The 144,179-nt window shown below is 43.1% G+C and overlaps 2 protein-coding genes across 8 annotated transcripts; one reads left to right on the plus strand and one right to left on the minus strand.

Annotated features, from left to right (window-relative positions):
- Positions 1–2,905: 2,905 nt before the first annotated feature.
- LOC130362520 (presenilin-2-like) lies at positions 2,906–57,655 on the minus strand. 5 transcript variants are annotated; one of them, XM_056567154.1, is made up of 11 exons: positions 57,530–57,655; positions 33,285–33,432; positions 29,457–29,686; positions 26,895–27,036; positions 23,007–23,074; positions 21,118–21,338; positions 14,000–14,098; positions 12,300–12,371; positions 10,827–10,931; positions 5,704–5,822; positions 2,906–5,581 (listed from the first exon to the last, which is right to left on the minus strand). In XM_056567154.1, exons 2-11 carry the CDS (start codon positions 33,411–33,413, stop codon positions 5,426–5,428), a joined length of 1,341 nt encoding a protein of 446 aa, XP_056423129.1. In that variant the 5' UTR covers positions 33,414–33,432; positions 57,530–57,655; the 3' UTR covers positions 2,906–5,425. The 5 variants fall into 5 exon arrangements, with proteins under 5 accessions (XP_056423129.1, XP_056423128.1, XP_056423126.1 ...); XM_056567153.1 differs by lacking the exon at positions 57,530–57,655 and adding an exon at positions 39,561–39,828; XM_056567151.1 differs by lacking the exon at positions 57,530–57,655 and adding an exon at positions 39,557–39,827.
- On the plus strand, positions 57,249–90,755 carry MEMO1 (mediator of cell motility 1). 3 transcript variants are annotated; one of them, XM_056567157.1, is made up of 9 exons: positions 57,249–57,309; positions 69,659–69,740; positions 70,946–71,014; positions 77,093–77,205; positions 77,957–78,068; positions 80,546–80,688; positions 83,914–83,990; positions 85,465–85,569; positions 90,025–90,755. In XM_056567157.1, the coding sequence occupies exons 1-9, from the start codon at positions 57,264–57,266 to the stop codon at positions 90,154–90,156; spliced, it is 879 nt and encodes a 292-aa protein (XP_056423132.1). In that variant the 5' UTR covers positions 57,249–57,263; the 3' UTR covers positions 90,157–90,755. The 3 variants fall into 3 exon arrangements, with proteins under 3 accessions (XP_056423132.1, XP_056423131.1, XP_056423133.1); XM_056567156.1 differs by lacking the exon at positions 57,249–57,309 and adding an exon at positions 57,762–58,411; XM_056567158.1 differs by lacking the exon at positions 57,249–57,309 and adding an exon at positions 60,166–60,196.
- The last annotated feature ends 53,424 nt before the right edge of the window (positions 90,756–144,179 follow it).

A 144,179-nucleotide genomic window follows, 5' to 3' on the forward strand; every position in this document is an offset into this window, starting at 1 on the left:
TGGTGACTTATCCCCACTTTTTGTAACAATCCTAAACATGAGAGAACATTTCTTTAATTGTTTAGATGTTAGAAGGTGTCTATTATGTTACGTGCAAGTCACTAAAGAATGGAAGACCTCTTCTCAACTTCAATGAAAGAATAAGGGCAAAGCTACCCCCTCCTGTACATTACATTGGATTCTGTTAAGTAGCTTATTGGATTAAACAGGCTATCCAGCTAGTATACACTTCAGCAGGAAAGGATTTCCCTATAGGGTTTTTAGCAAATACGACTACACTCTATCACATGGGCTGAGAGAACATTAGCCCCTATTGAGCAAATTTGTCTAGAAGCCACATGGTGTTTACCACATTTTTTTTTTTTTTTTTTTAATTAAAGGTTCATTTTGCAGGCTGCAGTCCTCCCCTCCTCCATGGGTGTTGTCTTGGGGCAAAAGAAAAAAAAAACAACAAAAAGAAATAGTTCACACATATAAATTGATTTATAACATGTAATTACATGTAAATATATGGAACAAACTACCCTAGGGTAGTAAGGGGCCAAAATCAGACTCAATAACTAAACCCCAAGGCCGAAGCCCGGGGTGTAAACCCCTATTGCTTACCCCTAAAAAATTAACTTTTATTAATATTGATTAAAATGTAATTCCCACAACAAAACGATTAAAACTGACAACCTTGTGATCCAAATATATCAGTGGGTGCATCTATAGGATCAATGTCCTCTCAGGTACTAGGTAGCCCTGCAGTGGCTGCCTGTTAAAGGGATCACTCTGGTGTCGCTTAAAACATATACACAATTGCCGCCTCTACATGTTTCGCCGCCTCCGCGGCTTTCTCAAGAGGCAATGGTGGCAATGGCAGCTGCCAAAATGGCGGAGGGGGTATATATAACCCATCCCTCTGATGTCATCAATATGGGCCCAGTCATGTTCTCCAATGTAGTCCATTGTAACAAACGTTGCCGCTAGGGCAACCAATAAAATGTAACTTGTAATCAGCACCATCTGTGTGCGAAAATCATTCACCAATGCGGGACCTGAATTACCTAATCCGACGGTCCCACGTCATACTCTGTCATCAATTGGTGTCAGCACTTACTACCGACATCATCTGGATGCGCGGCGCATGTCAGAAGCCGTCTACGGAGAACTTCAAACATCCGCCGGCCTGCTGGGATCAGCTGCGCCTGCGCTAATGTCTCCACAGATAATCGCCGCGCATGCGCTAAAACTTAGAAAAAAACAGTGACTTTTGTTACAATGTTCCCATTCAAGAGGATAATTAACAGAGTATAGCGGGGTTGGTGAAAGAAAGGGAGAAATAGTGGAGTGGGATATATAGTCATTTCACATAAGGCATATAACCTCCTTATAATGTGCCAACTTGGAGCACGATAAGTAGCGCAATAAAAATTCCAACTATTTCTCAAAGAATATGGACTAACATCTAAACCAAAAAGGGGGAGTTTTTGACGGGACTGCCGATACAAAATAAAATAAAATTATTTTTATTAGGTCAGTTGCCAACCGGCTGCTACCAAAAATTAGTAAATGTAACTTGGGGAAATTGATAATATGCACTTATTAGAAAATATTTATAAAGCTTTTTTATAAATATTTTCTAATAAGTGCATATTATCAATTTCCCCAAGTTACATTTACCGGTACTAATTTTTGGTAGCAGCCGGTTGGCAACTGACCTAATAAAAATAATTTTATTTTATTTTGTATCGGTAGTCCCGTCAAAAACTCCCCCTTTTTGGTTTAGATGTTAGTCCATATTCTTTGAGAAATAGTTGGAATTTTTATTGCGCTACTTATCGTGCTCCAAGTTGGCACATTATAAGGAGGTTATATGCCTTATGTGAAATGACTATATATCCCACTCCACTATTTCTCCCTTTCTTTCACCAACCCCGCTATACTCTGTTAATTATCCTCTTGAATGGGAACATTGTAACAAAAGTCACTGTTTTTTTCTAAGTTTTAGCGCATGCGCGGCGATTATCTGTGGAGACATTAGCGCAGGCGCAGCTGATCCCAGCAGGCCGGCGGATGTTTGAAGTTCTCCGTAGACGGCTTCTGACATGCGCCGCGCATCCAGATGATGTCGGTAGTAAGTGCTGACACCAATTGATGACAGAGTATGACGTGGGACCGTCGGATTAGGTAATTCAGGTCCCGCATTGGTGAATGATTTTCGCACACAGATGGTGCTGATTACAAGTTACATTTTATTGGTTGCCCTAGCGGCAACGTTTGTTACAATGGACTACATTGGAGAACATGACTGGGCCCATATTGATGACATCAGAGGGATGGGTTATATATACCCCCTCCGCCATTTTGGCAGCTGCCATTGCCACCATTGCCTCTTGAGAAAGCCGCGGAGGCGGCGAAACATGTAGAGGCGGCAATTGTGTATATGTTTTAAGCGACACCAGAGTGATCCCTTTAACAGGCAGCCACTGCAGGGCTACCTAGTACCTGAGAGGACATTGATCCTATAGATGCACCCACTGATATATTTGGATCACAGGGTTGTCAGTTTTAATCGTTTTGTTGTGGGAATTACATTTTAATCAATATTAATAAAAGTTAATTTTTTAGGGGTAAGCAATAGGGGTTTACACCCCGGGCTTCGGCCTTGGGGTTTAGTTATTGAGTATTACATGTAAATATAATTTGAGTGCATAGGTTTAGGCAGATACATTGTGGCGCACTTTTGTGGGCCCCTTGATACTTGTTAAAAAACTGGTGATTGAGGGGCTTATACATCCATTGAAAGCAAATTTGGTTTTCGTTTCCTATCTGGAGAAGGCTGTACCTCTTTATGCTTGCTGTCAGGGGCTCAACAACAAAAAACAATAACCGGTTAAAACTAATGAATCTTTTTCAGTGCTGTTTTTTTTTTTTTTTTTTAAAGCATAGCCCATTTAAGTTTTTTCAGCATGTTTTTAGCCCAAGTGAACATACCCTAAAAGCACAAGGGAACAAGTTGCAGTTTCTTTCTTTGCCAATTCCATATAATTATAACATTTGCATTAGTAATATATGCATGACTAAGTTTAAATGCAGTTACGCTTTATTTATAATAGGTCCTATATGGATCCCAAATGGGTTCATCGTTATAAGGCCTAAGAGGAAGTATCTTTGCTTTATATACCTAATCTAGTGATTTTATTTGAGCATCTTGCAAAGAACTGTGGGTCACTGCTTGCAGTTTAAAAATATACACTGCTCAAAAAATTAAAGGGAACACTAACATAACACATCCTAGATTTGAATGAATGAATTAATCGTATGAAATACTTTCATCTTTACATAGTTGAATGTGCTGACAACAAAATCACACAAAAATGATCAATGGAAATCAAATTTATCAACCCATGGAGGTCTGGATATGGAGTCACACTCAGAATCAAAGTGGAAAACCACACTACAGGCTGATCCAACTTTGATGTGATGTCCTTAAATCAAGTCAAAATGAGGCTCAGAAGTGTGTGTGGCCTCCAATGCCTGTATGACCTTCCTACAATGCCTGGGCATGCTCCTGATGAGGTGGCACATGGTCTCCTGAGGGATGTCCTCCCAGACCAGGACTAAAGACACCGCCAACTCCTGGACAGTCTGTGGTGCAACGTGGCGTTGGTGGATGGAGCAAAACATGATGTCCCAGATATGCTCAATCGGATTCAGGTCTGGGAAATGGGCGGGCCAGTCCATAGCATCCATGTCTTCCTCTTGCAGGAACTGCTGACACACTCCAGCCACATGAAGTCTAGCATTGTCTTGCATTAGGAGGAACCCAGGGCCAATCGCACCAGCATATGGTCTCTCAAGGGGTCTGAGGATCTCATCTCGGTACCTAATGGCAGTCAGGCTACCTCTGGTAAGCACATGGAGGGCTGTGCGGTCCCCCAAAGAAATGCCACCCCACACCATTACTGACCCAAAGCCAAACCGGTAATGCTGGAGGATGTTGCAGGCAGCAGAATGTTCTCCACGGCGTCTCCAGACTCTGTCACGTCTGTAACATGTGCTCAGTGTGAACCTGCTTTCATCTGTGAAAAGCACAGGGCGTCAGTGGCGAATTTGCCAATCTTGGTGTTCTCTGGCAAATGCCAAACGTTCTGCACGGTGTTGGGCTGTAAGCCAAACCCCCACCCGTGGACGTCAGGCCCTCATACCATCCTCATGGAGTCTGTTTCTGACCATTTGAGTGGACTCCTCCACATCTCCTGATGTACTGGCCTGTCTCCTGGTAGCGCCTCCTTTTTCTGGACACTGCTGACAGGCACAGCAACCCTTCTTGCCACAGCTCGCATTGATATGTCATCCTGGATGAGCTGCACTACCTGAGCCACTTGTGTGGGTTGTAGACTCCATCTTATGCTACCACTAGAGTGAAAGCACCGCCAGTATTAAAAAGTGACCAAAACATCAGCCATGAAGCATAGGAACTGAGAAGTGGTCACCACCTGCAGAACCACTCCTTTATTGGGGGTGTCTTGCTAATTGCCTATAATTTCCACCTGTTGTCTGTTCCATTTGCACAACAGAATGTGAAATTGATTGTCAATCAGTGTTGTTTCCTGAGTGGACAGTGTGATTGACTTGGAGTTACAGTGTGTTGTTCAAGTGTTCCCTTTATTTTTTTGAGCAGTATATTTATAGATATAGAAAATAAATTTAATCTAAATACTTACATTTATTCTTTAGAACTGTAGAACTTTATTCTTTAGAATGTAATGTGGCCACTTTTCTTAAGCCATGAAATAAAAATGAATACTTCTATGTACAATTTAATGTGTTTTATGTTGCATGGACATGTCTTTTTGACCCATACTAACTATGTATACTTGCCAGTATTGGTTCCAGAAATACTTTTTCTCTGTTAAATTGTGTTGGGTTTTTGTTTGGATTAAATAGGGTTTTAAAGTATAGCCTTTACAAAGTACCGATACCTTTATTGCAAAGCTTCTTCATGGGTATAAGTAAATGCAGACCAGACTGCCTCCTGTTGAGGATGTATTTGTTAATGCCATTAGATAACCACTATGAACTATGGGAGTTATGGCGAAAATCAGCATGAGTTAAACCGATTTCCCTCCCACCTCCAAAACACCAATGTATTGTAACGGATAAGAAGCAATCCAGTGTTACCAGTGAGATTTGGAAAAAGAAAAAAAAATGCAAGATTTCATACTTGGAATTATATAAGATTAGTAATCAAGAACTAAAAATATGCACATACTTCATATTTCCTAATACAGTACTTCATCAGTTTGAGGTTTGTCACAGAGAAATACTTAAATGTCCTTCTAAAAAGAATCGGTTTGTATGATAACCAAATAGTATATAGAGCATCTCTGTGATCTTAAAAATATACAGCAGTAGGGAGATACATAGGCAATGCCTGTCAGATGTACATTTGGTGGGAGGCTAGAGTGTCCATGAAAGGCCGCACAATATTATCTGTGGAGAAGTAGAACACCAGGCCAAATGTGATCGAAATTGGGAGAGCTGGAAGAGCTTTTTTGAAAACTGCCAGGAGCAATAAAGTCAGGCATAACCCCTGTGAAAAAAAAAAAAAAAGATATAATGAGTAATCTGCAAATGTAGGCCAATTCTATAGAACAGTTTAATATATTTTTTTTGCATATTGAGCCTTGCAAATACAAATTTATAACTACTTACTATTAAAATGGCTACAAAACAGGCCAGTGTGGTATTCCAGTCTCCACTTGCTGTGGCTGCAGCTTTTCCTACAAGCACACTGTAAAATATAAAATCTCCAAGACCAAGCTTTACTCCCCCTGAACAAACAGAATAGAAAGAAATTCATTTTATGTGCAATTTCCATATAGTTCCAGTGTTATAGCTTTGTGTTCTGACAAATGAGTGATGCCAGATTATAGAAGCTTCCCATCCTTCCCTGCTCTGCTAAAAGAACGTGATCTAGTTTTAGCTAAAATTAATTGCTGTGTAATGTCATAACGGCTAAATACGTATTTATTTCTATTTGGACATTTATGGCACATCCTGAGGATATGCCATAAAAGTTATAGAAGTGTGTCTCACCTCTGGGACCCACACCTATCTTGGAATTGAAAGTCCCCTCAGGCCTGGCTGTAGCCGCTGAAAGTGGTTGGAAAGTCAAAAACAGCCTAATGAACATTTTACATGGTTCATTGACTTTAATGGGAGTTGCGTTAACAGTGTAACATAGTGAGCCACACTGCATAACTAAATTCTGCCAGCCTGCTGCAGTTCTGGAAGAGGGCCAGTGGGACAGATTTATCAAAACCTGTGCAGAGGAAAAGTTGACCAGTTGCTCATAGCAACCAATCAGATCGCTTCTTTCATTTTTCAGAGGTCTTTTAAAAAATGAATGAAACCAGCTGATTGGTTGCTATGGGAAACTAATCAACTTTCCCTCTGCACAGGTTTTGATAAATCTCCCTCAGTGTTTTTTTGGAAAATATACTCTTACCCTCAATCCACTTCCCCACCTTTCTGTCTGCCAGGACAGATTTATCCATTTGTAGCCCTTCAGACACTGCCTGCTTTCCTCCTCCACAGCTGACCACCTTTTAGGGTATGTTCACACTGAGGAATTGGGACAAAGACGCGGATTCCGCATGAAGAAAGAACATGTTCATTCTTCATGCGAAACGGAATACAGTGTCAGAATTCCGCTTGCAGAAATTCCTCAGTGTGAACTGAGGAGCGGAAATACAGTTAAACTCTATTGGGTTTTCCACTGCTGACTGAATTGAAGAGGAATAAGCGAGTGGAATTACTCGAGTAAATTCCTCTCCAATTCCTCAGTGTGAACGTACCCTTAGGCAGCCTCTCTTCTATCACCTCTCTTCTATCCCCTCTTGTTGCAATCGTTGTAAACTGAGCCCCAGTTTTTTTGGCCTCCCTCCTCCTATGCCTGCTATACAATGGCTTACTATGCCCTGCCCCCTTCCCTTTTTTGGTACAAGCCATCCCTCTGTAAAAAAAAAAAATAATAATAATAATTTTGACATGTCATTTAAATCAGTGGGGGCCCGAATATGGGCTGGTTCTATGGACAGCATGAGAAGCCACAGGTAAAGTAATTGTGTAAAGTAGAGAACCCTTCTCTGCTACGGTCACTTTTACATGGTAGATTTTCGATCAGTATTTTGCACCAGTGTTTGCAGGAAATGGAGGCAACCCAAGGAAGAGGGGAGAGTCTTTCAATTTTTCTTTTTCTCTATTTGTTCCACTCCTGGTTTTGACTTCCAAATACGGATACAGAACTGACTGAAATACTGTGACGTGAAAGTGACCTGTCATTACCACACATGCAGCCACATTACCACCTTCGTATACGCAAAGTAACTGTGTTATACAGATTGCCCTCTACTGCTATGTGGTAAAATTTTAACAATGGTGTAGAGGACTGCATTGTGATTGGGATCCTCTGCGACCCATTGAAAAACTTGCGGGTGGTATTTACCCCTTAGGACAGTGGACATAAATGTACGCCCTGAACCACTGGTACTTGGCGCACCAGGACTTAAATTTACATCCTGTACGCGAGCCCTGAACGGTGCTTGCATCATGCACGGAAGGTCCTGGTTGGTAAGATCCGCTGGTAATGGCAGACATCAGCAATCCTGCTTATGTCTGCCATTAACGCCCTCATATGCCATGATCAATACAGATCACTGCATCTACGGCAATGCAGAACTTTGAATGAATGATCAGACATCCCACGTCACTGCTGCAGGGATCTGATCATCCAGGATGGTGGCTGGAGGACCCCTCACCTGCCACAGCTACTTTCTCTTTGTCTTCTCCTCTGGTCTAACATCGAGCAGACCAGAGAAGAAGAACGTCAATAATACTGATCAGTGCTATGCTAATGCATAGCACTAAACAGTATTAAAAATCTAATCATTGCTATAAATAGGGACATAAAAAGTGTAAACAAAGAAAAAGAAAATGTAATGTAATTTTTTCCATTTTACCCCCAAAAAGCATGTAAAAAAAAAAAAACGGTGAACGGTGTAAATGGAAAATTGCTATGTTTTGGTCATTTCACATTCCAAAAAATTAAATGCAATCAAATAGTCGCAAAAGTGTTACCAAAAAAAATAAAATACAGATCACGGCACAAAAATGAGCACTCATACAGACCCGTATATGGAAAAACTTGAAAGTAATAGGTGATAAAAATAAGGCAATCTTAAAACATACTTATTTTGTGAAAAGTTTTTTTTTTTTAAGTAGTAAAATAATAGAAATGTATGGAATTATGGCTATCATTTTAATCGTATTGACCCACAGAATAAAGAAAACATTTCTTTTTTACTGTAAAGCATACAGAAAGAAACCGAAACCCTCCCAAATTTGTAAAATTTCTGTTTTCAATTTCCTTACACATATATTTTTTTTATGTTTCCTGTACATTTTATGGTAAAATGAGTTATGTCATTGCAAAGTACAATTGATAACGCAAAAAAACAAGCCCTCACATGGGTCTGTGGATGGAGTTAGGATTTTTAGAATGTGAGGAGGAAAAAACGAAAACACAGTTACACACTAAACCTGCAGGTCCCCATTATTATCCCAGAATGTTTGTGGGAGCATGCAGGATTGGAAACACATAGCAGGAGCAAACAGTAATGGTCAAAAATTCACTGGGAGTGGGATTTAAAAAAAATTGATCTTTCCCCAATTTGAAAAACAATTTTCCCATCTCTTTTTATTTTATTATATAAAACTGTAGCATTCCTAATTAATTATAGGCTTAGGATTTCTCTTATGTACGGGTACAGTCATGACCGTAAATATCGGCATCCCTGAAATTTTTCAAGAAAATGAAGTATTTCTCACAGAAAAGGATTGCAGTAACACATGTTTTGCTATATACATGTTTATTCCCTTTGTGAGAATTGGAACTAAACCAAAAAAACTAAACCAACCCCAAAAATTGGCTGGACAAAATTATTGGCACCCTTTCAAAATTGTGGAAAAATTAATTTCAAGCATGTGATGCTCCTTTAAACTCACCTGGGGCAAGTAACAGGTGTGGACAAAAATCACACCTGAAAGCAGATTGAAAGGAGAGAAGTTCACTTAGTCTTTGCATTATGTGTCTGTGTGTGCCACACTAAGCATGAACAACAGAAAGAGGAGAAGAGAACTGTCTGAGGACTTGAGAGCAAAAATTATGGAAAAATATCAACAATCTCAAGGTTGCAAGTCCATCTCCAGAGATCTAGATTTGCCTTTGTCCACAGTGCACAACATTATCAAGAAGTTTGCAACCCATGGCATTGTAGCTAATCTCCCTGGGCGTGGACAGAAGAGAAAAATTAATGAAAGGTGTCAAGGCAGGATAGTCTGGATGGTGGATAAGCAGCCCCAAACAAGTTCCAAATATATTCAAGCTGTCCTGCAGGCTCAGGAAGCATCAGTGTCAGTGTGAACTATCCTTCGACATTTAAATGAAATGAAACGATATGGCAGGGGACCCAGGAGAACCCCACTGCTGACACAGAAACAAAAAAAAAACTAAATTTTGCCAAGATTAACTTGAGTAAGCCAAAATCCTTCTTGGAAAATGTCTTGTGGACAGATGAGACCAGGTTAGAGCTTTTTGGTAAAGCACATCATTCTACTGTTTATCGAAAATGGAATGAGGCCTACAAAGAACACAGTACAGTACCTACAGTAAAATATGGTGGAGGTTCAATGATGTTTTGGGGTTGTTTTGCTACCTCTGGCACTGGGTGCCTTGAATGTGTGCAAGGCATCATTAAATCTGAGGATTGGGTCGCACTGTAAAGCCCAGGGTCAGAAAGCCATTTTTATGTCCGAGATCGTGGGTCTTCCAGCAGGACAATCACCCCAAACATACGTCAAAAATCACCCTGAAATGGATGGCAACAAAGCGCTGGAGAGTTCTGAAGTGGCCACTGGCCAGCACTGAGTCCAGATCTAAATCCCATTGAACACCTGTGGAGAGATCTTAAAGGGGTTGTGCGCTGCCGTGACTTTCGGAGCTCCGCTCACAGCGTCCGGAAGTTCATTACTCTGAACGCTGTGTGCGGGCTTCCGGGTTCGCGGCCGCCGGGCGTGACGTCACGCCCGGCCCCTCGTGAAATCTCGTCTGCCCCCTTAACGAAAGTTTATGGGGAGGGGGCGCGACCACTGTCACGCCCCCTTCCCATAGACTTTGGTAGAGGGGGCGGGCGAGACGTCACGCCCGGTGGCCGCGAACACGGAAGCCCGCACACAGCGTTCGGAGTAATGAACTTCCGGACGCTGTGAGCGGAGCTTCGAAAGTCAGGGCACCGCACAACCCCTTTAAAATTGCTGTTGGGAAAAGGCGCCCTTCCAATAAGAGAGACCTGGAGCAGTTTGCAAAGGAAGAGTGGTCCAACATTCCGGCTGAGAGGTGCGAGAAGCTTATTGATAGTTATATGAGGCGACTGATTTAAGTTTTTGTTTTTTTTTAAAGGGTGTGCAACCAAATATTAAGTTAAGGGTGCCAATAAATTTGTCCAGACCATTTTTTCCTCCTTTTTAGGTTTAGTTCCAATAAACACAAAGGGAATAAACATGTGTATAGCAAAACATGTGTTACTGCAATCTTTTTCTGTGAGAAATACTTAATTTTCTTGAAACATTTTAGGGCTGCCAACATTTACGGCAATGACTGTATATAGGAATAGCTGGACTTGATGACAAGTACAGTATTTTTGCTATCAGTCCAGAAAGTTTACTTAGGTTAAACATGGAATTCTGTAAAATCAGCCTACAAACTTTGCACTTACTTTCCTCGTCTCCATCATCAGCAGCCCTATTGTTAGGTGTCTGAATTTGATGTCCTGGAGCATCTGTGTCCACTTGAGATATGTGGTTAACACTTTCTGATGGTTCTAATAAAAAAAAAATTTAATAAAATGGAATATATTGCTAATAAAAGCAGATATGGATATACTTACTTTAAAATGGTATTTCCAACTAAGACTCTTATGGCATAAAAGGATATGTAGGTCCCACCTCAGGCATTGAATATGGGGGGGAATCACCAAAACCTTATTCCACCATGTATCCAACAGTCATGCAGGGACTGATTTGAGAAGTGGCATTCATGTTCAGAGCACTCTCCAGTCATTGCCATTTTTATACCCAGCCTGCCCAATAAAACCTTTAACATACCTTCCTATGCTCCCTCATAGCCTCTGGTATCAGGATGTTCCTTCTACGGCTGGTGACACTGCTTTTCCCGGAGCTGCAGATCGTTGCGACTGCAGCATGAGGAACTGACAGTACCGCTTTCTAATCACTGGCTGAAGCGGGACAACACTGTGGTACTGTGACATCTCATCTGCAACTCTGGCTGCCTCTGGGAAGCAGAGACCTGCCGGAGATAGGGTTGCCTGATAACTGAGGCTACGAGAAAGCGGAAGATGGCAAGACAAAAGGGTTTATTAGGCAGGCTGGGCATATTATGTTAAAAAAAAATCAAGTTTATAAAACTCGAATTACTATGGTGGAATCTATATCTTATGACTCAACATTAAAATTGCAGCATCATGAAGGACAAGCCATAAGGTTATGCAAATCGAGGAAGTATGTGTCGCTAAGATCTGCAAATGATCTAAAGCTATTTTTTTCAGCCACATGAAACTTGCCAGCCACATGAAATCAGATCAAGTCAGTAAAGTATAATTGTGCGATGTCTCCTGTTCTTCAACATGCCAGTTAAGGCCACTTATCACAAACTGAGACGGACAGATTCCTTGAACGGTCAGACCTTTGGTTTATCACTCCAGGAGATTTGGAAATAGTGCAAAAAATAAAAAGTGGTCTGCTATGGTGCTGCCTTGTAGAGATCGGAGTGTAGGTTCAGTCTTTTAAATAAAATCTCATTTATTAATACAAAAATTGAGATATAGATCTCTACGTATGCTACGTGCATATGCCAAAGTGTCAGCATTGAGCAACATTTAATGTCCCAGTGGTAGGGAGACCAACAATTACCTGGAATGATAGCAAAAGGTGCACAGGGGCGAATCGTGGCACAAAAAGATATTCAAACAGGAAAACTGGCCCATAGTTATCTATTCTGTAGTGAATGAAACTACACAAATTATCAGAAGATGCCTACAAAACGGTCACAAACTAAAACTGTTTTTGTGTACAGAAAAAAAATGCAGCAAAATACCAACCTAAACAAAATGTATAATTCCAGCCTATTTGCTTGTTTAGAGACATTTTATAGTTACCCTATACACACTTACCTCCTGAATTTCGATTTGCTCTTTCATTTGAACTGTTAGAATCGGCCATACCCACAATCCATACCATGGCAGCTTTCAAATTAAAATATATCATTAGTACACCATATCTCTTAAGAAAATACAATGCATTTTAAACAAACAATATGAATTTGTTTAATTCTTTAAATGTTTCTGATCTAGTTAAATAGGACGGCATTTAAAACAAACAAACAAAATGAGCACTGAAATAGCATGTCTGAATACAGGCTTAGGGCACATACACACAACAGTTTTACTTTGTACTCAAAAGCTGTGCTAACATACCGTTACACCACAAATCAGAATCACTTTACAAAACCACGTCAGCACCATTTTCAGCCGCTACTAGTGTATCTTCCCATAAATCTCCTTCTTCATTGCTCTGATTACAGCTTATGATGCTGTATGAAATTTATGATTTTAGACTTGACTAAATAAATTGCTCTGACATCAACGATAAATGAGGGAGCTTGAATGGCCAGAAAAGAGCTGTAGCTGCCTGCGCTCTACATTGGATAACTGCAAGAATCGCACCAGTTAAAATCAATGGGCTTCCATGAAGTTCAAAGATTTTAGAGTTTGCATGCTTCACATTACTTGGGGGTTGATAGCTGATTGTTGGGGCTCTGTCTAGCAGGAATCCCTGTCATCTGCTCATATGAGTGGACATCCAACACTGACGTAAGGTGTTGCATTTGGGCCAGTTGTTAGACAGTGGGTCCTCCCATAAGGAGGTGTAAAAGTACTTCCCTCACTGCCCTATAAAAAAATGCTCTTTAGAGGCTACTTTTGGGTAGTGTACCCCTTTGGTGAGAGATCGTTGAATGCTAGTGATGCTTCTACAATACCATGAAATACATTTTGATGACTAACTTTGAGAGGGGGTGCATCATTGAACTGAGAGAAGACAGATTGTAGTTTCAATAAACTGCCCATTTGAACCAGGCAAACAGGCTCCCTACAGCCCAGACAGACCACCAGTAGAGAGGGTTGTTTGATCTGCCACTAAGCACAAGCAACGACCAAATTTTCCTTGCCCACCATCCAGACACAGGTGGCACCTTCATAACATACCTCTGTCTCCACCAGGACCATTTCCAGGCACTTAGCAAAAGAAAGTCTGGTGCCATTATGTGTCTTTCTATTGACAGCCAGCCACCAGTACCTAGGTTTGCAGTGGTGTAGTGAACAAAAAACCTAAACTGCTCCTGACTGGAACTGTTTAGTCTTTAGCAACAAATCCAGGTTCTGTTTGGGATTAGACTGTGGTCTGTTTTAAGTATAAAGGCCTTGTGGTAAATGCTTTAATCCTGCCTTTGCTGTGGAGCGACACATCCTCAACTGCTGATGTTTTGATCCGGTCCTCGACCTTATGTGATCTTGTATCCAAGCAAGATATGGCCCAACACAGTACTAGTGTCTCCTTTTGATTGTGACATTTTCCCAAACAAATTTATAGTAAGCATTTACATATATCATGATTGCATTCACACAAAAAGTTTTATTTGATTCCAAAAACTTCTTTCTAGTGCATCATTTTTTGTTACTAGTAAGCAGCTTATTTTATTAAATTCATTAAAACACTACTTTAGTCATGATTCTCGCAAAACAATATGTATTATCTTTCTTTGTAACATAAAACCGGATATGCAAAATGATAATGCAATATTTAATATACTTACAGGAATATATTAATGCTGGAAATATAGGCTCATTTCTTTCCTGTGCAGTTTCCACCAGCATCCTCAAAGGGCCATTGGGGCACAATACGGCTAGCAAGTCTGTCAGCAAAGACACAATACAGCCATAAAAATGTAAAGTGTTAAAAATTACTTTTGTTCTGTAAACTGTAAAATGGGCATGGTCACTAGTAAAAACTTTTGATATATGACAGAGCCTGGAAAAAATGTTAACATTTGTAAGATGCTTTTGTTTAAAAATATTTATGTTTAAAAAGGATATACTTTTGAACACTAGGGGTCCTTGTTCTGTTGATATTCCTGTCTTGCCTCATGTGCAATACCTGGTTCCATGAAAAGCAGACGAGACAAGAAAGCATGTGCACACTCCCATGACATTCATTGGTTGCAGAGCTATGTGTGCTCCTGTGACACATTGCTGCACTGAAGTGAATTTTGCTTAGTTTCTCTTTTACAGCTTACTGTTTCAGATCCATTTTCTCTGCACAGTCTACATGTTTCTCTCCTGCAAATGGCCTTTTATCTGCTCTTCATTCTATCTTCATCCTGTGTGATCTGTCCTGCAAGGTTTCTCTCTCCCTGTCTGAGCTGGTGTCTGACCCCCTCCTTGTTGCTATCTCTTAATATGGGGTTCAGAAATAGTATTTTGGTCAGTATTTGGTTCTCATTTTGGTCAGTATTTTTGGCCAAAACCAGGAGTGGGTCCAAAACGCATAATGCAATTTTTTTCTTTCGGTCTAATTCCTGGATTTGACAAAAAAATTACAATAAAATGTGGACAAAATGGGGGAGATTTATCAAAGGATTTAGACTGGTTTTTCCTGTCTAAATTTGTCGCACAGAAAGTCGCAGTCTAAATATGTGCGACTTTTCTGCGACTTTTGCTGTAGAGGATTTTTAGAACATGATGCATGCTAGTCTATTTTAGACGGAAATGCATTGGAAAATGCATTGGTGCTGAATTTATCAAGTGCGACAAGTCGCATCTGCCCAAAATACACTGAAATGTCAGACCATGTTGGAGCAGGTCTAAATGCAGTTTAAGCTGTAGACCCTGAAGTCTGAGCACAGAATTTATCAAGGGCTGTGAGACCTTTGATAAATTAGGAGCACAATAGACAGGAGACTACCACATACGCTGGTCTATAAGCATACCCAGAATAGACTAGATCAGTAAATGTCCCCCAATATGTATAAACCCAGCGTAACAAAGAGAGCAGAAAGAATGTCTGACAGATGTATTTTCTTTCCCTGAGTAACAGTTAAAGAGTACCTGTCATCAACAAAAACTTTTAATATGTTGTTCATGATCATTAATGAAGTGATATTGTAATATATCTTCATTAAAAAATATTAATATTTATACCAGTTTTTTCATTTTATACTTTTGGCCACTAGGGGTCACTCTTCTATGCCTGGTCTGCAAGCAGCATCCTATGCTTTTAATAGTAAGTGTACAGCTTTTAGGACTAATGCTGAAGGGCTCTGGTCCTTCCACCGGAAGTTCAGTACTCTCAGCTCAGGACTCGCTCCCAGCCTGGAGCAGCACTGTGAGCTACAAGCCTGCACATGCCTCTCATATAACAGCCAGTCACCTCCCCCTCCCCCCCTACCCCTCACCACACGTTATCTTATACATTGTATTATCTCACTGCACTCCCTGCTCTGTGCCCCCCCCCCTGACATTCATCTTAATTACCGCCTATGTAATTGCTCCCTCAGCCCCTGGTTCTCAGCATTGACTTTTTAGTGCAGAGAGACACAGGAGAGAGAGAGACAGAGGATGCCATTCCTCACCTGTACTTAGTCTGTATGCACATTGCAGAGCAGTGTTTCCCAACCAGGGTGCCTCCAGCTGTTGCAAAACTACAACTCCCAGCATGTCTGGACAGCTGTTGGCTGTCTGGGCATGCTGGGAGTTGTAGTTTTACAACAGCTGGAGGCACCCTGGTTGGGAAAAGGTATTTCCACAGCGTTTTAAACCTCAATAAACACAGGGATAGGCATAGTTAGAGAAGGGGACAGATGGGAAAGGGGATCAGGGAAAGTTTAGATGATGACAGGTACTCTTTAAACAGTAAAACATTTTTAATGAAGACTATTTAGAAGTATGCTCAATTTTGCATTCAGAAAACAAACATTAAAGTGTACTTGTCCTATCCCACAAAAAAAGCAAAACTGTTATATGTTACTCAGTACCTCATCCTGATCATGTACATGTGATTTTTATGTAGCTATCACTGATTTTTCACACAAATATAGCTTATTAACTAGGGATAATCGGTGCAGGTTAGTCATCAGTATAAGTTATCGCCTATTTAACCCCCTGCGACACCGCTGCAGATCATTGATTTAAAGCGGGCGCTTTAAATCAATGGTCTCCAGTGGCTTTTGCGGGGCCATAGGCCGCCGCCACCACCCGCTTCTCTCTCCCTACCTGTCAGGGTGGTCCGGGCCATCCATCCTTCCATCCTGTAGTGTCCGGGGGCATTCCGGGTGAAGAGTGAACCGGTCCGGGCTGTCCTTCTCCGGCGGTCATCTTCTCCACTCCGGGCAGGCTCCGGCCTAGTACGCTGCATAGACGCCGCTGCGCAGTGACGCCCGTGCGTAGCGACGCACCTGACGTCACGGCGCAGCGGCGTCTATGCAGCGTACTAGGCCGGAGCCTGCCCGGAGTGGAGAAGATGACCGCCGGAGAAGAAGGACAGTCCGGACCGGTTCACTCTTCACCCGGAACGCCCCCGGACACTACAGGAAGGAAGGATGGATGGCCCGGACCACCCCCATTACGGGTAAGTTTAATTTTTTTTTTGACTCGGAGGGTGGGGGAGGGGCCCGACCGGTATAGCGGTATGGGCAAAAATCCATACCGGTATACCGCCCAGCATCACGGTGGGGGGTGCGACGCGGTGCGGTGGGTCGGGGCTGCGGTGCGGCGGGTCGGGGGGGGGGGGGGTGCGGGGGCGGGGCATTATCGGCAAGGTAATTGCCGATACCGATAATGCCCAAAATCGTGATTATAGGCCGATAATATCGGCCATACCGATAATCGGTCGATCCCTAATATTAACAGTTCTCACTGCCTTTTCCATCTTGTCAAAGGGAGGGGCATGTCCTTCTCTTCCCTGCACTGTGATGACTCTTCCCCCTCCCTAACTCTGCTGACTCCCTGCCCTTAGGACCCTTTTCCTTTCTGGATTTATGCTGTACACACACACACAATGATTATTGGAGATTGCCTGTACTCTACCACCAAAGAATATATGGTGAGTGTATAACTTACATCTTATGTCTTTCATGTGTATCATCCTTAGGCAGTCCTGTAATGCTGGGACTTGTAGTTTTGAAATAGTTGGATGTACACTGTTTGGATAACTTTTTTTCAACAGTGTTGCCATCAGCTGTGTGCCTACAGCTTTTGCAAAACTACAACTCCCAGCATGCCCAGACATCCTTTGACTGTCCAGACATGCTTGGAGTTGTAGTTTTGCAACAGCTGGAGGCACATGTTTGGTAAAACTGTGTGTTACAGCAGTGTTGGTGCAGGCTGTGTTCCTCCTGCAGCCTTGTCAATCAGCCATCTCGTGGCCATGACCCTTGGACACCCTCCTGCTGCTGTTGGATTCAAAAGTGTCCCAGGAGGTAAGGGGACCCCTAGTGGTGGGATTTTCAAAGGTTGTTTTCTTTGATAAAATGTGAAAATTGTTTAAAGAAGTATATTAGAAAATTATTGTTTTCCCAAGATGTACAACATATAAAAAGTTGTTGTTTTTTTAAACAAAAAAAAACAAAAAACTGTGCAATGATGTCTAGTCATTAAAAGTTGAACAGTTTTAGGGTAAGGTCACACACAGCACATCTGCAGCATATTTGATGCTGTGGAGATGCACTGGCAGTAGTCACAGAGTGACTGTAGAGCGAGCTCCCTGCTGCGGCAAAGTAGCTCTGTGTGTCAGCTCGTGACCGACGGTGGGAAATCCGGAAATCCGCTCTGTGACTGCTGGCAGCGCATCCGCAGCGTATTTTACACTACAGAACAAATGATAAATAGCAATATCCTTGTTAAAAAATATCTCGGCAACCCAAATGACAGCTGGGAAACTGAATACTAAACTACAAAAAATAATTATCTCAACTCATCTTTGCTACTAGTTTCTTGCTCAACAACCTTGCATGTGATCAGCCCTTTTTAAAGTCAGTTGTGTTTTAGGCTTACAAGAACTTCACTTGCCACAAGTGTCACACAGTTGTAATCACAAACTGCTACAGGTGCACCCTGACCTCCAGCTAGAAAAGTTATAATTTGCAACATTGCCTTGATAGCCAAAGGGCTGAAATGCTGCAGGTTGGGGACCAAGTGATCCAGCCAAACCTACATCTGTAACTTTCAGAAGCAGCAAGGCACTAGAGGCTGGAAAATGTCCTAAAAAGGGAAAGCGGATGTTGTATCTGCATCCGCCCAATCCTACTATAGGTTTCAGACATAGTCATTGGCATTGTGAGGGGTGGCCCTGGAGCTGTAATAATTATTCTGTTTCATAGAAGAGATAATTATTCTGTCCACTAGGTGGCAGAGTGATGCTGCATCCTGCTAGTAATTGAGCATTAAAGGGGTACTCCACTGGAAAAAAAAAATTTAATCAACTAATGCCAAAAAAGATAAACAGATTTGTAAATGACTTCTATTTAAAAATCTTAATCCTTCCAGTACTTGCTGTATGCTTCACAGGAAGTTCTTTTCTTTTTGAATTTCCTTTCTGTCTGAAAACAGTGCTCTCTACTGACACCTCTGCCCATTTTAGGAATTGTCCAGAGTAGGCGCAAATTCCCATAGCAAACCGATCCTGCTCTGGACAGTTCCTGACATGAACAGAGGTGTCAGCAGAGAGCACTGTGGTCAGACAGAAAGTACTGGAAGGATTAAGATTTTGAAACAGAAGTAATTTACAAATCTGTTTAACTTTCTGGCAGTTGATTTAAAAAAATGTTTTCCAGCAGAGAACCGCTTTAAAAGCAAAGACACTGAAGCTGGGTGCCATGCACCATAGCTGACCCTGGGGTGGGGGCTTTAACACTTCTCCATCCCTCTATGCAACCAGGAGAAGAGGCTGCTATGAGGGACGCCTTTGCAATAAAGATAGGTAGATAGGTCTGCAAGTGATCATGATGGGGGAGGGGGGGGGGGGGTTTAGGGAGCTGCTAAAGCTGTTGCCTTTCTGTGTCTGGACATTCAGCAGCTTTTGTGCATCAATATCTCTACTGCCCCACAGTGCACCTCCTCCCATACACCTCACATACCACTCATCATGACTTCCCTTTCCTAATGAGCCCCTGCCCAGTAATGTCGATCCCTTGTACTACCCCTCTTGCCTCTGCTACTTTCTGGCCCTTTCCCCCTTCTCCCCACAGAGTCATGTCCATTTACCGTATATACTCGAGTATAAGCCGACCCGAGTATAAGCCGAGACCCCTAATTTCAACCCAAAATCCCAGGAAAAGTTATTGACTCGAGTATAAGCCTAGGGTGGGAAATACCTCATCCCCCCCTGTCATCATCCAGACCCGTCATTAACATCCTCATCATCATCCCCTTGTCATCATCCCACACATCCCCCCTTCATCATCCCCTTATCATCCCACACATCCCCCTTCATCATCCCCTTGTCATCATCCCACACATCCCCCCTTCATCATCCCCTTATCATCCCGCACATCCCCCCTTCATCATCCCCTTATCATCCCACACATCCCCCCTTCATCATCCCCTTATCATCCCGCACATCCCCCCTTCATCATCCCCTTATCATCCCGCACATCCCCCCTTCATCATCCCCTTGTAATCATCCCCACCCCCCTTCATCATCCCCACACCCCCCCTTCATCATCCTCTTCTCATCATTCGCCCTCAGTGGTCTTCAACCTGCGGACCTCCAGAGGTTTCAAAACTACAACTCCCAGCAAGCCCGGGCAGCCATCGGCTGTCCGGGCTTGCTGGGAGTTGTAGTTTTGAAACCTCCGGAGGTCCGCAGGTTGAAGACCACTGCGGCCTTCAACATCATCCAGCCCCCCTCTCACCCCCTTTAGTTCTGAGTACTCACCTCCGCTCGGCGCTGGTCCGGTCCTGCAGGGCTGTCCGGTGAGGAGGTGGTCCGGGCTGCTATCTTCACCGGGGGCGCCTCTTCTCCGCGCTTCCGGCCCGGAATAGATGCGTTGCCTTGACAATGACGCAAATGACGCACCTCTGCGTCGTTGTCACGGCAACGTGACTATTCTGAGGCCGGGCCCGAAGCGCTTAGAAGAGGCCTCCCCGGTGAAGATAGCAGCCCGGAACCACTATGCCACCGGACCACCTCCTCTCCGGACAGCCCTGCAGGACCGGACCAGCGCCGAGCGGAGGTGAGTATTCAGAACTAAAGGGGGTGAGAGGGGGCTGGATGATGTTGAAGGCCGCAGTGGTCTTCAACCTGCGGACCTCCGGAGGTTTCAAAACTACAACTCCCAGCAAGCCCGGACAGCCGATGGCTGCCCGGGCTTGCTGGGAGTTGTAGTTTTGAAACCTCTGGAGGTCCGCAGGTTGAAGACCACTGCGGGTGGGGGAGTTCACTCGAGTATAAGCCGAGGGGGGTGTTTTCAGCACGAAAAATCGTGCTGAAAAACTCGGCTTATACTCGAGTATATACGGTACATTAGACTGACTGAAGGAATAATAATGTGAAATAATAATTGCTAAATCTGGAACACTATGCGGAAGCAATAGTCACTTCATGTAAGATATAACAGTCACTAGACTTACAAGTGACCAAGGGCAGTATTTACTGTAAACCCTTCCCCCCTCATATAGTTGACCCACCCCACGATCTCAAGTTTTCAGTACCTGGTTAATGGATGAATTACTCAACAGGAATAAGACTGTTAATTCAGGGAATCTTTATCATTTACATCCTGTACTACAAAGTTCCATTCTGTTCACCAAAAAAAGACTGACAATAAACATCTCTTACTGGCAGTACTTACCTGGCTAAATAATGGCATCACATTCTGTACAGTAGTAATTATACAGAGATTCAGTCATTTCAAAGCAAAAATAATGAGATACATACCATAAATAGATATGGCTCCAAGAATTACCCAAGCTGACCACTCTGGTAAATACTTGATGAAAACAAGGGCCATAAGAGCGCTGATCATGATAAGATAAGCCTGTTGTAGCTGAAGAGGCCCTTTCCAGTGAATGCAGATCATTCCCACGGCCCCAAAATTCCAGATGACCATGAACAAGGTTGGATAATCCATTGCCACATTGTAGGTCTTGAAAACTTCACTATAAAAGAAAATGGAAGGGTTTTTTTTTTTTTTAAGTCAGCAAAGTAGTTTGTTTCTACAAATCAAACAGTCAGCCCTCTAGGTTAACATTATGGTGTGGTTTTACTTTAAATAAAATAGCGCAGCATGGTGCTCTATTATTCCAGTGAAATCAAACAAAGATAAAAACAGAAACTTCTGCTATGGTAACTGTGTTCATGGGGTTTGTAACTCAATTCTGTATACCTCAGATCTCACCGGAAAGATTTTTTTTCTGCAAAGTTTCACTAGTATAAGGGTGCTTTCACTCCACGTTTTCAGCCTACGGCTGGGGGAGGGGAAAACCGGTACCCCAGCCGGACCAGCGCTGAAATCCATTGACTTTAATGAGCTGACCGGAGTCACCATATCTGGTTATCTGACAGGACCTAAAACCGTAGCATACGGGGCAGAAATGAGCCGACCGGAGTCAAACGGTGACTCCGGTCGGCTCATTAAAGTCAATGGATTTCATCGCCGGTCCGGTTGGGGTACGGGAGCGCACGGTTTTCCCCTCCCCCAGCCAGATATGGCAGCCGTAGGCTGAGAACGTGGTGTGAAAGCACACTTAGAATGTTCTAGAAGTACTACTTCCAGCAGAGAATATTTTGGTACATAAAGCACTTTTACAGCAGCACACAAGCACACACTGACTATGTGGCTCAGTACTAGGGCCTAATTCTGTGTTCTGCTGCTGATTTCCAAGCAACTTATAATGTCTTACTAAACTGTTTTGAATAATGTAATATGGAATGCAGCTCATTACAGTGGTAATTCGGGTAGAAAAACAGACATGGTGCACATCTACAATCTTGTATATTGATCTGATTGCTTCTCAGCATAATATCAAAAACTAACAGCTTGTTAGTATACATTTTTGATCAAAAAGTACAAGCCCACTCGCCACGTCAAGGCCACCTATTTAGAGTGGGTCCCTAACGTCCCCAGCATAATATGGCGCAGCACCGGGCGGCAACCACCACCGCCGCGACACCAATGCCCACGGGGGGGGGGGAAACGACCCACCGGCAGAGCGGCCCCAATGCCACTCAAACCAGTCTATGGGCCGCAGCCCCCCCCCCCCCCCCCCGCAGACACGGCGCCACGGCAGCAACGGACACCGCACAGCACCACACCAGTGTGAACAAAGTGTAATGGCTCACTTACCATGTTCTCCCAGTCAGACTGGGAGGCTGCTAGGAAAGAAATGACCCATGTGTAGCTAACTACTACTTATACAGGGTTGGGCTGAGGGGGTGGGTAAACTACAGTTTTAGGTCCGGTCACAAAACCGGATACTGGGCAAAAATTTGCCAACCGGAGTCACTATCTGACTCTGGTCGGCTCATTAAAGTAAATGGGTTTTGGTGCCATTCCATGTTTAGCTGTAGTGATTAAACGTAATGTGAATGCAGCCTTAGCTATTATGTTCTATACTGTCAGTGCAGTCAATAGGTCCATCTCTAAATTACTGCAAGGCCTTGATCATTACAGCAGGTTAGTTTCAGCTATGTTGTATTGGAAAGGATTGCTTTCATACGTTATAGTCATTTGAGCATCCTTCTTGGTAGTTTGCTTCTTATGCCGTGTAATAGGGAAAGAAATAAGAAAATTATGGTAATGATTTGAAAGGGGAACATATACTTACCAAAGATAAATGTATGTGAACATAAAAAGCAGCATCAAAGATGAAAGAATGAGCCATCCGTGAATAAACTAAAATAAAGAAAAAATATTTTTGGAAATCAGTAGCATTCTAGATGGTGCAGAGTAAAGGCTACCAACCTGATTTACAGGCATTTAAAAGAGAATCTGTCATGTTTAAAATGCAGTCTAATCTGCAGGCATTGTGTTATAGAGCAAGAGGAGCCAAGAAGATTGATATACAATGCATTTGAAATGTTTTCAGACCCTTACAGTTTTTTCACATTTTGTTATGTCACAGCCTTGTGCTAAAATAAAAAACATTCTAGTCCCCCCCCCCCCCCCCCCATCATTCTGCACTTCATACCCCATAATGACAAAGTGAAAACAGAATTTAGCTAAATTTATTGAAAAGGTAAAAACTAAAATATTGCATTGACATAAGTAATCAGACCTTTCACTCAGTACTTTGTTCAAGCGATTGCAGCCTCCAGTCTTATGGGGTATGATGCCAAAAGACTTGGATTTGGGGATTTTCTTCAATTCTTTCTCTGTAGATACCCCTCAAGCAGTGTCAGGTTGGGTAGGGACCCTCAGGGGAAGCCATTTTCATGTCTTTTCAGAGATGTTCAATTGTCAGGGCTCTGGTTTGGCCACTCAAGGACATTCAGCCACTCCTGTGTTGTCTTGGCTGTGTGCCTAGAGTTACTGTATTGTTGGAAGGTGGATCTTTGGTCCAGACTGAGGTCCAGAGAACCCAGTCTGAGAGTCCTTTAGGTGTATTTTGTTTCCAAACTCCAGACAGGCTTTCATGTGTCTTTTTACTGAGGAGAGGCTACTTTCTGGTCTGCCATAAAGCCCAGTGGAGTTCTGCAATAACGTTTGACACACAGGATCTGCACACAGGATCTGTGAGGCTCAACCAGAGTGACTACTGGGTGCTTGGTCATCTCTCTCACCAAGGCCCTTCTCCCCAGATTATGTAGTTTTGTGGGGCACCTGGCTCAAGATAGAGTCCTAATTGTTCCAAACTTCAGTTTTTTTGTACCCTTCTCCAAACCTGTGCCTCTAAACAATCCTGTCTCTGAGCTTTACAGGCAGTTCTTTCCACGTTATGGTTAGATTTTTTGCTCTGAGATGTATTGTCAGCTGTAAGACCTTATATAGACAGGGCTGTGTCTTTACAAATCATGTCAAATAAACTGAATTTACCACAGGGGACTTCTATCATGGTATAGAAACATCTCAAAGATTATCAAAAGAAATGGAAGGCCCCAAGGGTCACTATAATGATCTGAATACTGTAAAATTTCACATTTTTTATATCTGCGAAAATAAATCTGATTTTACATTCTCACTATGAGGTATTGAGTGCAGAATAGATTTTTTTATTTTAAAACATAAGGCACAGCAAAATGTGTAAAAAGTGAATGGGTCTGAAAACATTCTAAATTCATTGTATATCTTCGTGTTCCAGGATAACTTGTCATTTATTCATGTAAATTTCTCCTCTCCTTTTCTTAAACAGGATCTGTGATCAGTCCTAAAAGTTAGTTTGTATACCTTTTAATTTTCTATTTTTTTAAGCTTTAGGCACCCCAATCCCAACAGTGTTATAATACTGTGTTCCTGAGAGATTTTACTGTTTGTTTGGTGGTCTATCTTCTCTTTTCACTAAATATTCACATGGAGAGAAACTTTATTTCAAAATGCGGTGTAAATGTTAGACTCTGGGAGGTGTTATTAGGATCCTTATGATCACACTCTCCCGAACAAGTCTTGCCCCACCCCCACGCAGCCTACCAGTGACACCCCCTTAGACTAGTAATCACACCTCATTTTCCAAAAAAAGGTGAATAATGCAGATAGTCAACCAAATAACACAACCCCTATATCTCGGGAATTAGTGGGCTGAGCAAGAATACACTGTTGGAATCAGGGCACCAAAGGCTTTAATATAATATAGGAAATATTTTTTGGACTGACTGCAGGTCTTTTTTGAGCCACTGGCATACGGTTAATACATTTTCACATTTCAAGACTCCTACAGACAGCCATTTTTCTAAAATTTGCAAAAAGCTTCTAAAACTAGTCTTTAAAAAGCTTCTAAAGTCAAACACACTAAATATGTTGCATGTCTCTCACTCTACTTTTACAGCGTTTTGCTTTTTAAATCTTCCCCAGTATGTTTAAAAGTTAAAGGAGTAGTCCAGTGGTGAACCCAGTGGTGAACAACTTTCCCCTATCCTAAGGATAGGGGATAAGTTTGAGATCGCGGGGGGTCCGACCGCTGGGGCCCCCTGCGATCTCCTGTACGGAGCCCCGACAGACCGCGGGAAGGGGGCGTGACGACCTCCGCACGAAGCGGCGGCCGACATGCCCCCTCAATACAACTCTATGGCAGAGCCGAAGCGCTGCCTTCAGCAATCTCCGGCTCTGCCATAGAGATGTATTGAAGGGGCGTGTCGGCCACCGCTTCGTGCGGAGGTCGACACCCGCTATCTGGCCGGAGAGCCTGGCCCCCGTACAGAGAGATCGCAGGGGGCCCCAGCGGTCGGACCCCCCGCAATCTCAAACTTATCCCCTATCCTTAGGATAGGGGATACGTTTTTCACCACTGGACTAACCCTTTAATGACAAATTCCCAGAGGTCCAGGAAACGGAGATCTTTGCAGCTGTCCTGACTGGTCCTCAATGAACTACTTTATAAAGCTCAGTGCCTACAAGAGACCTAAAATAAAAACTTTGTTCACATAGTCTCTACAGGGTGTAGGGATCAAAAATAGATTGTTTAGACCAGGCAGGTTCACTTACTTGTTAGGGTGCATTCACACCGCAATTCTTTCATACATGACCGGATCCGGCTGGGAGATGTGAAAAACGGGCATTCCCAGTCATATACTACGGTTTTGAGTCCAGTCACAAAACCAAATACGGGGCAAAAATGAGCCGACCTGAGTTGCTATCTGACTCTGGTCAGCTCACTCAAATGAGCGAAATGCGGGCTGGCTTTGGCTGGGGTACCGTAGCTCCCGGTTTTCACATCTCCCAGCTTGATCCCGTCACCGTATTTAAGAATCGTGGTGTGATTGCACCCTAGGTCAAGAAAAAAAGAAAACACTGTAAACTGCACATTGGTATGTAAAAGCAGTAACAATAGTTTGAAGGTTATGGCAATAGATCTCTGCTTTTTGTCATTCATAGGCTAAAAAACTGTCCTGATGATCACCAACTAACACGGTAAGTTGGAGCTCCATTGCAAATACGGGACACCCCCCGCGATCTCCTATATGGGGCCGAGGCAGTCCGCAGGAAGGGGGCATGTCCATCCCCAGCATGACCCCCCCCATGTATCCCATAGAGGAGATTGGAGGGGTCCCGGCAGTCAACCTACCCCCCCCCCCCCCCCCCCCCCCCCCGCGATCTATAATTATTTAAAGGAATACTGTAGTATATTATAACTTAAGTTATGTTACACTACAGTATTCCATTAATTGGACATTGTCAAGATGGATTTTTAGAAAGTTTCCATTTACTGACAAGCTAAAAACTTGTGATGATGAACTCAAATACAGAGAACTTTAGAAAGCTGCAAGCGAGTCCATCTACTAGCTTTAAACTGTTACTAAGCAAAAAAAATTTCAATAATTGGTCACAGGTTACTTTGGTCATACTGGAGTCACATAAGGACTTCCCTTTTTACTGGATCCATGACAAATTATTTATGATCTCTCATGATCCATTTTTGTCCCACTGTCTTGCAAAGGATCTGTCAGGTTTTGCTATGCAATACTGAACCTCACATGCAATTGAAACCAAACAAATATATAATCACAAGATCAGTTTTACAGCTACAACTAACAAGGGTATTTGGATGACAGAATCTGCTTACCTTGTAACATCGATACTTATATAGTAACACCAAGAATATAGTCATCACAAGAATAACACTTATCATAATAATCGTATTCAATACAGAGTTTAGAAGTCTTTCACCAACAGATGTAGTATCTTCAGAAAAAGGTGTGTAAATTCTAAAAAGGAAAATAACATAGGGTAACAATGAAACACCAAAAGCTAATTCAAATGTAATGAAAAAGTCCGTCTTATCAAGGTTATAAGTCTCTATTCAGCACTTGGAGTGCAATATTGTAAGTGGGTTTCCTGCACTCCTGTTCACAAGTACTTAAAGGGGTACTCTGGTTGAAAAATTTTTTTTTTCAAATTAACTGGTTCCAGAAAGTTAAACAGTTTTGTAAATTACTTCTATTACAAAACATCTTAATTCTTCCGGTACTTATCAGATGCTGTATACTACAAAGGAAGTTGAGTTGTTCTTTTCAGTCTGACCACAGTGCTCTCTGCTGCCACCCCTGTCCATGTCAGGAACTGTCCAAAGCAGGAGCAAATTCCCATAGAAAACCTCTCCTGCTGTGGACAGTTCCTGAAATGGGCAGAGGTGGCAGCAGAGAGCACTGTGGTCAGATTAAAAAGAACTACTCAACTTCCTGTGGAGCATACAACAGCTGATAAGTACTGGAAGTTTTCCTGCTATAACCATGTTCATGCAAATATAAGCCGTTATGTCTTTGCTTAGGGCTTATACTAATGCACCCTTTTATCTTGCTGGGTAGCATTAGGGTTTCACATGTGAGGCCTGCTATAAATGAACCAACCAGGGTGGGGCTTGTAGCTTGTCTACTCCCTCCCATTGTATGTGTGCTTAGATTCACACTGGAGGTGACTGAGGAGCAATCTGCAAGTCGGACCTATGGCTGCCATAATTTGGTTCCTGGTTTTATTGATCTGGCCAGGTAGGTTAGTTGATAGGACCCGCACCATTTCAGAAACCTTGGCGTGGTGTGTGGGCTCAAGTGTGTCCTTCATATAAGGATATACTGGCTAATGTCTCAATTTTATATCAGTTTTGAGGGTTAGCTAATGTCATTGTTTACATTAACCACAGTTGTGAAACCACATTGTGATCCATAGGTGCAGGTCCTCCACTCCAACGTAGGTGCACAACTGCACTTGGAGTTGAGCACCTTGTATCACCTTAGATCACATCAATGTAAGTGTAAGTACTGGAAGGATTAAGATTTTTTTTATAGAAGTAATTTACATATCTGTTTAACTTTCAGGTACCAGGTGATTTGAGAAAAAATGTTTCCAGCAGAGTACTTCTTTAAGTATCCAAGGTAATCGGCGGCATTGTCCCACTGTGTAGTCCTAGCCTAAAGTTTTAACGCCAAGGAACATTTTTTTCTGCTTTACATTTTAAAGTGAGCTGTTTTGAGCTGCAGCATGCACTACTGCTCTCTCCCCTAACCCTCCCTGCCTTGACTGATCGACTTGCACTGCTTGGTGCAGGAGGACAAGCTCTGTACATCAATCAAGGCAGGGAAGGGGTGGGGAGAGAGGAGACGTGCATGCTGCAGCTCAAAACAGCTGATCTCACTGATTCCCTTTAAAGACCTACACTTCAGTCTACATTCATGAAACAAAGATACTGTCAGTTTATCAAAATGTAACAATTATTAAATCATTTTTGTTTTATTTTTACACTTTACAATATTTGTTTTTATACCATTGGTGTTTGGGATAGCAGAAAACAACACTGATGTACTCAATGATTTGTACAATAACTGCCCATGAAGACAGAAGGATTGTGTACAAGCCCTCTAACCCTTTCTGCCACAGGAAAACCAGTGTCATCATCAATGCCAGATGCAAAGAAAGAACATGCTGCTTAAAACAATGACCATGTTAACAGGTTATTACCAATGCCAATTGGTTGCTTTACTTTTCTGTCACAGTACAGTGTGTGTCATTGTGAAAGGGCACTGCATCTGATGGCACTGTGCAGATGAGAGCACATGTGAACTGGCATGCTAATGGCACAAAAATGACTACATTAGTCGATTGACTTACATAGGAGAGTTAGGAAGAAGGGTTTTAAAGCAGCTATTCAAGGACGCATGACTTTCAAACCACAAACCGATCAGTCTATTAATTCCTAATAAATTAATGGAATAATAGCTTTGGAGCATCTTCCTAATATACTTGACCAGGCTACAGTACTCAGTTTAGGATACTGAAAAATGATAAAGTAAATAAAGACATGCATATATAGGGCATAAGGCCTACAAACTGTCCCTATTTGATTGATAATAAGGACATGGACTGGACTTACCTGGACAACGCTTCCTGGGCCTTTAAATCTTATTTGCATAATAACAAAAAGGTTTATATCATAACACTGGAAAGGATTATAGAGAGATAAAAAAGTTATGCTTGGGATCCTGATGACTAGCCCAATCTAGCCATGTACTTATACACTCTTGTTTTCCTGGTGACATGTGCGCTTTAAGCACAAAGCCCTGCTCCCCACACAATCCATTACAAGAAGGCGAACATCTAAGTAAAATAGTATGAAAAAAACATGCCTACTTACAACTGTCCATTTTTCTCAGTGTAAAAGCTGACCGATTTAATTGTTGCAACCACCACAACCATACAGAGTGTGACCGGCACAAACAGCATTATAACATGTTTAGCCCCATATTTAAGTGTCAGCTCTTCTTCTTCACTGTCCCCTGGAACTTCTCTCACAGAGGCTGCTGCTCCTGAGGGTTCACCATTTGAGGCATCTCCCAGTACTCGAGAGCTACTGCTGTATTGTTTCTGTTAGAGATGTAAAGATTAGTTAAATAGAAATCCCAACAAGAACACAGATACAAACTATGTGGCTTTAGACTCATCAATGAGAACTAACATGGTCTAAAAGTGTTCCCTTAGTGGGTTTTAACATTGTAGATTAAGGGTCTATTTACACATACAGTATTCTGTGCAGATTTGATGTGCAGGATTTTATGCTGCAGATTTTAATGTAAACTAAATGACTGAACACATATTGTAATACTGGGCATCAAATCTACGCAGGATACTGTAAGTGTGAATAGACCCTAAATGTAATACTGTTTTTCTATGCAGAGTTTAATTTAGCTGTCCCCATGACTAACCTTCCACTTTGTTCCACTATTTAAATGGTCACTTTCATTCAAACTAATTGTTGCTATTGCACTCCTTATGGTAAATAAAAAAAATCTTTCTAATATACTTTGTTTTAAAAAAATTAAGTTTTCTATGTTTTATTTGTGTTTAAAAAAGCTGCCACTAGGTGTCTCCCTACTTGTCCAGAGCACATTTCTCCCCATCTCTTGCACAGACATTGGACTCCTGCTGGCCTGGCAGAAGTCCAAAATCAGGAAATGCAGTCTGGAGTGCTGAGGGGGGGGGGGGGGGGAATGCAGCCTTATCCAATCATAGCTCCTCTCACACTTAACTGCCGTTTGCTGTTGGTTGCAGAGTAAGGGAGGAAGTTCTCCCCTGTATGGCTTCAGATGACATCACACCTGTTGGGAAACGCCCCTTCCCAGTCTGTAAACCTGAGGCTGCGCAGAAAATGCAGAGCAATGTCAAGGTAGAAAACTAAAAAATAATAAAAATACAGACGGGGTGGTTTATCATGATGGGGGCAGTGAACTGGGAGGATTATAAAATGTATCAAGTTAATGAGAGGTACTCTTTAACTGCTGGCAAAGGGACAATGTATGAGCACCACTGAAACTTCCAAACAAGTCAGGATGCTGTGGGTGAGAAGCTGACGGTGGCAAAGTATAGCTTGATCCTACCTGCAATGAATTCCTTTTGAAAGCCTAGCCTCAAGAAAGGTGAGTGAGTGTTTTTAGTCTAGGGTCTCATATGATGAAGTCACCTTGACATAGTAGATAGATGCACAATTTCATAAAAATGTGCACTCAGAACCTCTATTTCTTATGTGTTTTAAGTACAGCAGTAAAGCCATTAACAATGATCAACATATCTTATATTTTTTAAGTAAAACATTTTGTAAAGCAAATTTCTAATATAATATTATTAGCCATACTGCACATACTAATGTTATAATGCATATCAGCTGAGATGTCTCCCTTGTAGCTGTAATGTCCTGTCACTGCTCTGTCTCTGCTCCCCCCACTCCCCTCCTGTCTGCTCAGGGAAAGACCAGTAATATATAGGGGGGGGGGGCTCATGTTACTGCTTATTAGATTTTAGGACAGAAGGAATCTTTCTCAGTCACAGTAGTTTTCCTCAGAACTGGCTCACTGCTGTCTTATCTTAGAAAGGCTTCCTGCTACCTTTAAAATTGAAGGAGCAGTAATATGAGCTCCGTCACATATCAGTGGTCTCTCTCTGAGTAGACAGGGGGAGGGGGGACGTGATGTGATGTCACAGCTACACGGGAGAGTGGACAGCTGATAAACAGAGATCAGTGCAGTACGTATAATATCATTATATTAGTAAGTTGCTTTATTATACTTTTTGAAACCATACACAGGTTGCTTATTTCACGTGACAACCCCTTACATTTTTTTGGGATGTGTTGACTAATTAAACTTTGTCACTGTAGGCATAAGTTCTGCATCTCAATAAACTACTAGTCATCTTTAACATACCTAGACAGACTTAAAGAGAGCCTATCAGTTTGTTTCATGTTGCAAATAGCAGGCACTATAAAACACATACAAGGAGTGCCATTCAGAACATTTCAGAGAAATCAAACCTTTAAAAAGCAGCGGTTTTTCACTGAAATTATACAGTGTCAGGATCACAATCACACTGCCTGTGATTCCTAAGGGTCACTTTAACTAAAAAGGATGATCTGTAGCATCTTTTTTGGACCATGGTTTCTTATAGCTCCGAGTTGTGCCATTTCGCAATTACTAGAAATGTATGACTAACTAGCCAATTGGGAGTCACCAGTTGGGGGGGGGGGGGCTACACTGTCTGGCACTGCCAGCATTAATTGGATAGTCTCAGACAGCATAGGGACACACCCCAACTGTTAGCGCCCCGTTGACAATTTAGTCAAAATTTCCAGTAATAATAACAGAGGAGCTAAACAACAGAGAACTAGAATAGTTATTTTAGGGCATATACAAATATTTACTAAAACAGGCAGGTCAGTAGAGGTGCTACATGTCCTCTTGAATACCAGGGGTCACATGACTGAATAAAATACTCGTTGATAAAGAAAAATATTCAATACTAATTTGCTAATAATTAATTTCTAATCTATATATATATATATATATATATATATATATATATATATATATAAAGGGGGATGAGTATTTACCTCAGGGCGAGGCCACCACTCCTGGTGTAACGGAGCTTCAGAAGGCCATTAAGCACTTCGCGGGCATTCTGGGTAGGGGAATATGCAAAGCAGCTCATTACATCACCTTTTCAGGGAATGTTCCCTGGTATCAGCTTAGCTCCTGTTAAGGAATATAAAAAGCTGATCGGGATTTTATGCCAAGCCAGACTACTTCCCTGCTGTCTGCAGATGGGTAGAAACTTCGCTTTTGGGGAGTAAGTCTGGCTTGGCATAAAATCCCGATCAGCTTTTTATATTCCTTAACAGGAGCTAAGCTGATACCAGGGAACATTACCTGATAAGGTAATGTAATGAGCTGCTTTGCATATTCCCATATATATATATTTTATTATAATTTTTTTTTTTTTTTTACCTGCAGAATACTTTTACCTTTCTTAAATGATTATGCAAAATTGAGAGCTGTTTTTGAAACAAAAGTTCTCATAATATTTTGTTCTGTAAACTAAAATGCATTGTTTCCCATTTTACAAAAATAAACTAAACATGGAAAATTCTAAATGATGACATTGCAAACACCTGATTATATTTCAAGATGACATACTGGAATTTTTCCATATGAATTGGCACTGTTCAGGGTTTAGGATATGTCTGAAATATTATCAGGGCAGTTGTTATATTGTGAGTACATACGGCCATAACGCCTATAGTAAGCCACACAATTAGGGAGCACAGGCCATAGGAGGCACCGAGCCACTTACTGGGGAAGACATATACTCTACTATATTTAACATAAATATAATCTATATTAACTAAAACCCATCAGCAAAAATGGACTGTTTTATCATTTGTTCATTATTTATTTTTATATTATTTGTTGCATTTCATGCACTATGGTGACAAACAATGTGTTGTTTTTGTTGTTTTTTTTTTTCCTATGTGCAATTAGCAGGGTTAGGCTAAACAGCTGCCCTGCTCCTTCTCTTACCGGACGGGACTGTTTCCCCAATTGTAACGTAAAGGAGATAAATCAAAATGTAAAAATAAAACTATTCACATTTACTTCATAAAGGAATGTTCTACAGTGTGAAAGTAATATCTAACCCATTCTTCCGAAGTCTGTTGTCCATCTTGATAAGAAGGAAGTGGTGGGCTTTCAGAGGCGATCAGTGACGTTTTCTCATTGCACTCCTCCTCTTCCTCACTGTCGGAGCTGTTTGTGAATGTAATCATATTTCCCAGTCACTGTTACCTATTATAGGAGGCACAAAACAAAAACATTCAGATTTTTGACTTTGTTTTGAGTTATAAACAGTGTAGGACAATTCCATAAAATGACTACACAAAGATCAGGAACTACACTGTCACATGCCAAGAGACTTCCTCTCTGCTGTGGACTCTTTCAAGTATAATTCACTGTGACAGGAAAAAATACTAAAAACTGAAGGCTCAGATCTCCTCTAGCGTCAATGTATAAACTGTACAGTGGTCCCTCCAGTTATGATGGCTTAAGGTTATCAAATAACTTTGCTGTAAAAACGTGAGACATCCACAAGCAGCACAGCAGACCAGGGATCACAGGCTGAGCTTTCATTTAAAAATCCCAAAAATGTATTAGAACATTGTTAAAAATAAGTACAAAAAAAAGGAACAAAACACCAATGCAGTTTGATCTGTCAATAATTCTTAGTCATAGCTGAACACAGTTAACAGTTCACAACACATTAAAGTTTCATTTGTGTTTTAGGTCACATTTTTCTACAATGTTCTCATCAATTTTTGGGATTTTTAAAAGGGAACCCGGAGATATTCTTTTCCTATTTCTTAGGTTACAATACTTCAATCAACAGACAGGTCTTTCCTGGTCCATTGTAGGTTGTACCACATTCTATATGGGAGACCAAAAAGGCGCAAGTGCTGTACTCCAGCACCCCAATGGAAATGAATGGTGTGTGTGTGGTCTGCAGCATGACTCTTCTCAGAGAGATGGGTTCCATTTACCCCCTGCGTAAACACACTTATCCTTTATTCACAGGGGAGGGGATGAGTTGTTTTTCAGAAAACCACCCCTTAAATGTAAAATAGCATGAACAATAACGATCTGAGTCACATGAGATTAGCTTGAAGGTCTGGCCCATCACCAGTACTACTAAAGGACAAGCACTGATTGGATGTCTATTAGCACGTATACATAGTACAGTACTACATGTCCATACTGCTCTTTACCTGTGTCAGGAATTGGACATAATGCATACTGTATAAGGACAGTGAAGGAGCTCCTATCATTAACATGGATGGTTTATTAAAAGTTACTTCCCTTACCAGTTTATTCCTATTTTGTACCGTGATGGCTTATAACTAGGATAAGACATCACTTTATGGTTGGTGTGGGTCTGATCTCTAGCTTGATACCATGAAAACATTTTAACAATTGGGAAAAACTATGAGAACCAGGGCTCTAAAGACTGGAAATGTACCAACTCTATCTCCATCCTCAAAATACAGTCCACAGAAGCAGCACAAAGGCGTCACATGATTATCCCTATGGTGCATAGCCTGAACAAGAATTTATTACAGTATACTTGAACCATTTTAACCCCTTAAGGACGCAGGACGTAAATGTACGTCCTGGTGAGGTGGTACTTAACGCACCAGGACGTACATTTACGTCCTAAGCATAACCGCGGGCATCGGAGCGATGCCCGTGTCATGCGCGGCTGATCCCGGCTGCTGATCGCAGCCAGGGACCCGCCGGCAATGGCCGACGCCCGCGATCTCGCGGGCGTCCGCCATTAACCCCTCAGGTGCCGGGATCAATACAGATCCCGGCATCTGCGGCAGTTCGCGATTAAAATGAACGATCGGATCGCCCGCAGCGCTGCTGCGGGGATCCGATCATTCATAACGCCGCACGGAGGTCCCCTCTCCTTCCTCCGTGCGGCTCCCGGCGTCTCCTGCTCTGGTCTGTGATCGAGCAGACCAGAGCAGGAGATGACCGATAATACTGATCTGTTCTATGTCCTATACATAGAACAGATCAGTATTAGCAATCATGGTATTGCTATGAATAGTCCCCTATGGGGACTATTCAAGTGTAAAAAAAAATGTAAAAAAATGTAAAAGTAAAAGTAAAAAAAAAGTGAAAAATCCCCTCCCCCAATAAAAAAGTAAAACGTCCGTTTTTTCCTATTTTACCCCCAAAAAGCGTAAAAAACATTTTTTATAGACATATTTGGTATCGCCGCGTGCGTAAATGTCCGAACTATTAAAATAAAATGTTAATGATCCCGTACGGTGAACGGCGTGAACGAAAAAAAATTTAAAAAGTCCAAAATTCCTACTTTTTTAATACATTTTATTTTAAAAAAAATTATAAAAAATGTATTAAAAGTTTTTTATATGCAAATGTGGTATCAAAAAAAGTACAGATCATGGCGCAAAAAATGAGCCCCCATACCGCCGCTTATACGGAAAAATAAAAAAGTTATAGGTCATCAAAATAAAGGGATTATAAACGTACTAATTTGGTTAAAAAGTTTGTGATTTTTTTTAAGCGCAACAATAATATAAAAGTATATAATAATGGGTATCATTTTAATCGTATTGACCCTCAGAATAAAGAACACACGTCATTTTTACCAGAAATTGTACGGCGTGAAAACAAAACCTTCCAAAATTAGCAAAATTGCGTTTTTCGTTTTAATTTCCCCACAAAAATAGTGTTTTTTGGTTGCGCCATACATTTTATGATATAATGAGTGATGTCATTACAAAGGACAACTGGTCGCGCAAAAAACAAGCCCTCATACTAGTCTGTGGATGAAAATATAAAAGAGTTATGATTTTTAGAAGGCGAGGAGGAAAAAATGAAAACGTAAAAATTTAATTGTCTGAGTCCTTAAGGCCAAAATGGGATGAGTCCTTAAGGGGTTAAAGGGGTATTCCGGTGAAAAAAAAATGTTTTCATATCAACTGGCTCCAGAAAGTTAAACAGATTTGTAAATTACTAAAAAAAAAAAAAATTACTCCTACCAGTACTTATCAGCTGCTGAAGTTGAGTTGTTATTTTCTGTCTGACAAAAGTTCTGTCTGCTCACACCTCTGTCTGTCTCAGGAACTGTCCAGAGTAGCAGCAAATCCCCATAGCAAACCTCTCTTGCTCTGGACAGTTCCTGAGACGGATATGCATATATTTTGTCAGAATGAAGCACTTCCAGCAGTCATACTCCCTGTGATCAGACACTTATCCACAGAATTAGGGGATACGTATTCAAACACTGGAGTAAAATACTATGTACTCTGTATCAGAAGATAGGAAAGGTAGACCTATGAATTAGGCTCTGCTAGGGATAGTCGCCCCTTCTTACATTGTTCGTCTTAACAATATACTTGTATGCTCTATACTGACAATATCCCAGACCAGTCTAATGTTGTCTATATAAAATTGCCCTAGTTTTGCTGCCCAATCTCAATCGATATAGACCAAGACCTGAATTTTCTATCTTAACTGTTGGCGGATTGCATTCGTACCATCCTTCCCTCCCTGATTTGCCCCTCACAGCATGGTTTTGTAAGGGCCAATCTGTAGTGACAGAGTTCCCAAAGTTCTTGACTGGACCAGGCATCATGTTCCGCCAGGTGGTTCCACCATTTTTCTTGCTTTGGATGCAGAAAAAGCTTTAAACAATGTATGCTGGGACTGGCCGACCATGGTGCTGGCTTTCTTTGACACTTTAAAACCTTCCTCCCTGGTGTCTACAGCATTCCCACCGCTAGAGTTTAGACAGAAGTTTCTATACACGCCATTACCACTACAGAAAGAGGCGAAAGAGGATTGCCCCTTTTTCCCACTTTTATTTTATTTCTCACTGGAGCCCTTGGCCCGTTTACTTGAAGATACTGAGTTGTTTAAAGCGCAACTGTCATGGAAATGATACCCCCCCAGACTAATAACATACATGATAGTATAGATGATGATATGTGTAATGCAGCTGTACTTTTGGCTGCTGTTTATCACTCTTTATCAGCCAGAAAATAGTTTTATCGTGGGGTCAGCAACAGTCGGATAGGCGTGGCTGGGGATCGTAATGCCCCACCTCCGCCACGCCTATCCCCTGTAAGTGAGCGCTGGACCACTGTGTGATTGACACACAGGTCCCCACCCCCCCGATGTCCATGATGTGCGGGCCTCCACTGAGCCTATACATATAATGTGCACCTTTATGTTATATGATATACAGTGCCCGTACTACTCTTCTTTCTTCTCATGGTGCCGGAGACACGCTGCTTCTGCTTTCACTATAGGCAGAGAACTCGCTCCCTGCCTCTAGCACTGCGCAGGCGCACTGAGCTGGCGGCAGACAACGGGAGCGAGTTCTCTGCCTATAGTGAAAGCAGAAGCAGTCGACTCCGGCACCATGAGAAGAAAGAGGAGTACGGGCACTGTATTTCATATAACATAAAGGTGCACATTATATGTATAGGCTCAGTGGAGTCACGCCGGCCCACACATCATATACATCGGGGGGTGGGGACCTGTGTGTCAATCACACAGTGGTCCAGCACTCACTTACAGGGGATAGGCGTGGCGGAGGCAGGGCATCACGATCCCCAGCCACGCCTATCCGACTGTTGCTGACCGCACGATAAAACTATTTTCCTGCAGATACAGAGTGATAAACAGCAGCCAAAAGTACAGCTGCATTACAAGTGTCATCTATACGATCATGTTATTAGTCTGGGGGGTATAATTTCCATGACAGTTGCGCTTTAAGGGCATTCTGGTAGGGACCATAGAAGGCAAGCTAACCTTATTTACTGGTGACACCCTGGTGTTCGCATCTGACCCAGAAAGTCATCTGGCTCCATTGATATCATTCATTTCTGACTATGGCTTTTCAAGATAACTAGTTAATGTGTCGGTGTCCATGGTGTTAGCACTAGTTCATCCTCTTCCCTCTCGATTTTTGCATACCAGCGGCCTTGGCATACAACCAGCAAAATTGTATCTTAGCAATTTAGGAACAGAAATTAGGAAACAATGAAGTAACAATCACTAAAGATGATTTTAGAGGGTTAGGCTATGTTCACACTATGCCATCTCTGAAAAAATCCCAAAGCGATTCTGAGTACCCGGCACTGACTGAATCAGATGGCACTAGGACCTCACAGGCAACCCTTTAGACGGTAATATCTCCCAAGAGGATTCTGCCTAAAGAATGACCAAGTTCATCCTTTTGGTGTCAGAATTTTAGCCGCTGAAATTTCGTAGAGTGGACTTTGCAGTGGAATCCTATAATAAGAGCCTAGCCTTAGGGGCAATACAATCTGCTTCCTATAATGCACCGTTAGCTACCTGTGGCTCTCCAGCTGTTAGGCCAGGTTCAGACTACGGAATTTCCGCCTGCAATTCTGCTTTGAAATTGCAGGCGGAAATTCCGCTTGCTAAAATGTACAGTGTAGTGAATGGTTTTCCGTTCACAAATTCACACTTCGGAATTTGTGAACGGAGAATCCGCTTGGAAATTTCCGCCTGAAGAAACAGCTGGACACCAACAAGTTGGAGAACACTGCCTTCTTTTTTGTTTATCGCTTCAATTGCATCTGTTTGATTTATGCCACCTTGTGCCTACAAGGTCTATGCAGAAATGTGTGTCACCATGGTAACAGACTACAAATATGCCTAATGCAGTCTGATCCTGCAATCATACTCCATCTTTCCCCTATTCTATGAACCAAGAATACCTGTAGGTCTGCTTAGGAACTGTAACCACAAAGCAGGATGGAGGAGATTTATCAAAATCTGTGGAGAGGAAAAGTTTACCAGTTGCCCATAGCAACCAGATCGCTTCTTTCATTTTTAACAAGGCCCCTGGAAAATAAAAGAAGCGATCTGATTGGTTGCTATGGGCAACTGGGCAACTTTTCCTCTCGACAGGTTTTGATAAATCTCCCTTGATGTGTTTTTATATAGTCTACCTGCAAAATAAAATCTAAACTAGTGCACCTCCACCTTGTGCAAAACTACAACTCCCAGCATGCCCGGACAGCCTTTGGCTGTCCGGGCATGCTGGGAGTTATAGTTTTGCATGAAGGGCCCCTGGTTCTGACATTGCTTTTATAAACTTAACAAAATGCCCAACTTTCCAGCTTAGAGAAGCATAAGACATGACAGCTGACCACAACACCCAATACTGAACCCGTGATAGGGCTGGAAAAAACGAAACAGTTTTCCCAAAAACTCATTTTAGCCTGAAAGAGAAAACCACACGCAGCAATATTTTCTACACCCTGCCTACAGACACCGGGCTCTGCGTAGCAGACCTAGAATGGACACACAAGACACAAACTGAGGTACAAAATATCAGCGTTTTTACCTACAAGGAGGCGCCCGCTTCCGCATTGACCTCTCTCGGCCACCGTACGAATTGTATGCGGTTCAAACCTCGATTCAGGCCGTGGCGTATCATGTGACCTCAGAAGAAACAGAACAGCGAGCCGAGTGGGGGCGCTTCTACTAGAAGCAGGAGGACCTGGTTTGACCCCACAGCAGCTGTTCTGCGGGGATCGTGATAAATCATCTACCGAAGGCGGACACGGTCCTCACGTGACGTCACCTCACGGATAGGGAAACACCAATCTACCACACAGCCCCAATGGTGCCAGAGCTATTGTGTCATAGTGAAAGGAAACGTATAATCCGACCTGGTTGAAATGAGGCGTTATGTGGGACACAACCTCACACTGAAAACAGCACCACTTCTATTCACAGGTTGTGTGTAGTACTGCAACTTAATTCCATTCACTTCAGACACAGCCTGTGGTGCTGTTTTTCCTGAAAAAGAAGCAGCATTTTTCCATTACTGGAGAGAACCCCTGTAAGAGTAGGTTCTTACTATGTTCGTGCCCCTGTTAGTCGTATCCGTTGGCATGACGCTTAAAACGGGGTGCCCCCATATACTGTTAAAAGGGTACTCCGGTGCTTAGACATCTTATCCCCTATCCAAAGGATAGGGGATAAGATGCCTGATCGCTGGAGTCCCACCCTGTTTGTAATCAGTCCCCGGAGCGTGTTCGCTCCAGGTCTGATTACGGGCGACTACAGGGCCGGCGGCATGTGACGTCACGCTCCGCCCCTCAATGCAAGCCGACGGGAGGAAGCGTGATAGCTATCACGCCCCCTCCCGTAGGCTTGCATTGAGGGGCGGAGGCGTGACGTCACATGCCGCCGGCCCTGTAGTCGCCTGTAATCAGACCCAGAGCGAACAGGATTACAAACAGGGTGCCGCGTGCATGATCACGGGCGTCCTCAGCGGCGGGACTCCCGCAATCAGGCATCTTATCCCCTATCCTTTGGATAGGGGATAAGATGTCTAAGCACCGGAGTACCTCTTTAAGGGGAGGAGCGAACCCAATTGATTTCTATGGCTGCATGGAGTCACCGGTGTCTTTTAGGCTTGAATTCCACTTGTTTATTTTTTTTTTTTGGGGGGGGACACCAATTCTGCCGCATGGCGTTTTTTCGGCCTAAAAGCGCTGCGGCCAGATGTTAGCTGTAAATCAAATGAGAAATCACAAAATTATTTTCTCTATCGGCTCCATTGGGGGACACAGACCGTGGGTGTATGCTGCTGTCTCTAGGAGGTATGACACTATGGTAATAAAAAAAAGTAGTCTCCTCCCAGCAGGATATACCCGCCTTCAGGCCCTGAGGTGATCAGTTTAAGCTTAGTGTCTAAAGGAGGTGGACATGGGCTGGATTTCTCCAGACCAGGTCTTCTGATTTTTTGTGTTCCTAGTATAGGGATGTGTTAGTTTTTTATTCCTTTTTCTTTTCTGTTTTCAGGTGGGGACTCCGGTTCCCTGTTTCCCCATTGCGAGCAAGGGGCTACAGACATTGCGTATATGCGCTGTTCACCACCCTCTAGCCAACGGTCAGCGCCTGGGTTGGTACCTCATGGGTCCGGGTCCCCCTATTTCCCTGCTGGCCTCGCGCGCGCATAGCAGCCAGGCGTGATGCAGGTAACTAAAGCTGACTGAAAACTTTACTGAAGACTCCATTAGGTAAGTTCTTCTGACTGAGGTAAGTACTTTCCCCCTTTTTCTCCTTAGGTACGGACTTGCAACCTCTGGATACCCCATGTTTTTGGCCCACCTTTCAGGTTATGGGGGCTGGATTTTTTATTCTGGGGGGCAGTGGAATTTCAGGGGGCATGTAATTTTATGGGGCACTTCACTTTGTGTGTGTGTGTAGCGCCTTATATGCGTCTGTCAGCCGCGGCGCTTGTACGGGCCTGGCTCTTTCAGCGCCGGCTTACTCTCTTTTCTCTGCCAGCACCTTATATGCGGCTGACAGCCGCGGCGCTGGTTCGGGCCGGACGCTCTCAGCGCCGGCTCATTTTCACTTCTCATGCAGCGCCTTATATGCGGCTGACAGCCGCGGCGCTGATACGGGCCAGGCACTCTCAGCGCCGGCTTACTTTCATTTTCTCCGGCAGTCCCTGCCGGCGCACAGGCCGCCCGCTCTGTTCCCCCGAGCGCATATGCGGCTGACATGTGTGCTCGGGACAAGGAGCGGGCGCCATTGCTGCTTCTTCTCGGCAGTTCATAGCTCCGTCCACAGCACGGTCGGAGCTCTTCAGAGGCGCGAAGTAGCCTCCAATCAGCGCTGTGGGTGCGAATTTCAGTTAGGAGGGGCCTATTAGTTAGTGCCTCTACTTCAGGCACGCCCCTCTCTCCCTATTGGCTGACATTCTAGCTGCACGGAGCTGTCACAGACTAGGGTGAGAAAGTCCCTGTCTTTTTTTTCTCATTATGTCAGTACCCAGAGCTGTTCCTCCCTCTAAACAGTATCCTGGAACGTCAGTGACTTATTTTGCCTGTACGCACTGTAATACGCACTGTAATACCAAGATGCCTGGCTCTGCTGAGCCCACTTACCCTGCCTGCTCCACTGCTCTCCCAGACCCCCTAATACCCCCTGATGCCCTTTCAGTTCTGGTGGGTTCAGGCGCTCCACCAGACTGGGTTTCTTCCCTGACCCAGTATATGACTGACTTGACCCAAGTCTCCCGTTCGGTGGCTGAGGCCTCCCGGGAAGTGGTGTCCGCCTTGAAGGGGTCTACCCTGCGCAGGGCCTCTGAGAGAGCCCACTCCTCGTCTCCACATACTTCACGCTCTCACAAGCGTACTAGGGGTGCCTTGTCTGACTCTTCCATTGAGTCTTTAGATAGACGTGGGTGTTCCCCTCGTAGGTCCCCCCCCCCTGTCATCTGGGCACAAACGTCGCTCCTCCAGAGGATGTTCTCGGAGTTGCCGCTCTGCCATGCCAGAGCCGCGTACCAGGTCAGGGTCGCCACCCTCCAGGACTGCCTCTACTCGTTTACATTCTCCTTGTGAACTGGCGGACGAGGCTTCCAAGTCGGCATCTGACTCAGAGGACCGCTCGGATTCTGTTGAAACGGTGTACTCATTGGTGACAGCCATAAGAGACACCTTTCACTTGGAGGACCCAGGATCTCCGGATGTCACTCCAGGAGTATCCTTTCATCGTGCTAAGCCAGCACCTCAAAGGTTCAGCTCTCACGCTGACTTGACGACATTCTGGAATCTGCGTGGAAACATCCAGACAAGAGGTTCCAGGGAATCAAGACGATTCAAGAACATTATACATTTGACAAGGCCTTTGTCACCTAGGTGGTTTTCCCTCCCGCTGTGGATCCACCAATCTCCCAGATCTCTAAGGCGACTACACTGCCACTGGCAGATGCCGCTGCCTTCAAGGATTCCACTGACGAGAAGGTAAAATCCTTAGCGAAGTTTGCCTCAGACGCATCTGGCTCCTCTCTTCTTCCCATCTTCGCCTCGACATGGGCAAGGCCCTGTAGGAGTGGTGCCAAAGGTTCCATCAGGATATCTTAGCGGGATCCCCCCCCAGAGGATTTAACTGTCCTGGCTCTCCTATGCTCTAAATCTGGGGTCTTCCTGTGCGCAGCTTCCATGCAGTCAGCCCGTTGTTCTACCTTGCTGGGGGTCACCTAGCGGCTCTAAACCGCTCTCTGTGGCTTAAAGCTTGGAATGCGGATGCCGCTTCCAAAAGGTCTCTCATTGAGCTTCCCTTTACGGGTGGCCGTCCTTTTGGCAGGCGCCTTGTTGAGATTATCCTTGAGGTGACGGGAGGTAAGAGTTCCCCGCAGGGTCCGTCAGTCTCTGCTCTGGTGGCTCCGCTCCCCCCTTCTTCTCCAAGGGTGGTTTTTTCTTCCCCTTCACTGGCAGGTAGTTACAGGTAGATAGATGGCAGGTAGATGCCAGCCTGTCGGACTGGGGCGGCGTGTTCAGGGATTGGACGGTTCAGGGACTCCCCGAGCAACTCTTCTTCCAATAAACATATTGTAATTACGGGCGATTCTTCTTTGTCTTCTTCATTGGCAGTCCCGACTTCTGTCCCATCCTGTCCGTGTCCAGTCGGACAACGGCACGGCCGTGGCGTACATAAATCGTCAAGGTGGCTCTCGCAGCTCGGCAGTCTTGGCCGAGGTGACCAAGATTCTCATCTAGGGCGGGAAGCAAGTTCCGGAACCCTCAGGCTCTGCCGTGGGCGCCCTAGTGATTCCTTGGGTGGGGTTATCTGTTCCCTCCCCTTCCGCTCCTTCCCAGGATTCTGTGAAAGCTCAAAACAGAGGGCATCCCCGCCATTCTGGTAGCTCCAGATTGGCCCGAGGGTCGTGGTACGCCGACGTAGTCTGGCTCCTGGACGACACTCCACTGCGCCTTCCGCTCCGTCCGGACCTGCTCTCCCAGGGTCCTCTTGGCCACCCCAAATTACAGTCGCTGCATTTGACGGCGTGGCGGTTGAGACCGCGGTTTTGAGGGCTGTGGGTTCTCTTCCCAAGTCATTCACACCATGATCAGGGCTCGTAAGCTTTCCTCCGCAAGAATTTATCACCATACTTGGCAGTCTTATTTTCGTTGGTGTGAAGCTCAGGATTTATCCCCGGTAACCTTCTCGGTTCCCCGTCTTCTCTCCTTTTCGCAGTCTGTTTGGAACTGGGGTTGTCTCTCAGTTCCCTTAAAGGTCAGGTTTCGGCCCTTGCTATTCTTTTCCAGCGGCCCCTGGCTTCTCTTCTCATGTCCGGGCATTCTTTCAAGGAGTGGCGCATGCTGTTCCTCCTTATCGGTCACCCTTTCCCGCTTGGGACTTGAGTCTGGTTCTGAGTGCCCTCCAGGGCGAACCCTTTGAGCCCCTTAGAGAGGTGTCTCTCCGCCTCCTTTCATGGAAGGGGCGTTTCTTGTTGCTATCACCTCCATCCGGAGGGTGTCTGAATTGGCAGCTCTCTTCTGCCGCTCTCTGTTTCTGATGATCCACCAGGACACGTTTGTTTTCCAGCCAGATCCTTCCTTTTTGCCTAAGGTGGTTTTGGCCTTTCATCTCAATGAGGACATTGTCCTCCCGTCTTTTTGTCCTGCTTCTTCTCATCCTAAGGAGCGCTTACTACACAAGCTAGATGTAGTTCGGGCTGTTCGGTCTTCTCTCCATCACTTCTTCTTTCGTGTGATTCCTTTTTTCCGTCCTTACGGAAGCTCGTCGTAAGGGACAGTCTTCTTCCAAGGCTCCATTTCTCTGTGGATTCGGTCCGCCATTTCGGAAGCCTATCGCTGTAAGGGGAAGATTCCTCCTTTTAGGCTTGTGGTTCATTCTACCGTCCTGTTGGGGCATCCTGGGCTCTCCAGAATAGAGCCGCGGCCTTGCAGATTTGCAAGACGGCTACCTGGACGTCTTTGCACACTTCTCGAGGTTCTACCGAGTTCATACCTTCGCATCGGCTGATGCTAGTTTGGGCCTTAAAGTGTTGCAGGTGGCAGTGGAACGGCCGTCTGCCTGACTGATTATCTGCCCACCTAAGGGACGGCTTTGGTACGTCCCACGGTCTGTCCCCCCCAATGGAGCCGATGGAGAAAAGGAGATTTTTTAACACTTACTGTAAAATCTCTCGAAGGATCCATTGGGGGACACAGCTCCCGCCCTTTTTTTGGGGTTTCCTTTGGTTCTCTGTCCGAGTGTTCAGTTATGTTTTTTCTCTTCTGGTTCTCGGACAGTTTGGGTTCTCTTTGACTTGTTGGTCCTTTCCTATTGCTCTGGAACTTAAACTGATTACCTCAGGGCCTAAAGGCGGGTATATCCTGCTGGGAGGAGCCGACTTTTTTTTATTACCATAGTGTCACACCTCTTAGAGACAGCAGCATACACCCACAGTCTGTGTCCCCCAATGGATCCTTCGAGAAAGAGATTTTATGATAAGTGTTAAAAATCTCCTTTTTCCACTTTTTTTTTTTTTTTTTTTTTTTTTATACTTTTGGCGTTTTTCAGCTCCTTGGTGGTTTTGCAAAACTGCAGCATGTTGAGCCTATGACGTTTTTCCCCCTGAAATCTATGGGAGTGAAAAAACGCTAAGAAAAACGCCATGTGGGTTTTAAGTTTTTCAGGCGGTTTTTATTCTCTTTTGGACTTTAGCTATCCAAAAAAGTGATGGAGATACCCTTTTTAATAACATTTCGTAGGGTACCATTAAAAAAATACTAAAAATACAAAATTTATTTGTTTTTATAACAACATTTTTATAAATTTTTAAACAGGGATCAATTTGTGTGTGCGGCAGGACACTAAAAATGTAGCCGACAATAATAAAAATGTAGTGTGTGTGTCTGTTTTTCACTTTTTTTTCTTTATTTCTTAGTTGGTACTACTATTCCCAGCATGGAACACAATGTTCCATGATGGGAGTAGTAGTTCCTGTACTAATTGACAGATCGCCCCGGATTCGTTTGCGATCCTTCTTTATAATGTATACATGCGGCCGGCCGCTCTTCTATGGTCCCCTGCACTGACGTATATATACACTTATTCGTATTTTCCGTAGAGAGCTGTGATTGGTCAGATGGTTCAAGCCAATCACAACTCTCTGGGGGAAATATGAATAGGTGTATGTATACGTCAGTGCAGGGGACCATAAAAGAGCGACCGGCCGCATCTATAAATTATACAGGAGGATCACAGCGGGTATCAGGAGTGACATCCGCTGTGATCTTTCCTTAACTGCAGGTACTACAACTCCCAACATGGAGCGCACTCTGCTAAATGCTGGGAGCTGTAGTACCTGCATTAATGCAGGTACTACAGCTCCCAGCATGGAGCAGTGTGTGCTCCATGATGGGAGTAGTAGTACCTGCAGTTAAGGACAGATCCCAGCAGGTATCAATCCTGACATCTGCCGTGATCATCCTACCTATTGCAGAGATGCGGAGCGGCTTTCTCCTGCACTCGCATCTCTGCCCTATACTCCGGCCAATGATGTGAATAGAACATCATTCATATTTCCCTCAGAGTGTAAGGGTCTTCAACCTGCGGCCCTCCAGCTGTTGCAAAACTTCAACTCCCAGCTTGCCTGGACAGCCAACGGAGATTTTCGGTAGCAGGTGCTTAGGACCACTTGGAAATGTGCCATCTCCATAGACTGCAATGTACACTGCTCAAAAAAAAATAAAGAGAACATTAACATAACACATCCTAGAGCTGAATGAATGAACTAATCGTATGAAATACTTTCATCTTTACATAGTGAATGTGCTGACAACAAAATCACACAAATTATCAATGGAAATCAAATTTATCAACCCATGGAGGTCTGGATATGGAGTCACACTCAGAATCAAAGTGGAAAACCACACTACAGGCTGATCCAACTTTGATGAACTTGTCCTTAAAACAAGTCAAAATGAGGCTCAGTAGTGTGTGTGGCCTCCACGTGCCTGTATGACCTCCCTACAATGCCTGGGCATGCTTCTGATGAGGCCAACTCCTGGACAGTCTGTGGTGCAATGTGGCGTTGGTGGATGGAGCGAGACATGATGTCCCAGATGTGCTCAATCGAATTCAGGTCTGGGGAACGGGCGGGCCAGTCCATAGCATCAATGCTTTCCTCTTGCAGAAACTGCTGACACACTCCAGCCACATGAGGTATAGCACTGTCTTGCATTAGGAGGAACCCAGGGCCAACCGCACCAGCATAAAGTCTCACAAGGGATCTGAGGATCTCATCTCGGTACCTAATGGCAGTCAGGCTACCTCTGGCAAGCACATGGAGGGCTGAGCGGCCCCCCCAAAGAAATGCCACAACATACACCATTACTGACCTACCGCCAAACCGGTCATGCTGGAGGATGTTGCAGGCACCAGAATGTTCTCCATGGCGTCTCCAGACTCTGTCACATGTGCTCATCTGTGAAGAGCACGGCGCCACAGGGTGGCAAAGTCGTTGAAGGCTTCTTTTATCTGTGAAGAGCACAGTGCGCCAGTGGCGAATTTGCCAATCTTTGTGTACTCTGGCAAATGCCAAACATCCTGCATGGTATCGGGCTGTAAGCACAACCCCCACCTGTGAAGGTCGGGCCCTCATACCACCCTCATGAAGTCTGTTTCTGACAGTTTGAGTGGACACATGCAAATTTGTGGCCTGCTGGAGGTTATTTTGCATAGCTCTCACAGTGCTCCTCCTTGCACAATGCCAGAGGTAGCGGTCCTGCTGCTGGGTTGTTGCTCTCCTACGGCCTCCTCCACGTCTACTGATGTACTGGCCTGTCTCCTGGTAGCGCCTCCAGGCTCTGGACACTATGCTGACAGACACAGCAAACCTTACCACAGCTCGCATTGATGTGCCATCCTGGATGAGCTGCACTACCTGAGCCACTTGTGTGGGTTGTAGTCTTATGCTACCACTAGAGTCAAAGCACCACCAGCATTCAAAAGTGACCAAAACATCAGCCAGGAAGGATAGGAACTGAAAAGTGGTCTGTAGTCACCACCTGCAGAACCACTCCTTTATTGGGGATGTCTTGTGAATTGCCTATAATTTATTTATTTTTTAAATCAACTGGTGCCAGAAAGTTAAACAGATTTGTAAATTACTTCTATTAAAAAAATCTTAATCCTTCCAGTACTTATTAGCTGCTGAATACTGCAGAGGAAATTATTTTCTTTTTGGAACACAGTGCTCTCTGCTGACATAACGAGCACAGTGTTCTCTGCTGACATCTCTATCCATTTTAGGAACTGACCAGAGCAGCATATGTTTGCTATGGGGAATTTCTCCTACTCTGGACAATTCTTAACCCCTTAACTTAACACACCAGGACAAACATTTATGTCCTATGCATAACCGCGAGCATCGGAGCGATGCTCGCGTCATGTGCGGCAGGTCCCAGCTGCTGATAGCAGCCAGGGAACCGCCCATAATGGCGGACATCCGCGATCGCACGGATGTCCGCCATTAACCCCTCAGATGCCATTATCAATACCGAGCACGACATCTGCAGCATCGCGGTACTTTGAATGGATGATCGGATCGCCCGCAGCGTTGCCGCGGCGATCCGATCATCCAGCATGGCGGCCGGAGGTCCTCTCACCTTGCTCCGGCCATCTTCCGGGGTCTTCTTCTCTGGTCTGCAATCGAGAAGACCAGAGCAGAAGATGACCGATAATGCTAATCAGTGCTATGTCCTATACATAGCACCGAACAGTATTAGCAAAGAATGATTGCTATAAATAGTCCCCTATGGGGACTATTAAAGTGTGAAAATAAAAGTAAAAAATAAAAGTAGAAAAAATTTGAAAAACCCCCTCCCCCATAAAAACGTAAATTGTCCCATTTTCCCCATTTCACCCCCAAAAAGCGTAAAATTATTTTTTGTTGATTATACCGTACGGTGAACGGTGCGAACGTTAAAAAAAAGTCCAAAATAGCTGCTTTTTTATAACATTTTATTCCCCAAAAAAATAAAAAAGTATAAAAAGTTTTATATAAGCAAATATGGTATCAATAAAAAGTACAGATCAAGGTGCGAAATATGAGCCCTCATACCGCCGCTTATACGGAAAAATGAAAAAGTTATAGGTCTTCAAAATAGGGGGATTTTAAACTTACTAATTTGGTTAAACAGTTTGCGATTTTTTTTAAGCGCAACAGTAATAGAAAAGTATGTTATCATGGGTATCATTTTAATCGTATGGACCCAAAGAATAAAGAACACATGTCATTTTTACTGTAAATTGTACGGCGTGAAAACGAAACCTTCCAAAATTTGCTAAATTGTGGTTTTCTTTCTAACTTCCCCACACAAATAGTATTTTTTTTTTGTTGCGCCATACATTTTATGGTAAAGTGAGTGATGGCATTACAACGGACAACTGGTCGCCCAAAAAACTAGTCTGTGGATGAAAATATAAAAGAGTTATGATTTTTTGAAGGCGAGGAGGAAAAAACAAAAACGTAAAAATAAAATTGTTAAGGACCCAGGGAGTACATGTACGTCCTGAGTCCGCTCCCGATCTATAACGCGGGGCCACAGCGTGGCCCCGCCTCATAGCGGGTCGGGCCCGGCCTCTAACAACAGCCGGGACCCGTGGCTAATAGTGCGCGGCATTGATCGCTGTGTTGCGCGCCATTAACCCTTTAGACACGGCGTTCAAAGTTGATTGCATACACTGTTTAATGCTATGCCATTGCTTAGCATTTATCATTGCAACCGGAGCTCAGGTATGGAGCAGTAGATCGCCAATCGGACGACGGAGAGGCAGGTGAGGACTCTCCCATCGTCCGGTAAGCTGATCGGAACATCGCGATTTTGTCGCGATAGTCCCGATCAGCTCCGCTGAGCTGCCGGGATTCTTTTACTTTAGATGTCACAATCAAATTTCTACGCCCTGCGTCCCCAAGAGGTTAAAGGGGTTATCCACCATAAGGTGACTTTAGTACTTACCTGCCAGACAGTCTGGTATCATTGTAACCGTATGAACCTACAGAATAAATATATGGTGTCATTTTTACCGAAAAGTGCATTGTGTAACATTGGAAGTCCCCAAAAGTTACAAAATAGCATTTTTTTCCAATTTTGCCCCACCCCCAAATTTTTTTAATGGTTTTGCCATGAATTTTTGGGTGAAATGATTGATGTCTTTACAAAGTACAATTGGTGGCGCAACAAACAAGCCCTCATAAAGGTCTGTAGGTGGCAAATTGAAAACTTTCTGATTTTTAGAAGGTGAGGTGTAAAATACGAAAGTGCAAAAACGGAAAAAAAACGTGGTCCTTAAGGGGTTAAGGATACAGCCAATTTTTGTTTTTTGCACTTTTGTTTTTTCCCCGCTCACCTTCTAAAAATCATAACAATTAAAATTTTGCACCTACAGACCCATGCAAGGGCTTGTTTTTTGCATCACCTATTGCACTTTGTAATGACATCAATCATTTCACCACAAAATTTACATCAAAACCGAAAAAATTAATATTTGTGGGGTGAAATTCAAAACAAAACAGTCCATTTTATAAATTATGTGGCTTCCATTTCTACGCAGTGCACTTTTTGGTAAAAATTACACCTTATCTTTATTTTGTAGGTCCATACAGTCACAAGGATACCCAATTTATGTAGGTTTTATTTTAACTACTTAAAAAAAAAAAATTATAACAATGCACCAAAATAAGTATGCTTAAAAATGTCATCTTCTGACCCCTAGAACTTTTTAATTATTCCGCATACGGGGCGGTATGAGGGCTCATTTTTTGCACCGTGGTCTGTAGTTTTTATCAGTACCACTTTTGTTGTGATGGGACTTTTTGATTGCTTTATATAAATTTTTGTTATGGTATATGAAGTGACCAAAAATGCTTAATTTGCTTTGTTATTTTTTTTTTATGTGTACGTCATCGGCCGTGCGGTTTAACTAACCTTATATTTCAATAGTTTGGACATTTACACACGCACACGGCGGTACCACATATTTATTTTTGATTCAATAATTTTATTTTAAAAAATGGGAAAAGGGGGGTGATTTAACCCCTTAAGGACCAAGGGCGTACAGGTACGCCCTTGGTCTTGCTCTCCTGATATAACGCGGGGTTACACAGTAATCCCGCGTCGTATCACGGCGGGCCCGGCGTCATAGTGAAGCCGGGACCCGCCTCTAATAGCGCGCAGCGCCGATCGCGCCGCCACGCGCTCAGAGCTGAGCCGCGCAGCTAAAAGTGAAACCGAAAGTGGCCGGCTAGCTCAGTCGGGCTGTTCGGGATAGCCGCGGCTAATCGCGGCATCCCGAACAGCTGACAGGACTGCCTCCTCGCTGTCTGATCGCTGAATGACTGCTCAGTGCCTGAGATCCAGGCATGAGCAGTCATGCGGCAGAATCGTTGATCACTGGTTTCTTATGAGAAACCAGTGATAAGCATAGAAGATCAGTGTGTGCAGTGTTATAGGTCCCTATGGGACCTATAACACTGCAAAAAAAAAAAGTGAATAAAGATCATTTAACTCCTCCCCTATTAAAAGTTTGAATCACCCCCCTTTTCAAATAAAAAAAAAAAAAAACACAGTGTAAATAAAAATAAACATTTATGGTATCACCGCGTGCGGAAATGTCCGAATTATAAAAATATATCATTAATTAAACCGCTCGGTCAATGGCGTGCGCGCAAAAAAATTCCAAAGTCCAAAATAGTGCATTTTTGGTCACTTTTTATATCATTTAAAAATGAATAAAAAGCGATCAATAAGTCCTATCAATGCAAAAATGGTACCGTTAAAAACTTCAAATCACGGCGCAAAAAATGAGCCCTCATACCGCCCCATACACGGAAAAATAAAAAAGTTATAGGGGTCAGAAGATGACAATTTTAAACGTATTAATTTTCCTGCATGTAGTTATGATTTTTTCCAGAAGTCTGACAAAATCAAACCTATATAATTAGGGTATCATTTTAATCGTATGGACCTACAGAATAAAGATAATGTGTCATTTTTACCGAAAAATTTACTACGTAGAAACGGAAGCCCCCAAAAGTTACAAAACAGCGGGTTTTTTTTTCAATTTTGTCGCACAATGATTTTTTTTCCCATTTCACCGTAGATTTTTGGGCAAAATGACTGATGTCATTACAAAGTAGAATTGGTGGCGCAAAAAATAAGCCATCATATGGATTTTTAGGTGCAAAATTAAAAGAGTTATGATTTTTTAAAGGCAAGGAGCAAAAAACGAAAATGCAAAAACGGAAAACCCCCGGTCCTTAACCCCTTAAGGACCGGAGGTTTTTCCGTTTTTGCATTTTCGTTTTTTGCACCTTGCCTTTAAAAAATCATAACTCTTTCAAATTTACACCTAAAAATCCATATGATGGCTTATTTTTTGCGCCACCAATTCTACTTTGTAATGATGTCAGTCATTTTGCCCAAAAATCTATGGTGAAGCGGGAAAAAAAATCATTGTGCGACAAAATTGAAAAAAAAACGCAGTTTTGTAACTTTTGGGGGCTTCCGTTTCTACGTAGTACATTTTTCGGTAAAAATGACACCTGATATTTATTCTGTAGGTCCATACGATTAAAATGATACCCTACTTATATAGGTTTGGTTTTGTCGGACTTCTGGAAAAAATCATAACTACATGCAGGAAAATTAATACGTTTAAAATTGTCATCTTCTGACCCCTATAACTTTTTTATTTTTCCGTGTATGGGGCGGTATGAGGGCTCATTTTTTGCGCCGTGATCTGAAGTTTTTAACGCTACCATTTTTGCATTGATAGGACTTATTGATCACTTTTTATTCATTTTTAAATGATATAAAAAGTGACCTAAAATGCACTATTTTGGACTTTGGAATTTTTTTGCGCGCACGCCATTGACCAAGCGGTTTAATTAATGATATATTTTTATAATTCGGACATTTCCGCACGCGGTGATACCACATATGTTTATTTTTATTTACACTGTGTTTTTTTTTTTATTGGAAAAGGGGGGTTATTCAAACTTTTAATAGGGGAGGAGTTAAATGATCTTTATTCACTTTTTTTTTTTCACTTTTTTTTGCAGTGTTATAGGTCCTATAGGGACCTATAACACTGCACACACTGATCTTCTATGCTGATCACTGGTTTCTCATTAGAAACCAGTGATCAACGATTCTGCCGGATGACTGCTCATGCCTGGATCTCAGGCACTGAGCAGTCATTCGGCGATCGGACAGCGAGGAGGCAGGAAGGGGCCCTCCCGCTGTCCTGTCAGCTGTTCGGGATGCCGCGATTAGCCGCGGCTATCCTGAACAGCCCGACTGAGCTAGCCGGGAACTTTCACTTTTAGCCGCGCGGCTCAGCTTTGAGCGCGCGGCTAAAGGGTTAATAGCGCGCGGCGCCGCGATCGGCGCTGCGCGCTATTAGAGGCGGGTCCCGGCTTCACTATGACGCCGGGCCCGCCATGATATGACGCGGGGTTACTGTGTAACCCCGCGTTATATCGGAAGAGCAGGACCAAGGACGTACCGGTACGTCCTTGGTCCTTAAGGGGTTAAGGGGTTAAACTTTTATTAAGGAAGGGGTTAATTCACTTTTATTAACTCTTTTTTACATTTACTTTTTTTTTTTTTTTTTTATCCCCCATAACATGAAATCTTGTAATTGCATACACTGTTCAATGGTGAGCTTTGGCTCAGCATTGATCAGTGTTATCGTCTGCTGCTGTAGCCTGCAGAGGCTTGCTGAGCTAACTACCATGATATCCTCAGCATTTAGACGACGTGATCAACTTTGATTGTGGCTTCTAAAGGGTTAATGTCGGGCATTGGCCCAATCGGCAATGTTCAGCACTAACCATGGGTCCTGGCTGCTCTTAGCAACTGGGACCCACTGGGTTTAAAGCGTGCTCAGCTTTTGAGCACACTTCAAACCCTGGTGACAGGACCAGGGTACAGGTATGCCCTAGGTCCTTAAGTACCTGTACGCCCTTTGTCCTTAAGGGGTTAAAATGAGGTAAAACTTATCTGGTTCCATGGTCCAGTTCCAAAGATAGACCTGTTATTAGCCGGCATTGCTAATGTTAATCGCTGGCTCTGCACAATAGAGGCCGGACCTAGCATGGAGGTAGGTATTCTGGGTATGCGGGGTCCTGTCTTCATTGTGCAATGCCGTCTAATAACAGGTCTATCTCTGAAACCAGACAGTGGACCCGGAAAGTTATACCTAATGTTATTCCAGTTCACCCGAACTATAGCCCCATGTATTGGGTTTAGTGCAGATGAAGCGGCTGAGTTTCCCTTGAAAAGCAGTGTTCAGACATCTGGTGTATACTCCTGAGGTAAATGTAGGGCAACCCTCATTTAGTATACCTCCAGTATATAGTGCAACACGGTATATACACAGCCTTAGCCAGGTGATAGGTCTATCAGATAATCCCACCAACCTATATGGATCTGCCCATCTTTATATATGTACAGGGGTCCTTATTTATAGGGTGACCACGTGTCCCGGATCGCCCGGGACAGTCCCGCATTTTGAGAGTCTGTCCCGGGTCCCGGTCACCCTCATTTCGGGACAATGCAGTGTCCCGGAATGATCTGAGCTTGACGCCCGTGACGGGGAAAAGGGCCCGCTAATTGCCCGGCACACACCCGGGCCCGGAGAAAGGTGTTGCTGGCTGCTGTTTGGCATCTCCCAAACAGCCACGGCAGCCCTGTAAGAGAACCGCAGTGGCTGCCTGGGAGAGGCGCTTTGAACTCCGGCGTGGCGCTCCGGCGCTTCGACGTGAGGTCAGGTCACCGTGGGGGTGACGTGACCTCACGTCTAAGCGCCGCAGCACCATGTCGGATCTCACTGTGCGCCCGCCGCTTTGCTCGCGCTCTCTCTTGTACAGGGATCTTAAGATCTTGTAGATCTTAAAGAAGAAGTATCATGGACCAAGTCACAAATTTTTTTTCCTATCATGTGAAAGTGCATCAGCTCACCATTCTGACAATCTGCTCCTCATGTATCTCACCCTCTCCTTTCTCCTGCAATCCCCTCTGAAAGATCAGTACTTCCTGGTACATGGAGGTCCCTGACTTCCTGTCTCCCATAATGCCTTTCAGTTCATCATAGAAGTAGCCCAGCCTAGACCAGTGCTTCCTAACCAGGGTGCCTCCAGCTGTTGTGAAACTACAACTCCCAGCATGCCTGGGAGTTTTAGTTTTGCAACAGCTGAAGGCACCCTGGTTGGGATACACTGACCTAGACACTGATCACTTTCCTAACAGCAGGCTCAGTGTTTCCCCTCCCCCTGCTTCTATTCTCAGGACATTGTTCTTTCAGACTGACCTGCTGTCAGATTGTAATCAGTGCAGGGGATAGCAGGGATCTCCCCCTCCCCCTCTGCTTCTTCTCGGGACATCGTTCTTGCTCTTATAAACACTGAGCTGGCTGTCAGATGCTTCCCTGCCGAGGAGATGAAGACACGTGAGCTCAGCTCACTGGGGCTACTATGATTGGCTGAAGCTGCACATGGGAGGTTCCCTTGCCGTGCACAGAGCTGGCTAAGCTGCAGAACTATGGGAAATTGTGACATCACGGCCCCCAGCATAATGCAGCTCAATGGGGGGTCGCAAGTCATCAGAACAGGGAGCTGCTGAACTTCCTCTCTGAACAAAGAAGCTAGAAAAACAGGTTTTATATACAAGGTGGGTGAAGTCAGTGATTTACAAAGTGATATAACTTTTGCTTCTGCATTTAAAACACAATACTTTTTCTACATGGGACTTCTCCTTTAAGGACTCAGGGCGTACCCGTACGCCCTGAGCCCGGTCCCAGTGTGACAAACAGGGTCACGCCGTGACCCCGCATCACACTGGGTCGGTCCCGGCTGCTAACGATAGCCGGGACCCTGGGCTAATAAAATCGCGATGTTCAGATCAGCTGGGATGCAGGCCGAGGTCTCCTTACCGCTCTCCGCAGCATCCGATCGGGGTTTGATTGCTCCAAGCCTGAGCTACAGGCTTGAGCAATCGAGCCCCTATCTCACTGATCCGTGCAAAGCTATGGCTTTGCAGGGATCAGCATAAGAGATCAGTGTGTGCAGTTCTATAGCTCCCTATGGGAGTTAAAACACTGCAAAAAAAAAGGGAAAAAATAAAGTTAACAAAGGTCATTTAACCCCTCCCCTAATAAGTTTGAATCACCCCCCTTTTCCCATAAAATATGTGGTATCGCCGCATGCGTAAATGTCCGAACTATAAAATGATATCATTAGTTAAACCGCACGGTCAATGGCGTACGCGCAAAAAAATTCCAAAGTCCAAAATAGCGTATTTTTGGTCACTTTTTATATCATAAAAAAAATGAATAAAAAGCAATCCAAAAAACTGATCAATGCAAATATGGTACCAATAAAAACTTCAGAACACGGCGCAAAAAATGACCCCTAATACCAGCCCGTACACGGAAAAATTAAAAAGTTACAGGGGTCAGAAGATGACAATTTTAAACGTATAAATTTTCCTGCATGTAGTTATGATTTTTTCAGAAGTGCTACAAAATCAAACCTATATAAGTAGGGTATCATTTTAACCGTATGGACCTACAGAATAATGATAAGGTGTAATTTTGACCAAAATATGCACTGCGTAGAAACGGAAGCCCCCAAAAGTTACAAAATGAAATTTTTTCTTAAATTTTGTCGCACAATTATTTTTTTTCCCGTTTCGCCGTGGATTTTTTTGTAAAAAGACTAATGTCACTGCAAAGTAGAATTGGTGGCGCAAAAAATAAGCCATAATATGGATTTTTAGGTGCAAAATTGAAAGCGTTAGGATTTTTAGAAGGTGATGAGAAAAAATGAAAACTCTGAGTCCTTAAGGGGTTAAAGGTGAGTGGAGGCTGGAGCCAAGTTGGACTGGGTATCACAGACAGAGATCTCAAGTTGGCAGAAAATGGAGGAGTTCAGTGTTTTAAGGCACTTGGGGGGAGATTCATCAAAACCTGTCCAGAAGAAACGTTGCTGAGTTGCCCATGGCAACCAATCAGATCGCTTCTTTCATTTTTTTAAAAGGCCTCCGAAAAATGAGAGAAGCAATTTCACTGGTTGCTATGGGCAACTGGACAACTTTTCCTCTGCACAAGTTTTGATAAATCTCCCCCTCGGTGTAAAGGTGATTGGCATTGCCATCCCTCAAAGTACCCCATAGCCTCAAGCACACTGCACCCCCTATTCCTTTCTATGGCAAATATTCATATACATAATGGGCGGGGCTAGGGGTGGAGTCTTGACGAAATGCACTTGTGAAAGTAAGTGTCCCTGAATGGCAGTTAGGAAATGTGGTCACCCTAGTCCTGAAAGGGAAAAAGAGTCAGACATGTTAGCTTTCCACACCCCCAATCCTTTGTTCTCAGGGGAGGGATACCACTGCCATAGGGGTTGTGCAGCAGCGTATTCCCCCCCTGAGATGAACACGGTGATCACTTCCATCAGTTATGTATAAGCCCACAGTGTGAACGAAGCTCTCACAGGACGTAGTTACTGAAGAAATCTTCCTCCTTTCCCCCAGAGACAAGCCGTCCAATCAGAGGGGCGGGAGAGCGAGCTCCACCCATTGCCATTATTTCAGTAGAGCACCTCGTGAGCCCTTCCCAGACCGTTCAGACCAATATGTCCCAAATCCACTGGCTTGTGACGTCACCACCGGCCACATCTGCTGGCCCTACCCCTCTTCTCGTTACTAGGACCGGCGGACGGACCAATCAAACGCGCCTCCGCCCACGTAACCTCTTCCTGAACGGGAGCTCACGAGGGACAAACAAGGCGCTCGGAATAATCGCGTTACCTCCCTATCGTTGTGCTAGCTCTCGTTTGGCCTTGTAGGCCTCAGTCAGCCCCGCCGCCTAAGCCCCCTATTGTTCCCAAACTAGTGCGCGCACACTGCACGTGCCTGAAGTAAACAGGTCATAAGAGTGTGTGATATACGACATGTCTGCCATTAAACACTCTGGAGACAGCTGACACCCATGTGCCAGTCACAGTAGACGGCGAGGCCGGGGGAGCTGGGCCCCGAGTGAGACAGCGCTGGCGGGCGGGCGGCCATCAGTGTGTATTGCCATCCCGGTACTCTTAGGAGCCCCGCACAGCTCGCTCTTTGTTGGAGGAGTGTCAGTCCTCTGCTCCGTCCGCCTCCTCCTCCTCTCAGTGGCTGCACCATTCATCCAGCCCTCACAGACACATCCAGGGATCTGTAGACAGGCAAAGCGCAGGGTGTGTACACACCGTCTAGAGAGCCATCTCATCCTCCCAGCGCACCCCGGGCACACATCATAGGCGGCTCCGGCACCAAGATGTCCAACCGAGCGCTGTGCAGAGAGGCGAGCCATGCTGGGAGCTGGTACACTGCCTCAGGTACGGGGCCTGGGGAGCACTACAGCCGCTGGGATGGATCTGGGGGCAGGTTGGACGGACATTGGAGGGTTATTGGAACTTGTTTTGTGTTCTTGACATATGGAAAATGGTGGAAACCAGTGGTCCTGTATACTGTCCATTCACCGTCATCTAGCCTGCTATGTGGGGTCCATAGTGACCCTAATGTACCCAGAGAGGTAGAATGTGCCCATTACAAACAGTAGAGGGCGACATCAGGGTTTCTGGGCCAGTCATGTGACATCATTGTGATCGGCCTAACACCAAAACATGGCTTCCAGCTATTGTTACTTGGGGTCCCTTTAACTGATCCTAGAGTGTCTATGTAGTGATAATTAACCCAATACAAACAGTAGAGGGCGCCATCAGGGTTACTGGGCCAGTTATGTGACATCCTGGTGGTTGGCCTTACATTAAAACATGGCTCTCAGTGGTTGGTCCTTAGGGTCTCCATACTGATCCTAAAATATATATTGAGGGCATCATCCTGATGGGCCAGTCATGAGATTGATTTTTCACAAAAATATGGCTGCATACCATTAGTACTCAAGGCCTCAGACTGGTTCTAAATATGTGGAGCCAGAATGAGCCCATTAAAAACAGTAGAGGGTGCCATCAGGATTTCAGGGCAAGTCATGTGACATCATGGTCAGCGGCCTTACACCAAAACATGGCTCCCAGACACTTTTCAGGGTACCTTATACGGTTTTTAAGGTATCAATGTAGCAACAATAAGGCCAGTGCAAACAATGGAGGGCACCATCTGGGTTAGTTTTGTGACATGGTGGTTGGCTGTACACCAAAACATGCCTCTTAGTGGTTTGGACAATAGGGCTCCATACTGATCCTAAAGTATCTATGGAGGGCGGGCACCCATCAGGTTTACTGGGCCAGTCATGTGACATTATGGTGACTGGCTTTACATAAAAACATGGCTTAGCCATTGGTACTCAGGGCTTCAGACTGAACTTTCAAAGTTTCCCCCGAAAATAAGACAGTGTCTTATATAAATTTTTGTTCCCAAAGATGTGCTAGGTCTTACTTTCGGGGAATTTTTCCATGAAGAATGTACAGTGGATTATTTAGTCTCCCCTCCCCACAGCATCATCCCTGTGCTAGTGAATTGAATCCACTGGCGCAGAACAGGGGTGAGGCTGGGGGGGGGGGGGGGGGTGAGTCTAGAGAACCCAGTGGGGCTCGTGAGTCTCCCCCTCCTCACCTCACATTCCCCCCTTTTACCAGACATTATTCCCCCCAGGCACCGCTGTGTGTCACTGTGGCAGAGCTAGGAGCCGGCGACGCCTACCTTAGTTCTGGTGTAACGCCGTAGGTCACTCAGAGAGCCGGCCGCCGCAGCTCACTGGTTGAAAGTGACCGCGCTGTCTGAGCAGCTCGGGTTGCGCTGCGGCCACTCAGTGGGCTGTGCTGTGGCGCCTGCCGCTAAGGTACAGAGAGGTCCGAAGTAGACTTATTTTATTTTTTGGGTGTGGTGTGGTGTGGTGTGGGGGGGGGGGGGGGAAGGGGGTTATGGTGGCCTTATATTCAGGGGGAGGCCTTATATTTAGCCAGAATGTAAAAGGAACAATAGGTCTTATTTTCGGGGAAAGACTGTTGACTAAGAAGAAGCCCATTACAAGCAGTGAAGGGTGCTATCAGAATTACTTACACCAAAATTTCTTTGAAAAAAGTACAGCAACTGGAACGGCCCCCATGTGTGCACATTTTGGAGTGAAACTGGCAAGTAGGACTGTATGTTGGTGGGAGGAGGTAAGAATCCCATCCAAACATAACACAAGAAAAGAGCAGCCCACACCCTGAAGGTTACAGGTCTTTGTACCTTAATTTTAAGTGCTAAAAATATCCAAACATGGCCAGCGGGCTTTAAAGCAAGAATAAGTGGTTACAGTTGTTTTATGTGTGTGCCACAGGGTATGAGAAAGTGTGGTCACACATAAAACAGCTGTTACCACTTATTCCTGCTTCAGAGCCTGCTGGCCTTGTAAGTTTGGTACTGCTCCTTTAATAATTAAAAGGGAAATACGACCTTTAGAACAAGATGTGACTAGTGTACTGTGTTTGTAGACCTTTCCTGTGTAGTTGTAGAATGGAGACAAATGAATCAACCCCGAGGACTAGTTTGTGCTAAACACCACCTCAGATTTATAATATGATCTTGCTTTGTAAGTGTAAACCAGTGACCGGTCTGTAGGGTATTATACACAGTAACAAGGACCCCTCCCCCACATGAAAGCGCTGAGCAGCAGAGAAATGCAGCCTTTGTTAGAATCTGCTGTAATTTTATATTGTACTACCACAGCCAGGGGTTCAACACAAGGATAGTAGTAAACAAAAGTCAGATTGTACAGCCATGGCCGTAAATGTTGGTACCCCTTACATTTTTCTAGAAAATGAAGTATTTGTCACAGAAAAGGTTTGCAGTAACACAGGTTTTGCTATACACATGTTTATTCCCTTTATGTGTATTGGAACTAAACCAAAAAGGGAGGAAAAAAAGCAAATTGGACATAATGTCACACCAAGCTCCAAAAATGGTCTCGACAAAAATAAGATAGTTTCAAGCATGTGATGCACCTTTAAACTCAACAGGGGCAAGTAACAGATGGGGGCAATATAAAAATAACACCTGAAAGCAGATAAAAAGGAGAGAAGTTTACTTAGCCTTTGCATTGTGTGTCTGTGTGTGCCACACTAAGCATGGAAAGCACAAAGAGAAGAGAACTGTCTGAGGACTTGAGAACCAAAATTGTGGAAAAATAACAATCTCAAGGTTACAAGTCCATCTCCAGAGATCTAGATTTGCCTTTGTCCACAGTGCACAACATTATCAAGAAGCTTGCAACCCCTGACGAAGCCATTTGATGCAAAAACGCATTTGGGGTACGAGGTGAGTGGTACCCCATAGGTGCATAGGTCATGTATTATATAATGTTTGTATAAGTTATATGTCTGTTTCTTACCATGCTTCTTTGCACTTTATTACTACTGTTATTAGGGATCGACCGATTATCGGTTTGGCCGATATTATCGGCCGATAATCACGATTTTGGACATTATCTGTATCGGCAATTAACATCGCCGCCGCTGCCCCATTGCCTCCCCCCCATCCCCGGTGTTATAATTACCTGTTCCCGGGGGTCCGCGGTCCTTCTGGCTCCTGCGCTGTTGCTGTGCGCTGCGTAATGACGAGTGACGTCCCCAACGCGATGTCACCATCAGTATGCACAGTGACCGAGCAGGACGCCGACGGAGCCAGAAGGATCGCGGACCCCCCGGGAACAGGTAATTATAACACCGGGGATGGGGGGAGGCGATGGGGCAGCGGCGGTATGTGGGGAGGCGATGGGGCAGCTTCGGTATGTGGGCAGAGGATGGGGGGAGGCGATGGGGCAGCGGCGGTATGTGGGCAGAGGATGGGGGGAGGAGATGGGGCAGCGGCGGTATGTGGGCAGAGGATGGGGGGAGGTGATGGGTCAGCAGCGGCATGTGGCCAGAGGATGGGGGGAGGCAATGGGGCAGCGGCGGCTGTATGTGGGCAGAGGATGGGGGGAGGCGATGGGGCAACTGTAGTGGTTAGACTCAGGACAGGCAGGGGGAGAGAAGGTGGGCAGAGGATGGGGAGGGCGATGGGGCAGCGGCGGTATGTGGGCAGAGGATGGGGGGAGGCGATGGGGCAGTGGCGGTATGTGGGCAGAGGATGGGGGGAGGCGATGGGACAGCGGAGGTATGTGGGCAGAGGATGGGGGGAGGCGATGGGGCAGCGGCGGTATGTGGGCAGAAGATGGGGGGAGGCGATGGGGCAGAGGATGGGGGGAGGCGATGGGGCAGCGGCGGTATGTGGGCAGAGGATGGGGGGAGGCGAAGGGGCAGCAGCGGTATGTGGGCAGAGGATGGGGGGAGGCGAAGGGGCAGCAGCGGTATGTGGGCAGAGGATGGGGGGGGGAGGCGAAGGGGCAGCAGCGGTATGTGGGCAGAGGATGGGGGGGGGAAGCGATGGGTCAGCGGCATGTGGCCAGAGGATGGGGGTAGGCAATGGGGCAGCGGCGGCGGTATGTGGGCAGAGGATGGGGGGAGGCGATGGGGCAACTTTAGTGGTTAGACTCCGGACAGGCAGGGGGAGAGAAGCGGGCAGCGGCGGCGGTCTCTGGCACCGCAAAAGCCGCTGCAGTTCATTGATTTAAAGCGCCCGCCTTAAATCATTGATCTGCAACGGCTTCTGCCTGCCAGGGGGGTTGAAATAGCCAATAACTTATACCGGAATATCGGTATAAGTTATCGGCTATCGACCTGAAAGGTGACAGATTATCGGTATCGGCCCTAAAAAATCGATATTGGTCAATCCCTAGAAGTTATTACCATTAGCACATGTACAAGCTGTTAGTGATGGCATCATATGTCTCTAGCAATGTCACTTTAGCATGTTACTTCCTAAGTGGGAACCATAGTCCAGCCTTTCATTTTGGCGCTTGCTATATACCTTCCTAGATACCCAGTCTTGTGCTTACATAAAGTCCCTATTTTTTTTTTTTAGTACCCTCATCTCCCTCTCTTCTGCCTGATTTTCTTGTTGTACCTGCACAATATACATGTTTTTTTTTAATGTGTTTTTAGTTTTTGTAATATCCTAATAAAGTTTTTTCATACTTCTATTGACGTTGTTGTATGGTCTCTTGTTTTTTGGTGTTGGTATTTTATGCCGACCATATGATATAGGTTCTCAGCCATATCGTTCTGGTAAACAGTAACATAGACATGTTTTCTTTGTTCTGTGGATCAGTACGATTAAGATGATACCCATGATTACATACTTTACTATTATTATACTGCTTAAAAAAAATCGCAAACTTTTTAACCAAATTAGTGTGTTTAAAATCCCTCTATTTTGCTGGCCTATATGTTTTTCATTTTTCCGTATAAGCGGCAGTATGAGGGCTCATTTTTTGCGCCGTAATCTGTAATTTTATTTTTTAAACGACATTTGCATGTATAAAAATTTTAATACATTTTTAAATTTTTGGGGAATAAAATGTTATTTAAAAAAAAGCAGCAATTTTCGCCTTTTTTTTTATTTATTTTTTAACGTTCACACCATTCATCATACGGGATAATTAACATTTATGCATGCGGGGATATAAAATATGTTTATTACATTTTTTTTTACACTTTTTGGGGGTAAAATGGAAAAACGGACAATTTACATTTTTATTGGGGGAGTGGATTTTGCACATTTTTTTTTTAACGTTTATTTTTTACTTTTATTTTTACACTTTAATAGTCCCCATAGGGGACTATTTATAGCAATCATTAGATGCATAGGGCATAGTACTGATCAGTGTCATCGGCTGTCTTCTGCTCTGGTCTCAGACCAGAGCAGAAGACGACGGGAGACGGACGGAGGCATTACAGATTATCGGATCGCTGCGGGCAATCCGATCGTCCACATTAAGTGCCGCACTTCTGCAGATGCTGTGATCTGTATTGATCACGGCATCGGAGGGGTTAGTGGCGGACATCCGGGCGATCGTGGATGTCGATGGGTCCCTGGCTGCTATCAGCAGCCGGGACCTGCCACGCATGACCCAAGCATCGCTCCGTAAATGGACATCCTGATGCATTAAGTACCACCTCACCAGGACGTACATTTACGTCCTGCATTGTTGAGGGGTTAAATTAAATAAAACTATGGCAGGAGACCCAGGCGGACCCCACTGCTGACTCAGAGACATAAAAAAAAGCCAACATTTTGCCAAAATGAACTTGAATAAGCCAAAATCCTTTTTGTGGACAGATGAGACCAAGATAGAGCTTTTTGGTAAAGCACATCATTCTACTCTTTACCGAAAACGGAATGAGGCCTACAAAGAAAAGAACACAGTACCTACAGTGAAATATGGTGGAGGTTCAATGATGTTTTGGGGTTGTTTTGCTGTCTCTGGTACTGGGTGCCATGAATGTGTTCAAGGCATCATGAAATCTGAGGATTACCAATGGATTTTGGGTTGCACTGTACAGCCCAGTGTCAGAAAGCTGGGTTTGCGTCCGAGATCTTGGGTCTTCCAGCAGGACAATGATCCCAAACATATGTCAAAAAGCACCAGAAATGGATGGCAACAAAGCGCTGGAGAGTTCTAAAGTGGCCATCAATGAGTCCAGATCTAAATCCCATTGAACACCTGTGGAGAAATCTTAAAATTGCTGTTGGGAAAAGGCGCCCTTCCAAGAAGAGAGACCTGGAGAAGTTTGCAAAGGAAGAGTGGTCCAACATTCCGGCTGAGAGGTGTAAGAAGCTTATTGATGGTTATAGGAAGTGACTGATTTCAGGGTGTTCAACCAAATATTAAGTTAAGGATGCCAATTATATTGTCCAGACCATTTTTGGAGTTTGGTGTGACATTATGTCCAATTTGCTTTTTTTTTTTTTTTTTTTTTTCTCCCTTTTTTTGGTTTAGTTCCAATACACACAAAGGGAATAAATAGCAAACAATGTGTATTGTGTATAGTGTATAGCAAACAATGTGTTACTGCAATCCTTTTCTGTGAGAAATGCTTAATTTTTTTAATGTTATTTTATGTAGCTTGTGTCACCATTTATATCTACTAGTTTAAGAGAATCTGTCACATTGAAAATGAAGAGGTGAGCAGACTGATATATAGTAGTGTGGGAAAAGTTCCAGGATAAGGTAAAGGGGTATTCCATATTTATACATCTTATTCCCTATCCAAAGGATAGGGGATAAGATGTATGATCGCTGGGGACTCCCACGATCTCTGTGCAGCCCCCGGCATTCTGTGCCGGGTGCTGCCTCTTAGACAGGGACGTGACGTCACTGCCACACCCCCTCCATTCATGTCTATGGGAGGGGGCGTGACAGCATGAAAATATGCATGTGATCGTACCCTTATACTAGTGTATTTGGGAAAAATAGAACCATTTTTAAACCAACATAAAACATGTAATAAACATTAAAAAGATAATAGAAATATCCTACAACTACAGATAAAGGCAACGGACACCATAGTTTATTATTATTTCCTACTATTGAGTCGCTGATCAAAGATTAGTAAAGTCTATCAGAGTTCTTGTTTTTTGTTAGATCAGCTCAGATAATAGCAGTGAAAAAGAACCAAGGAAAGGGGGCTGGAAAGAGGGAAAAGCCGTTTGCTGGAGAAAATCATACAGTCTGTGTACATGTATACAGGGAAAATAGAGCCCCTGCAGCACAATATCCTGAATCTTTAATGAAGCTCTATGGAGAAAATGTTTTTCCATCAGGTTGGACCTGATGAAGAGTCCTGGAAACTCGAAACGCATTGTGCTTTTATCCTTCATAATAAAACCTTTATTTTCAAAGTCCGTGACTCGGGTCTTTGCTAAGTCCCTGCGAGCGCCCGCTTGATAGTGTTTCCTTTTTCATAGTCCTCTCCTTACCCACAGAGCCCCTCCGCAGCATGGGGAGACTTCACCGGCAAGGTATCGGTGAGAAGACATAGTTTCTACATTCCCCCGATATATTTATATTCCATGCTAGCCATTGAAACGATTGGCCATCCATGTAAAACAGCACTGGGATTGGTCCTTCAAATATCCATGCTGTAAGGTCAGAGTTCAGAAAATAAATGTGGCTTACCTACAAGGCTTTAGGTTTGTAAATAACCACATCTGAAATCTGGGGGCATTTTCCAACGCTTTTCCTCTAATTCTCATATTTGTGTTTTAGAAGGTCTTTATCTCTTAATCACACTTTGGCTCTGATCAATTTTTTGGGGTTAAGCTGAAAAAATATCAGCCCACTTTATCCATTCTTTCTGCTGTGTGGGTCACAGCGGCTGGACCACTAATACTCAAATCTGTGTCTGACTTTTTTGTAATTTTTTATTGCATATTTAAGCCATGAGAAAGTAAAGAAACACAATTTGGTGGTATATTACCTTTTTAAGCTTTTGTTATATAAAGTTAATAACTTCTACGTGCCATGGGAAGCTGAAATGCTTGTTCAGGTCTTTGGAGACAGTGTGGGTGTTCCATACTGTACAAAAACAAGAGGCCACCGTAGTTTTTTCTAGTCAAACTAGACACTAATTAAGCCTGTGTGTACACATTGTTTGACCCTTTCACTGATCTATGATTCTAATCTATACCTCTTGCAGAAGGATCTAATGATGTAAAATGATTGAAAGCTAGAAAAAAAACAACCCTGCATAGACCACCAGAACTGTTACCATCATATAAATTGTACTGATGGGGCAACAATGTCCATATGTCATATTTGGGGATAAGCATAGTGTAAAAAACAGTCCCTTGTAATAGATTGGAGGCGTGGAGTGCAACTGTAAGGAATTAGTTTTTTGCGTAAAAAATTTTTCCCCACAAATGTGGGAGGTTCCAGCAGCAAGGCCACCTTTCCATCAAGTTGCCTTCAGACAATCAGCAAATTGAAAGGGGGTTGTCTAGTTTGAAGATAAATTATAATTTTTTTTAAGTCTGGGGCCATTAAGACTTAAAGGGATACTCCACCCCCCAGACATCTTATTCAAAGGATATGAGATAAGATGTCTGATCACGGAGGTCCCGCCACTGGGGACCCCCGCAATCTCGGCTGCGGCACCCTGCTGTCATCACTGCACAAAGCAAACTCGCACTGTGCTTAATGACTGGGCCGGAGCGTTGTGACATCATGGCTCTGCCCCCTCCCGACGCCCCCTCCCATACTCTTGCATTAAGGGGGAGGGCCGTCACGTGACAATTCTCCGACCCCTGTATCGCCTGTCATTAGTGATGACAGCAAGTTTCCGCAGCCGAGATCATGGGGGTCTCCAGCGGCTGGACCCCCACGATGAGACATCTTAAAAGATATCTGTAGTGCAATATAACTTATCCCCTATCCGAAGGGAGCAGCGTGGCTGATTGGGACCACTATGGTAAAACCGATCGTTGCTCTGAAGCTCCAGTCAGCCATGGCAGGCTGGAGCAGCAGAGCACCGATAACCCTAATCAATGCTATGCTATGGCATAGCATTGAACAGTGTAAATTAAAGTAGAGAAAAAAACAGACATGGTCGCACACCCACACCATGCACAGTGATCTAAGGCTTCTCGGCAAAATTTGTTAAACTAACATGTCATCAGTGTACATTATGATCAAGAAGTGCAAGCCCGCTAGCCATGTCAGGTCCCTAACATCCTTAGCATAAAATGGTGCCGAACTGAGCGGAACCGCCACCACTGCAGCACCAGTGCCCACAGGGGGAATGACCCACTGGCAGAGCAGCCGCAATTTTGCCTGAATCAGTCCCTGGGCCGTGCCTCTCCAAAAACCTGGTGCTGCGGCAGCAATGGATGCTGCACGGCACTAGAGTGAACAGGTGTAAAAGCTCTCAGTCAAAGACACATGCTGGGCTAAAACTCTGTCTGATAGGACAGGAGAGAGCACGGAGGAGTCCTATCAGACAGGAGAGAGCATGGAGGAGTACTGTCAGACAGGAGAGAGCACGGAGGAGTACTGTCAGACAGGAGAGAGCACAGAGGAGTACTGTCAGACAGGAGAGAGCACAGAGGAGTACTATCAGACAGGAGAGAGCACAGAGGAGTGCCAGCCCACCCTCACTTACTGGACTTTGTCCATGCTTGTGCTTCAGCTTGGACAAAGACATCATTTTATAAGCCATAATTTCTATAAAAAGAAAGTAACATTTTCTTATGAATTATTAGAAAGGTGAATGTTTTGCCAAGATGTACAAAATATAAAAAGTTTTTGTATCTGACCAAGTTTTGTAGTGCCCATTTAAGGAGTTTTACACTTGCCAAGAATCGACTGAATGGGAGTTAATGGAGTTACTGTTTGTTGGATCTCTTGTGCGACCAATAAAATAAATTTGTATCAGCCCCACATCACTTGGTACAAATAGGATGTGTGGTCAACAATGATGATTAGGGCCATACGAACGATCCAGCCTCGGTAAATGAGCGCCGATCACAGAGAACAGCACTGTCGAGCATATTGGCCCATGTTAAAGGGCCTTTAGTATGCTAGGTTTCAAAATGCCTAATGCTTTTTTTCCTCTGGGAGGTTAGAGGGGTTTGACAGTGACCTAGAATGTATACTTGGCTGATCAAAGCGAACATGTTTTAGGGAAAGATAGCTGTTAGCTGATGGCTATCTAATGGGTTTAAGCAGCTTTACAGGAGGCATGCTGTACACCAGTGTTTCCCAAGCGCGGTCCTCAAGTACACCCAACAGGTCATGATTTCAGGATTTCCTTAGGCTAAGTTCACACGGCAGACTTTCCGTACCGAATTCCGCATTGGAATCCAGCACTGAGATTCTGCTGCAGTAGAGTCTCATTGTATTCAATGGGATTCTCCTGCTCTGTGCACAAGGCGGAATTTCCGTGCCAGATGTTTTCTGTGCCAAATTCCAATTTCCGTGTCTGCATAAAGAATGAACACATTAATTCTTTGTGCGGAGACTGCATGGAATGCATAGCCTTCTGAGGCGGTGCATTCCTGTGCGGTCCTAGCATTATGTCACCTGTCAAAGACTAAGCAAATTCTGAAAACACAACCTGTTGGGGGTACTTGAGGACCTCGCTTGGGAAACACTGCTGTACACCATCAAAGACACTTTGTCATGTACAACCATTGGTAAAGAGTGGAAGAGGCTCAGGGCAAATTTAGCAATTTGTGACCTTATTTGGAAGAATTAAAAACGGCATAAACAGAGGGATAGAAATATATTGTATTTAAGGGGTTGTTGGCAATTTTATAGTAACACAAGGTAATAGACAGACAGATATTTTACTTTTTAATAACTGTCTGCTTGTAAGTAGCGCCCAATTCTAGGTACAAAGAACTGATGTATAGAATGAAAAACTGATTTCTCCTTTATGTTGTCATAGGGAAGTGCCCTGCAAAATGAAAGAAGCGATCTGATTGGTTGCTATGGCCAACTCAGCATCTTTTGCACAGGTTTTGATAAATCTCCCCCATAAACCGTTCTTTCCTCTTTTACCAACTCTGCTTTGAACTGCCAACTGCGTTACTATAGCTCTGAGAATCTACCATGTGCATAGACACAGGCATTTTTAAGTGGCTGATGGTTTTGAAGTTAGATACATTTATTTGCCCCTAGATCGATTCACTGTTACACCATGAAGTATTTGTTTTTCTCTACTTTTCTTAGATTTTTTATATTTGTTTATGATTAATTTTAGGACCTCAGCTAAGCGCCCAGTTGGATGGTTGGCTCTCCCAAGCACAGACTTCTAAAAGACCCGCTAGAGCCATTATTGCACCGTAAGTATTTATTCTGTAAAAAATATGAAGTAGATGCAAGGGATTTTTCAAGACTTTATTGATGGCCAGAGAAAATAGTTCACTGTGTGTTGTGAGCACCATGGTTCTAGTAAACAGTATATTGATATCCTGTGGATAGGCCATCAATAAAAAACATGTCAGAAAATAACCCTTTTAAAGGTAGGGTCACAGGTAGCGCATCCGCTTGACGTTGCATATTTGACGTTGCAGATGCACTGCTGACTGTCCCTAGAGTGTGGGTCCTGCTTTGTCTGCTGGTAGCTGCAATCCGCTGCTACGAGGCGACACACAGTGACGGCACACAGTGTACTCGCAGACATCGCGGCCGCTCAGGAGCTACTGTGATGTCTGTGTGTACACTTCGCATGCGTGCTGCAACTCACAGATCACTGTGTGTCTGCTCGTAGCGGTGGATTTCAGCTATGAGCAGACAAAGTAGGATGCACTGGGACAGCAGGAGCCACACTCTAGGGATGGTCAGTAGAGCATCCGTAGCATGTTTTACCCTACCCTAAGGGTCTATTCACATGTTCAGTATCCTGTGCATATTATTATTATTATTTTAAAATCTGCAACTTCAAATCCTGCGCATCAAATATGTGCAGGATACTGTACGTGTGAATATACCCTAAGGGTGTGGTCACAGGTGCCGTATTTTTCTGTGTATTTTCTGCAGCTGAATTAAATACGGATTACCATTGGTAGGAAAACACTCAGCAAAATACAGCACGTGTGACCCTACCCTAAATATAGGGAACTATAATTGTGAAACATACAATGCCACTTGATTCAACCTGGATTCAACCTTTTCCCGGCAGCCTCTTGAAACTGTTGCAGAAAATGTTTATCTAGCACTGTTAATTGATCAGATTGTTACTGCACTGACTATGGTATGTGACTGTGTCTGTGCTGTTTTAGTATGTGTTAGTTCAATAACGGCTATTTTTTGTCTTTCGACAGCACAGTAGCCCTATGGTAATGATTGGCGGGGGGATGTGTTTAGTTATTTTAATGTGTCTCCCCTGTTTGCCAAGCAGTGCAGAGAAGAATCATTCAGAATAGGTTAAGAGATATCTACAACGAATAATTGCAATAACCACATGAATATGCACGGTGCTGAAATCTAGTATTCGTGTGTGACAACCTGTATAAAAGTATTTAATAGATGTAAATCTCTCTACTAGCCATGCTGGATACACCTACTGTGGATCCTGTGCTGCTCACGCATACAAGCAAGTAGACCCTTCCATAACGTAAGTGTGTTTTGAAGACAATCAAATTCTTTATTCATTTTACACTTTTTATACCTGACTGTATGCCAAGTGTTGTCTCAAGTTGCACTGAAGAATGCTGCTGTTCTTTCCAGAATGAGGAGGTAACATATCTGTAAGGAGTTTTCTCTGATGGTAAAGCTTTAAAGGGGTACTCCACCCCTAGACATGTTATCCCCTATCCGCCCCCTCAATGCAAGTCTATGGGAAGGGGCGTGAAGGCCGTCACGCCCCCTCCCATAGACTTGCATTGAGGAGGTTTGACGTCACGATCTTCCGTTCCCGTGGTCGGGAGCCAGAACCTCCAGCGTTGCCGGAAGCAGATGCAGGTGGGTGCTACATGCTATATTGCGGGGGTCCCCAGCGACGGGACCCCCGCGATCAGACCTCTTATCCCCTATCCTTTGGATAGGGGATAAGATGTCTAGGGGTGGAGTACCCCTTTAAGTCATATCCACTGGTCAATTCAGTTGGGTGGAATTCAAATATTGAGCACTGTAGAGCTCAATAACACTTTGTCACATGATAGTATTGTAACTTGTCATCTTGTGAAACTCACAATTTCAAAGGGAATTATAACCTCTAATTTTTCCTTTCTCATGCAATGCACATAATAAAAGTATCAAGCTTCATTCCAACCCCCCTTCCCTATCATCTTTAATTCACTCTGAAAGAACAAGCGAATTCCTTTCTGTGTTTGCAAGACAGACTAACAGCTCATTGAGAGATTAGAGAACATGCTGTCTGGAGATGCAACATTTCCAGAAATATTGAAACAATGGGAAAAAAAAACAGTTTGTTTTTTTTCTCCAGAGAAAAAAAGTACATTTCCGAAAAAAAAAAAATTAAAAAATTGCAGAGAGGAGTAGCTTCTAAATGTAACATCATTACAATGCTGGATGTTGGGTCCCCATTTTACTGAGAGGAGGAAAACAAAAGCAATTTACTAGTCAGCCAGACTTGGAAAATAAGCAAACATTATTTGTTATGGAGGAGAGCATGAAAGGGGTATTCCAGGCCAAAACTTATTTTTATATATCAACTGGCTCCGGAAAGTTAAACAGATTTGTAAATTACTTCTATTAAAAAATCTTAATCCTTCCAATAGTTATTAGCTTCTGAAGTTGAGTTGCTGTTTTCTGTCTAACTGCTTTCTGATGACACACGTCACGGGAGCTGTCCTGCTCCTATGGGGATATTCTCCCATCATGCACAGCTCCCGGGACGTGACATCATCATTGAGCAGTTAGACAGAAAACTTCAGAAGCTAATAACTATTGGAAGGATTAAGATTTTTTAATAGAAGTAATTTACAAATCTGTTTTACTTTCCGGAGCCAGTTGATATATATAAAAAAAGGTTTTGCCTGGAATACCCCTTTAATAGGAATCAGATTAATGTCAATTAATGGGCCAATCTGAGAGGACAGAGATTATCTGTAATACCAACAAGATGGAGCCCAGCTACAACCAAATTAAACTAAAACCTATTTTCTGCAGCAGCCCTTTAAAAATTGCGTTCTCTGTATTTGAATTATATTCCAGGATTTGCTTGTCTTGAGGTGAGACTGAAAAAAACATAATGATTCTAAGATGTCTTTCATGAAGGTCTAAATGTTCTACAGTTTTAATATCATGTTATAAATGTATTATTTTTCATTATAAAAGAACATATTCCTTGTGTGTTAATGGGTTTTCCAGGGGAATTTCAGTGGTGGAAAATTCCTGATTCTGGGCCCGCCGAAAGAATGATCATGTTCAGCGTGGAATGCATTGCTGCCAGCGAGGTCAGAGCAGGTTCGCGTGGTCCTAGTCCCAGTTGATATTGGTGGTGGCCACTTTGCTCAGAATATCTGCCTGTAATTTCTCCTGGTGGATATTCCATAGTGTGAATGTACCCTAAGTAAGTAGCGTGAAGGCTTGATTCTCTGCATAGACTATTCACTACTGCTCTATAATGCCCTCCATGCTGCTGATGCTTCTTAGGCCGGATTCACACTGAGAATCTCTAGCCGGAAAAATTCCAGCCAGAGATTCCAGGTGCTGCCAGCGCAGACTGAAATCAGTCAGTGCTAGGACTGGCCAGACATTCCCATCCCCATAGTCGGCACTTACTGTGGAGCGGATTCAGCCAGAAGAATGAACAAGTTCATTATTTTGGCATCGAAATTCCATTTGGGAAATCTGTAGTGTGAACTCGCCATTTAGGTATGCTATAGAGATATAGAAATATAGTGTCACCTCCTCTGTGTGTGTGTGTACAGTGTATGAGAGACATTATAGAGGATGGGCTTTGTCCATTATCTCTGGGGGAACTGAAAATTACAGATGGAACCTGCAGAGCAGTAAGAAATGCAGTGAAAAATGTCATAAACAAGTTATTAATGGCCAGAAACAGTGCACACATGACAGCTTATCCTGGAAAGTTACCTGAAAACAGTATAAAAATGTTTAAAAATGTAGAAATGTTATATTATGCTACTATTTCAAAGTGCAGAGTAACGGCTCCTAATCTTGATGTGCTGCTCTGTTATCTGCCTGGCATCATCGCATCACCAGCTCAGACAAGAAACACAAAGTTTAGGAATGTGATGTCTCAGCACACCGACCCTCTGCTGAAAATAGTTTTAACCTTTGTTTTACTCATGCACAATACAGTAGCATTAAAGGGGTACTCCGCCCCTAGACATAGGGATAAGATGTTAGATCGCCGCGGTCCCGCTGCTGTGGACCCCGGGGATCGCTGCTGTAGTACCCCGCTATCATTACTGCGCAGAGCGAGATCGCTCTGCACGTAATGACGGGCAATACAGGGGCCGGAGCATCGTTACGTCACGGCTCCGCTCCTCGTGAGGTCACGCCCCGCCCCCATCAATACAAGTCTATGGGAGGGGACGTGGCGGTCGTCACGCCCCCAGCCAAAGACTTGCATTAAGGCGATGGGCCGTGATGTCATGAGGGGCGGAGCCATGACGTCACGCTGCTCCGGCCCCTGTATCGCCCGTCATTACGCACAGAGCGAACTCGCTCTGTGCAGTAATGATGGTGGGGTGCCGCAGCGGCGATCCCCGGGGTCCCCAGCAGCGGGACCATGGCGATCTAACATCTTATCCCCTATCCTTTGGATAGGGGATAAGATGCCAGGGGCGGAGTACCCCTTTAAATCACTGTAGTTTACATACAGTAACTGGTGTGTATTTTAACAGGAAACTGTATAGGCAGATTTTACTGTTTATACACATTGGCCCTCATTTACTATTGCAAACCCGACATGTTTTTTCGGGTTGTGCGTCAGATTCTGTCGCATTGCGCCAGAAATTGTCTGCGCCAGATTTTGCGCCAGAATGGAAAAAACCCTGACTGACTCACCATTTTGCTAAGAAAACCCAAAAAAGGGTGTGGCTGCTGGGAAAAGGGGGTGTTGTCTCCGAAAAGGTGCATGTTCCCGACATTTTCACAAAAACCCAACATATTTACTAAGATTTCCACAGAAAATGTGGTGGATTTCAGCTGAGGAAAACCCCACAGATCAGATCATGTGTAAAAAAAGCAAAGTGTAGGGAAAGTGGAAAATGTAGGGAAACCTTAGGCTGCGTTTCCACGGCCGTCTAGACCCATTCCGTTCTTCTCCCGTCAAAAATAAAAACGGAGTTAAAAAAATGGACAATAACTGATGCAAACGGATGACATTAAAGGCTCATCCATTTTCCATAGACTTCAATGTAAAATTTACTGTATCCGTTTTTTCTTCCGTTTTTTGGACGGAAGAAAAAATACTGCATGTGCCGTTTTTTCTGCTGTCCAAAAAAACAAACGGAAATGAGTGCAGACGGGTGCAAACGGATTGTAAAAATATCCCATTGACATGAACCCATTGTTTTGAATCCATTTACAGCCTGCAAAAAAGAAAACAAAACGGGGATAAAAAAAACGGGGACAGACGGCTGTGTTAGTAAATACCGTGGAAAATAAATTGTAGGGAATTAAAACCCACAAAGAAACCTACAGTCCACACTTAGTACCGTAAATAAGGGCCATTTTGTTTACTGAAAAAGCATTCTCTGTATTCATATGTGCGTATTCTGGAGCCATTAGATATGAACTGTTACTCTTCACATTTTAGGTAAATGCATGAAGAGTGGCAATACTTCAGAATCACCACTGGATGTCAGCATTGCCAACAAAACGGCTGAATAATCCTCATACCTACCATTTTGCTTTATGCTGCACATAGCAGTGTTTTATTACAGTTCTTTTTAGAAATACAAAATATGGAATGTGGGTTATCTTATTTATGTGAATGAGGTTTAAATAATTATTCACATGCAGCATATGTAAGCGGTGAATTATTTCATAATTTGCAGTGAATTTAACCTTTTTTACTGCGAAAGGCCGCAGCATGCGAACCCACCCATATTATCAATATTTCACTCCACATTTAGTGTCTGTTTAGGTCAGTGTTTCCAAAGGCTGTCCAGGCATGCTGGGAGTTGTAGTTTTGCAACAGCTGGAAGCACCCTGGTTGGGAAACACTGGTTTAGGTTCTGGTTAGGGATGTAAGAAAAAATCGATTCACGCGATTATCGCGATTTTTTCACTTGGCGATACTGAATCGATTCAAAATATTTTTGAATCGATTCTTTTAGGGATGTGGAATTTGTATCTCCTGACGCCCGGAACAGCATGTCCCAGGCATCAGGAGATACAAGTTCCACATTTGTGGAGCCGGTCAGGCCGGATCTGACGCGGCGGCGCTCTGGGTGTACGGAGCGGGCTCCGACTCGTGCCCGCTCCATACTCTGCAGCCCCCGGCTGTTCTCAGTAGCTGGGGGCTGCCGCTAATAGCCAGCATGCAGCGATCGCTGCGGCTGGCTATTAAAGGAGTAGTCCGGCGCGCACTTTTCTCATTTTATCCCGTCTGGGCTGCAAAATAAAAGAAAACGCACTTTCTCTTACCTGCCAACGAGCCCCGTAGCTCCGGTACACTCTGGTACAGGTGTTCGGTCCCCGGGCTGTATTCTTCTTACTTCCTGTTAGCCCGGCACGTCACATGGAGCTTCAGCCTATCACCGGCCGCAGCGATGTCCCGCCTCGGCCAGTGATAGGCTGAAGCTCCGTGTGACGTTCCGGGCTAACAGGAAGTAAGAAGAATACAGCCCAGGGACCGAACACCTGTACCGGAGTGTACCGGAGCTCCGGGGGCTCGTTGGCAGGTAAGAGAGAGTGCGTTTTCTTTTATTTTGCAGCCCCGACGGGATAAAATGAGAAAAGTGCGTGCCGGACTACTAGATCGCCGCTGTCAAAGCTGACAGCGGCGTCTAAAGGGATTTGTGAATGCTCCCTGGTGGGCGATGTATCGGGATATATCGCGATGTATCGTCACCTAGACGGTAACGCGATATATCGGGATATATCGAATCGCCACACTGGTATCGCGATTCAAATCGTATCTCCAAATTCACACCCCTAGTTCTGGTCTTGTTGTTTGCATTCTTGAAACTGGTAGCCTTTATGCAATCTGTACAGTCAAATGTAGAGGGATGCAGCTTTGATATAGTGCAGCAGGGAAAACTGCATTACAGATGGTTATCTGGGCTGTTAGAAAATTGCTAATATCTGTAATGTTAGGTTGTTAGTTTTTTCTCTCTCTATTATGCAAAGTTATGACCCATCACTAGGATATAATAGCGCCAGCTGCTCTGATGCCTACTGATTTGAGAACAGTGGTGCCAAGTTCATTTGATATGCCATAAATGTTTATAGTAATAAACCTGTATTATGGGTGTATTTTGTACTTAAAAGTAAAAGGGAAATATAAATGCCCTAGTAAATATATGATAAGGATATGAAAGTGAAAATTCAGACAATACACCAAGACATTTTCTACTGGAACCAAAGTGCTTGGGTTGTTTTCTAATAAAAGGTCTTATTGTTTAAAATCTACAGTGTTTTATCCATTGCTAAATGTGCAATGTCTGTTGGAATTATACAATAGTATTGTGAAGCTTTTATTACCCTGTTTGTTACAGGATTCATACATTTTTTATGTGTGTATACATAGGCGAAGAGTTTTTATTCTTGGTCCTTCCCACCACGTGGCCCTTTCTAGATGTGCACTTTCCACTGTGGATATATATAGAACACCTCTTTATGACCTCCATATTGATCAGAAAGGTATGTCCAAGAAATTAAAGCTGACAAACTACTGAATGTAAATAATATCAGGACTTAAAGGGGTACTCCTGTGGAAAACTTATTATTTTTTTTTTTTAAATCAACTGGTGCCATAAAGTTAAACAGATTTTGTAAATCACTTCTATTAAATCTTAATCCTTTCAGTCCTTTTTAGGGGCTGTATACTAAAGAGAAATCCAAAAGAAATGCATTTCCTCTGATGTCATGACCACAGTGCTCTCTGCTGACCTCTGCTGTCCATTTTAGGAACTGTCCAGAGCAGCATATGTTTGCTATGGGGATTTTCTCCTGCTCTGTACAGTTCCTAAAATGGACAGCAGAGGTCAGCAGAGAGCACTGTGGTCATGACATCAGAGGAAATGCATTTCTTTTTTGGATTTCTCTTTAGTATACCGCCCCTAAAAAATACTGGACGGATTAAGTTTTTTTAATAGAAGTGATTTACAAATCTGTTTAACTTTCTGGCACCAGTTGATTAAAAAAAAAAGTTTTCCACGGGAGTACCCCTTTAAACACTTTCCCTTTTTAAATGTATTTTCCCATGCTTATTTGCTTATCCTATAGTACAACAAAAACAAAAGTAAGTTATACTGATTTGGTCCCTTGCCACCTTTCCTGTTCTGTTGTCTTTTTTTTTTTTTCTTACATGCTATTTGCTAAACCATTAATTTTTTTTATTTGAAGTTTGTGTGCAAATAAGTTCTTTTAATAGTGTGATATATATTTTTAGTTTATGGAGACCTGTGGAAGACTGGTATGTTTGAGCGAATGTCTCTGCAAACAGATGAAGACGAGCACAGCATCGAAATGCATCTACCTTACACTGCTAAAACAATGGAAAGGTATGATATAATAAAAGCTAAGGGCAGCTTATTATAGGGTGAAAGGAAAAGTGCATGTTTAGTGAGGCTTTGTTCAGACTTGATGGAATCTCCAACAGAGGTGTTGAAGGGAAGACTAGCATGCGGTGCTATTCTTCCTAGGAAAAGAGTAGGCAACACAGCAAGACTCAATGAACAAAATCACTGGCGTCCATCAGATGCAGTTAGCTTATCGTATTCACCAGGGCCTTACTTGAATAGGACTGAGCTGTAGCACCAGGTAGATCCGCTCCAAAACATACAAAATGTACCTGTTAAGCAGTGAAGAAGTAGCAATCTCTGGAGCACCACAGCCCCTTCATTCAGAGCTATGCTGTCTACATAACTCCCAGAATTACGTAAACAGTGTAGCTCTCAAGGCTGCCCTATTTGCATAAGTTGCCCACTTCTTCTCATCCACCTCTGATTGCTGAAAACAGGCTTCAGGGGTCTGCAGAGTCTTCAATCTTACAAAAGGTGGGGGTCCCAAAGGTGAGACTCATATCTAGGGGACATTTGTGGCATATCCTGTGGATATGCTATAAATGTCCCAGATGGAAATATCCCTTTTAAACATAGCAGCATAGTATAGTACAGAGCTGCTTAACCCCTTAACACAGACTGCTTTACATTTACTGCATTTTAACATACAATGTCGGCATTTGGGTTAAAGCTAATGTCAGTCATTTAATCCTTTTAATGTTGCGATTAAAGGGGTTTCACCATGATTCACTTTCCACAGCATACTTAATATTGAATAAGGGTACGTTCACACGTACAGGATCCTGTGCAGATTTGATGTGCAGGATTTTAAACTGCAGATTAGAAGCTGTGCTCAGTCATTTGGTTTAAATTGAAATCTGCAGCAGAAAATCGATGCGCATCAAATCTGCGCAGAATACTGTATGTGTGAATGCACCCCAAAATTAAATGTCTGCCTCTGAAAAATAATGCAGACATGACCGTATTTTCTTGTCTCTGCCTCCTTTTTCTCCTATCCCCCCTTCATATAAAAAATGTGTGTGATGGGTGGAGCTTCTGATTGTCACATGATTTGCTCTGAACTTTATTTCCCAGCAGTCATTAGGGCAGTGCTCATTCTTGAGCTGCATTGAGAACGTAATCTTCAAAATGGTAAAGTTAGCTCTTCCCTCCAACTCCTCACAACGTAGTGTTTTTATAGTAAACAAAACACAGACAAGAATTACCCTAGCTATAGGGAGGGGGACTACTGAGAATATGCCCCTATGTGCTACTGGGGTGTTCGTAATGGACCTGATATATACTGCTAACCCAGCGAGCTAACTACAAATACCAAAAACAGAATAAAGCTGTTTTAGATAACAGCGTATGGCACTAGCCACTTTACATATACCTTTAAAATAGGTATTTGCAGCACAAGCTTGCACTTTACCCAGGAGATGTCCTATTTATCAGTTCGCCATTCCTCTTGTGTCATTTGTTATATGGAATAAAAAAGCACAAACGGATGCGCTCCGTAGCGTAACACCAAAGGTGAGTTGGTAACGCTAAGTGTGAATTGCGCTTACCACATGAAGTTGTACTCCAACCAAGTACAACAATGGAATAGGGTGTATCATCAAAGGGTCTCGGCAGCTTTGTCCCGCTGAAATAGAATCACGATAAAAACAAGCAATATCCAGGTAGCAGAGCGGGATCAATGGAAGCGCTGAGACCAGATAAGAAGTTAAAAGGATTTATTTCCCAAATTGCAACGCGTTTCACGGTCACCTGCTTCCTCAGGCAGGAAGCGGGTGACCGTGAAACGCGTTGCATTCTGGGAAATAAATCCTTTTAACTTCTTATCTGGTCTCAGCGCTTCCATTGATCCTGCTCTGCTACCTGGAGATTGCTTGTTTTTATCGTGATTTGTTATATATGTATTTTTAATAATAAAGTGACTTTTTGATTACATGATCTGCTACAGTGTTTTTATAGTGTATATGCTTCCCCTCCACTCCTGCCAAGTGAATTTATTGTTACAGACTGTAATATAGAAGTTATATCTGTACATAATATATTTATATATTTACAGTACCTCTTTATGGCCAGCGAATATTCAATACTCATACATGTATGTAAGTCAGCTTTATGCAGTGTAGCAGCTGAATATTTCATGGTTTATGTGGCTGTAAATTCGCTGGCCGCAAAAGAAAACTCTTTCAACATATTGTATTGCACTGGAAAGGGTGCAAACAAAAATTAATTGCCCTACTAAAAAAACTAAGCTTCATATGTAGATGGAAAAAATAAAATTGCAATAAGTCATAAAAGGTGAGGAAATTAGAAACAAAAAACATAAGCGGAAAAATCGAAATTCACTGGATCATGAAGGAATTAATGTATAACTGTTGTATTTTTGTTTTATTTGTAATTTCAAACACATTTTGTAGTCCATGCGGTTTTCTTTTCTAATGCTTATGTGCTTCTCCTTTTAGCCATAAAGATGAGTTTACCATTGTTCCTGTGTTAGTTGGAGCACTTAGCGAATCAAAGGAACAAGAATTTGGGAAACTTTTTAGTAAATACTTAGCAGATCCAACTAACCTCTTTGTAATTTCATCAGATTTTTGCCATTGGGGTAAGTAAAAGAACAGCTTTTTTAAAGGAAATCTTTACTGAAAAAATACTTATTGTTTAAGTTAAGTTTTTATGTTAAACTTTTGAAATTTTAAACAAGTAATTTTTTTTGTTTAAATCTTCTTATTTTTAAATCTTCCTATTTTCCATTTTACTATATTATAAAAATCTGTCCACTAAGCCTAATAGGACGTTTCCTGTTCTGTAGAGATTAGTTTTCAGCAGTCTCCTCCTTATTGCAGACAGGATTACAGCAAAAGGTGACATCACCAGTATATATATAACAGATGATCGCAGTGTTCACAAGAAGGGTATTCAGAGCTCAGCCTCCCCCTCTCCCTGCACAATGGACCTCTGCACAGGTCACAGAGTATGCCTGGAAAGCTCTCCCATTCAAGTAAATAGAGTCAGCTCCAGGTTATTTTGCCTATGACAATGGGGCTTACTTTAATACCTCTAAATGCTTTCAAAAACAGCTTAGGCAAGATGGCTTCCCCATGACAATCTACTGTAAATGGAAACATAATTGCAATTAGAAAATTAAACAGATTGGAAAAAAAGAACATGTTTCAGTATCTTGCTCTAATCTGTACAAATAATAACTTAAAATCTAAGCCATAAATTCACTTTATAGGAAACTGTATTTGCTGCTAAGAGCTGTAGACATGGTTGAATAGCTGTTAGGGTATAAAAGCAAACTGTAACTTTCCTGGAACTGATGGTGGTTGCCCAATTTATAAAATTCGCTTTTATTTATTAGGCTCGCTAGACTGTTGCATGTGAGCAGCTTGGCCCTGCCTCCTAGACACTGAAAGACGGCCTGTTTTACAAAGATCGGTGCAGAGGCAAAGCTCACGCTGGAAAGTACAGGGTGGGCCATTAAATGGATACACCTTAATAAAATGGGAATGGTTGGTGACATTAACTTCCTGTTTGTGGCACATTAGTATATGTGAGGGGGGAAACTTTTCAAGATGGGTTTTGAGGCGGCCATTTTGAAGTTGGCCATTTTGAATCCAACTTTAGTTTTTTCAATAGGAAGAGGGTCATGTGACACATCAAACTTATTGGGAATCTCACAAGAAAAACAATGATGTGCTTGGTTTTAACATAACTTTATTCTTTCAAGTTTCTGACCACTTATAAAATGTGTTCAATGTGCTGCCCATTGTGTTTGATTGTCAATGCAACCCTCTTCTCCCACTCTTCACACACTGAGAGCAACACCGCAGGAGAAATGCTAGCACAGGCTTCCAGTATCCGTAGTTTCAGGTGCTGCAGAATGAGCAAAACTAAAATTGGAACAGGACCCTCAGTTTACGCAGAAGATTTTGTTCAGTGATGAGGCAAACTTTTATGTGAATGGTGAAGTTAACAAACAAAACCACCGCTATTAGTCTGACACTAACACACATTGGATAGATCCCTCCAAGACTGTTGGAACACAAAAATTCATGGTGTGGTGTGGTATATGGGGTACAAAGATAGTGGGGCCATTCTTCATCAATGGAAACCTCAAGGCCACTGGATATACGAAATTGCTACATGATGATGTGTTTCCCTCTTTATGCACTGAAGCTGGCATGTTCCCTGAGTTTTTCCAGCAAGATGGTGCACCACCACATTATGGGTGTCAGGTCCGAGCATTCCTAGATGAACTGATTCCTGGAAAGTGGATTGGTCATCGTGGGCCAGTTGAATGGCCCCCAAGGTCTCCAGATCTGATCCCCTTAGACTTTTATCTTTGGGGTCATCTGAAGGCAATTGTCTATGCTGTGAAGATACGAGATGTGCAGCACCTGAAACTACGGATACTGGAAGCCTGTGCTAGCATTTCTCCTGCGGTGTTGCTATCAGTGTGTGAAGATTGGGAGAAGAGGGTTGCATTGACAATCCAACACAATGGGCAGCACATTGAACACATTTTATAAGTGGTCAGAAACTTGTAAATAACTCATGAAAGAATAAAGTTACGTTAAAACCAAGCACATCATTGTTTTTCTTGTGAAATTCTCAATAAGTTTGTGTCACATGACCCTCTTCCTATTGAAAAAACAAAAGTTGGATTCAAAATGGCCGACTTCAAAATGGCTGCCATGGTCACCACCCATCTTGAAAAGTTTCCCCCCTCACAAATACTAATGTGCCACAAACAGGAAGTTAATATCACCAACCATTCCCATTTTATTAAGGTGTATCCATATAAATGGCCCACCCTGTACACTTGACATTTTTGGTACAGAAGCCTATTTCTGATGAAGGACTCGGACTTGTACCACACAGTGTGAGCTCTCTCCGCACCAACCTTTGCAGAACTGTCGGGAGACCACGATGACACTTTTAAATAATAGAGGCTTTCTGGATATACAGTGGTCCCTCAACATACGATGGTAATTCGTTCCAAACGACCCATCGTTTGTCGAATCCATCGTATGTTGAGGGATTCGTGCAATGTAAAGTATAGGAAGTTATACTCACTTGTCCCCGCCACTCCGGACCGCATCCTCACCGCTTCCGATGCTGTCCCAGGGGTTTCCAATGCTGTCCCGCTGCTCCGGCATCTTCTTCGGGATCCTCCGGCTTCTTCCGCATCTTCCCCAGGCTCTGGGCCTCGCTTTCTGGTGACGTTATTACGTTGCAGCGCCGGCATGGCGTGCGTAGCGACGTTATAACGACGCCGGAAAGCGAGGCCCAGACCCTGGAGGAGATGCAAAAGATGCCGGAGGATCGCGAAGTGGACCCGGAGCAGCGGGGATAGGTAAGCGAGCCTGCCCGGGATGCTTAAACTGCTATCCGACAGCAGCTTAAGCATTTTGCGCTGCCGGATAGCAGTTAATGCGATGGCCCTGACATATAAAAGCATCGTATGTCGATGCTGACATCGACATGCGATAGCCTCTGAGAGGCCATCGTATGTCGATTTGATCATATGTCGGGGCCATCGCATGTCGGGAGGTTACTGTAGTTGTTAATTTCACTGTAGCCATGCTCACTGCCATTTGTGGGGCTTAGTTTCCAATTAATATATATTTGACATAAAATAAAGTCATTGACATTCATACACATCATAAGTGTTCTAGCTGCAAACTGCAAAAAGTGTTGTAAGAGAGTTCAGGATATTGTCCTGTTTTCTTTTTTTACTTATAAGAGATTGAATCAGATCAGCCGCATATTCTTCATTTGCTGACATTAATGTGTGTTGAACTAACTTACTTTACTTTTACAGGACAACGTTTTCGTTATACATATTATGATGAATCTCAAGGAGAAATTTATAGGTCAATTGAAAACTTAGACAAAATGGTAAGAGTCAATATGATAATATTTTTATGACAATAAGATACTATAGGCTGGACTGGGGAATAAAATGACTAAGGTGGCAGAGTTAATGCCACTACATCTGGGTAGAGTCATTTGAAGTTGTTCTCCTTTCCTTGGTGATCAAGGGTATAAGAACAATTTTTGTTCCCTGGTGGCCTAGTGTGAATAGCTCCCTAGGCTGCAGGCTTATGTCCTGTTGGAAAGCCACTCCCAATAAGCACATTGCAGTCAGTTTCCCTGCTAACTGTATGATTAGTGCAAGACATTAAGGAAGTTGTGAGGAGGGGGCTGGTGCTCATGGATATATGGGCAAAATAACTTTTTAAACATACAAAAATTGCTATGACTGTAGCAAAGGGTTTTGAATGTATGATACCCTAGTATAAATAGTGTAATAAAATACAAAACCTTTCCTAGATACAAATCCTTCCATTTATATTAATCTTAATAAGAAAAGCTTTATAACTATCATAATTTCTTATACATAGTACTTGGATAGTTAGTAAGTTTTTATGCTGCCATCCTCCCTTATAAAGTGTAATTTTTGAAACGTTGTTATCCCTTTAATACTCAGATCATTGAGGTTTGCAGAGTTATATCTAAGGGTGGGTTCACACTATGTTTCGAAGATACGGTCACCGGAGTCAGATAATGACTCCAGTCGGCTCATTTTTGTCCCGTATCCGGTTTTGTGACCGAGCTAACACCGTGGTATGCCGCGGTTTTAGGTCCAGTCACAAAACCGGATATGGGGCAAAAATGAACTGACCGGAGTCATTATCTGACACTGGTCGGCTCATTCAAATCCGTAGTCCATATCTTCAAAGCGTAGTGTGAACCCACCCTTAGTTAGCATAGCTTACTGTGTTTGATTGTTCGCCCCACCCCTAAAAGCATCTGTAGGAGTTACATAAACAGCTGTTTTTAGCTTTCCGAACACCTACAGCAGCTTTTAGATGGCTGGAAGGTTCTGGTCCAAGAGGTGGTATTTTCATCAATCAGATATGTGACATATCCTGTGGACATACCATAAGTATTCAGATGGGAATATCCCTTTAACATGCACAAGAACAAGGAGGGCAGAGCTTGATGTGGTGGGGAGTTGGCTGACACCCTGATGTTTATTGGGGGGGGGGTCTCCCCCATAAATAGCTATTGTGGGTGTATGGGCACCTGTAGTGCTGCCAGGGGGTTAGACAGATGAAGATATAATCCAATAGTTCACAGGAGAGAACAACCACCTCAATCTGATGAGAGTTCAGAATGTAATGCATGATATGTCCTCTAAAGTGCTTAGTAGAAGAGGAATTTAGCTGGGGAATATTTTCATCCTGATAGAGATAAAGTTTAATACAATTATTTACTGTATGCATGGGCACTGTTTTAATATGGATGTTCCTTATTGTCCCTTTAAACTAGAAACAAAATTTTACATTTCAAACTTTCTCAATTTTAGGGTATGAGTATTATAGAACAACTAGATCCTGTGCCGTTTAGTAATTACTTGAAGAAGTATCATAATACTATATGTGGAAGACACCCCATTGGGGTATTATTAAACGTGAGTATCCTCTTCTTCCACTATTTGGGGGTGTTAATTTTTTCCCCATTAGTTCTGAGTTTTTTGGAGAGGGGGTTTCCCTAAAGCTCCATGATTATTCATCCCTTTTCTTGAAAGTAAATGTGACACATTATCTGAGGCATCTTTTTGGAATGAGACAGTGTTCTCCCAATAAAGTCTGATGGAAGCACCCTAGTATTAACACAGAGTATCTGTAATATTTATTACACATTGGTAAATGACAAGTATCTTTTGAAATAACTTTGTTGTGCTCTCCTAACTTTTCATTAAGAAGCCAAAGCATGCAGGATGTTAAATGGGCACTGCCTGATACAAAAACTTTTCATATGTTGTAAAGGATGCAAAACCAATAGTATTTCATACTGAAAAACCCAGTCAGTCATGGACACACTTCCTTGATTGACAGCTGTGAGCGCAGGGCTCTTAACTGTAGGAAAAATCCTCCCACTGTCAGCTTGTGTCCGGCTACTGTCAGTGAGGGCCAGCTGGGAGTTGTAGATTTGCTAATGCTAGGGGAGATGTGAGCAGACAGCATACTGAGGGAGGGGGCGGAGACCTGCACAGTGAGGCCACGCCCCCTCCCTTTGAGAGGAATTCAGACTAGTGAGCTAAATTATAAGTGTAATAAAAAAAATTTAAAAAAAAGGTGCTAGACACATAAAAATTAGATGTGCATGGTCAGGATTAGGTACTGAGTGATATATTAAAAAAATGTTGGATCTGACGGGTATGCTTCAACCCCTTAAGGACAGGCCAATTTTCACTGTAGGACCAGAGCGTTTTTTGCACATCTGACCACTTTCACTTTAAGCATTAATAACTCTGGGATGCTTTTAGTTATCATTCTGATTCCGAGATTGTTTTTTCGTGACATATTCTACTTTATGTTAGTGGTCAAATTTTGTCGATACTTGATGAAAAGATTGAAAATTTAGCATTTTTCTAACTTTGAAACTCTCTGCTTGTAAGGAAAATAAACATTCTAAATAAATAATATTTTGATTCACATATGCAATATGTCTACTTTATGTTTGCATCAAAAAGTTGACATGTTTTTACTTTTGGAAGACATCAGAGGGCTTCAGTTCAGCAGCAATTTTCCAATTTTTCACCAAATTTTCAAAATCGGAATTTTTCATGGACCATACCTCACAAATGACCCCATTATAAAAACGGCACCCCTCAAAGTATTCAAAATGACATTCAGTAAGTGTGTTAACCCTTTACACTAAGTGTGCATCCGTGGTGGATTAGGTCCTGTGGAGACAGAGGAGGGGCCCCCTCCTCTGTCTCCACAGGACCTAATCCACCACGGAGATGGCTGCAAGTTTGCACAGGGAAAACACAGAGCGGGGGGAGGGAGGAGAGGACGCACTGCACGGGGCTGGGGAGGATTTGTGTGTGTGTGAAGGAGGACAGACTGGGGCACGGGGTGGGTTCTCTGAGCAGCGGCCCCCGGCTACTGAAATCAGCTGGGGGCCGCCACCCCCTCCATACACCCTGAGCGCCGGTGTGAGGTGTAGACTTGCTTGGGCTCCTGCACCTCACACCGGCATTAAAGAAAGAAAAATACGGGGGAAGTCGGACTGTCCCTGCTTGCCCGATACAGGGCTAAATCTATGACAAATTCACCTGCCCGGCACCCAAAACTACTTGTCCCGGGCGTCGGGCGATAGGATTTCCACATCCCTGTACCAGTTAAACTTATGTTCCAGCAACATCCAAACATCCATCCAGCATATTATATACCTATGTCCCTCTTAATATGCATGAAAATATGTTTCAAAATAAACTTAAAAATATTTTACATAAATAAGTAGAAACCTTTAGAATTAAACAAGATATATTCACACATCAATAAAGCAGACATATGCACCACTGTAGACACATTCCCACATTTCAATTAGGCCTCTTGGAGTCAGGGTATTTAGATAAAAAGTCCAGAAGGACTCTCACTTACATAACCTATTAAATCTCTGAAGTCCCTCATTAATTTGTTCAACAGGTGTAATTTTTTAAAATCCTGGGTCTGCTTCATGGAATAGCGAAAAATGTTGTGATACACTGTTTGGGAAATCGGTGTAAGATGTTGAAGCGATGTGTATTTATACGCTTCCTTAAAGGAGTAGTCCAGTGGTGAACAACTTATCCCCTATCCTAAGGATAGGGGATAAGTTTGAGATCGCGGGGGTCCGGCCGCTGGGGCCCCCTGCGATCTCCTGTACAGAGCCCCGACAGCCCGCGGGAAGGGGGCGTGTCGACCTCCGCACGAAGCGGCGGCCGACACGCCCCCTCAATACAACTCTATGGCAGAGCCGAAGCGCTGCCTTCGGCAATCTCCGGCTCTGCCATAGAGATGTATTGAGGGGGTGTGTCGGCCGCCGCTTCGTGCGGAGGTCGACACCCGCTATCTGGCCGGAGAGCCTGGCCCCCGTACAGAGAGATCGCAGGGCGCCCCAGCGGTCGGACCCCCCGCGATCTCAAACTTATCTCCTATCCTCAGGATAGGGGATACGTTTTTCACCACTGGACTACCCCTTTAATGTCTAAGTAGGTCTACCGAAGTCTATCCACTCCAATATGTATATGACATAACTACTACTGCAGTCCAAACATTCTTTTATTACTTTTTCTTCACCTGCCACTACATTTTTTATACATTTCACTCCATGGTTAATTAATTTACAGACAGGTTTTGCATCTAGCTTAACTGCAATTTTTGTACTCCTTTACTCTCTTCCATACCATGTACTGCATTTTTATTTTTGTTTTTATTGCTAGCCTCCTTCAAATAGGGATATGACTGAGCTATCATCTGGCCCAATGTTTTTTGCAAACTATCCATTTTGTCAAATACTCATCAGGTCGTGCGGAGTGATAAAGCTGGCTAGTGCAAGGCAACAATAAGCACTATGGTCATATGGTGCACCTATATGTTTTAATGTAGCATATTAGTTCTTAATGTTTTACACTAGCCTATGGTTTATTAAGAATAATTATTACAAGCTAAATGTTGGGAGCTTTTTGCTCTTGGGGAGATGAGCCATCTCCAGAGGTATCAGGGGTTTTCTCCCTATTAAAAACATGCATGGTTTGCTAACCTAGTATTCATGTGTATTGGGGGGGGGGGGGGGGGGGCGGGGCAGGAGAGAAGACTGTTGACAACAGCTGTGCATGACATGAGGAAGACAGGATTTATCCAAGGTCCGTTATATGCATTGTAATCTACATATAATGTTGTGTAATTGCATACTGTAGAATGAGGTTCAAAGGTGAACCTACCCTTTTACTGTTCTTATCTTTATGTTAGTCCTTTAGAACAGCAGCTAGTATTCTTATTTTTCTTAGAGATACTTGTTCTCTAGTCTGTTGTGACTGCCATTTTCACAAAAGTGACATGGAAATGCAGGCAATGTGTATTTTTGAACAAAAGACTGCTTTATGGAATTGCCTATTGCTTAAATCAAGTTTTTCTTAAAACTAGTCTAACAACTAGGCCTAATATTAAAGGGGTAGTTCAGGGAACTGAATTTATCTCTGATCCAAAGGTTAGGGAATAAGTGTCTGGTCGCAGAGGGTCCGACCACTGGGGCCCCCACAATCTTCTGTACGGGGCCCATTCTTAACACTCTCTGGCCCCACCTTCCTGGATACAGGCAAGTGACGAACCAGTCATTAGGATGAAGTGGTATATCGCTGTGGCCGGTGATTGGCTGAGCGAGCCATCACTTGCCCACATCCAGGAAGGTGAGGACAAGAGCGTGCAGAGGATGAGTAAGTAGGGCGGGCCCCCATTCAGGAGTTCGTGGGAGCCTCACCTTTTAAACCCCCAAGATCAGACACTTATCACCTATCCTGTGGATAGGGGATAAGTTCAGTTTCCTAGACTATCCCTTTAAGCTGAGACTTCCTGAGATCACTTACCAGCATTGTCCTTCTCATGAACATAGAAAGGATTACAGTGAAAAGTGACTCCAGTATATAGATACACACAAAGTACACACAACAGCTGTTGCTCACAGATCAGCCCTCCTTCCTTCTGTGGAATGACACCTGCAGGTGTCAGACAACATTTCTATTCATATCAATGTGACAGCATCAGTCTATTGTTGGCTAGGTGCATGGAGATTGCTGTAAAGTTTATCTCTAAGTGGTGTTAAAAACAGCTCAGGCAAGATGGCTGTCCCAATGATAATGTACAAAAATAAACAAAAAGAATAACAATTAGAAAACATAAGCAGATTAGGAAAAAAAATAACATGTTCAGTATCTGACTCTAATCAGTACATTTCGTTTAGTAATCATTAGCAGTTGTGACCCTTGTCTCTATGTGCCAAAATGTGCCTATTGATTGTAGAGCGTCATAAAGATTATTGAGAGCAGTCATGTATTTCTCTAACATTATATATCATCATTTTTCCTGTTTTTTTTAAGGCTGCAACAGAGCTTCAGAAGAGCGGCGTTAACATGAGCTTCTCATTCTTGAACTATGCTCAATCTAGCCAGTGCCGAAGCTGGCAGGACAGTTCAGTGAGTTATGCTGCTGGAGCACTTGTGGTGCATTGAGCCACTAAACACTCAGGGATGCCACCTGGAAACACAATGCTGACACAACCTTTTTCTTTCTGTCCATGGGGTCATAGCCAAGCAGTAGCACAATATGGCTCTGATCTGTGGGTTACAAGGAAACTCGCCCAATTCATATTTCCCTTCTTCTTTTCTTTAGGTGTAGTCCTATCTTGATTTTTTTTCTACTTGACTCCATTAAAACAAGATTTGCTATCTTGGTTATGGTATCAGAAATAAAGTTGTGTCAAAGTGTTCGTGAACTTGAAGACTATAAACCATAAAGTGGTGGCAGATGATTACAAATGTTAGTTACGTGGAATAAGTTAGCCTTTACCATAACCTAAATTTGCACTGTTTGCAGATATGTGCACATGTACTCAGCTTTCAGAATAGTTTTGCAAGTTGTAAGACAAAATTATAAAAAATAAATAAATAAAAAAAGGGTGGAAGCTTTTTATTAAGAAAAAATGCATTTATAAATTATCCTTTATCCTGTATTAGAATATAATACAAGTCATGTATAGTTGGTTATTACCAGTGTTGTACAACAAATACCTTCTATTTTAGTTGCTAATAAAGGGCTACACAAACCAAAAGATGTTTTCAAGTTTGTTTGTTTTTTCATCTTTGTCATTCCAGTTTTTTTTTTTTAAGAGTCAGTGTAGTGAGCATTCTCACCTTACCAAACTCGCAAAAAACCTATACTGGCTTCATGAAGTTAACCTAAATCTATGCTACTTTATCAAACTATTTGTAAAGCAATGTGATCATATGCAAACTGGTCTCTTTCTAGTGGAGCAGTTACATAACAACGTTTATATAATGTGAAATGTCTATAGAAAAGCTACAATAAAGGCTGCCATACGTTTGTTCTGCCAACCGCTATGTCTCCCGATCTCCTCAGACACACAAATGTTCAGCACGGCTAAAAGTTTGTGTTTCCTCTATGGGAAGGGGTAGGCCACAGCCAGACCACTCTAGAAACATGCCAGACCCTTTGCTCCTCCTATGACAACTGTCAGTGAAAAGTCGAAAGGCTGCCATACAGTATGTGTAGGGACACCTTTAGACCTTAAGCTTGCTGAGTGTGAATGATTTCTGAATGGGAAGAGGGGCGAAAACCACTTCCAGAAACCTCTGTCTGTGTCTTATCTTCCCCAAAAACTAAAGGAGCAGCCATATTGAAATTCAACATACCTCTGACCCTTCTCTTCCCCAATATCTGCCATTGCCCCAATCCAATTAGATTGTCAGCTGATTCCGCTCAGAATCAGCAGGCTTGAACAATTTTAAAGCGAAACTGACAGCTGGTTCATAATTACATAGTTAGTACGGTTGAGAAAAGACATACGTCCATCAAGTTCAACCAGAGAATTGTTCATCTGCATTAAACCCATTACACAAGGTTATGGTGGGGTGAACCTGATTAAAATGAGGTATAACTTATAACTAGAGATGAGCAAACTTTTCAAAAATTTGATTTGCCGAATTTTTCAAAAAACCATTTTCGATCCAAATTTATTTGTGGCGAATCTATATTAAAAACGCCTATTTCTGGCCTACAGAGAGCCCCAATAGGGGTATAGAACACTTTTGCTGTGTTCTAACATGCATATGGAGTGTGCTGGGGTAGTGAAATAATACTGTTATTCAGAATAACATGCAGATTACCGGCATCGCTTTTAGAATCACTGCCGCAGAGTGGCACAATGACGGCCTGGAGGTGGCATCAGTATGAGGAGACCATATAGTGGCTGAATGACACAGCGTGGAGGTTTTGGCAGCATAAGGAGACCATATATGGCTGAATGAAACAGCGTGGAAGTCTGGGCAGCATGAGGAGACAATATAGTGGCTGAATGACACAGCGTGGAGGTGTTGACAGCATGAGGACATCATATAGTGGGTGAATGACACAGCGTGGAGGTGTTGGCAGCATGAGACTATATAGTGGCTGAATGACACAGCGTGGAGGTGTTGGCAGCATGAGGAGACCATATATTGGCTGAATGACAGCGTGGAGGTAGTTGCAGCATGAGGAGACCATATAGTGGCTGGATGACACAGCTTTGATGAGGCTGAAGCATGAGGAGAACATATTGTGTCTGAATGGCACAGCCTGGAGTTGGCGGCAGATGAGGAGACAATAGGGCCTCACAATCTCTAATAATAAAAGATGAATTTTGAAATTGCAATTGAAGATGTATTGTACCTAGTGCTACCATAAACATATATAGGTAATGTCCTAGGCTCAGCAGCATCATTAAACCATGTAGTTACTATATGACACATACAGGAACAGGCAGCAGCATGAGTAACCAAGAGGGATTCACAACCCCTAACATTAAAAGGTGAATGTTTAAATCTCTATTGAAGATGCATGTTAGCTAGTGCTACCATCCAAAAATGTAAGGCCCAAGCCCAGAAGCATCAGTAAGTAAGGTAATTCCTGAAAGACTCAGGAGCAGGCATCAACAGTACACCCGAGGGTTTCATAACTCCTTACATAGGTAAGATCAAAGTAGAAATTTCTGTTAAGCATGTATTTAGCTTGTGATAAACATCCAAACATTTAAGGCCCAAGCCCAGAAGCATCAATAAGCCAAGTAGTTCCTGAAACACACAGTCAGGAGCAGGCATCAGCAGTACACCAGAGGGTTTCATAACCCCTAACATTGAAAGATCAATGTTGAAATTTCTATTAAGCATGTATTTAGCTCGTGCTAAACATCCAAAAATTTAAGGTCCAAGCCCAGAAGCATCAGTAAGCCAAGTAATTCCTGAAAGACATAGGAGCAGACATCAGCAGTACACCAGTGGGTTTCATATCCCCTTACATTGAAAGATCAGTGTTGAAATTTCTATTAAGCATGTATTTAGCTTGTGCTAAACATCCAATAATGTAAGGCCCAAGCCCAGAAGCATCAGTAAGCCAAGTAATTCCTGAAAGACACAGTTGCAGTCAGACAGTACATCCGAGGGTTTCATAACCCCTTGCATTGAAAGAGCTATGTTGAAATCTGAATTAAGCATTTCTGTTAGCTAGTGCTACCATAACATATATTGAGTTAATATCCCAGTCCCAGCAGCATCAGAAAACTATATATGGGCTGGATGACACAGCCTGGAGGTGGGGAAAGCATAAGCAGCACATAGTGTCTGAATGGTACAGCCTGAAGGTGGCTGAAGCATGAGGAGACCATATAGTGGCTGAATGACACAGCGTGGAGGTGTTGGCAGCATGAGGAGACCATATAGTGGCTGAATGGCACAGCCAGGAGTTGGCAGCAGCATGAGTAGACACAAGGCTAAGATTAAAAGATGAATTCAGAAATTTACACCAAAGATTTTGGATAGCTAGTGCTACCTACCATAACAACATATATTGCCTGAATGACACAGCCTGGAGTTGGCTAAAGCATGAGGAGACCATTGAAATGTATGATTTTTTTTATTTAAATTTAAGATTTTGATATTTAAATTAAGGATTTTGAAATTGAACTTTTAACTCCCAAGTTTTGGTGGCCCGTAGCCATTTTTAATAAGGTTGATTATGTTCACGAAGCTTTATCCATACTGTCAGATACAAATTGTTATGAAATCTTGAAACAGGATCCCTCATCTAAATATGAGCTACAATACAATACACTAATCAAAAAAGCCATTGATATGTCTCTCTTGAATAAAAAGGAAAAAGATTTTCTTTCAGTTAAACATTGTTCTTTACCCATTTTTTATTACCTTCCTAAATTACACAAGTCCCTTACTCACCCTCCTGGTCGTCCTATTATTTCGGGGGTTGGGTCCCTTACTAGTAATTTATCGCACTTTATTGATTTATTTTTACAGCCCTTTGTGTTACAGTTACCATCGTACTTAAAAGATTCTACTCAACTTATCAGAGAACTTCATAGTTTAATTTTACCCTCACATTTTTTATTCATTACACTTGACGTTTGTTCACTATATTCAAATATTTCCACATCGATTGGGCTGAAAGCCATTTATGATACCCTGTCTAATGATCCTACACTAGATCCTTTACAGATTTCTTTTTTAATTGAAGCCATGCATTTTATTTTGGATCACAACGCATTTCAGTTTAATAATTTGATCTACAGACAGACACGGGGCTGCGCTATGGGGACTTGTTTCGCCCCAAGTTATGCTAACTTGGTTATGGGGCGATTCGAGTCCCTGTACATTAAGCTGCCCACGCATTTTAGTTCTCACATTATTTTTTACAGATGCTTTATAGATGATTTGTTTTTTATTTGGTCAGGTTCTATTATTCAGGTTGAACAGTTTATCTCTTATTTAAATTCCAATGATTGGGGTTTTTCTTTTACACTGCACCACTCCAGTAATGTGATAGAGTTTCTAGATTTGTAGATTAAAAAAAGACATTGACAATAAGATTATAACAGAAACCTTTTTTAAAAAGGTAGATGTTCATAGTTTCCTGGAGTACAGTAGTTCTCATTATCCTAAGTGGATCAAAAATGTGCCCTATACGCAAAAACTGTACCAACAGAGAAGATTTTCTAAAGCAGTCGGGTATTCTTTTTGAATGTTTTCTATCTAAGGGCTATGCCCCCTCCATTTTAACTAATGCATTCAATAGAGTGAAGGATATATCACAGGAAACACTTGTTAGGAAAAAAGATTTTATTCATACAGCATCTAAGGAGTCTTACAAATATAATTTTATCACCGACTTTAATTGTGGAGCAGGCAATATTCGCCGAATATTAAATAAAAATTGGTCCATCCTATTGGATGACTCCATTTAAAAAAATCTTTTACCCCCTCAACCAGCTATTACATTTCGTCGGTCCCCTAATTTGAGAAATATGGTGGCTCCGAGTAGGTTTAAATCTGAATCCCTCCAAAAAAAATCATTCGGTTAGTTCTAACGCCCCTGGCACTTTTCCATGTGGTCAACCAAAGTGCCTGTGTTGCGCTATGATAGGCACCCCTTCTGTTTCATTTAAATCCACAGTATGCAAAAAAAGTTTTCAAATAAAAAATCACTATTCCTGTGATAATTCGTTTGCTATATATTTACTCGTTCATGCGGGCTTCAATACGTTGGCCGCACCGTACAGACATTGCGGTCACGTATGAATAAACATAGATCTAACATTAAAAATTGCTTTGCCCTGCACAGTGTTTCACGCCATCTACTCCTTAAACATGATAGATGCATTGACTGTTTAAAATTGACTATACTGGAAACCATTCCAGTTTTTAGTCATAATCTTATAGAGCGATTAAACAATAGGGGATCTTTTTGGATTTTTCCTTATTCACTTTATTTCCAGATGGTCTCAATGAGACATTGGAAAATGCTCATTAAAATACATGTAAATTTCTTTTTGCATATATTTTTTCTCCTTTTTTATATATATATATTTATATATTTTTATAATTTGTTATAATATACCGTAATACCTGTTTTTTATTGTGTTGTATTTGTTCTATTGGATACTATTCTTGTGATGTCATCGTGTGTTTCTATATTGTTAAGGGTAAAAAGGGCTTTGCCCCTCAAGGGGTTAATTAAACTTTCCTGCTTGAAGGGGTTAATCCCTTTTCCCTATATATACCTTGTAATTTGCTGAACCTAACATGCCTGAGGAAGCGGGTCACCGCGAAACGCGTTGCATTGTGGGAATAAATCTTTTAAGTCTTTACCTGGTCTCAGCGCTCCTGTCCATCCCATTTTGTTGTTTGGAGACATCTTGTTTTTTATTGTGATTTTAGCCCAGCGGGAAGAAGCTGCAGAGACACCTTGATGATATACCCTGATCCATTGTTGTACTTGGACGTATTACAACTTTATGTGGTAAGCGCAGTTCACACCTAGCGTTACCGATTGTACTCTGGTGTTACACTACGGAGCGCATCCGTTTGTGCTTTTTTATTTCAAATCTAACAAGGAGTCACATATCACAGGGAAGCACAATGACAGAGCCTGGAGGAGGCATCAGCATGAGTTTACAAGAGGGCTTCACAACCCCTAACATTAAAATGTTAATGTTGAAATCTGTATACAAGATGTATGTTAGCTAATGCAACCTTAAACAAAAATTTAGGCACAGGCCCAGCAGCATCACTAAACCATATGGTTTCTGAAACACACAGCCTGGAGCAGGCATCAGGATGCATACATAAGAGGGCTTCATAACCCCTCACATTAAAAGATCAATGTTGAAATCTCGATTGAGCATGTATGTTTGCTAGTGGTAACATAAAAAAAAATGTAATATCCAAGATAGTCCCAGCAGCATCACAAATCAATATATTGGCTGAATGACACAGCCTGTAGGTGGAGAAAGCATAAGGAGCCCATATAGTGTCTGAATGGTACAGCCTGGAGTTGGCTGAAGCATGAGGAGACCATATAGTGGCTGAATGGCACAGCCTGGAGTTGGCAGAAGCATAAGGAGACAAAATAGTGGCTGAATGAAACAGCCTGGAGGTGGCAGCAGCAGCATCAGGAGTCCTGAAAGTGACCCGGTGACAGAGTGGTGCGGTGGGTGGCAAAACCAGTACCTGGTGATGAAGGTGGCTGGAATGTTTGTAACTGGGGAGCAGTGCCTTAAATCTGTTTGGCACTATCCATATTTGTGCAGTGTTGGTGTAGCACTATGGTCAATCTACTCTGATGCATCTGGCATTGGTGGGTGGAAATCCTGGCTGATCCATGCCTGATTCATCTTCACAAAGGTCAGTCTCTCCACATTTTTCATGGACAGACGAGTTCTGCTTGTGGTGACTATGGCCCCCACTGCACTAAACACCCGCCCTGATAAACACACGACTGGCCGGGCAGGACAGCTTTTCCAGGGCAAACTCTGCAAGTTGCGGCCACAAATCAAGTTTGGCTGCCCAGAAGTCCAGCGGATCTTCAAGGCGTGTTGGCATGGGCATGTCAAGGTATGCCACCACCTGCTGGTTCAGGTCCTGCCCCATGTCTACCTGCTGCTGATAAGTTGCTTTACTATGCGGGTGAAGAAAGGTACTCATCAGTGACTGTAGACTCAGGCTGCTGCTGATGAGCTGTTACTGCCCCTTTCCACCCCACCCCTTCCCAGCAGCCATAGCAGTGGAAGGTGAGCGCAGAGGGCCCCCCGAGTAAGACCTGCTAGTGGATGGACGATGGTGCCATTAGGCATCAGCCAACTGACTACATAGGATCTCTCTGTAGTAGGTCAGTTTGTCCTCCCTCTCAGTGGGTGTAAAAAAGGCACCCATTTTGTGCCGGTAGCGAGGGTCCAATAAGGTGGAGAGCCAGAAGTCGTCCTGCTGCTGAATGGTGACAATTCGGCTGTCACTATGCAAGCAAGTGAGCATGCATCGTGCCATTTGTGCAAGTGACTCGGAGGGACTCCCTGCCTCCATCTCCACTGCATACTGCCACGGTGTGTCTGGGTCCTCTGTCTCCCCTTCCTCATAACCCTCTAGCTCCTCTAGTTCATCATGCTCCTCCTCTCCTGTCAGATGACTAGAAACACCGCCCATCTCATCAAACCTAAACTGTGCTCCACTGTGCCCCTCATCCTCCACCTCCACCTCCTCCTCCAGTTCAGCCCCCACAGGGATCATGTGGCCATGAAATGTAAGCGCAACATCTCCATTGCCCTGACCAGCCATCGTTTCCAACACTTGTTGTAGGAACTGAAGCAGTGGAATGACGTCGTTCATCCCGTAATCCTCGCGACTTACGCATAATGTGGCTTCCTCAAAGGGCCTGAGCAAACGGCAGGTGTCACGTATGAGCTGCCACTGATTCACATTGAAGTTACACACGAGATTACCCCTATCCACTCTGATCATCAAGAAATCGGTGATGGCTTTTCTCTGTTTGTACAGTCGGTCCAACATATGCAGGGTGGAATTCCAACATGTGGCAACGTCACAAATCAGACTATGTTGGGGGATACCATTCTGATGCTGCAGCTCAAGGAGGGTGTGCTTTGCAGTGTACGAGTGGCTGAAGTGCATGCAAAGTTTCCTTCCCATTCTTAGGATGTCTTGCAAATGGGGGGGAACACTTCAGGAACTGCTTGACAACCAGATTTAACACGTGTGCCATGCAGGGCGCATGGGTCACCCTTCCTTGTCGCAGTGGGCCACGATGTTCTTCCCGTTGTCAGTCACCATGGTTCCCATTTTCAGTTTTCGTGGAATAAGCCATGCTCCGATTTCTTTACGAATGACTTTTAGCAGTTCATCCCCTGTGTGACTCTTTTAGTCAAGGCAAACCATGTGAAGAACAGCCTGACACCGCCGTGCCCTGCACACATGGTATGCTGAAGGCCAATGAGACTTGTCTGGGCAGTGGAGGCTGAAGACACAGTGGAGGATGAGGAGGCGGAGTCGCACACTGTCACAGGACCAACGGGCTGACAGCATGGAGGAGGAAGTGGCGTGACCTGTCAAAGTTGGGGTTGTGGCTGTTCAGCAGCCACATTCACCCAGTGAGCCGTAAAGGACATGTATTGTCCCTGACCGTAGTTACAGCTCCAGACGTCAGCGCCGCCGTGCACTTTGGTACACACCGACAGGCTTAAGGACCTCCCTTCCCACCTTGCCTTCCCAGCATCCCCTGCCCCATGTACTGACATGTGGATCCGCCATTTTAGGTGTCCTGGAACCTTAAATGCTGTAAAATAGAGTTTAATGAAGCGATCCACGCGATAGAATTGCGGCGATATTGGCATTCGTTGCAAATCTAATAAATCCTGAAATTCGTAACAAATTCGGGTTCGTCTGCTTCGATTGGCTCATCTCTACTTATAACCATTATTAGCCGGCATTGCTAACATGTTAAAGGAGAAATGTGGTGCAAAACTTTTCCCTTCCCTTGTGCCCGGGCTGCAAAAACCCCCCCCAAAAAAACTTTAACTTAACTTCTTACGTTCCCCTGTTGCACCGGTATCGGCGTCCCGTTCCTCCGGTGATGCTCAGCTCCCTGCTTCTTAGGCCTCGGAACGACACACTGCGGTCTGCGTATCGCCGGCCACAGCCATGTCCCACCTCGGCCGGTGATAGGCTGAGCACACTGTCATGTAATGACCCGGCCCAAGCCGATACCGGCGCAACGGGGGAACGTAGAAAGGCAAGTTAGTTATTTATTTATTTATTTTAGTTTTTGCAGCCCGGGCACAGGGATAGTTATAAGTTTTGCACTGCATTTCTCCTTTAATTGCCGGCTTTGCCCAATGAAGACAGGACCCGGCATCCCTGCCTCTGTGTTGAGTCCCGGCTCCATTACGCAAAGGCAGCTCTTAACATATTAGCAATGCTGGCTTACAACGGGTTCTTCATATCTTGTTTTAATCCGGTTCCATTGCCCTATAACCTGGTGTATTGGGTTTAGTGCGGGTTCCCTTTAAAAGCTGGCAATGCACATTTAATCAGTCACACAAGTAAATAGTAAGGTCTTTAAGAACCACTTACACCACTACTGCAAGAAAATCATTTGTTCATGAATTTTTCAGGTGTTCCTCTATATTGTTCATCGATGAGAAAATGCAACTAAATTGAAAGAAAACACAAAAACAATTGGGGGAGATTTATCAAAACCTGTGCAGAGAAAAAGTTGACCAGTTGTCCATAGCAACCACCATAGCAAATCAGATTGCTTCTTTTATTTTTCAGAGACTCTCTTAACTATGAAAGAAGCGATCTGAATGGTTGCTATGGGCAACTGGTCAACTTTTCCTCTGCACAGGTTTTGATAAATCTCCCCCTACATGTCTATAATGCAGTGTATAAACACATTGGGGGAGATTTATGAAAACCTGACCAGAGGAAAAGTTGCTGAGTTGCCCATAGCAACCAATTAGATTGCTTCTTTCATTTCTGAAAAGGCCTCTGAAAAATGAAAGTAGCGATCTGATTGGCTGCTTTGGGCAACTCAGCAACTTTTCCTCTGGACATGTTGTGATAAATCTCTGACCACTAAAACAAAGGGGGAGATTTATCAAAACCTGTGAGTGGAGCAGTTGCCCATAGCAACAAATCAGATTGCTTCTTTCATTTTTAAAGAGGCCTGTAAAGAATCTGGTAGGCAATCTGGTTGCTATGGGCAAATGGATCACTCTTCCTCTACACAGGTTTTGATAAATCTCTGTTTGCATCATAAAGTTGACATATTTTTACTTTTGGAAGAAATCAGAGGGCTTCAGCAGCAATTTTCCAATTTTTCACAAAATTTTCAAAATCTGTATTTTTCAGGGACCTGAAAAAAGTATTCAAAATGACATTCAGTAAATGTGTTAACCCTTTAGGTGTTTCACAGGAATAGCAGCAGAGTGAAGGAGAAAATTCAAAATCTTCATTTTTTACACTTGCATGTACTTGTAGACCCAGTTTTTGAATTTTTACAAGGGGTAATAGGAGAAAAAGCACCCCAAATTTGTAACCCAATTTCTCTCGAGTAAGGAAATACCTCATATGTGTATGTCAAGTGTTCGGCGGGCGCAGTAGAGGGCTCAGAAGGGAAGGAGCAACAACGGGATTTTGGAGAGTGAATTTTGCTAAAATGTTTTTTTGGGGGGCATGTCGCATTTAGGAAGCCCCTATGGTGCCAGAACAGCAGAATACCATTTGGCATACCATTTTGGAAACCACACCCCTCAAGGCACGTAACAAGGGGTCCAGTGAGCCTTAACACCCCACAGGTGTTTGACAGCATTTTGTTAAAGTCGGATGTGTAAATAAAAAATGTTCACTAAAGTGCATTTTTTCCCCCAAATTTATGGGAGAAAATTCCCCCCAAAATTTGTAATGTCATCTCTTCTGAGTATGGAAATACCCCATTATAGGACGTAAAATGCTCTGCAGGCAAACGACAATGCTCAGAAGAGAAGGAGTCAGATTTAGCTTTTGGAAAGCAAATTTTGCTGAAATGGTTTTTCGGGGGCATGTCGCATTTAGGAAGCCCCTATGGTGCCAGAACAGCAAATAAAAAAAAACACATGGCATACTATTTTGGAAACTACACCCCTCAAGGAACGTAACAAGGGGTACAGTGAGCCTTAACACCTCACTGGCGTTTGACGACTTTTTGTTAAAGTTGGATGTGTAAATGAAAAAAAAAATTTTTTCACAAAAATGCAGGTTTTTCCCCAAATTTTACATTTTTACAAGGGGTAATAGGAGAAAATGACTCCCAAAATTTGTAACCTCATTTCTTCTGAGTATGGAAATACCCCATGTGTGGACGTCAAGTGCTCTGCTGGCGCACTACAGTGCTCAGATGAGGAGGAGCGCCATTGAGCTTTTGTTTGGAATGGAAGTCAGGGGCCATGTGCGCCCCCCCGTGGTGCCAGAACAGTGGACCCCCCCCCCACATGTGACCCCATTTTGGAAACTACACCCCTCACAGAATTTAATAGTGGGTGCAGTGAGCATTTACACCCCACTGGTAATTTTTCATTTTCACGGACCACTGTTCCAAAAATCTGTCAGACACATGTGGGGCGTAAATGCTCACTGTACACCCTTATTACATTACATGAGGGGTGTAGTTTACAAAATAAGGTCAAATGTGGGGGGGGGGGGGTCCATTGTTATGGCACTATGGTGGCTTTGTAAACACACGTGGCCTTCAATTCCGGACAAATTTTCTCTCCAAAAGCCCAATGGGGCTCCTTCTGAGCATTGTAGTGTGCCAGCAGAGCACTTTACATCCACATATGGGGTATGTTCTTACTCAGAAGAAATTGGGTTACGAATTTTGGAGAGCTTTTTCCTATTTTCCCTTGTGAAAATGAAAAATTTAGGGTAAAACCAGCATTTTAGTGAAAATAATTTTTTTTTTTATTTTCCGATCCAAATTTAATGAAAATTCTTCGAACAGCTGTGGGATGTTAAGGCTCACTATACCCCTTGTTACGTTCCGTGAGGGGTATAGTTTCCAAAATGGGGGTCACATGTGGGTATTTTTTTTTTTGCGTTTATGTCAGGACCGCTGTAAAATCAGCCCCCCCCCCCCCTGTGCAAATCACCAATTTAGGCCTCAAATGTACATAGTGCGCTCTCACTCCTGAGCCTTCTTGTGCGTCCGCAGAGCATTTAACTCCCACATAAGGGGCATTTCTGTACAAATTTTGGGGGCCTTTTTTCCTTTTACCGCTTGTGAAAATAAAAAGTATGGGGCAACACCAGCATTTTAGTGTCATTTTTTTTTTATTTCTTTACACTAACAGGCTGGTGTAGCCCCCAACTTTTCCTTTTCATAAGGGGTAAAGCCCCCTAAAATTTGTAGTGCAATTTCTCCCAAGTACGGAAATACCCCATATGTGGCCCTAAACTGTTTCCTTGAAATACGACAGGGCCCTGAAGTGAGAGAGCGCCATGCGCATTTGAGGACTAAATTAGGGATTTGCATAGGGGTGGACATATGGGTATTCTACGCTTGTGATTCCCAAACAGGGTGCCTCCAGCTGTTCCTAAACTCCCAGTATGCCTGGACGTTTTTCATTTTTATTGGGGGGGGGGGGCACAGTGTAAGGGTGTATATGTAGTGTTTTACCCGTTATTATGTGTTAGTGTAATGTAGTGTTTATAGGGTACATTCGCACTGGCAGGCATTTATGATGAGTCTCCTGCTAGGAGTTTGCGCTGCTGCAAAAAATTAGCTGCAGTTCAAACTTGAAGCAGGAAACTCACTCTAAACCCACCCGTGTGAATGTACCCTGGGGCAAACCTCCAGCTGTTTCAAAACTACAACTCCCAGCGTACTGACACACCGTGCATGCTGGGAGTTGTGCTTTTGCAACAGCTGGAGGCACACTGGTTGGAAAACCTTCACTTAGGTTCTGTTACCTAACTCAGTATTTTCCAACCAGTGTGCCTCCAGCTGTTACAAAACTACAACTCCCAGCATGTACTGATCGCCAAAGGGCATGCTGGGAGATGTAGTTCTGCAACAGCTGGAGATATGCAACTACAATTCCCAGCATACCGAGACAGATGTTGCAAAACTACAAATCCCAGCATGCCCAAACAGCTGTCTGGGCATGCTGGGAGTTGTAGTTTTGCAACATCTGGAGGGCTACAGTTTAGAGACCACTGTATAGTGGTCTCCAAACCGTACCCCTCCAGATGTTGCTAGGCAACATGCCGGCTTTTGTAGGATCTAGGGAGCCGCATCGCCGTCCTCTGCTGCCGCCAAGCATCGGTCTCCGTCGCTTTCCCCGTTCTGCCCAGCGACTTGGGGGGTCTCACCCCAAGCATTTGCACGGGGTGCCTGCTGATCCTTAAGGGGTTAAAAATCATAACCCTTTCAATTATGCACCTAAAAATCCATTTGAGGGATTATTTTTTGCGCCACCAATTCTACTTTGTAATGACATCAGTAATTTTACCCAAAAATCTACAGCAAAACGGAAAAAAAATCATTGTGTGACAAAAGTGAAGAAAAAACACAATTTTTGTAATTTTGGGGGCTTCCATTTCTACGCAGTACATTTTTCAGTAAAAATTACACCTTATATTTATTCTGTAGGTCCATACGATTAAAATAATACCCTACATATGTAGGTTTGATTTTGTCGCACTTCTGGAAAAAATCATAACTACATGCAGGAAAATTTATACGTTTAAAATTGTCATCTTCTGACCCCTATTACTTTTTTATTTTTTTGCGTACGGGCGGTATGAGGGCTAATTTTTTGCACCGTGATCTGAAGTTTTTAGGGGTACCATTTTTGTGTTTGATTTATAAATTTTTTCATGGTATAAAAAGTGACCAAAAATACGCTATTTTGAACTTTTTTGCGCATAGGCTATTGAAGGTGCAGTTTAATTAATAATATATTTTTATAATTTGGACATTTCCGCATGCGGCGATATCACATATGTTTGTTTATTTTTATTTACACAGTTTTTTTTTTTTTTTAAATGATTCAAACTTTTTTAGTGAAGGGGTTAAATGATCTCTATTCACTTTTTTTAAACTTTTTTTTTGCAATGGTATAGCTCCCATAGGGGGCTATAACACTGCACACACTGATCTATTACATTGCTCAATGGTTTCGCATAGGAAACCATTGATCAATAATTCTGCCGCTTGACTGCTCATGCCTGGATCTCAGGCACTGAGCAGTCATTGGGCGATCGGACAGCGAGGAGGAAGGTAGGTGACCCTCCTGCTGTCCTACAGCTGTTCGGGATGCTGCGATTTCGCTGCGGCGATCCTGAACAGCCCCCCAAGCTAACCGGCATTAGTTTACTTTCACTTTAGATGCGGTGTTCAACTTTGAACACCGCGTCTAAAGGGTTAATAGCGCGCGGCACCACGATCAGTGCCGCGCGCTATTAGCCAAGGGTCCCGGCCATTTTAGAGGCCAGGCTTAACCCGCTATGACAAGGGGCCACGGTGTGGCCCCACATTATAGAAAGGGAGTAGGCGGAGGGCATACAGGTACGCTCTCCATCCTCAACAGGTTAACTTCACTGTCTATCGCATATACATAGAAAAATACCAAAGTCCATAATTTCATATTTTTGGTCACCTTTGCATACCATAAAAAAAAATTATAAAACGTGATCAAAAAGTCCCATCAAAACAAAAATTGTGCTGATAAAAACTACAGAACTACAGATAAACATCCCCGTATACAGAAAAATAAAGTTATGGGGGTTAAGAAGAGGACAATTTTAAACTTCGTACAATTTTTTTTTTTTTTTTTTTTTTTTTTTTTTAAAGAAGTAAAACAAATCAAACCTATATAAGTTGGGTATAATTTTAATCGTATGGACCAACAGAATAAAGATAAGGTGTCATTTTTACCGAAAAATGCACTGCTTGGAATTTTCCACCGCAAATATGTTTTCTTGTTTCGCTGTAGATTTTGTGGTAAAATTATTGATTATTACAAATTCAATTGGTGGCGCAAAAAACAAGCCCTCATATGGGTCTGTAGGCTGAAAATTGTAAGCGTTATGATTTTTGGAAGGGGAGGAGGAAAAAACTAAAGTGCAAAAAAGAAAAATGTCCGGGTCCTCAAGAGGTTAAAAAATGCATAGACACTGCAAGATTTATGCAGATCCATATATTCTTAACCTTTTCCTATATCAAGGAAATAGTTTTATATTAAGAAGCATGTTTGGTCAAACTTTTTAAGTATGAGATTAATTTTTTTATGAAACCTTAGATTGGTCTACCAGAGGCCTGTCATATTCATTGTGGTTCCTGTAAAGCCGGTAAGAGTGTGAAGGGTGGTCCATAGACTTTCTATAAATCTGTATGCTGCTCTTGCACTCCCAGCAGGACCAAGCAGGATCGAACAGAAATGAATGTGACTTAAAAATCATAATACTCTGGTCTTGTTTGAAGGCGTAGAAAAAAGATTCCTGACCCAAATATGCAGATAGAATAAACTTGTGAGCACTTTTTTTTTTATCTGTTCTTTGTCTTGTGAGCACTTTTTTTTCTCTTTTTTCTCTATTCTTTTTCTTTAAAAAAGAAAAAAATGAAACAAGTCAAAGGCATTAAACAAAGAAACGGGTCTACAAGGTATGGATACATACTAGCATATTCAGCGGGTGAAACAAGTATTAAACATGTTACCATATTTTTCACTAAACACTGCTCAAAAATAAAGGGAACACTTAAACAACACAATGCAACTCCAAGTCAATCACACGTCTGTGAAATCACACTGTCCAATCAGGAAGCAACACTGATTGACAATCAATTTCACATGCTGTTGTACAATGGAACAGACAACAGGTGGAAATTATAAAGGAGTGGTGACAATAAAGGAGTGGTTCTGCAGGATGTGACCACAGACCACTTCTCAGTTCCTATGCTTTCTGACTGATGATTTGGTCACTTTTGAATACTGGTGGTGCTTTCACTCTAGTGGTAGCATGAGACTGAGTCTACAACCCACACAAGTGGCTCAAGTACTGCAGCTCATCTAGGGTGGCACATCAATGCGAGCTGTGGCAAGAAGGTTTGCTGTGTCTGTCAGCATAGTGTTTAGAGCATGGAGGCATAACCAGGAGACAGGCCAGTACATCAGGAGACGTGGAGCAGGTCGTAGGAGGGCAACAACCCAGCAGCAGGACCGCTACCTCCGCCTTTGTGCAAGGAGGAGCAGGAGGAGCACTGCCAGAGCCCTGCAAAATGACCTCCAGCAGGCCACAAATGTTCATGTGTCCACTCAAACAGTCAGAAACAGATTTCATGAGGGTGGTATGAGGGCCCGACATCCACAGGTGGGGGTTGAGCTTACAGCCCAACACCATGCAGGGCGTTTGGCATTTGCCAGAGTACACCAAGATTGGCAAATTTGCCACTGGCGCCCTGTGCTCTTCACAGATGAAAGCAGGTTCACACTGAGCACATGTGACAGACTTGACAGAGTCTCGAGACACTGTGGAGAACGTTCTGCTGCCTACAACATCCTCCAGCATGACCGGTTTGGCGGTGGGTCAGTAATGGTGTGGGGTGGCATTTCTTTGGGGGGGGGGGCGCACAGCACTCCATGTGCTTGCCAGAGGTAGCCTGACTGCCATTAGGTACTGAGATGAGATCCTCAGACCCCTTGTGAGACCATATGCTGGTGCGGCTGGCCCTGGGTTACTCCCAATGCAAGACAATGCTAGACTTCATGTGGCTGGAGTGAGTCAGCAGTTCCTACGAGAGGAAGGCTATGGACTGGCCCGCCCGTTCCCCAGACCTGAATCCGATTGAGTTTATCTGGGACATCATGTCTCGTTCCATCCACCAATGCCACATTGCACAACAAGACTGTCCAGGAGTTGGCAGATGCTTTAGTCCAGGTCTGGGAGGACATCCATCAGGAGACCATCCACCACCTCATCAGGAGCATGCCCAGGCATTGTAGGGAGGTCATACGGGCACGTGGAGGCCCCACACACTACTGAGCCTCATTTTGACTTGTTTTAAGGACATTACATCAAAGTTGGATCAGCCTGTAGTGTGGTTTTTCACTTTGATTTTGAGTGTGACTCCATATCCAGACCTCCATGGGTTGATAAATTTAATTTCCATTGATAATATTTGTGTGATTTTGTTGTCAGCACATTCAACTATGTAAAGATGAAAGTATTTAATACGATTAGTTCATTCATTCAGATCTAGGATGTGTTATCTTAGTGCTCTCTTTATTTTTTTGAGCAGTGTATTTCCAATGGTGCTAGTGACATAAAATGTCCACCAGATCTTGATTACCTAAGTAATCCATACATACAAAGAAACCAAAATAAATAAGCTAAAAAATTATATGAAATGAAACAGGGAAAAGATATTGAACACCTGAAAAATGGGAGGTGCAAGAAGACATGGAAAGCCAAGACAACAGCTGAAATTTATCAGTAATTAAAAAGCAATCCAACACTTTAAGTGTAAGTTAAATCTGTTGGTTCAGTCCAAAATGATGGCCTACAAAAAGTTCTCATTGCCAAGGTGTCACACAAGACACATCTCATGATGGGTAAAAACAAATAGCTGTCTTCAGGACTTCACAACCTAATTGTTGCCCAAAAAAATGGCATTGGTTACGGACATATTTGTAAGCTTCTGAATGTTCTAGTGAGCAGTGTTGGGACCATAATATGGAAGTGGAAAGAAACAGAAGCATTGTCCAGAGTGAAAAATAGTGCAATAACATGTCCAAATGTATTGTTCTAGAAGTAGTAAGACAAGGGCTCCATAGGGTAATATTGTTAAGCCCCAGTGTGAGGTAGAAAACGAATGACTGCTCACCCTGGGTGGTTGTGTTGCTTCATACACAACAATGATGATAGCATACAAATAGTAGGTCGTCTGCTGCCCTCCGGTCACTGGTATATGCAATGGACAGGGATGGCTTCAAGGAGGGACCCGGCTCAAACGGTGCTGACTGACCACAACACGGTAAGGAGGATAAAAGAGGATTTTATTAGCCAAGATGCAACATGTTTCACTGCGCTTGGGCAGCTTCCTCAGGCATGACAAAGGAGGTGCAACAGCATGCTTATAAAGGTAAGAATTAACCCCTTCTTTAACAAGGCAGGAACCAAACACAAGACGACAGGATATATTAACCCTCCCATGGCAAATCGCAATGTGCAGTTAAAGGAGTATTCATGTACTCATCGTTTGCACAGCAGTCATTGGCTGGGCTGTGCAAACACATCAGAATACCCTCTGTCTATCAGCACGATCCAGCTGGGAATTGTTAGGATACAGTTGGAGGCACCCTGTTGGGAAACAACTGCATTATACACCTGAGAGGGACTTTATTACCGAAGTGAGGCTGTGGAAGCACATCCTGCTGCTTCTCAGGCACCAGGGAGATAAAGCTACTTGATTACACGCTGCTCTCATAGCTATATCTCCGCTGTGAGCCAAGTATAGTGGAGGAGGGAGACACAGATCATGGGGTGGGTTAACATGCAGCGAGGCAGCAGGAGGGCATGATTATTGTAATTACTGGGGAGAGGAGATCATGAATGAAGGGAGGGGGTGAGGAGGAGGGAGGCACAGAGGGACAGGAAATCAAAGCAAGGCAGCATGGGGGATGACGATTTTTACGTCATCCTCCACACCACCATAACCCCGAAGTGGAGAGAACTACGCACCACCGCATTGGGAGAACGGCTGGACCGATTGAAGAAAGAAGGACATGGACAGAGAGATACAGCTGTGGGGAACATTTGGGGGGGGGGGGGGGGGGGTACTAAGTTATGCATCAGAGTACTCCTTTAACACAAGAATGAACACCAATATATGAAGATACAAAAATAAAATATAAAAATGATTACAAAATTATTAGAAAGCATACATGTATTTTTTATAAAATATATATACATAAAAATTATTATACAAAAAAAAAAATATATATACACAATTTATGCAACAAAAACATGAAAAATGTATATATATAAGTATACAATACTGTAAATAATCAAACATTCTCTAGTGATTCATTAAGCCCCTGGGGGGGGGTCAATGTTTCAGGCTTAAAAATCCTATAGGATTCACGGTTAATTACTTTTTGATAACGGTTAGGAGTTGTTTCCGGGATAGTTTCGAAAATGATAAGATGTAAATCATTAATGTCGTTATTATGTACACTAGAAAAATGACGGGATACACTATGTAATAAGAAGTTGTTTTTAATATTGGATTCTCGTGTTAACTGCACACTGCGATTTGCCACGGGATTCGCATTATGCGACTGCCCGTGGCAACTAGCAATATGGGTAATATTAGACACACAGGGGGTTAATTTCTCCTGTTGTCTTGTGGACAGTGAAGCGTGTTGCATATTGGTCAATAAAATCCTCTTTTATCCTCCTTACCGTGTGGTGGTCGGTCAGTGCCGTTTGAGCTGGGTCCCTCCTCGAAGCCATCCCTGTCCATAGCAAATTTATTGTTGACAGGCACAAACAGAGAAAATGTGAACAAAGTTACGTTTCAGGTGTTTCCACCCTTAAGCCCCTTTCACACTGCCGTTGTGCCTCGTCGGAAAAAGTCCGTTAGGCACCTTAGTTTTTTTTTGTGCCTTTTGTGCGTTAGTGTTTTTTTGTGCCGGATGGTGCACAACGTGCAACAATGGGTCCCGACAGATCTCACTATTATCGGGACCAGCAGGCGTTTTTTTTTTTTTTCTTCGACGGGAGTAGGGGGAGGAAAAGACGTTGCATGATGTACTTTTTTCCCGCTATTCTCCCCGTGTTCCCTGACGTCCATCACACTGTCACAAAGGCAGTATGAAAGAAGCCTGAGTCATACTTGTGGAAAGCTTCAAAAGACCTGGAATTAGCAGGTACTGTTGTCCCAAAGGAAACAGTAATGTACAACTAATGCACTCCACTGCCATGGCCTATATGTACGCTCACCATGAAAGTCTCCATTGCTGAATAAAATCCTGTTAAATCCTTTTTAAAGTTTCCTGCACAACATTTAGAAAAGCCAGTGAAATACTGGGAAAATATAGTGTGGTCAGATGAGAGCAAAATTGAACTGTTTGGATGCCATAATACACATTACATTATCCGCCGCTATGAGCAGACACACAGTGATCTGCATGCACAGTGTGCTCACAGACATCGCAGATGCTCCCCCAGCTAAGTTCACAGATGTATATGCAAATTTGTTTCAAATGTGGTCAACAGACCTAGTGATCCCAGAAGCAGAGGTGGTAATGAAGGAGTAGCGTTGTGAGGCCATCAAACAGTACCTGTCACTAATCTCTCCCTGATTTACTAAAAAATATGTTGTCTGTATGGCCTGTAAGGCTGCTCACTATATGTGCCCTTCATGATAAAGGAAGGCCCAATGTCATCTGCAGCCTTCCAGGGTTCACCTCCGCCCTTTCTCATCTATGCAGTACTCTGTCTCTGAAGCATGCATAGATGAGCCAGCCTATGGCAGGGCAGGCTGCTGCTGAATCCCCTTCTCTCTGTTTTCCATTGCACGTACTATACAGAGAGGAGGAAGATCAGAATACAAGCGCTGCACTGAGCCTCAGTGCGCACTGCCGGCTAGTGATCCCTTACAGTTGGCAGTGACAGGAGGCTGGAGCGGGCTAATGAGGTGCTCGCTCCCACTCTCGACTGTCTGATTCACAGGCAGAGAACGATAGTAGTCTGTTTCCTAAGTTTGGTCTCCTACCAATCCTGCATGAGACCAAACTATTCTCTAGCTTAAACGCCAAATACCTAGTAGCCGGAACTTCACGGCCAAATAAAACAGAGAAGGAGATATTTTTTTAACAGCATTGGGAAAAATCTTTTTTATACATAAGGAACAACATATAAAAAGTTAACTTTAATGTGGGGAAACTGCAACCTAATGTGGGGAATCTATGCTACCTAATATGGCGAAGCTGCTACCTAATGTGGGGAATCTATGCTACCTAATGTGAGAAAACTGCTACCTAATGTGGGGAATCTATGCTACCTAATGTGAGGAATCTATGTTAACCAATTTGGGGAAACTGCTACCTAATGTGGGGAAACTATGCAGCCTACCTAATGTGGGGAAACTATGCAGCATACCTAATGTGAGAAAACTATGCTGCTTACCTATTGTGGGAGGACTATGCTGCCTACATTGACCCACATGGTGAAGAGGTGGGGTAGAGGTGTTGGCCACACCATGACCCCACTGTCATCTTATGTCCCTCTGTAGATGTTGGAATATTATAACTCTCAGCATGCCCAGACTGGGCTTGCTGGAAGTTGTAGTTTTGCAACATCTAGAGGCACCTTGGTTGTAAAAAGGTAGAGAGATAGAAAAAGGTGTTCCCCTCAATAACGGCGCTGGTCCATGGATGGATGTATATGCATTTATTGAAACATAAAGAGCAACACGTTTTGACCCCAGACAGGGGTCTTCATCAGGCAGCCTGATGAAGACCCCTGTCCGGGGTCGAAACGCGTTGCTCTTTATGTTTCAATAAAAGCATATACATCCATCCATGGACCAGCGCCGTTATTGAGGGGGAACACCTTTTTCTATCTCTCTACCTATGCTTCGCTACCGGTGAGACTGACATCACTCCGGGAAGTTCCTCGTGGCAGCTGCCCGGCTCTCCATTCATTCCAGACGCTACTGTAGGTGTTGTGCTCTAAGAGCAACACCCAAGGGTAAGGACCCATTTTTCTCTTCACCACGCTTTTCCCTACCTAGACGGTCCTCACTAGGGGCGCACCTCTTGTTGCCTTTTTATCTCCTTGTATTGGTTGTAAAAAGAACACTGCATTGAAAGTCTTCCAAGACAGTGTTCCACAAACAGAGTGCCTCCAGGTGTTGCTAAACTACAACTCCCAGCATGCCCAAACAGCCAAGGGCTGTTTGAGCAAAATGAGAGTTGCAGTTTTGTAACAGCTTTAGGTACATTATCTGGGGAACGCTGCCTTAGAAGCCTTCCAAGGCAGTGTATCACAACAAGGGTGCCTCCAGGTGTTTCAAAACTACAACTCCCAGCATGCCTAGACAGCCAAAGACTGTTTGAGCATGATGAAAGTTATAGTTTTGCATCAGTTGAAGGCCCCCTGGTTGGGAAACACTCATCTACTGTCATACTGGGCTACCTAACTTATCTACTTACATGCCTACCTAACTGCCTAGCTACATACCTGACTACCTACCTTAAAAAAAACTGGTTACCTAACTACCTGGCTAGTTACCTACCTACATACCAGACTACTTGGCTACCTATGTGCCCATTTTTATCAAGCAGGACACAAATGGGGAATTTTTTTTATAGTGTGGAGGCCTATAGATGGGGAGATTGTGTAGAGGAGGGCACTGGAAAAATGCAGAGTCTAACATGTTTGTCCTGCAGATGCCGAAGAGTTGAAGTTTTGGATTGAAGAAGCCGTCATGTTGGTCTGATCCAAAAGGAGAAAAAAAGGAAAGAGTACGCCACTGATCAGAAAAGACGCCATCTGTGAGTCCCTAGATGTAATTTTATGGCTACATTCACATGTGCGTATTTTCTGCTGCAGATTTGATTTAGTTAATTTTGCTGCCCACTACCTCTATATGGTCCTGTATATAATCCCTTATATGGTATACAGATCCTGTGTACAGCTGGTATCTACCTTTTTATGGTGAATGTATTTGGGAATATGGTCTTTTTTTTCTAGTTTATTTTATTCAGTAACAAATATTGTGTTATTAGTCCGCGGTAATGGTGGTGGTCATTGTATGGCAGTATTACACACAAAACTAGCAGAGTGCATCTGTGCACGTGTTTCATTTGTTTGGAGATGCTGAGAATTTTAGTTTTTTTGTACTGGTATTATTAGTAATATTGGTCTTAGTTTTTGGTTAGATATGGTCACTAACAGTATGGCAGTAATATGTATGGTGATAATTCTTCTTGTATACTGGTTTACTGTGAATGAGGTTGTGGTTAGGGGAGTGATTCGGATGTGGTTAGGGGCGTGGCTTGGGCTATGGGCTCTAGCCCCTGGTCTTTTGCAGACCTAGCAACGCCCCTGGTGCAGGAGCACTATTCCATATTGCAAATAAGTGTAAACTCAGATTAAAAGAACCCAAACAGATACCAAAATGATATTCTTTTGGCCCCTCTCAGGTAACTGGTGGGGAGGTTATGAATATGTTTACCGTAAAAGCTGGAAGATTCCCTGATGCATGCGACAAACATGCACCACAACTTTTTACTTTATTATGAGTTTCAAATTTCTCAACCATGAATGTGTTAAATTCTGGAGAAATCTGCCTGCTGAAAGAAGGCCTTTTAAAGAGCTGCACATCATGACTTCTGATGGTATCTGACCCATCACATGCAGTCAGATAAAGGTTTGGTCTATAAAACTGCATCTGGTCATGTCATCTTCTTTCTTCCAGGCATTTATTTTTGTTACTCCCAGGTTTAGCAGATTACTTTGATCTGCAGCCACAAGAAAGACTTACACAATGATCTATTTATGTATTGCTTGTTCTCGTGATATTAAAACCCCAAAAACATTAAACAGATGTTATTTTACATCTTCAACAATGTATCCACAATATGTCAGCAGTACAGATGTACAGGACAAACTAATAGGCTTTAAATAGGGATTTTCTAGAAACTTGTATAATGTCAGGACATCTAAAAATGAGTCTGACAGCTGGGACCCCACCTATGGAATCAACACGGTAAAGGAGGAGAGCATATTTAAAAGAAGAAAAACTACCACAAGAGGACATAGTTTTAAATTAGAGGGGCAAAGGTTTAAAAGTAATATCAGGAAGTATTACTTTACTGAGAGAGTAGTGGATGCATGGAATAGCCTTCCTGCAGAAGTGGTCGCTGCAAATACAGTGAAGGAGTTTAAACATGCATGGGATAAGCATAAGGCTTTCCTTCATATAAGATAGGGCCAGGGACTATTGATAGGATTCAGATTATTGGGCAGACTAGATGGGCCAAATGGTTCTTATCTGCCAGAAAATGTTTCTTGTTTTGAGAATGATCGGTTCGTTTTCCTGTTTTCACAGGAAAATTAACCATTCGTGGACTCTCTACAGGGACGTGAAAGGGAGTTATGTAAAGAGACAAGTTCTCTCTTTTCTAAGTCTTTGCAACCCCTGTTTATTCCTCTGGATACGCAATACATTTAACCAATTTGTCGGTGGTACATGTCAGCTTCCATTTAAAATGGAATCCTAAGCGTGACTTTGACATGCACAGCCTCCTATTCACTGAAACTCTAAATAGGTGTCATAAGTATTTGGTGGTTAGTTTTTGTGGGGTTTTTTTTGTTTTTTTTACAACATTTTTAAGATTTCAAACTTCCCATTGATCACAAGAAGGTTCCTTTTTTAATATATTCCAGATATGGGGATGTATTCCAACTCATTAATTACACCAATACATTTTGCAGTTAAAACACAAAAAGGAAATTTTACCAAGACTGACAATTCATACTGGTTAAAATGCACCATATTTAATAAGAGGCACACACATTTCTTTCATCAGGTTATTTTCATTAAAGGGAATCTGACAGCAGCATCACCTGCACTAACCTGCTTGTACATGGTAATAGTGTGGGTGATGCTGATTCCGTTTGTGGTGATCTTATTTTTGGATCATTGACATCGTTTCCATGTTACGGCCTAAAAATCACATATGTAAATGAGCTTCTTTAGTGCACTCGGGATGTACCCTCACCCCTTGGTGCACTGGTAGGCTTGCATCAGCCTTGTTCTACATTCCCTTCATAAATATTCACTCCACTAGCTGATACGTGCTGGGACATCACCAGAACGGACGGCAAGTACCACCAGAGCACATGCACTGCTTTCTTGATAGGCATGCTAGTGGTACAGGCCATCCATGCTAGTGATGTTACTGTACGAATCAACTACACAGAGGGTGTAGTACAGGGCCGACTCTGGCAGGCATAACAGTCCTCCCAAGTGCACCAAAGAAACTCATTTATATATTAACATTTTAGGCCATAACTTGGGAATGGCGCAACCAATCATAAATAAAAAAAAGGCAAACATTGTTAGAATCATTGTCACCTGCACTATTACAAGCAAGATAATGTGGGTGACGCTGCTGTCAGATTCCCTTTAGAGGGATACACTGGTGGAAAACTATTTTTTTTAAATCAACTGGTTCCAGAAAGTTAAACAGATTTGTAAATGACTTCTATTAAAATATAATAATATATCATTAGCTGCTGAATACTACAGAGGAAATTATTTTCTTTTTGGAACACAGTGCTCTCTGCTGACATCTCTGTCCATTTTAAGAACTGTCCAGAGTAGAAGAAAATCCCCAAAGAAAACATATGCTGCTCTGGACAGTTCCTAAAATGGACAGAGATGCCAGCAGAGAGCTCTGTGTTCCAAAAAGAAAAGAATTTCCTCTGTAGTATTCAGCAGCTAATAAGTACTGGAAGGATTAAGATTTTTTAATAGAAGTAATTTACAAATCTGTTTAACTTTCTGGCACCAGTTGATTAAAAAAAATAATAAAAAAAACGTTTTCCACCGGAGTACTCCTTCAAGATTTTCTACTTTTAGATAACAAAAGACAGAAATACAGATGTAGCAAAACACATAAGAGGAGTGTACAAGCATCTCTCGGAAATAGTCATGGTAAGCAACACTAGGTTTGGTTGACAGGATATCATACAGTATTATATGAAACAAATGTTCTGGTTATTCATGGTGTTAGCATACAATTACAAACAAATAACCAATAAAGGTATCACTCATCCCTGGTAGACTGACCTGGTGTATCAAGCTACCTACCTCAAAGCCTTTTTACCTTAATTAACATCCTCCAAAATAGCAATATTATTCCCATCAGAGATACATTCATGTGTGGTAGATGAAACAGATTGTATCTACAATGGTTTATCTGGCTTGGTAGAGTAGCCCTTTGTTTCCACACAGGTTTTTTTCTGGTGTTTTTTGGAGAACTGCAACTGCAGTTTTTGGGGCAAAGCCAGTAGAAAGGAGAAGTACATGTCCTTCCTTTATATAATTCCCATTCTTTTTTGTAGTGTCCCGGTACAGAACATGGTAGAGTCCCTCAAGTCCACAGGGCTCTCCTGCAGGACCCCCCTAGGTCATTATTATGATTTCTATTGTACACTACTTATGTATTCAGGTATTGTACAGTGAATATAAACTATGTGTAAAGGTTATTAGGATGTTTACCCTGTATAGGACCTTCCTAAGGTCATGATAAGGTCATGTGATATGTAATCACCTGATACCTAGAGTTCCAGGGGCACAGGTAACCACTGGCAACCAGCTACCAATGGGCTTTAGTCCATCACCTGATATATAAAGGGCTGTAGTCTCCACACTAGGTCTCTTCTCCCTTCACTTCCTGAACAGTAAAGCATTATCAGAAGTCCTGTACAAGTTCAGTCCAGTACAGCTAGGCCAACGCCTACAAGTCTGCAGCCACATCTAATCTGTAAGTCTCATCTATGTCTACAAGTCAAGTCTCTACTGTCCCTACCAAAGTCATAACAGTAGTACATTGGCCTGCATCATCGTTATTATCACTACAAGTCCAAGCAAGCCTGAGAGGTTCCCTGTGTCCCGGTCACCTCTGTGGAAGTTGGCTATCTGTAAGAACTGTTATATTGCCTTCTTTCTTCAGTAAAGTTCCAGTTGCATCAAAACCTGCTTTGGACTCTCATTTAATATATGCCATTTCTGGGTTGGTTGTCGGCGGTGCCCTACACCAAACAACCACATCCTGGCGTCACGAACATTACAAGGGATTATATTACAATCTGTCCCTGGGCTATTACCACCTGAGCTACTACTACATGCACTACACCACCCGGGTACCACATTTTGAATCTACTTCTGGCTTAAAAATTGCAGTGGCAGTTTTCTAATAAATTCCAGAAAAAAACCTGTGTGGAAACCTAGCCTTTAGCATATACCTATCCAGGTCTGGCAATTCATGGATACCCAGCAGGCAACATCTTGGAAAGGAAGGTAAGTCAACCAGGAAGACCTTCATAATATTCTCTAAAACTCCCTGACAGAAGACATTTAGTCTTGGACAATCCTACATCAGGAGTGTGCACTTAGCCCTATCTTATACATAAATGCCTAGGCATTACATACCATATAGGAAAAAAATTAACAAAAAGTGAACCTCACCAAGGCACAATATAGAGAGGAAGTCCCTCTTTTGTTAATCATAAATAGGGTATACAATTTTGCATTAAAGGGGTATTCCAGGCAAAACCTTTTTTTATATATATATCAACTGGCTCCGGAAAGTTAAACAGATTTGTAAATAAGTAATATTTCAATTTATTGATTGTATATAATGTGACAATTGAATATTAGATAAAATGTAAATAGCAGCAACTGCGTCTCACAGGGCCTTTGTGTAGGCGCAGCACCAACTATTAAGAACTATAGCATATGTATAGTACAGTATATAAAATATAAAAATATACTTGTAAAAAATTATAAAAGATATAAAATAAGAATATAGAGACCACCATAAACATATATATAGAGAGGGATCTGGGTGGGAGAGTCTTAGACCATCCTCTATAGACCATAGAGGATGGTCTAAGACTCTCCCACCCAGATCCCTCTCTATATATATGTTTATGGTGGTCTCTATATTCTTATTTTATATCTTTTATAATTTTTTACAAGTATATTTTTATATTTTATATACTGTTCTATACATATGCTATAGTTCTTAATAGTTGGTGCTGCGCCTACACAAAGGCCCTGTGAGACGCAGTTGCTGCTATTTACATTTTATCTAATATTCAATTGTCACATTATATACAATCAATAAATTGAAATATTATTTTAAACACAACCTGTCCAGTTGTCTCAAACCCTGAGCCCTAATATATATATTTCTACAGACAAACTACAATCTAACACCTTGGGTATAAGTGTCTAATTAGGTAGCCCGGGTTTATTTGGTGAGTAGTCAGACAGGAGCTGTGCATGATGGGAGAATATCCCCATAGGAACTGCACAGCTCCCGGGACGTGAGTCATCAGAGAGCAGTCAGACAGAAAACAACAACTCAACTTCAGAAGCTAATAACTATTGGAAGGATTAAGATTTTTTAATAGAAGTAATTTACAAATCTGTTTAACTTTCCAGAGCCAGTTGATATATATAAAAAATAAGTTTTGGCCTGGAATACCCCTTTAACCTCTTAAGGACCCAGGACGTACGGGTACATCCTGGGTCCCGGTCCTGCGATATAACGCGGGGTCACATGGTGACCCCGCATCATATTGCGGCGGGCCCAGCATCATAGTGAAGCCGGGACCTGCCTCTAATAGCGCACGGCACTGATCGCGGTGCCGCGCGCTATTAACCCTTTAGCTGGACGCTCAAAGCTGAAAGTGAAAGTTGCCGGTTAGCTCTGGGAGCTGTTCGGGATCGCCGCGGTATAATCGCGGCATCCCGAACAGCTGTACTACAGGAGGAAGGTCTCTTACCTTCCTTCCTGCAGTCCGATCGCCGAATGAATGCTTCAAGCCTGAGATCCAGGCTTGAGCACTCCATCGCCGAAAACACTGATTGATCCATTCCTATGGAGATGCATCAATCAGTGTAAAAGATCAGTTAATGCAATGTTATAGCCCCCCTATAGGAGCTATAATATTGCATTAAAAAGGTGTAAAAAAAAAATCATTAACCCTTTCAATTATCCCTTCCCCTAATAAAAATTTGAATCACCCGGCATTTCCAAGAATAAAAAAAACACAGTGTAAATAAAAATAAACATATGTGGTAACGCCGTGTGCGGAAATGTCCGAATTATAAAAATATACCGCTTTTTAAACCGCACGTCCAAAATAGCGCATTTTTGATCACTTTTTATACCACAAAAAAGTGAATAAAAAGTGATCAAAAAGTCTGATCAGAACAAAAATGGTACCGCTAAAAACTTCAGATCACGGCGCAAAAAATGAGCCCTCATAGCGCCCTGAACACAGAAAAATAAAAAGTTTTAGGAGTCAGAAAAGGACAATTTTAAACGTATACATTTTCCTGCATGTATTCATGATTTTTTTCTGAAGTGATACAAAATCAAACCTATACAAGTAGGGTATCATTTTAACTATATGGACCTACAGAATAAAGATAAGGTATCATTTTTGCCGAAAAATGTACTGCGTAAAAACGGAAGCCCCCAAAACATACAAAATAGTGTTTTTTCATCAATTTTGTCGCACATTGATTTTTTTTCCCGTTTCACCGTAGATTTTTGGGGAAAATGACTAATGGCATTACAAAGTAGAATTAGTGACGCGAAAAATAAGCCATCATATAGAATTTTAGGTGAAAATTTTAAAGAGTTATAATTTTTTAAAGTTAAGGAGGAAAAATTGAAAATGAAAAAAATGGAAAAAGCCCGGGTCCTTAAGGGGTTAATGATAAATACTTTCCTCCTCCCCACTGGCTTTGATTAGAAGTTGCCTGGGACTGCCCAGATGACTTGTGGTTTTGGCAGCATGAAAGAGATTACAGGTTGCGTTTAAAATCCCCAATTGTAGGGGCCACAGGGGTTATGCAGCCAGGAAAGTAATATTCAGCTTAAGTGCTTCTTCAGAATATGTGAAGGGATATACAGTATATGGGTACTAAATCAGGGAGGATTTACATATAAACGAAAGCAATCTAATGAATTTGTATACTGACTTCTCTGGCAAGTGATAAGTCTCTTAAAGGGAATCTGACAGCTATTTCACCCACACTAACCCCAATATACTGGGATATAGTGCAGGTGAATAGCTGTAAAAAGAAGAGCTATTAACGTTTTTAGGTTAGGTATTGCATTGCTTTGCCAGCACGCAATGGAAGCAAAGAGGTGGGGAGCCAAGCTCCCTTGCCTCATCGATATTCTGCCCCCAGCCCACCACCCTTCCGTGATGCGAGAGCCTCGCTACATCAAACTCTCATGTCATGGATGGGGGCAGCCAGGGGCCGAATATTGAGTGACCACGGCCGTCACTATCCCTCCCGTAGACATGAATGGAGGAGGCATGACATCACGACCACAACCGCCCGAAGACGGCGTTCTGAACATAAATGTTTCCAGCGGAACTTCTGCATGCACTTCTTTTCCTTGACTGTGATCTCCTCCAGATCTTCTCCCAACCTACTTGAGCTGTATCAGTTGTTAATAGAATCCATAGAGACTCTATCAAATATCTGTCTCTGAGATGTTTCCACAGCTGAAGAGATTAAAAGGACTAGGCGCACCTACTGTTTTACCCCTCTGGGTTATGATTCCATAGGTTTAGGATCTCTCTTTATAGGAGAAGTACAATAAGGCCCAAGGAACTGCTTCTGTGGCTGCTGATATAAGGCTGAGAATCTCAACTATCAATATTCTTTCCTGTCAAGCAGAAGGAAGGGAGAGAATATATATGGAAATTTTTGACAAGCCTAAGAATGCCCTTTATTCTTGCTGAAATGATGTCTGACTTTCTCAATTTAGAGTTTTAGAAACTGGACAGTAGTAGAAGCATCTGCATTTCTTGAGAAGAGACTTAAGAGGGATAGGGAATAAGTATATATGCACTAACCTTCTCAAGAGCTTTAAGAGTTCAATTCTTGACTGTGGAGGGGTTCCAGCTAATTTTTTAACTTTTGGGGGCTTCCGTTTCTACGCAGTGAACGATTTTCGGTACAATGACACCTTATCTTTATTCTGTAGGTCCATAGAATTAAAATAATATTCAACTTATATAGGTTTGATTTTGTTTTACTTCTTTTAAAAAATTATAACTTTTTGTACAAAAATTTTCATCTTTAAAATTGTCCTCTTCTGACCCCTATAACTGTATTAGGGTTGATTTTTTGCATTGTGATCTCTAGTTTTTATCGATACCATTTTTATTTTTAATTCAGTTAGAGAAAACAGACATGGTCGCATATCTACATATTGTATTTCGATCTACTTCCTTCTCAGCATAAATTCAAAAACTAACAGGTTGTTAGTATAAATTTTGATCAAAAGGTACAAGCCCACTCGCCAAGTCAAGGCCACCTATTTAGAGTGGGTCCCTAACGTCCCTAGCATAAAATGGCGTAGCACTGGGTGGCGACCACCACCGCCGCAACACCAGTGCCCACAGGGGGAACGACTCACTGACAGAGCAGTCCCAATGCCACTCTTTTTTGCCAAACCATTTTTCTTTTGATGGGACTCTTGATCGCTTTTTATACATTATTTAAGTGTATACAAAGTGATATACAGTGGACTTTGGAATAAATTTTTTTTTTTTTTTTTTACATATACGCTATTGACCGTGTGGTTTAACTAACGTTATATTTGTATAGTTTGGACATTTACACATGCGGCGATACCACATTTTTTTTTTGTTTACATATTTTTTTTATTTTTAAATGGAAAAAAGGGGGTGATTCAAACTTTTATTAGGGAAGGGGTTAAATCACATTTATTAATATTTTACAATATTTATTTTTACAATATTTTTTTTATCTTTAGATTGCATACACTGATCAATGTTTCTCCATAGCATAGCATTGATCAGTTATCGTTGTGGACGGTGAGGAGGCAGGGAAGGGCCCTTTGCCGTCCTCTCAGCTGTTCAGGACATTGCAGTTTCACCTCGATGGTCCCGATCAGCTCTGCTGAGCTGCCGGGACTGTTTTTTTTTTTTCGATTTTAGACACCCAGATCAACTTTGATTGCGGTGTCTAAGAGGTTAATGCCAGGCATCACTGCAATCGGTGATGTCCAGCATTAGGCACGGGTTCTGAGCCCACGCCATAAAAGGGGAGCATCCTTAAGGGGTTAAAGTGCATATCTCAGCACTGCTCTCCAATTACTGGACACTAGAGCTGTCAATCATTGGTGAGAGATTACAGAGCTTGGGGAAAGAACGCGCTTTTCCTACTGTTCAGCAGCTGCATCTGGGACATTAAAATAGTATGTATGCACTAACCTTCCCTATGGCTATTTAGGGCTGTCGGTAGTTTTACTACCACAAAACTGCTGACAGATGCACTTTAAAGGCAGCTATAGCTGAATCCCCTTGTGAAGGTTTAAGATGGAAAATAGATCTTAAATGTAAGAGCTTTAGTTTCCAGTTGTTTGACACTGCTTCTTATCTACACAACTATCCTAGATATTAACTGTTATGTAGTCAAAATGTAAAAAGAAGTTAAGCATCTCTTAAGTCAACAGGAGCCACGCCACTCTCCCTAGAGAAGGAAACTCATAGGCTAGGTTCACACTGCAAAATTTCTGGGCAGAATTTCTGCCGGAGATCGAGCCGGTGGCATTAGGACCGAGCAGACTGAATTGCTGCCCCCATAGACTGCAATGCATTTCTGGGTGGATCTTTTGGGTGATTTGCTCAGAAATGCATTGCCATCTATGGGGACAGTAATGTAGTCCGCGCGGTCCTAGTGCCGCCAGCTCAATCTCCGGCAGAAATTCTGCCCAGAAATTCCACAGTGTGAACCTAGCCTTAAAGTACCTTCACTTCTAGAAATTATACAATGGAAACTCTGGGAGATTCCCAGTAAGTCTCCCATGTTATTACTTGCCAAGCTTTAACCCCTTAAGGACAAATTCAATTTTTTCAAATCTGACCTGTGTCACTTTATGCATTAATAACGCTGGGATTCTTTTACTCATCATACTGATTTTGAGATTTATTTTTTGTGACATATTCTGAGTTATTTAAATTGATACTTTGCAGTGGTTTTTTAATGTGAAAAACAAAAAAAAGTGTTATAAAAAAATTTGAAAGAATTTGAATTTTTTTTACATTTAAAATTCTCTGCTTGTAAGAAAATTGGTCGTGCCAAATAAATTACATACTGATTCACATATGCAATATGTCTCATTTATGTTGGTATCATAAAATAGACATGTTTTACTTTTTGAAGATATTAACCCCTTAAGGACTCAGCCCATTTTGGCCTTAAAGGGGTACTCCGCCCCTAGACATCTTATCCCCTATCCAAAGGATAGGGAATAAGATGTCAGATCGCCGCGGTCCCGCTGCTGGGGAGCCCTGGGATCCCCGCTGCGGCACCCCGCTATCATTACAGCACAGAGCGAGTTCGCTCTGCACGTAATGACGGGCAGTACAGGGGCCGGAGCATCGTTACGTCACGGCTCCGCCCCTCATGACATCACGGCCCTTCCCTTTCAATACAAGTCTATGCCCACGCCCCCTCCCATAGACTTGCATTAAGGGGACGGGCCGTGATGTCATGAGGGGCGGAGCCATGACATCACGCTGCTCCGTCCCCCGTATTGGCCGTCATAACGCACAGAGCGAACTCGCTCTGTGCTGTAATGAGAGCGGGGTGCCACAACGGGGATCCCAGGGCTCCCCAGCAGCGGGACCGCGGCGATCTGACATCTTATCCCCTATCCTTTGGATAGGGGATAAGATGTCTAGGGGCAGAGTACCCCTTTAAGGACCTGGCCAATTTTCTTTTTTGGATTTTTGTTTTTTCCTCCCCCCCCTTCTAAAAATATAGTTTTTTTTCAATTTTGCACCTACAGACCTATATAAGAGCTTGTTGTTTGCGTCACTAATTGTACTTTGTAATGATATCTCCTATTTTTTATCTTATAAAAAATGTATTTGTGGGGTGAAATAAAAGAAAACCACCACTTTGAAACTTATGGGGGCTTCCGTTTCTACGCAGTGCACCTTTCAATAAAAATGCCACCTTATATTTATTCTGTAGGTCCATACGGTCACAAGGATAAAAAATTTATGTAGCTTTTATTTTATTTTACTACTTTAAAAAAAAAAAATTATAATTAAATGACCCAAAATTTGTATGTTTAAAATTGTCAACTTCTGACCCCCGTAACTTTTTTATTTTTCCGCATATGGGGCTATATTTTTGTACCATGGTCTGTAGTTTTTGTTGGTACCATTATTGATTTATGGGACTTTTTGTTTTTTTATACATTTTTTTTACGGTATATGAAGTGACCAAAAATGCACAATTTTAGACTGATTTTTTTTTACATGTATGCCATTGACCGTAGCTAACCTTATATTTTAATATTTCAGACATTAACGCACATGGCGGTAACACATATGATTTTTTTTATTTTTTATTACATTATTATTTTTTTAATTGGAAAAGGGGAGGATTAAAACTTTTATTAGGAAGGGGTTAATTCACTTTCATTAACAATTTTTTTTATTTTTTTACACTTTTACTACTTTTTTTTTAGTCCCCATAGAGGACTATACCATGCAATCTCCTGATTGCATACACTGTTCAATGCTATGCCATAGCATTGATCACTGCTATCGGCGCTCTGCTGCTCCAGTCTCCTAATTCATCTCAGAGATGTTGCTACACACTGTTTTTCCTACAGCTGGTCGCCCCACCAGCCTAAGTATTCTGGGAAGAAAAAAAGGCCTCTATTCAGCTGGAATTATATTTAATTAATTATTAATTTTGTTTTTACTACTTGTAACTTTTCTGTAAAATAAAATATGTAAGAAAAAATGGTTTTGGTACATATCTTTTGAATACCTCACTCTTTTGCTCTGGAAAGAGAATTAATTTAAATATGCTCCTATTCTGTGGGATGTGTGAAAAAAGTCAAGGTCAATGGTTCGGACAGAAGATTATTTAATACAATGGATTCCACTGAGACATGTATTAATTTGTGTTCTTTGAGATATGTTGTCTCAACTTACTATAAATACATCTCCCACAATATCTGCACATTGAGGGTTCTCTGCTTTCTTAGCAATAAGATTTGCTTTTTATTAAAGGGGTACTCCGGTGCAAAACCTTTTTTTTTTTTTTTAATCAACTGGTGCTAGAAAGTTGAGCAGATTTGTAAATTACTTTTATTAAAGTCCTAATCCTTCCTGTACTTATCAGATGCTGTATGCTCCACAGGAAGTTCTTTTCTTTTTGAATTTCTTTTCTGTCTGACCACAGTGCTCTCAGCTGACACCTCTGTCCATGTCAAAAACTATCCAGAGTAGGAACAAATCTCCATAGCAAACCAATCTTGCTCTGGACAGTTCCTGACATGGACAAAGGTGTCAGCAGAGAGCACTGTGGTGAGACTGGAAATAAATTAAAAAAGAAAAGAACTTCCTGTGGAGCATACAGCAGCTGATAAGTACTGTAAGGATTAAGATTTTTTAATAGAAGTAATTTACAAATCTGTTTAACTTTCTTGCACAAGTTGATAAAAAAAAAAAATCTGTAGACATTACTGGAAAAAAATGTATGCCACCTGCTCCCAGAGTATGTTTTAAAAGTTACACATTTAAAAAAATAGAACAAACACAAGAAAAAAAAAGTTTCTGCTTTGCCCATAGCAATACATTTCTATTCTCAAATTCCTCTGGTAAATAATAATCTGAGCTGCGATTAGTTTGTATGGACAAAGCCGACTTTTTTTCCCCTCATGCAGGTTAATAAATTACATACATGGTACACTCCTGCTAACTGAGATTTGTGTCACTTAACTTGTCAACTGCCAATGTCTAAGCGACTAAGAGATGACTATATATTGGCAGCCAGGGCCCTCCCATAACCTGAGGTAAAGGGAATATGATTGATCAGTCGTTTACCATTTTGTTGCTCTGATGCTCAGAATTCTGGGCCAATTAATTTCCTATTAACATGAAACCTTGTGCTGACCACCCAAATTTGTGCAAAAATGTGGTATTTTATGTGGGGGGGTTCTCTTAAGGAAATTAGTATACAGAATATTAGTAAAGTGTCTGATGGAATCAGCAATATGTACGGCACACAAATAATGATGACCGAGCGAAAAAAATATGTCCTTAATCATATGTCCCCTGCATGACTCTCCTCTCATTCCTGGTCTCCATTACTCCACATCTGATATATAGTCCTTTACCAAGCTACTTCTTTCATTACTGGTCAGTAGCATGGCTTCCTATTTCAAGTGACTAGAATGCCCTCCCCTCAGTCCCATTCCCTGTCAAAGCAACTTCTTCCATTATTGGTCCACAGCATGGCTCCTCTTTAATCCCCACTAGCAGGATATAATTCACCGGAGGCGATTGGCTGACTGGGCTGTCAATGTCAAGACAAGCTCGGCTCAGAAGTAGCAGCCAGGACATTTAGCAGGGGGGACCAGAAGACTTCATGGGGAGTGAAGTAGGTGAATTTATGTTGTGTTTTTCATTGCCACCGTAGCACAATAGAAAACATTTTTAGTATCCAGGACACCCCTTAACCTCTTAAGGACCAAGGACATACGCGTATATCCTAGGTCCCTGGTACTTAAGGACCAAGGATGTAAGCATACCTCCGTGGGAATTTCGGTCCCCGCCGCACGCCGGGCAGGGACCGGACCGGGGTGACTGCTAATATCGATCAGCAGGCACCCCGTGCAAATGCCCAGGGGGTTCATCAGACCCCCCCCCATGTTGGTGATCGGCGCAAATCGCAGGTCAATTCACACTTGCAATTTGCACCAATTCCGGGTCATACGGGTCTATGGTGACCCGGAATATAAGGGGGATCGCGGTTGTCAAAGACACCTACGATCCCCCTGAAGGGATAGGAGTGAGGTGGCAGGGGTGCCACCCCTCCTATCCCTGCTATTGGTCGCCAGAAGCGACGACCAATAGCAGATCGGGGGCGGGGGGGTTAACTTTCGCTTTCCCGGTCCTGCCCACCCACAATAGGCAGGGCAGAACGGGAAACCGAAGGGGACCGGGGACGAAGTCCACTTACGCATCGTCGATGGCAGCGGGCAGCGATTGGTGGTGGCATCAGTTGGCAGAAGAGGACGGCTATGCGGCTCCCTGGATTCTATGGAAGTCGGTGAGTTGCATAGCAACATCTGGAGGGCTACAGTCTGAGACCACTATACAGTGGTCTCTAAACTGCAGCCCTCTAGATGTTGCAAAATTAAAACTCTCAGCATGCCCAGACAGCTGTATGGGCATGCTGGGATTTGTAGTTTTGCAACAGCTAGAGGGTTGCAGTTTGGAGATCACTTTGCAGTGATCTCTAAACTATGGCCCTCCAGATGTTGCAAAACTGCAAATCCCAGCATGCCCAAACAGCAAACAGCTGTCTTGGCATGCTGGGAGTTGTAGTTGCGTACCTCTAGCTGTTGCATAACTACATCTCCCAGCATGCCCTTCGGCAATCAGTAAATGCTGGGAGTTTTAGTTTTGCAACAGCTGGAGGCACACTGGTTGGAAAATACTGAGTTAGGTAACAGAACCTAATTGAAGGTTTTCCAACCAGTGTGCCTCCAGCTGTTGCAAAAGTACAACTCCCAGCATGCACGGTCTGTCAGTACATGCTGGGAGTTGTAGTTTTGAAACAGCTGGAGGTTTGCCCCCCCCCATGTGAATGTACAGGGTACATTCACACGGATGGGTTTACAGTAAGTTTCCTGCTTCAAGTTTGGGCTGCGGCAAATTTTTCGCCACAGCGCAAACTCCTAGCGGGATACTCACCGTAACACGCCAGTGCGAATGTACCCTAAAAACACTACACTACACTAACACATAATAAAGGGTAAAACACTACATATACACCCCCTTACACTGTCCCCCCAATAAAAGTGAAAAACGTATTGTACGACAGTGTTTCCAAAACGGAGCCTCCAGCTGTTGCAAAGCAACAACTCCCAGCATTTCCGGACAGCCACTGACATGCTGGGAGTTTAGCAACAGCTGGAGGCACCCTGTTTGGGAACCACTGGCGTAGAATACCCCTATGTCCACCCCCATGCAATCCCTAATTTAGTCCTCAAATGCGCATGGCGCTCTCTCACTTCGGAGCCCTGTCGTATTTCAAGGAAACAGTTTAGGGCCACATATGGGGTATTTCCGTACTCGGGAGAAATTGCACTACAAATTTTGTGGGGCTTTTTCTCCTTTTACCCCTTATGAAAAGGAAAAGTTGGGGTCTACACCAGCCTGTTAGTGTAAAAAAATTAAAATTTTTACACTAACATGCTGGTGTTGCCCCATACTTTTTATTTTCACAAGCGGTAAAAACAAAAAAAGACCCCCAAAATACCCCATATGTGGAAATACCCCATTTGTGGGCGTAAAATGCTCTGCGGACGCACAACAAGGCTCAGGAGTGAGAGCGCACTGTGGGGGAGATTTATCATTGCCTTTAGACCATTTTTTGTCTATTTTTTGGGCTATTCACACGCTACCGTTCTTTTTAGCGACTTTCTAGCGTCTTTACATATAGATACTTTTTCCTTTTCTGCCTAAATGTAGACCATTTTATTTATGACCATGCAGTGGTCACGTATTTATTATTTGCGACTTTCCTGAAAAGTCGCTATTTCTCACGCAAATTACAATTATTTGTCGCTATGCTACACCACCTCACAGTAGACGTGACAAAAAGTTCATCCAGGGCCGGTGCTCAGTCACCGACCTGACCTGTTCTTATAGATCGGAGAGCGGTCGGGCCGCCCATGCACAATAGCATACAAGGGCCTGATACTAGTATCAGGACCTTGTATGCAGCCAAGGCCGCTGTCAGGGGGGTACAGCCAGTACTCCAGTAAGGGGCCCAGGCCCCCACTGCACCCCCCTGCAGTTGCAGCAGCACAGAAGCAGAAGCAGTGGTCCCCAATCTGTTCTCCAGTTGTTGAAAAACTACAACTCCCAGCATGCCCTTTGACTGTCTGGGCATGCTGGGAGTTGTAGTTTTGCAACAACTGGAGGCACACTGTCTGGGAAACATTATCTGTTTTCTATCTCAGTGTTTCCCAACCAGTGTGCCTCCAGCTGTTGCAAAACTTTAACTCCCAGCATGCACTGACAGACCCTGCATGCTGGGAGTTTTAGTTTTGCAACAGCTGGAGGCACACGGGTTGGGAAACACTGAGTTATGTAACAAACTCTGTGTTTTGCAACGAGTGTGCCTCCAGCTGTTGCATAACTACAACCCACAGCATGCATGGACAGCCAAAGGGCATGCTGAAAGTTATAGTAGTGTGCCTCCAGCTGTTGCATAACTACAAGTCCCAGCATGCCCTCCTGTCACTGCATGCTGAGAATTGTAGTTTTGCAACAGCTGGAGGTTTGCACGGCTATGCGCTGACAAGTACTTGCCAGTGCATGGCCAGTATTTGTCGGCGCTTTCGCATACCAACACTCAACCCGCGGAGTACCCCCTATGGGTACGGTGCAGGGGCGTAGCTAAATACCCCAGGGCCCCGGTGCGAAAAATTGCCCTGTTACTCTGCTGCTGGTCAGTCAATGACTTGACCCTATAGTGTGCCTCCAGATGTTTTTCCCCATGTCCTGCTTGCAGCAGCAATCTGCCACTACACTATGTCTCAGAATACACTGCATGTGCCCACGGTGACTCGCAGGTCCCTGTGTGGCTGCTTGTTAGTGGCAGATTGCTGTTGTGAGCAGCGCATAGGGTGGAAAACAGCAGGAGGCAAAATGGGGTCCCATGTGGGGGTCCACTGTTCTGGCACCACGGGGGGCTTTGTAAACGCACATGGCCCTGACTTCCATTCCAAACAAATTTACTCTCCGAAAGCTCAATGGCGCTCCTTCTCTTCTGAGCATTGCAGTGCGCCAGCAGAACACTTGATGTCCACACATGGGGTATTTCCATACTCAGAAGAAATGGGGTTACAAATTTTGGGGGTCATTTTCTCCTATTACCCCTTGTAAAAATGTAAAATTTGGGGGAAAAGCAGCATTTTAGTGAAAAAATAAATTCATTTACACATCCAACTTTAACGAAAAGTCGTCGAACACCTGTGGGGAGTTAAGGCTCACTGTACCCCTTGTTACGTTCCTTGAGGGGTGTAGTTTCCAAAATAGTATGCCATGTGAGTTTTTTTTTTTTGCTGTCCTGGCACCATAGGGGCTTCCTAAATGGGACATGCCCCCCAAAAACCATTTCAGCAAAATTTGCTTTCCAAAAGCCAAATGTGACTCCTTCTCTTCTGAGCATTGTAGTGCGCCCGCAGTGCACTTGACGTCCCCACATGGGGTATTTCCATACTCAGAAGAGATGGGGTTACAAATTTTGGGGGGGCATTTCTACTATTACCCCTTATAAAAATGTAAAATTTGGGAGAAAAGCAGCATTTAAGTGAAAAAAAAAAGTCATTTACACATCCAACTTTAACAAAAGGTCGTCAAACACCTGTGGGGTGTTAAGGCTCACTGGACCCCTTGTTACGTTCATTGAGGGGTGTAGTCTCCAAAATAGTATGCCATGTGGGGGGGTTTCTGCTGTCCTGGCACCATAGGGGCTTCCTAAATGTGACATGCCCCCAACAACCATTTCAGAAAAACTCACTCTCAAAAAAAACAGTGTTGCTCCTTTCCTTCTGAGCCCTCTACTGCGCCCGCTGAACACTTTACATACACATATGAGGTATTTCCTTACTCGAGAGAAATTGGGTTACAAATTTTAGGAAGATTTCTCTCCTTTTACCCCTTGTAAAAATTCAAAAACTGGGTTTACAAGAACATGCGAGTGTAAAAAAATTAAGATTTTGAATTTCTCCTTCACTTTGCTGCTATTCCTGTGAAACACCTAAAGGGTTAACACACTTACTGAATGTCATTTTGAATACTTTAAGGGGTGCAGTTTTTATAATGGGGTCATTTATGGGGTATTTCTAATATGAAGGCCCTTCAAATCCACTTCAAAACTGAACCGGTCCCTGAAAAATTCTGATCTTGAAAATTTTGTGAAAAATTGGAAAATTGTTGCTGTACTTTGAAGCCCTCTGATGTCTTCCAAAAGTAAAAACATGTCAACTTTATGATGTAATCATAAAGTAGACATATTGTATATGTGAATCAATATATAATTTATTTGGAATGTCTATTTTCCTGATAAGCAGAGAGCTTCAAGTAAAAAAAAAAAAAAGCAAAATGTTCAATTTTTTCATCAAATTTTGGAATTTTTCTCCAAGAAATTATGTAAGTATCGACAAATTGTTACCTCTAACATAAAGTAGAATATGTCACAAAAAAACCTTATCGGAATCAGAATGAAAGGTAAAAGCATCCCAGAGTTATTAATGCTTAAAGTGACAGTGGTCAGATGTGCAAAAAACGCTCTGGTCCTTAAGGCCAAATTGGGCCTGGTCCTTAAGGGGTTAAAGGGGTACTCCATTGGCCAGTGTTCCGGCTGCATTCGGAACATTTAGTTCCGAATGCTGTGCATGCGCTGCGGGGGTTGGCCACGCCCCCTCATGACGTCCCCTCCCATAGACACGCAATGAGGGGTTGTGGCCGACTTCCGCAGCACGCGCACAGCGTTCGGAACTAAATTTTCCGAACACAGCTGGAACACTGGCCAGTGGAGTACCCCTTTTTTTTTTTTTAAATCATCTGGTACTAGAAGGTTAAACAGATTTGTAAATTACTTCTATATACAATTCGTTATCCTTCCAGTACTTACCAGCTGCTGAAGGCTCCACAGGAAGTTCTTTTCTTTTTTTTTTTATTTATTTCCAGTCTGATCACAGTGGAAGTTGTATAGTTCTTTTCTGTCTGACCACAGGGCTCTCTGCTGACACCTCTGTCCACATCAGGAACTGTCCAGAGCAGGAGAGGATTGCTATGGGGATTTGCTCCTACTCTGAACAGTTTCTGACACAGACAGAGGTGTCAGCAGAGAGCACCGTCGACAGACAGAAAAGAACTATACAACTTCCTCCATAGCATACAGCAGCTGATAAGTACTGGAAGGATTAAAATTTTACATAGAAGTAATGTATACATTTATTAAAGTTTTTGGCACTAGTTGACTTTAAAAAAATAGTTTTCCATCGGAGTACCCCTTTAGGGTACGTTCTCACGTACAAGATCCTGCGCAGATTTGATGCGCAGGATTTTCTGCTGCAGAGTTCAATGTAAACTAAATGACTGAGCACAGCTGCTAATCTGCAGTTACAAATCCTGTGCATCAAATCTGCGCAGGATCCTGTACATGTGAACGTACCCTTAAGTGGTGTTCTGGATACTAAAAATGATTTTCTATTGTGCTGCTGAATGTCCTGGCTGCTACTTCTGAGCCAAGCTTGTCTTGACATTGACAGCCAGTCAGCCAATCGACGGGACACCATTGCATCCATTGCTTGGCTGAGCCAGCCGTCACTGCCAAGATGAGTCCGTCTCGGAAGTAGAAGCCAAATTGTTCACTGGGGAACTAGAAGATTTTGCGGAGAGTCCCAGAGGGAGCAAGGAAGGTGAGTATTGTTTTGTTTTCTGGCAACAGTCCATTTGGAAAAAAAAAATTTCCACTCTAGTACCCCTTTGACAACAGTTCATTTGAAGAAAAAAAAAATTTCCCCTGGAGTACCCCTTTAACTTGTTAATGACCATGGACATGTATACTCGTCCAATGTCCGTTAATTGGGTATGACGTGGGCTCCCAACTGGAGCCCATGTCATACCGGCCGGCCCCCAGCTGATTCCTTTAGCTGGGGGCCGGCAATAATAGAGCTATTAACCCTTTAGATCGCCGCTGTCAAAGCTGATAGTGGCGTCTAAAGGTGCCTGTATCCCATCCCTGGTGGTCCAGTGGGGTGGATCGCCCCCCCCCCCCCCCGCAGCGCGATCGCACGTGGGGGGGGGGGGGTGATCCACTGTGGAGGTAGCCTGAGGGCTTACCTCTACTTCCACATCGGCTCCTGCGCTCTGAATGATAAAGCCTGGCAGGACCAGGCTTTATCAATCGGGCACAGAGCACACAGATCAATGTGGTTTTATGAAACCACATTGATCTGTATGAGGAATGTCCTTTAACTGTGAGCCGCAGCAGCGCTGTACATTCTCCCCACTTCGGGGAATGAATAAAATGTGAGCGCAGGCGCAGGGCTTCTGATCAGCTTCTGTTCTCTGATCAGAAGCCCTGCGCCCACGCTCACAAATCATTCATTCCCCGACATGGGGAGAATGTACAGCGCTGCTGCAGCTCACAGTTGAAGGACATCTGTACTAATGAATATGACATATTCCTGTGCCCAGGCTGAAAAAATAAACAAAATAAACTTTAACTCACCTTCCTACGTTCCCTCGTTGCTACGGTAATGGCTTCATGGTCCTCTGCTGCGATCCTCATGCTGTCACAGAGCAGTCAGCGTATCACCGGCCGCAGCGATGTCCCGCCTCTGCTGGTGATAGGCTGAGCGCATTGTCATGTAAGGAGCCGGCCTGCCTCTGCCGGTGATAGGCTGAGCACACTGTCATGTAAGGAGCCGGCCGTCTGTCACAGATGACTAATTCCCTGATGTGGGGACAGCGCACTGCGGCTGACAATTCATTCATTCCCTGATGTGGGGAGAATGTACATCGCTGCTGTGGCTCACAGTTAACCCTTGCGGGGACATTGCTTGGGGGGGCACAAAGCAGAACAGCACCCGCGGGTCACATATGATTAGTTCCCTGATGTGGGGGCAGCGTGCTGCGGCTGGCAGATCATTCATTCCCTGATGGGGGGACTGCCGTGGGGGGGGGGGGGGGAATCATGATAGTGCTGCGGCTGACATGTTACTAATTCCCCCACCGCGGGCGCACGGTCCCCATGGCGGAAAGGGGTTACAAGTCAGCCGCAGCGCTGATACAGGGTATTCAAGCCGGGCGCAGGGCAGGCTGACAGCGGGAGGAGACATCCATCCTCCCGCAACAATTCAATGAATATTCATTACAGGGGTGTGGAAAAGCATTGCAGGAGAAAAAAAAACAGCAACGCCTGCAGCACTGACGTCACAGAAAAGAGGTCAGTAAAGACAGATATGCTGTGGACAGATGTATAACATGTGAATTACAAAAGTGGTAAACTTACTACAAGCACGCTAGATAACCATAAAACTGTGGCACTGGAGTACCCCTTTAAATGTCTCCCTCCTTCAGCCCTAGCATCTCACTTAGCTGAATCTTTTCACTAACTTTTTAAAACATCTGGTACCCTCATCCCCAATTGATTTCTATCAAATTTGTGCTATTACCTTACCCCTCTTACTGCAGACTAATCAGATCTCATACTCTGGTTGTCAGATTTTCAGGCTTTGTCCATACATCTTACTTACCAGATTCTTTCTAAGATTTCCGTAAGACTCACGTCAGTAGGCAGTAGCACTCAGGGTAGTAGTGGATCCGCTGGACCTGTGTGGTAGATGACGTGTGCCGTACCAGGGAGCGGAGTCTAAGGAGCCGCTGGTTTTCACCAGAGCCCCGCCGCAAAACGGGATGGATTTGCTGTGGCAGGTGGCACCCAGTTCACTACCCCTGGCACGACTCGACCACACAGGAGGCTGAGGAGATTCGAGGCACAGGAGGGAAACGGCAAGTCATGGTCTGGATAGCAGAAGGTCAGGGCAGGCGGCACAGATGCAAAGTCAGGATCATAGGCAGGCGGCACAGGAGCAAGGTCAGGTCACGGAACAATGGGGTCCATGAACACAGCAAGGCAAGACTACAAACACTTTCTCTAGGGCACTAAGGCAAACAAAGATCAGGGGTTAGTGGGAGGTGCTAATACTTTTGGGATAGGTGCAGGTGGAGATCATAATTCCTGGCGCACTGGCCCTTTAAATCTTAGAGCTCTGGAGCACACCTGCCCTAGGAGGTGGAGGCACGAGTGCTAGGGCTGTTAGAGGACCGGAGGGGCAACAGAGAGCGGAGATGAGTGATGGGCATGCGGGTGTGTCACGCAATGTGAATCCCGGTCCCGCTGGCTGAGGAGGAGAGAGGAGAAAAGCGCTCATGGCCCGTCTGGCCTGAGCGCTGAATGTTACAGTACCCCCCCCCCTTAGGTCCCCCCTCTTTTTGAGGTTCAAAAAGTCCCAGAGTAAGTTACAGTCCAAAATGTTCTCCTCTGGCTCCCAAGATCTTTTCTCTGGACCAAATCCTCTCCAATCAACCAAAAAGAAACATTTCCCTCTCACAGTTTTTGTGGCTAAAATTTCCTTAACTTCATAGATATCCGAAGAACCAGAGACAGGCGTGGGAACAACATTCTTTTGAGAAAAATGGTTGAGAAGGGACACATGAAAGGAATTAGGAATACGTAAAGAAGAAAGTAGACAAACTTTATAAGAGACCGGATTAATTATGTGCAACACTTCAAAAGGACCCAGGAAGCGAGGACCCAACTTGTAGCTGGGAATCCTGAAATGGATGTACGGAGGACAACCACACCCTATCACCGGGAGAGAAGGACGGATGAGGTCTTCTTTTCTTATCTGCCTGAGCTTTCATACGTGAGGAGGCTTGAGACAGAGAATGCCGAGTCTGTTGCCAAATGGAAGAGAAGTCTCGGACAAGTTCATCAACAGCTGGCACACCAGAGGAGACTGGAATAGGAAGAGGAGAACGAGGATGATGACCATAAACAATAAACAATGGATACATTTCCTGAATATAAGAGGCTACAACTTGGCCTGTTTATTTCGTCATGCCCTAGATTGGCTACATTCCTCTACCTTTTTTTCCAACCTTGCAGTGGAAGAAGCGTTGGCTGCCCCATGGTCCTTACCGGCTCTGCTACATACTGCATATGCTAAACTCCCCACAGGGATTAAGGGTTCCATTTTATTGCGTGATACGAGAGTGACCTGGAAGGAAGTGAGGAAGGTCTTTGGCCTCCCGTTCCTTTCATCGAAGCGGATGCCCTTGTTTGGTCACCCAGAGTTCCCACAGGGTAGATCCTCCCCTTGGATGCGTCAGTGGCTCTCTAAAGGGATGGGTACAGTAGGGCGACTGATACACATAAATGACCGTAGGTGTCTCACTCCTAGTGAATGCTCACCACGTATGACTTCCCTCCTTCACAAACACTATTTGCAAATCAAATTTACGCATTCTGCTCGTCTAGACTTCACAACTTGGCAAAGGAGGCCCCGACACATATCCTAGACGACATCATAGGCACTGATGCCCAGAGGAGGTCGATTTCAGATTTATATGCAGCTTTTAGAAATCGTTTTCTTAAGGTTAACCCTAAACGTGTGTTCAAAACCTGGGAGAGATAGACAGGTGATGAAGGGATTACAGAGGTGATTTTGAAGGGTTGGGTAGCGGTACGGAATAATGTAATTAACGAAAGGTGGAGGGAAACGTACTTCAAGGTTGCACACGCGGCCTTATACGCTTTTTAACGTATTGCCCTCTCCATCTTTCCCAGATAGGATTACACATTGTCCAGAATGCAAAGCACCATTGACAAATATGTACCACGGGATATGGGAATGCTCTCACTCAGAATCTTATTGGCGTCTAGTGCAATCGTATATACGGGAACACTGGAAAGCGCAGATTCCTTTTACACCACACTCTCTCATTTTCCATCAGTTACGTCCACCGGAGGAGGGAGGGGAGGGGGAGGAGAGATTTCCACGATTTGTTCATGTAGTCCTCCTAGTGGCCATGCGCTGTCTTTTTGCTAAATGGCTTGAACCAGCTGCTCACAATGCTGATTTCACAATTAAAAGCATTCCTTGACATAGACCGTTTGGATGCAGAAAGACACTCTGAAACTGGTACAAAACGCTTTTTTCAAAAGTGGAAAACCTTTATTGTCACACACTATGACTCTCAGGGGATCATAGCCATAGTACGGCCATTTAGATATACCACTTGGTACAATATGGAATTGCTGAAAGGCTCCCTAAGAGCGTTGCGGTTGCCGGATTATTAAAAAGTCCTTTCTAACCTTAACAGTCCCGAGTAGTTGGGATCCTATGATCCTGCCCGTTGGATCTCCAGGGAGTCAGGGGAGCACTCTCTTATTGTTTACTTTTAAAGTCGATTATTGTGCTACTTCTCTCTTTTGTTAGGGGGAACGGGGCCGGCGAGGATTCTTTGGTTAAGCAGAAGGTTTTCTGTGTGCTTTTATATTATATGGAGTATTACATTATCACTACCTCGGACTCATATTGACTTCAAGATCTCACATGTGAAGCGGGTATCGGTATGAATCTGATGTATGGGTCCGGGGGGGGGTTTATTCTAGGATAATAGTATCTTGCGGATTCCTGTGAATCCACCTTATTTCTTATGTTCTGTTTATTGTTTTGAAAATTTGTTCAATAAAAATATATTTAAAAAAAACAAAAAAACAATTAACAATGGAGAGGTCCTCCTAGACCCAGAATCCTTATGATTGTAGGAAAATTCTGCCCAAGGTAAAAGGTAACTTTCCAGGATTTGATTTACCCTCTCCACCTGGCCGTTGGACTGAGGGTGGTAAGCAGAGGAAATGTCCAGATTGATGTCAAGACAGGAACAGAGAGCACCCAAAAACTTGGAAATGAATTACACTCCACGATCCGAGACGATATGATTTGGAAGGCAATGAAGACGAAAAACATGTTGAAGAAAGTGCTTCGCCAGTTGTGGAGCAGATGGAAGACCTGGAAGCGGAATGAAATGAGCCATCTTGTAAAATCGATCAACCACTACCCAGATGACTGTGTTATTACAGGAAGGAGGCAGATCGGTAATAAAGTCCATAGCTATGTGAGACCAGGGAGTTTCCGGAATGGGCAAAGGCTGTAAGAGTCCCGCAGGTCTCTGCCGAGGAGTTTGGTCACGGGCACAGGTAACACAGGAACGGACAAAATTGGGGACATCGCATTCAAGATGCGGCCACCAGTAATGCCGGCAGATTAGTTGAAGTGTCTTTCGTATTCCAGGGTGAACAGCCAGCAAAGACGAATGTCCTTTTTTCAAGACTTTACGTCTCAGTTTAACAGGTACAATTGATTATCCAGGGGGAACTTGCTGAAGATCGGCAGGAGCTGCTGAGATCAATCGCTCTGAAAGAATAATATGCCTTGGCGTGGAGTCCAATCCTACCACATTGGACAACCTGGAAAGAGCATCGGCTCTGACGTTCTTGTTTGCAAGGCAAAAATGAATGAAGAAATGAAATCTGGAGCCTGGCGAGGGTTCAATCACTGAGCAGACTGGAGATATAGGAGATTCTTATGGTCTGAATAGATGCTGACCGGATGAGAAGAACCTTCTAATAAATGTCGCCACTTTTCCATGGCAAGTTTAATAGCAAGGAGTTCTCTGTCTCCAATAGAGTAGTTCCTCTTTGCAGGCGAGAAAGTCTTAGAAAAGAAACTACGTTACAATATTGCCCTGGGAGTTTTTCTGGGTAAGAATGGCACCACCTCCTACGGATGAAGAATCTACCTCCAAAGCCAAGGGTTTCTCAGGATCAGGTCTTGAAAGCACGGGAGCAAAGGCAATTGCTTTCTTTAAGCAAGAGAATGCCTCTTCGGCCTCAGGAGGCAAAGTCTTGGGGTTAGAGTTCTTCTTAGTGAAAGCCACTATGGCGGCAGCCAAGGAAGAGAAATGTGGAATGAACTGACGATAATAATTGGCAAATCCCAAAAAGCGTTGAAGAGCCCGTAGTCCCATAGGACAATGCCAATCCAATACTGCAGTCAGTTTGTCAGGATCCATCTGTAGGCCTTGATTAGAAACAATGTAACCGAGGAACTGAAGATTAGATCTCTCGAAAAGGCATTTCTCTAGGTTGGCGTAAAGATCACTCTCCCGTAGGCGCTGTAGAACCAGACGGACATGTGAGTAATGCTCCTCCAAATTGGATGAGAAAATCAAGATGTTATCAAGCTAAAAGACAACACATGTGTAGAGCAAGTCTCAGAAGATGTCACTGACAAATTCTTGGAATACAGCTGGAGCATTACAGAGACCAAAAGGCATCACAAGATACTCAAAATGTCCATCTCGGGTATTAAAGGCCGTTTTCCATTTGTCTCCCTTGCGGATACGAATAAGATTTTATGCTCTTCGCAAATCCAACTTGGAGAAGATATTGGCACCACGAAGAAGATCAAAAAGTTCAGAGATCAGAGGTAGGGGATAGCAATTTTTTATCGTGATCTTATTAAGACCCCTGTAGTCAATACAAGGACGGAGAGGACCACCCTTCTTCCCTACAAAGAAGAAACCAGCTCTGGCAGGGGAGGAGGATTTTCGGATAAATCCCTTTTGGAGGTTCTCTTGGATATATTTCAGCATTCCTTGAGTCTCTGATATATTTCACCATTCCTTGAGTCTCGAAGGGACGATGCAATGGAAGGATCTTGGCCTGCTTTTCGCAGAAAACATCTGAATAGTCCTGATATGGAAGAGGCAGACCAGGCATATGAGGAGGCAAAGAGACAGCTTTAGACTGAATTGGCACAAGACAGTGATTTTGGCAAAATTGTCCCCAGCGTGTGATTTTACCAGATTTCCAGTCGAGTTGCGGAGTATGATGTTGAAGCCATGGAAGATCAAGAAGAAGCTCCAAAGTACAATCTGGGTGCATATAGAACTAAATTTTTTCCTTATGCAAGACTCCTACTTGCATAACGAGAGGTTTTTTGTGGAATAGCACTGTAGTGTTCAGGTTTTGTCCATTAACAGAGGTAATATACAAGGGCTTAACAAGCCGAGTCACTGGAAGCCGGTGTTTATGGACCAGGGAGGCATCAATGAAGTCACCAGCGGAACCAGAGTCCAAAAAGGCAGAAGCAACTAAAGAAGTCTTAGCAGGTGTAAAAACTTGGACCAGAGTGGTTAAACGAGGAGAAGTAGAATTCACACTTAGGGTCACCTCTCTCATTTGTCCTAGATGCAAGCATTCTCCCAGACGTAGAGGACGTATAGAACAGTCTTTGAGAAAGTTCTCCGGACTGGCACAATATAAGAGGCAGACAATTGATTCAGTTGTTGCGCCTGACGGGCTAACTGCTGCGACTGTTGAGCCACAACGGAGGAAAGATCAGAAACTTCAGGCAGAGGTACCTCAGCGGGATCCATGGCCGAATCTTACTTTAAGACTCACGGCAGTAGCACTCAGGGTAGTAGTGGATCCGCTGGACCTGTGTGGTAGATTATGTGGGCTGTGCCAGGGAGCGGAGTCTAAGGTGCCGCTGGTTTTCACCAGAGCCCACCGCAAAGCGGGATGAATTTGCTGTGGCAGGCGGCACCCAGGTCGCTACCCCTGGCACGACTCGACCACACTGGCGGCTGAGGAGATTCGAGGCACAGGAGGGAAACGGCAACTCGTGGTCTGGATAGCAGAAGGTCAGGGCAGGTGGCACAGATGTGAAGTCAGGATCGTAGCAGGAGGTCAATAGGCAGGCGGCACAGGAGCAAGGTCACGGAACAATAGGGTCCAGGAAGACAGCAAGGTAAGGCTACAAACGCTTTCTCTAGGGCACTAAGGCAAACAAAGATCCAGCAGGGGTTAGTGGAAGGTGCTGATACTTATAGGATAGATTCAGGTGTGGATCATAATTACGGGCACACTGACCCATTAAATCTTAGAGCTCCGGCTGGGGGCGTGTGCATGCACGCTGGGGCTGCAAAAGGACTGGAGGGGCAACAGAGAGGGGAGGTGAGTGACGGGCTGGGATACGCATGCCGGCGCGTCCCGCGATGCGAATTCCGACTCAGGCGGCTGAGGAGGAGAGAGCTCATGGCCAGCGTGTCTGGCCGGAGCGCTGAATGTTATAATTTCTTTGATCAGAAGCTTTCTCTGGGACAGCAAATCTTCTCACTTAGCATGCTCCCTCCTTATCAGACCGAAAGATAAGGGAGGAGTAGGTCACCAGATATAGTCCTATACTATGGCTCCGCCTACCTTATTCATACTGTAGATTTCTGCCACCATTTACTCCATGAGCAATTGGTCTCTTCAGAACATCAACTTTGTAATACTCCCCTACAGGGTTTCCCATGTTTAGACCTCCTGACTTCAACACCAGGCACTAGTATTTAGCTGGCCAGATGTTATTTCTGTGGTGGCCCAGTACAGGAAGTGTTACCCCGTGCTCTTGTTGTCCTGTCAGGCAGCCTCCTTCAGTGTCCCCAAGGCCTCCTGCACTTGTTTTCCCATTGTAAATATGTTTTACCATGTAAAGCGTTATAAAATGTAATGTTGCTTTAAGAGTTATACCATGTGATATGTCATGTGATTGTTACCAAGGAGACTGCTTCCTGCTGAGATCCAGTGCAGTTGTGCCTAGTGTGTGTGCCCAGAGTGTTGGAGGCCTCAAAGTCAAGTCCTGCAGCCACCATCAATTCAAGTAAGCTAAAGTCACAGCTTTATGAGTCAAGTCAAGTCAGTCCCTGTCATCTGTCAAGTTAGCATGGTCTGCATTCAATTGTCCAGTCTTACTACACCATTGGTTACCTCCTTGGACCCTGGCTGAACTTTATAGACTTTACCAACGGTCTACCCTCAGTAAAGCTACTGTTGTCCGTAATTTGGCGTCAGAGTCTTTATTGCCCCCGTGCCTAGCCCAGGATCCAGCGTTATACCTTTGGGTGGTTTCAGGCTAAACCACGCCCTGGCATCATGAATACAAGGGGTTAATGTCATCTGCCCCTAGGGTAACCACATCTGCCCTGCACCACACCCCGCTACCACATTTCCCTGTGGGGGATTTCTATTTTGGGGAACAACAGGTTTCCCCTGGGAGTTACATATTTCTAGGTGGTGACTGACAGGTCTTATCAGAGTGCTTTTCTGCTGCCTCCAAGCTCTGTGCCCTGGGTTTCTGACATGCTAGTCAACTCTATCATTTCATACTGTTCCTGTCTTTACCAGTGGTCATTTTGTATTATCTGACCTCATAGGAAATACTGTGCTTCAGAGATAGCCCTATAAGATGAAGTGTCTCTCAAATATATGTTCTCCCCTAACAAGTCACGCCTACTTGTATTTGCCTAGGGTTAACATTTTCCCTTAAACAGTATGACTGCTTCTTCCTTTTCACTTATAAATTCTTGATTTCAGTCGCCATCAGTAGGTTGTATAAAAACTATTGTCCCATTAGTACTGGGTCCCATTTCAGCTCCACCAGATCTGTCTCTCCTGCTCTGTTCCTGTTCCATCTCAGAGACATTCCAGTGAAGAATTACAGCAAACCTTTATCACACCTCTGACAGGTTCTCCAGGACATGGTCTTATTGGATCAGCTTCAGAATACAGATATATAAATATAATGGCCCTCATTTACTAACATGATTCCGACTCTTTTTGTTCCGTGCAACAGAAAAAACCCGACAGAATCCGAATCACTCAGAGTGAAAAAAAAAACGACAAAATGGGCGTTGATTTCGGGAAAAGGGGCATGTTCCCTACATTACAGCCAAAATCTCTCATCTTTTCCTAGAGTCTGCATTAAATCTTGCTTATTATCATGTGAATTATCTGGGAAGAAAACCCGACACTTTAAAGCATGTATACATTTTCAGAAAGTGAAGTAAATTCTCTGGCTGTTTGCTCCTTTGCCTGCTTCAACTTTTTCAAGCAATTCTTACTTGTAATTAAAAAATTTTTTTTTTGCACAATTACATTTTTAAGCAAGATTTTAGCTTTATTAACACATTTTTTTATTAGTCTTTTCAACATTTTTTTTTTACTATCGTTTCAGTAATGATGGTGATAAAAAAAAAAAAATAAAATATATATATATATTAGACATGTGCACAAGGGTAATTTATATATATATATATATATATATATATATATATATATATATATATATATATATATATATATATATATATATTAGACATGTGCACAAGGGTAATTTTCGTTTTGTTATACATTTTTCGTTTTAGGTCAAATTTTCGGTTCGGTAATTTTTTCAGGTTTGATTTTTAGGATACATTCGGTATTTGAAGTATCATATTAATTTTTCGTTTAACTTAGTTTCGTTACTTTTTTATTTTTTATTTTTTTTGCCCTTTTGCAACGGTTACCACAAAAAAGAAAGATGCTGTAGGGAATTGTGAAAAACGAATTTTAATTTTTTTGATAACAAAATTCTTTTTTATTTAGAAGCAGGGGACCATTATTGGGAGCGCGTGCAGGAAAAGAAGAGACCCGCGGAGATCAGAACATTGGAAGACAGGTAAGATTTATAATTTTATGTGATTTATTAATACATGATGTAATGTTGAATGAAGGAATGAATGAATGCTGCTTGAATGATTGTGGTGTTTGATCGATGTATTTGATTGACGGTTGATTTCTGTATAACATGTCATGTTGGTTATTTTTATTGTATTTTTCATGTAGATATTTATAGTAAAATATGTGATTTTAATACATATTTCTTGTTAATACATGCATTTTTATGTAATGTGTATTTTTTTGAACATGTAAAACATGTTAGATATGTGTTTTACACTTGCGCTAACCCAGTGTATCTGTTACCCAACAACCCAGGGTGCCTCCAGCTGTTGCAAAACTACAACACCCAGCATGCCCTGACAGCCAAAGGCTGTCCGAGCATGCTGGGAGTTGAAGTTTTGCAACAGCTGGAGGCACCCTGCTTCGTTGGCAAACAATGCGCTAACCTATTTCTGTTTTTTCTTTTTTAAATTTCCCTCTCTTTTCACTGAACTGGTTAGTAGTTTAATGAAATGCATAGTAAATTGCCGTGGGAAATTTTTTTATTGACAAAACCACAGACATAATTTGATAATTGCCCTTTCGAACGTTTGTGGCTTTATCAATAACAAAATTTCCCACGGCTGTCAGGATATGCTGGGTTTTGTAGTTTTGCAACAGCTGGAGGCACCCTGGTTTGTTAGGTAACAGAAACACTGGGTTAGCGCAAGTGTAAAATAGGTATCTAACATGTTTTGCATGTTCCAAAAAATACACATTACATAAAAATGAATGTATTAACAATAAGTATATATTAAAATCACATATTTTACTATAAATATATACATGAAAAATAAAAAAAATAATCAACATGACACGTTATACAGAAATCACCCGTCAATCAAACACATCAATCATTCAAGCAGCATTCATTCATTAATTCAACATTACATCATGTATTAATAAATAACATAAAGTTATACATTATCTTACTTGTCTTCCAATGTTCTGACCTCCGCGGGTCTCTTCTTTTCCTTGCACCCGCTCCTGATAATGGTCCCCTGCTTGTAAATGAAAAATAATTTTGTTTTAACAAAAATAAAAAATTAATTCACAATTTCGTAGG

Source organism: Hyla sarda, chromosome 3, assembly GCF_029499605.1.
Source record: "Hyla sarda isolate aHylSar1 chromosome 3, aHylSar1.hap1, whole genome shotgun sequence".
In the NCBI taxonomy this organism is placed as follows: Eukaryota; Metazoa; Chordata; class Amphibia; order Anura; family Hylidae; genus Hyla; species Hyla sarda.

Excerpts from the sequence above, each read along its gene's own strand:
- LOC130362520 (XM_056567154.1), bottom strand. The coding sequence starts at position 33,413 with ATGATTACATTCACAAACAGCTCCGACAGTGAGGAAGAGGAGGAGTGC. Across the intron at positions 14,099-21,117 it reads TGGAGCCATATCTATTTATG|ACTTGCTAGCCGTATTGTGC; the intron begins GTATGTATCTCA and ends CTTTGCTGACAG. Across the intron at positions 10,932-12,299 it reads AGCAAATCGAAATTCAGGAG|AACCATCAGAAAGTGTTAAC; the intron begins GTAAGTGTGTAT and ends TTTTTTTATTAG.
- MEMO1 (XM_056567156.1), top strand. The coding sequence starts at position 58,351 with ATGTCCAACCGAGCGCTGTGCAGAGAGGCGAGCCATGCTGGGAGCTGG. Across the intron at positions 71,015-77,092 it reads CAAGTAGACCCTTCCATAAC|GCGAAGAGTTTTTATTCTTG; the intron begins GTAAGTGTGTTT and ends GTGTATACATAG. Across the intron at positions 85,570-90,024 it reads CCATTGGGGTATTATTAAAC|GCTGCAACAGAGCTTCAGAA; the intron begins GTGAGTATCCTC and ends GTTTTTTTTAAG.